The sequence below is a fragment of the Rhipicephalus microplus genome, chromosome 3 (genome assembly GCF_043290135.1).
Source record: "Rhipicephalus microplus isolate Deutch F79 chromosome 3, USDA_Rmic, whole genome shotgun sequence".
NCBI lineage: Eukaryota > Metazoa > Arthropoda > Arachnida > Ixodida > Ixodidae > Rhipicephalus > Rhipicephalus microplus.
In genome coordinates this window covers 228,412,691-228,522,690 of record NC_134702.1, presented here as the reverse complement: position 1 = coordinate 228,522,690, position 110,000 = coordinate 228,412,691, and the positions used below count along the sequence as shown (strand labels likewise).

Genomic DNA, 110,000 nt, shown 5'->3' with positions numbered 1-110,000 from the left:
TTTTGGAAGTAACCGTAGAAGGTAAGTCATTTATATAGATTAGGAATAGCAAGGGGCCAAGTCATAATCCTTGAGGAACCCCAGAATCAACCAGTTCAGTGGAAGAATTAACATCGTTAGTGCTGACAAATTGAACACGAGAAGAAAGGAATGCACAAATCCAGTTAAAAACTGCAGGGTCAGTTTTTAGAACACTTAGTTTATATAAGAGCAGGGAATGGTTAACTTTATCGAACGCTTTAGCAAAGGCAAGAAATATACAGTCAATTAAAGAAGCAGAGTCTAAAGATAAATTCAAATCATTAGCAAAAGAAATTAGTTGAGTATCACACAAAAAAATCTTTCCAAAGCCATGCTGAGTTGAAGAGAAGAAGCTATTATCCTCTAGAAAATTAACAAGATGAGAAAATATTATATGTTTCATTATTTTGCATGGCACACATGTGAGAGATATAGGACGATAGTTAGATGAACCACGTTTATCACCGCCTTTAAGTTCTGGAATAATCGCAGCAGTTCTCCAGTCTTTGAGTAGTACACCATCATGATACGATTGTGAAAATATCCATTTCAAATGATTGAACTGTATTCTTTGGCATTCTTTAAAAATTTGCTATTAATTCCATCAATACCGTGAGAAGACGTTAGTTTCAGGTTGTCGATAATCGTGACGATGCCATGCAGGTCAAACGTGATGGGATCCATCGCAAAATGATTGTACGACTGAAGCTCAGGACGTTGGGTATAATTAGAGCTTTGTACTCCAGGTGAGCACCGTTTGGACTTAGGCGGTAGAATCTGCATCTTTTTTTTAGGCAACCCACGTCAGTGACATTATTACTAGCATGTGAGATCCCATTACCTACGTCAGACATGAGATTGCGAATATCCTCTTCCTGGCCATATTTGCTATCTCTTGAACCATCACCTCCAGCGGAGCTCTTTTTGTCGCTTGGAATATATTCATATCTAACAGAAACAGGCGTTTTTCGTGTAGAATGCCACTTTATGTTGAACGTAGCTTTGTGGCGCCTCTGCAAAGTTTGCTTGTATTTGTTGAATCGTGCCCGATATGCTAATGTATGCAGAAACAATTTTTGTCTAATGAGCTTCGAAACCACTCTTGAGCTACTGCAGAGGCTTATGTAGTGCTACTTAGCCATTCTGGAATTCACGTGTTTACCTGCCAACTATACATATTCTTCAAAACAACAAAAATCTTGAAAGTTCGCCATTTTCGCCAGAGATAGCTGGAAATCCAGGCAATCTCAATAATAATGTCGTTTACGAAAGTGGGTTTTCCTATTCAAACGATTAGGGGTGTAATATACCTCAAATCATCCAAAAAGTAACGGAGAAAAATTGGCGAATAATTACATATTTGACCACTTTTTTGTACTGATGAGGTCAAAGTAAAAAATAAGTTGGGTGTTCAGTGAAACATTGTTTGTTTGTTCATTTTAAGAAATAGAATGATTCTTTTAAGAATTAAAATACTTATGAATTTCGCCGTCTGACGCACCTTGCATTTTTTTATTAAGACTTCCCCGGAAAGAAGCGCTACCCTTGCAGCTAGCTTAGAAAGATATGCAAGGCGCGTCGGAGAGATTTGTTTTTTTTTCCTGGACCTATAGCTCATACCCACTTAGGAGTATTGGCCAAAAAAGCGTAGTGCATTTTTACTGTCATCATTATAACTATGTGTAATCAATTTATATTAAATATGACTATTGTAAGGAAAACCACATAAAAATAAAGCAAAGAAAAAAAGAAATAACTGAAAAAGTCAACTTGAGAAATTTTGAGATTTCAGGTGTTGTGATTACTACTCAGCTGCGTTTACTTCACCTCACCATTTAGAATTTTCGGCAATAAATAATAATTATTTGATTGAAGATCACAAAGGTATCCGTTTGGATGTCTGAATATAATCGCAAACGGCATTGAAAGCATCACTGTGGCACTTTCCCAAAGCTGAGGCACCAAAGCTTAGTGCAGTTTCCGCCGTCAATCTAACGCCTATTTTCAGAAATGGAATAACTAGAAGCCTTTTTCTAAGTATATCGTATTGATGACAATACAAAAAATATTGTTCTATTGATTGCATTTCTCCGCAGAATGCGCAGAGGGGTGATATTGTCTGACCAGCTCTGTGTAGATACATGTTTAGGGGGGGGGGGGGGGGTACACGACATCGTAATTTAGTAACTAAAAATTCGAGCTTTTTGGATTGGCTCCAGTGGAGTCGCCATGGAAACATTGGGTGGTTATATTCTGACCATGTAGTTACTTCTTTTATCATATGAGTGCAGATTGCTGATTTTCGATATCTCATTGCTGTAATATATTCAAAATGTGGCAGTATGAATAAAATTGGGCCATCAAGTGCGGCTCGTGCTAAGGAATCGGCCAGTTCATTTAATCTTAATCCACAGTGTCCCAGAACTCATAGTAACCTCAGGAGTCTCAACTGCGGTGGTACTAGTTTTCTGAATGTCCTTAGAATTCGAGAGTTCTCAGAAGCTGTCAGAGCTGCACAAACTCAAAAAGAATCTGTCATTATGACTGCGTTGTTTTGATTTGACGGAACTTTTTGAAGAGCTAAAATAATCGCCACGAGCTCCGCTTCATCAACTGGAGTAAAATCAGGCTGTCCCACTGAAAAGCACCAGTCAAGCGAATCAGAGGCAATGGCTACACCTGCCTTTTGATTATTCACTGAGGCATCTGTGGCTATTATATTTTTAGTTTCTGCGTGCTAGAAGTAATCTAACATTATGGTATTTAAAAATTTTAGAGATTTTAACTTGGCGTTTTGGGGGAAAATATCTTCATATTCAATTCTGACATGACAATTCGAGTCATTAGTCTCAATTAGATTGCTAATGTTCACATTTATACTTTCTTGATTTTCTTGTACAAAGATTACGAGCTATACGAAGGCGTGCGGAACGACGATACAGACGCACAAGATCAATTTACGATCTAAGGGAAGCAAGGCGGCTCCAGAAAAAGATTCAACGACGCATTTACAAACTGGAGAGCGAACATTGGAAAGCATTCTGCGAATCTCTAGACCCTCATAAACCGCTGTCATACATCTGGAGAACAGTTCGTGGTCTTCGCTCCTCTCCACCACAATGGCACCCTTTTAAAGCTTTGGCACTCCATCACGGAAAAACAGAACTCGAGGTGGCTGAAGAACTTTGCACGAGAGTTGCCGGGAATATTATGAACGAGAGCATCGACGCCGTGATCGTTCCTGAGACGCGATTACCAGAAACGGACATTCCGTTCACCATGGAAGAACTGGAAGGTGCGTTAGTCGCTTCTAAGCGCATGTCATTGCCAGGCCCTGATGGTATTACTTAAAGTGCGTTGGGACACCTTGGACAAAAAGCTAGAAAAGAACTTTTAACATGCTTCAACAACTCCTGGCTCAGCGGCAGTGTTCCCCGAGAATGGAAAATAAGTCGAATAATACCACTTTTGAAATCGGGAAAATCACCATTGGACTTGACAGCGTATCGCCCTATTGCCCTCGCAAGCTGCCTCGGAAAAGTGATGGAAAGAATGGTTCTATTTCGTCTCGAGTGGTACTTGGAACGATACACCAAATACCCTTCTTGCATGGCAGGCTTTCGTTGGGGCCGCTCCTCCATTGACTGTGTCCTTGATTTATCGACATTTGTTCAACAAGAAAAAAGTCGCAAGCGCATATCAGTGGCACTCTTTCTTGACGTGAAGGGGGCATATGATAATGTAGCTCACGATGCCATCCTCACTTCTCTCGCAGCAATGGGCATTGCTGGACGAATGTTTCAATGGATAAAAGATTATGTAACTGGCAGGGGTTTCTTTGTACAAACATATGAGGGTACAACTGCCCAACATTACACCTACTGCGGAGTACCTCAGGGAGGTGTTTTAAGCCCCACATTGTTCAATGTGGCCCTCATTGGTCTGGTGAAGGTTCTGCCAAAGTCGGTGTGCCTATCCATATATGCCGATGATATTTGCCTCTGGAGTGCTGCAGTTACTCGCCCTCAGGGGCGTGCACGAATACAGCGGGCAGCAACCCTCACAACAGCCTACCTTCAGAAACAAGGCCTAAATATATCAACTGTGAAGTGCGCGTTGATGGCGTTTACACGCAAACCAATGACGCCATACCCTGTTTACATCAACGGGCAGAGTGTCAAATATGCATGAACGCATCGTTTCCTGGGCATAATAATCGACAGAAGTCTTTCGTGGAGCCCACATTGTGCGTACTTGAAGAAGAGACTGCTATCTATTGTGCATATCATGAAATTCTTGTGCGGTATAGCATGGGGAACTTCTGTGGCTTCCATGCTACAGCTGTACAGAGCCCTATTTCTGGGTCTATTGCGCAACAGCTTGCCGGTACTGACTAACACTTGCAAATCGAATACTCATTCAATGGAGATCCAAGATCCAGATTGCGCGGATGCCGCGCAATATGCATCCAACCTACAACGAAGCACGAAGACGAGCCAGGGGTAAATCTCTGCTCGCCAGTGCCCGCTTGGACAAGGATCGAGCCTGCTTCGTCGATGCTGCTTCGTACATTCAAGAAAAAGCCTTCTCCTCAGTGGTCGTCGACTGTGATTGCAGTGTCATCAGCTGCGCTACCATCCGCACTTCTAGTTCCAGCGTTGCAGAGCAGGTTGCCATTGCTCTTGCATTGACGGACGGTGTACATGACACAATTTATTCAGACTCCAAGGCCGCTATCAAGGCCTTCCAGATGGGCATGGTGGCTCCCCAGGTCCTACAGATTATTCATAAAGTCAAAGACCTCAAAAATCACTCATTGGTCTGGTTTCCTGCGCACCTTGGAACCATTGAGGGTGCCTCGCTCAATCCCAACGAGGAGGCGCACTCGGCTGCACGAGGTTTGACTGACCGTGTGCCGAGTAACGCGTCATCTCCTGGGCGACCTGAGCCTCTCTGCTCGTACAACGAGGTATGCAAGCACCACTATCTGTCAAGAAGACTGCTGCCTCTACCACACTCCTCGCTATGCAGGGCCCAAGCTGTTACTCTCCGACTGCTACAAACAAACACTTACCCGAGCCCTGCGGCACTGCACACAATGTACCCTGAACGGTTTCCAAGCCCGGACTGCCCCCTGTGTGGTGGTTATGCGGACTTCGAGCATGTACTGTGGGGCTGCGCCTCTGCCGGTCCCCCTTTCACCCAAGAGGAAATGAAGCGACTCATTAAGGCCCAGGACCAGACCTCTCAAATCCTGGCCGTCCAGAGGGCCCGCGCGAGGGCCGTCAGGTTTAACCTGATGGTCCCCGAGTAGGCCTAGCCAGGTGACGCTGAGTTTACTCGCGTCTATTGTGGACCGAATAAAGTTGTTTCACTCACTCACTCATTCAATGGAGAGTTTGCAGGGTCAGGCACTGCGTATCTGCCTAGGACTGCCCCGATGCGCTTCTACTTATGCCACAATCATGCTTGCCAAAGACCATCCGGTCAGGACATAAACAGTTGTGGACTGCCTCAGAGCGCACATTCGACATGATAACCGTGTCCCCGACCACCACTTGGCCCTTCTACCTTGCGGAAGACCACGTGCTACGTTTTCAGACGTCATAGCCAGGCACCTAAGCAGCATTTCATCAGGATATACGCCAGCTGTGAGAACGGCATGCCCTTTGTGGTGCCTCGACCAGCCGCAAGTACGTCTATAAATTCCGGGAATCATAAAGAAAAGCAGCCACTCCAGAGTAGCATTGAAGCAAGCAACACTGCTGTTATTACATGAGTTTTACTTAGACCGAACGCAGATATACACTGATGGATCCGTATCATCCAGCAGCTCATCAGGTGTCGCTGTAATTCCGGCTGCAGAAATGACAATCAAGTTTAAGTTGTCGCATATGACTACATCTACGGCATCAGAGCTTGCTGCTATAAGGGCTGCTTTACAATATCTCGTTCAAGAACGTCCAGGAAAATGGGTCATATTCTGTGATTAGAAGGCAGCGCTTCAGAGTTTTCAGTCTGCCATGCGTAGGAGGAGCCATGACCAACTGGTACAAGAAATAAGACATTGCCATCATGAAGCTCTAGCACGAGGGCCTGATATTATATATCAATGGCTGCCTGGACATATCGGTATTACCGGAAATCAATTAGCTGATGATGCAGCCCGCTCAGCCCATGAAGAAACCCGTGTAGTCCCGATTCCTCTATCAAGGAATGATGCAGCAAGACAACTTTACCTGCTGGCTCGAGATCTCACACGCACGTTCTGGTCGTCTACCAGCTTCCAAAGGTGTCAATTTTATGAACTGGATCCTTCGCTCAAGCTAAAGCTACCATCACAACTTTCCCGCTCCGATGCGACACTGTTATGCCGCCTTTGGTTGGGTGTTGCATTAACAAAGGTGTACTCCTTTCGCATTGGTATGGCAGACACTCCTACATGCGACTACTGCGGAGATGAAGAGACCATCGAACACGTCCTGTGCAGCTGCGCTTGCTACGACACACAGCGATGCCAGCTACGGATGGTTTTGAATCGACTTGACCCCGGACCATTTTGTGTGCAGAAGATACTAGGACCTTGGGCATCTGCCTCAGTTGCGCAGAAAGCAAGTAAAGCACTGCTACTTTACCTTAAGTCAACAAACCTGAGCGACCGCCTGTAAACTGTGTGTGCTCCCCGAGTGTGCTCGTGATTGTGTGTACCTTCTCATCTTTCTGCAACCTCTTTTCTCCCCTTTATCCCTTCCCCAGTGCAGGGTAGCAAACCGGATGTGCGTCTGGTTAACCTCCCTGCCTTTCCTTGCATCTTTATCTCTCTTGTACAAACATTATCTCGGGTGTGTGAAACCGGGGCCAATGAGCATAAAAGAAGGCGTCTGGGTTTACGATGAAAGCATATTGAGATCTTCTTGCCGGTAAGCTATAAAATTTTAAAAATGCTTGTACTGTAAAAATTCGAAATCGGCAAAGTAGTGTAGGCAAGCGCACTTCCTGATACAGTACGTTGATAGCCACGAACCTAGGGAGTCCCAGACACATTTCGCAGTGCTTCTCGCTCCAAGACAACTAGAGGTTTCGTTTTATAAGCAGGGCCACCCGAGAATAGTATGCATCCGAATTCGATGATGGGGCGCATGTACATCTTGTACAACATTATCAAGGTGTGCCTTCGTAACCCATATTTCCGGTTACATAGCTTATGCAGTAAGCCTGAAGCCCGTTGTGCCTTGGTAGTTATATACTCTATGTGTGGACTCCTGTTAAGTTTGTCATTATAAATGATTCTCAAATATTTTATAGAGTCTACTTGCTGGATGAGCTTCTGTTTATATAGAATTGATATTCAAATTGGGTCTGCAAGCGGAAATACCAAAAGCGCACTTTTGCTGACATTTAACGATAATAAAATCGACTGCAACCAAATTTTCAACATGTTAATATATCTTTGTAATTTAAGTTGTACTGAGTAAATATCACAGTCAGCAGCAAAGAATGCGATGTCATCCGCATAAATGTGGACAGTAACTTCTTGGTCTGTTGAAATTGTGCTCATTAAAACATTATATAACACTGGAAATAAGACTGCTCCTTGAGAAACTTCGCGCGTTTGTTTGAATCTAGATGAGGAACATCCACCCTTGACGCAGTAGAATTCTCTTGATTTTAAAAATTCTGCCACCCACTCAATAAAATATTGAGGGAAATTCAATCTATTTAGGCTATTTAACAAAATGAAGTGCTGCACACTGTCTTACGCCTTGGCTATATCAAGCGTTACTAAAGCAGCATATTGCCTTCTTTTTCGAGCGAGCTGTATTCGGCTCACTAAATCAGCATGGGCTCACAAAATAGAGAAATCACTACGAAAGCCAATTTGGTTCGGTTTTATTACTAAACTGTCTGCCATCCAGATACTTACTCGTCTATGTAGGATCATCTCTACTAGTTTGACCTTGTTAGATGTTAGAGAGATGGGTCTGATATTACCCCCTGTTAATCCTACACATAGATGTTTTTAGTATAGGAATGATCTTTGCTTTCCTCCAATCCTGCGGCACCCACGAGGTTTTTTAAGGAGTAGTTCATAACATTGGCGACATCATAGGCGATAAACTGAACAGAATTTTAGTTATGGGTACTGTGATTCCATCTGGTCCAGGAGACGCACGGGTTAAATGTTTAATCACGTTGAATACTGCGGTCTGTGTCACTTCGTAAAAGTCTAGACTTTGTCGGAGACTCATGCCAGTTGTTTGGCATGACTGAGGTAAATCTGTTTTCCAGACCTTTACCGATTGCCTCTAGGATTGCGGTCATTTCTTGCTCCGACAGATTATCAGAATCTGCATTAACTGGTGATGCCAAGATTTTTTGAGCTCTCATATATCAGAACAGTGCTTTCATATGTTTAGGCTTCGACAGGTATTCATAATGTCCTCTCTCATATACTTGTTTAGCTTGAGCTACCGTTCTCTTAAAGCCCGCTGCAAGGAATATATAATCGGCCCAGTTTTGGGGGGATTTATATGTAAGAGCTGCTCCAAGCTGCCTGACGTCGTCGGTGCTCTCTTGTACATTCATCATTCCACCAACGGCTATATGCTCTTTTTGTGGACTAAACAGTAAATTCCGCTCTTTTGTAGGCTCTTTCAAAGACTGCGTTCATCTTCAGTGCATTTGTATCATCGTTCTCTTCCGAGTGAAAATCCAATTCTGACTTTAGATCATTCTTAAATTTAGTGTAATTTACAAATACTCGTACATTTGAACAAGATACAATTGTCGAGCGAGAAATTTCAAAACTTATCGGTAAGTGGTCACTGTTGGTTCCACAGTCCAGCGCTTTCCAAGAAGAAGTTGTATTAGCCGAACTAACAAAACTTAAATCTAAGGCCGACTTGGAGGGATTACGAATAAATGTGGTGGTTCGGACGTTGAGGCACGTCAGGTCATTAGCCATTGTTCCCTCCCACAAGCGTTTTCCACTCAGATTCGTCCTAAAACCCCTACTCGTGTGGTGGGAATTGAGGAGGAGGAATGAAAGTGGAAGGACAGGGAGGGTGTGGTGGGAATTAAAGTCTCCAAATAAAACTTTGTCCTAGCACCACGACCTTGTAGCTAGATCCAAACTTTGTGTGTCTTGAACTCCATCCGGAAAATACATGTTAGCTATGGTGAAATGACTGCAGTTGAATAATGTTATGCCTACTGCCGAAATTTTGCATTCTGCTGACATATGTTTGTATGAACATTTGACTTTCCTACTAATTATATTATTAATAAAAAAAGCTAGGCCCCCACGTCTCGATGGACGGTCTAGTCGAAAAGACCGGTAGTTATATAACTGGAACATATTATGTGCAGATAGCCATGTATCTTGTAATGCTATATTATCAAGAGCGAATTTAGAAGTCAAGTATACCAAATCCATAGATGAAGAATAAATTGATCGGCAATTCCAATGGAGAATCTTAAGCGACCCTATGGTTTCGAAAGAGCTGCTTCTGCTACAGCTTTAACTAGAATGCTTTCTTTAAAAAAATCTCTCTTTGAAAGGGCCTGCTTTTCTTTCAGATACTTTTTGTTCTTTGTCTGTTTTGGTGAGTTAGTTTTCTTTGACAAAGGGTATCTAGATCGCTTCAGGGACCTAGGCTCTAAATCCATGTCATCTGAATCTATTGCATCTGCATGTTTGTCCTCACTTTGGCTCTGTATATCTACTGCAGAGGGTGCTACAGACTTAGAATACGATGGTTCGATTTCAAGTTTCTCCTTTTGTCTCTGGACGCCTACTCCAGAGGGTCCTGCAGACGGATAAAACGATGGTGCAGTTTCAGATTGAACGTCAATTATTTGTCGAGAACTCGAAACATGTTGGGATACTAGACCTCACTCTCCCGTTGTACAAAATATGCGAGCCATCTGGTTAGCCAGAATTTGAGATAGAGAATCACAAAGGGTAGAAGCCAGTCTTTCAATGGCTTTTTCTAGAGCGTTTTCCACAACCTCCGCGATATTTTAGGAAATTGACCCAGTCATTTTTGAGATATGTGGTGCTGCAACACTGGCATACCCCTGAGTTCTGGCCTGTATTTCCTGGATGGCTTCTCGTCACAAGCAGCGCCTACGCCCTATAATTTCCAAAATTTGTATTTCTCGAGCCTTAGCTGAGCAATCAGGACTATCTGCACAGGATGTTCGTTGCAGAGACATTTCTCATCTATAGCTTTGCAGTCATTCACTTTGTGGTTGTCACCACACCCGGTATCTGATTTGTGACCTGCATCCTTTAATAGTGTGATCGTATCGCCAGCACTTCGTACACTGGAGTGGTCGTGGTGATAGCGGTTCCACTCTGTATATTAGTGGCCAAGCCTTGATGTTGCTTGGGAGATTCGCACCAGCAACAGTTACAATTATCGACTCAGTCGGAATCTTTTGCTTCTCTACCAGTCGTGCACACCTTTAAACGGAGATAGCACCAATGACGGCAAACATCTCTAATACTTCAGACGGGGTCAAGTTAACATCGACGCCGCGAACAATAGCTTTCACACATGCCAGATGCGGGGAAATAAAGGCGCTCACCGGATTGAATATGAAGCTCGAGCACATCAGTAGGTCTTGGACACAGAGCTGATCAGATGAAAAACATAGAATACCGCCTCTGCCGAACTGGCAGACCTCTGTGATGTTGTGGAAGTGCGACGTCGCAGCTCTAAGCTCTGCCTAGACCACTTTCAGATTCTTCATCCGAATGAAGCCATGGACAGAAAGAAAAAAAAACTAAGGGAAGCAAAGAATGCTGCCCATCTCCGCACTTCAAGCTTGGCGCCACTAGTAAAAGATGCTTTAGTTGTTTTTATTTATTTTGCGTTGTGTAAATTTGACGTATACTGCAATCAATATAATATCAATGCCTTTGCCAAGTGAGAATTCGCCGCTGAACTCGCTTTTCTGCAACCCTTTCCTGTACACTGCTTACAACAGAATAATAAAGCAAATGTCCAGGTAATTATGGATTCGAAATAGGTTGCTCAATTCTCGGAAGTCCTCTTGACAAGGCCAGAAATAATGTGAACTATGACATAGGTTCCCTACGAACAGCCTATAAAGTGCTCCGATGTGGACCATGCATGGTCCTGGTGGTTAGTTATGGAGTACACGTACATTCACGGACGCTGCATGAAGCAGCACGCATTGCCTAATATAAGAGGCAACGCAAGGTTGCCCAGCCTTCTAGGCCATGGTCGCATCCGGCTCTGCAAGGATGCGTGTTTCTTTTACCTATTCTGTAGCGTATGTGGCTTTTTAAGACTTCTGTAACAGTATCCTTGGTAATCTAGCCACTGCATTATTCACGAAATATCGCTAAATGTTTCGTGCGAATACAGGTTAAAGTTGTACTCGGCTGTGCGCTATGCGACAGATAATACTATATACGATTTCTTTAGATATTCTATGTAATCTGGCCTAGTAAAACGTAGCAAGACACTGTCGGAAGCAAATTGCATGTTTTTTTTTTCATTTTTGCATGTAGTACGTTGACTTATATCGCTTAAAATTATCCGTAAAAAGATGTTGAACATCTTTTTCGGGTATACCACGGCTGTATCATAGTACGGAACGAAATAAATGAAATTGGGTATTTACATTTTCTACAGCACTTGCGTTTCCTACAGCACTTGCGTTTAGGGGTGAAACTTCTTATGGTGCGACTCAGTCCCTCCCCGGTTGTCATAGCCACCTTGCCTGTGTGTCCATTGTCGTAGACAGACAGACAGACAGACAGACAGGCAGACAGGCAGACAGGCAGGCAGGCAGGCAGGCAGGCAGGCAGGCAGGCAGGCAGGCAGGCAGGCAGGCAGATGGACTCGTTGTAGACGCGTGACCAATAGGCGGCGGTGACGCGCACAAAAACAGGCGTATCCCAAACTGAGACTCTGTGAAGCTATCCTGTGAATGTTTTTGTTAGTGCTTTCAGCGGGCTTGGTATCTGCACAATTAGTGATAAAAACACAATCAACTGCATAAAAACAGTTTTTATGTAATTGATTGTGTTCTTTATTGAACAAACGAAAATTTCTATTATTACGTCTTGTTGTGACAAAGACATTAAACGTCCTGGCAAAAATTATAAAAAACGTAATTCTACAAAGATACTACTGTAAACTCTTGCGTACTTGCCTTTCTTACAGGCCCCACTATTTCAATCTCGTTGTCCATTGAGAAAGTCGTTATACCTTCAAGATTTTTTTAGCTTCGTGTAACTATAACAACATCTTACTCTCAGCAATAGTCAATCAAACATGTTCACGTATCCCACTGAATGACCCATGCTCCTATATTCCACTGCATCATCGCGTTGCTTTGTTAACTTGATTAGCGCTCAATTAGATTTCATTGCATTCAATGAAAGTTATCGTAAAAGTTTATTAGGCACATTAGTATTGTGGCAACCTGACCTCCTGCAAGCATGAGAGCTCCTTCGCTTCCCTATTTACGGGCGTGTGTGTGAGACAGGCGGACCTGAATAAAAAAGTAGACGGAACGCAGCAGGCGATGTATGTCGCACGTGACGACATCTCATGTGTTTCGCTCCACTGAGGCGTGTCGCAGGATATTACGTACGGCCAAAAAAGAGCCGACAGTCCGTGCCATACATAGCTCAAAGTCACTGATCAGAATTCCAGCAATGGAAATTCGGCGTTCACCGACGCAAGTTTAGCAGCCAAGCAGCGCAGCCTTGTGCAACCAAAACATATTAATGTAACGTGCGAGATTCCTCGAACTGCGGATCTCATGACCTGAAGCAAGAGCGCTGGGCAGCGTTGCGGCGGTAAGAACAGATGGAGACCATGCGTGTAAACAAAACAAACTTACTCTTGACGGCGGTCGTACGCTACTTATTCAAGCCTTGTTAAAAACTGTTAGGAGCAGTGAAGTTGAGCACGGTCTATGTGCTAAACGGCACCTTGGACGGCTATGGGTGACGCCTTCAATGGCTGGTAAACGTCTAATGTTAGGTCTGTGGAAAACAACAGGCTGTACAGGTGTCTGTCATCTTGACAGCACCGTAATTTGTGGATCAGCATCACCTGGACTGCACACCTGTGTCATTCAAGTTGATAATTTATGAACGACTGCCCCAACTAGCGCTTTCAATTTTGAAAATAGCCATTTTTTAAGAAGTATTGCTGTCTGACATGACTATGATTCAATAAGCTTTAGGAGAAAATAACAATCTATAAGCCAAATAACTACAAATACCGTCACCTTGCCTTCCTAAAATGGACCAGCAGCATTACCTTGCGCCTTATATAGCTGCCTTACAGAACGTATTTCTTGGGCAACTGTAGTCCACCTATCTGTGATAGCCCAAAGGGCTTGCAAACTACCATGTTGCAGCAGTGGAAGACATCACTGCTCCATGCTGACCCAGACGAGCAGGACTGTATCGACGGGTGAGCAGAGGTAGCCGCTAAAGAGGCAGAGGTTTCTAGCCATCTCTCTACTCATTGACGCCTCCCACCTTCGAAAAATCTAATTTTCATAAGTTTCCAGTCAACGTTTTGCTCTCATACATATAAAATTAGACTCCCATAAACTTTAGCTCAACGTACCGCTGATAAACATTTGCCATCGTAGAATCTGTATTGTTACTGCTGCTGTGTAGCTGGAAACGGCGCGGTAGAAGGTCGCACAGGTTGTGGCGTATACAATGGCAGACGAGGTGGAGGCATTGCCGCGACGGCCGCATATGTCAGTGGCGCGGCAACAGGTGTTGATGGAGAGGCAGGCGTAGGTAATGGCAACGCCTCGGAGACCTGCTCCTGAATAGCTTGTCTGATTGTCGGCGTTAGACGGTTCGTTGGTGCTTCGGTGGTCGGCAGATACGAGACACACGAAAGCTGTCGTGCGACCTCTTCACGTACATATACTTTTATCTGCTCCAGCAGGGTGCTGTCACCACTGACGGCCAGGGAAGCGAGAGAGTCGTCTGCTGTCGTTGACCTCCGAACTAATGCACGTTGCTTGCGAATCTCTTCCAAGTTCTGGCACAAGGTTACAAGTTCGGATACGGTACTTGGGCCCTTTGCCAGCAACATTTGAAAGGCATCATCGTCTATTCCTTTCAAGATATGCCTGATCTTGTCTTGCTCGGTTATCTCAGGGTTAAAGCGCCGGCATAAATCGATAACATCTTCAATGTAGCTAGTGAAGTTTTCGCCCTGCCTTTGCGCTCGTCCGCGTAGGCGCTGTTCAGCACGCAGTTTGCGCACTGCGGGGCGATCGAACACAGCTGCAAGGGTGGTCTTGAAAGCGGCCCAAGTGGTAAATTCCGTACGGTGGTTTGTGAACCACAGGCTGGCGACGTCTTTGAGATAAAATGGGACGTACTCCAATTTCGAGGGGTCGTCCCACTTGTTGGCGGCGCTCACCTTTTCAAACAGCTGCAACCAGACTTCCACATCTTGGTCCTCGGCGCCGCTGAAGAAGGGGGGATCTCGTTGGCGCAGGGTGGTAGGTACGATGACCAGTTGAGATTGGGCCGTGCTCTGCAGGGGGGTGCCTTGCTCGGTCGTCTGATCAGGCATTGCTGATGCAGTGGGTAGCTTCCGGCTTCGAAGTTGCGGGTTTCGAAGCTTCCGGCTTCGAAACCCGCATTAGTGCCATCCAACCCACGCCACCCGTGCGGAACGTTGCTGCTACGCATCCCATCAGGGTTCCCTTCGGGAAGATGGTTCAAATTTTTTTTTATTTCCTAAATTTTCTTATTCTTATTAGCAGCGCAGCTATTAAAGCCAGGCGTAAGGTGTGTTCCATGGAAGGGAAAAATGATAGTTGATAGATAGATATGTGGGGTTTAACGTCCCAAAACCACTATATGATTATGAGAGACGCCGTAGTGGAGGGCTCCGGAAATTTAGACCACCTGGGGTTCTTTAACGTGCACCCAAATCTGAGCACACGGGCCTACAACATTTCCGCCTCCATCGGAAATGCAGCCGCCGCAGCCGGGAGAAGGGAAAAATGAGTCGGCAGGTATTCGCCAATGGTATTGGGCAAGTATCAATACGAATGACGGACCATACGAATGCGTTGCTGTTGGAGAAGGAAAGCGACGAAAAGGAGTGAGTGTTATAGAAACGCTCTAGAAAGAAGGTGAAACGTACTCGAATAACACAATCTGTGCCCTTTGTTTTCTCGGTCCGCACTGATATAGTTATCGCCGCGCGGTAAAAAAAAAAACATAGGCACGTATACTATACCATAGCAAGACTTTCTAAGAGTGAAGGTGAGTAGGAGGGAAACGCAAAGGATAGCATATATTTGTATACTATAGTAATGAGGAGGGAAGGGGAAGAGCCACACTGAATGATGTCGTCACCATAGCAACGAGGCCCCGTATTAACTGCGGAAGCTAATTGATGCCCAATAAGTCATAGTGATGCGAAAAGCATCGTTATGCCCCTTGAGCTTACACACGTATTTGTACTAGTTGAGCGCACTAAGGGACACGGACAAAGAAAAAAACCAATTGTATACACACTACTGTACAAGTATGGCTAACTGTCACGTTATGATGTCACCCGGCTCAGTTTTGTTTGAGTCAAGCGGAATGGACACAAGAAGGAGACACGGAGTGTGGCATAAAAACAGCCTTTATTACACACTCAACTACATACAGTTCATACAGAAGACTAACAACCTGGAGCAGGACTCGGGCTGTCTCGATCTTCCACCGTCTTCTTCACCTCTGTGCGCTCTCGTCCAATAAAGTGTCCCTGCGTGCACGTTTTCCTTGTCTTGTTTCTTCCATTTTTTCTCTTTTGGCCTCTCACCCATTACTTGTCTTGTCTTGCTCTTTTTTCCACTTCATTTTTCATCCCTGACACTAACCAACATGCTCGCATAGCCACTCTCATCTTGGATACATGTGTAATAGCAATCCGTACCTAATCGACAGCCAATTCATTCAGACCGAAAACCGATAAATATAAAATGATTTAACGAAATGGCCCTAATTGCATTCATATGCCCGCTTATAGGGGCCGTATTGGCAAATAACAATTTCTGTTGGAAAAAGGCTCAATGTATCACAACGTCTAAAACTTCAATATTGTCAATAGCAGTGACCTACATACCGATAAGTTAAGGTAAATTCGAGGTGGGATAAGCCCCATGTTCGGGATATTTTGGAAATCATCAAAATGATGTGAGATCATCCGACTACAAATATCCGCGCGTATTCCGACTATCTTTAATGAAAAATCAACCTGGCGTGCATCTAGAAATGCAATAGAATGATAGTCATCGTTCTCTGTCTGACTCATAAAAAAAAAAAAAAGATCCGTCTGGCGTTACCAGGAGAATGCCGCAAGTAGTTCAAAAATTTTGTTTTAACCTGGATAGGCTAGATAGGTTGTACCATCTGTAAAAGCCCAGTTGACCCAAGTAAGCAGAACCATATCCTCCGAGATAGCACAAAATTGTTTAACGACCGTTGTTGCTGCTGTGCCAACTTCCGCTCTGCTGCTAATAGCGTCGGCAGACGTGCTCTAAATCCGGGCAACGTTGCGCACGGCAGCTGTGATTGGAGACGGACCACTTTAAGCGGGCCATTCAAAGTGCACTAAAGCATCGCGGACCTCCTGAAACGTGATTTAGTTTCAAAATAATCGCTTCGTTGGCACTAAAGTAGCAGAACTATAATCGGTGACAACTTTCTCTGGCAGCATAGCCAAGGCTACGAAGCCCACGCACGTTTTTTTTACTACGCTTCTGCATGTAGTCCGTGAACGCTAGCCGTTGCGTACAGAGTAGCATAATGTAAAATATAGAACTAAAATATGTGAATATTACGTTCAAGATTATTCGCAATATTAATAAGAAGAATCACCATTGTAGGCTTTTTGTTCGTTACTGTTCGTAGTTTTCTGGTTTTCTGGCGCGATTTGCCTTTTTCTTGCCCCGGTAAACAGCGATGGCGTCGCTCGGTTGCAGCAAGTGATAGATTGACAACTTCGTGAACACATAGTGACAACTTCGTTAACTATTTTGTTTTCAGCACAATCACATGGAATTCGATTGCCAGTGATATCATAAGCGAAAGCGGGACTGTAATCGCTATAGCCGCCTTTAAATCGCTATAGCCGCCTTTAAAGTCTTCAGTAACGCCCGCTGCTCCGAAGGAAAAGTTCAATTGGAAACTGCAAGTAAAACTAATGACCCTTTTCCTGAATTGCGTTGCATGCGTGGTCGGTGTTTCAGCTGCCTACAATTATTGATACGATAACGCTGAATATAACAGCGCTCCCGTATGCGTCTACGGAGGCAGTCATTCCTTCCGCTTTGCCTCAGAAACAGACGCGTTTATGTATATTACCTTGTTGACAAAGCAAAAACAGCGTTCATGGTCGAGTAAAGATTGCGTTTCCTTCAATTGGATTTACTAACGTCCGCTGATGACTGATTGGGGCCAAGATTTCTTTTTTCCCGTTGATGCCTTCGCGCCCTGTAAAAAATTAACATGAGCGTCTTCAGAAAGTTCTTGCGTCTCTAAACAAAGGTAATGAATGATGCCGACTAAGCATGCACTGAAATTTAAAAAAGGATTTCTTGGCTTTGCGTTGTTCCGATCGCCCAGTACTTTCTCGGCCGTACCTGTTTTTTTTCTGATATAAATATCAACGCTTCAAAAAAGCTTCATGCTCTTTTCCTTTAAAAATAAAACATTTAAATTATTGCCTCCTAAACAAATGAAATATTTATTTCGTGGTGGTAGTGCGAAAAAGTACATCTTGGAGGCGCTTGGGAAACCAAAACCGAAATCGCACGAAACAGACTACTTGGCGTAGTAACGCATGTGCAGAAGCTCCGCCCACGTAGCTTTGGCTGTGCTGGAACAGAAAGTTGTCACCGAGTATAGCTTCATCGACCGCTCTTTCAGCAATCAACATCGCGGTATTATTTGACTTTAATGTCTCTTTATTACACATCGCAGCAAGCATATACGTTACGAGTACTCATCGGCAACCAATAAATACCCAATAAACTATAAAAGTTACGTAGAATGCATGGCTGTGCTCATTTCAGCTTGAATATACGGTTGACACCGAGCAACGACCCATCGATTACCGATCACAAATTATCATTAACTAAGAGATGCCGATCACAGCCTCGACAAAACCATATGCGCAATATTTGGATAAACATGGACTTCTTATTTCTTACTTTCAAATTGGGGTCGTTGAGACACGGAAAAAATGCCGCTGTGAGCCTTTCACTTGCGATCTATCTATCTATCTATCTATCTATCTATCTATCTATCTATCTATCTATCTATCTATCTATCTATCTATCTATCTATCTATCTATTTATCTATTTATCTATTTATCTATCTATCTATCTATCTATCTATCTATCTATCTATCTATCTATCTATCTATCTATCTGTCTGTCTGTCTGTCTGTCTGTCTGTCTGTCTGTCTGTCTGTCTGTCTGTCTGTCTGTCTGTCTGTCTGTCTATCTATCTATCTATCTATCTATCTATCTATCTATCTATCTATCTATCTATCTATCTATCTATCTATCTATCTATCTATCTATCTATCTATCTATCTATCTATCTATCTATCTATCTATCCAGCGTTGTGCAACGTGCCGCTGGAAGTGGATGACTTGCAGCGGTCGAAGCAATGCCACCGCATCGCCCATGCGGCGCTGTGGGGTACCAGAGCGTACAGAGCTGGATGAGTACTGCGGTATTCTTCAAGTTCCCTAAAGAGCCCGCAAAACGCAAGGCTTGTGAGATAAACGTGTGCAGGAAGGACTGGTGCGCAAGTGACGCATATGTTTTGTGCTCAGCGAACTTCACGGCAGACAGCTACAATGATGACCAGCGTCTTCTTGTCGTCCGTGTTTTCGCACCGTCCCGTCCTCCAAGCTAACCGTCTCCTGTCCGTTAAGCTGACTTGTCAACCTGACACGCTTAAAACAAAGCTGCTTACCATTGCGGAAGGCCGCCTGCGAAGTCTTCCCCGACACGGATGTCATTGGTTGGTTGGTTGGTTGTTCCTCAGAGTCCTGGCGCAACCCACCACGGGGATCGGCTATAAAACGGACGCTGCCTCATTTGTGAGATGGAGGTGTTTAACGAGCCAGATTATTCAGAGAAGGGTGTTTAAACAAAGAACAAATTGCTAAATGATAGATTAGAAATAAAATAAACAGATGTAATAAAAAACGAACAAGCTGATATGGTTTGAAATAAAGTGAATTCATGCCTATACTCAGCATTCTAATCGCTTTGTTGCCTTTAGAAAATCGAATACGGCCTCGCAAACATTCCTGCGGCTAAGTCCCTCTTCAGTCGCTCCAAACGAAAGGACCACCGGAAGAGATAAATTTAGAGCCAACCTGTGGAAAGGTTCTTCTAACAGTCTCTTTTATTTATCTGTATATAACCTGCATGTTAAGAAGAAATGATGAAGGGATTCACTCTCGTTGCAGTGGATGCATAAGGGAGACTGTGCCAGACCAGACCTGTGTAGATAAAAATAAAGGGGGGGGGGGGGAGGAGGACACGGCATCGTAGTCTCGTAATTGACATCTCCGCCATTCTAGAGGAGCACCATCAATTTTTACAGGGGTACTTAGGATGAGAAAAATCATATGTTGCCAAGTGAGATTTTTCAAAATGATGTGATATGAGAAATATTTCAAAGCGTGCCATGGCGGAAAGTACTGGTGTCGGCAATATAGAAATTATTGAATAATTATGTGAGGCCACTGCAAGTGTACCTAAATACTATATTTATTTATTTATTTATTTATTTATTTATTTGTTTATTTATTTATTTATTTACAATACCTCAAATACCCCAATGAGGGGGTTTTACATAAGGTGTGGGCTATTACAATGGATTAAAGGGGTAGATTTTCCATCACTGCTTGGAAGTAGATGATACTGGAGTGTTGTACAGCGTGAGGAGGAAGGCCATTCCAATCTTGTGTGGTGTTGACAAAACAGGAAGAAAGGTGCGCAGTGGTGTAAGCACTTGGCAGGTAAACAGTTTTTCCGTGATTTATGCGGTCTAAATGACGATGAGCTGGCTTGATGATGTGAGTACGAGGTGATCCATGATAGAACTTGAAAAACAGGCACAGACGAGCAACACAGCGGCGTGATAAAAGGGTGTCGAGGTTAGCACGAGATTTAAGTTTTCATTCATTCATTGAGGGTTAAACCTTTATGCCCTGGTATGTACACCAAGCCGATGAGCCGTAAATGTCTTGGGGCAAGGGCGTAAAATAGTCTTAAATCATTGAACATATTAGGTGCAGGTAATGAACTACACATAGGCCGGCAGTCTTAAAGAATAACAACATCTGTTATGTATTGAGGTAGTTATCCTAATGCTAAGAAAATTGCACGTAATTTCGCTTGATAAATAGGTGCAAAATCGGGTAAACGATTTGAAACGACCAATCAAACACTGAAGCTGCAATTACGACTGCTGTCTTTTATTCGCGAACTGAAGCATCAGTTGCTATTACAAACTTTATATCTAATCTTGCCAGGTGGTCTTTCAAAAGGGCATTTAGATACCTACCGAGACGATTTTTTCAGTTATTAGGAAATATATTGTCAAATATTATTTTCATTGTTCAAATAGGTGTTCTTAGTACCCGTACTTCACGAAGGTTAACTTTTAATGTTTTTAAGAACTTCTGTACGACGATGACTTGTGGACGCTTAATCTAGACCATTGTTGGTTAAAAAAGGACCTCGGCTCATTATGGAAAACATTGCAACCTCCTCTGTGGGGATCCATATAATATTAAGAAGGTACGAACTGCTAGTATTTGAAACCTAACACGAAGAGAAGGCAGACGCGCTTCTTTATATGAAATATCATTTGCGACAAATTTACGGAGCCCAAGACATACGTAACGCTTCGCGTTGTAGTAGCAGCAGTAATGTAATTTTGTAGGCGGGTGCTTCAGAAAACAAGACACAGGCAAACTCCAATATAGGGTGAATATACATACAATATATCATGACCAGCACATCGCGACGTAAAGCAGAACATTTATTGCTGAGCCTACAAAACATTCCAAGCGCCCATGCTCCTTCAGCTGCCATATTTTCTATAGGTGGACTCTAATTTAGGTTTTCAGTATAAGCCACTCCTAAGTATTTAATCTATTTCACCTGTGGGATAAAGTGCTATCTGTAACGTACGGAAATCTGCACTGGAACTATTATAGGAAAAACTACGATTGCACTTTCCCTGATGTTTGTTGATGGATTAATGTCTTCTAACTATGTGTCCAGAGCGTTCATATAAAACTGTTGGATCTGATATAGTGTATGTGTATCTGTAACTGTAGCAAAAAATGGGATGTCGTCAGCGTATACATACACCTGTACATCATGTTGTACAGAATTGTGCACAATAAAATAATAAATTGTGCACAATAAAATAATAAATGATAATGGTGACAGTAAAAAACCTTGGGGGATACCTCTAGTTTGTTTATACTTTGAAGACGACACGCCAGATTGAGAGCAATAGAATTCTCTATCTTTTAGAAAGGAGTAAACCCGTGTCACGAAGTAATTTGGTAAAACGACTTGCGTTAGCGAATGTATTAGTTTAATCTGTTCCACACTGTGATAAGCTTTTGCTATATCTAAAGTTACTAAGGCGGAAACCTGTTTCTTAGAATGAGCTAGTTGTATCCTGCTTTCCAAATCAACATGGGCACACCATATAGAGCCGCCACGCTTGAATCCAATTTGGCATGGGCTTAAAATTGCATTTTCGTCCAACCAGTTGTCTATCCTAATGTGTAGAATCCTTTCAATTAGTTTAACAAGATTAGATGTGAGTGTATTAGTTCTATTATTATCCAAAGTAAACCCAGCTCCTTGTTTGTTTAATAGAAGAATTATTTTCACGATTCTCAACTCAGGCGGAATCCACGCATGTCTAATGAAGTGGTTAACTATTGCAAGTAAATCTTGAGGTGATACTTTATGCAATATTTTCATTACCGATGCAGCTATTCCATCCGAACCTGGAGCAGAATTGGGCAATATTTTCACTGCTTGTTTCTAACGCTGCAACCTCTTCAAAGTCATCTCTGTTAACAGGGCACGGTGAGGGGTAAAAGTATGCAGCCGTGAAGCCGCTTCCAGCACTTGAGCAATATTTTCCAGAAAAGTAGGCAACTCACTTGGCGTTGAGACTATAGATTCGAGGTTTGTTGGTGGTGTTACTTGTTTGGTTTAAGGAAGATGAAAAGTGATTTCTTGTGGCCAGGCTTTGAAAGGAACTAGGAACGCATCTGTGTTTGCCGCATCTTTGACGCTTTCTCTGTCGCTCGAGCTGTTGGTGATGAGCTAGAAATCAAAATGAGCAGCGTACATGATGCCGTCGCCACTTCTGCTGCTCGATAAATTGTTACCCGAATCTTGAGCTGATGGTGATGCCGACGACATGGCAATGGTACCAATACCACTTCGCAACACTTTCGACACGTGCAGACTACGCAGCAAGCAACACTCGCAACACAGTGAACACACTGACCACGTGCCGAATGTGTCATTTGGTAGCAGACGACGGCACTGCTCCCATTGGTTTGTGACGTCATGCACGCCAGGGCAAAGTGGCAGTCACTGGCGGTAGGCGGAGTGTACAGCCGAAGATTTCTGTGGCTTATTTTGACATGAAGTAATCTTTCGCGGTCCAGTTTTAACCTGTGTACAAGCATATTCGACTGTCTACCTCCGTTTTTCGCCGAAAACCAGAAATTGTTGGGTGACCATGCCATGACCCCTTTAAACCAAGAAGGCTTTTCGCTTTTCTGAGGGGCGAATGCTCAAAGCATCCATGTTCTTTCATTCATCACTTGTGACTTTCCCTATTCGAAAACAGTGGGTTACGCGTTTAACCAAGCTTGAGCACACGTAGTTTCTGGTATTTCAGAAAGTTTCTGATGGTATTTAGGCGGGCGGTACAAACTGGCGCAATATCGTTAAGAACTGACGAAGCTAACATAAACTATCTGATACGTCAGAGCATTTCCGAATCGATTCCAACTTCCCCACTCGCAAAGCTACAAATGCACCTAAAAAGGTCGCAAACAAAACTTTCCTTGTCAAGGGTCCTTTCAAAGTGATGCCATAACACGACGCAAGTGAGCTTTGAGAATGGGGTAGTTTGACTGCACAGAGAAGAGTTCCCGAAACATGTACTGACTGCTCTGCATGAGACACTGTAACATGAATCCAAGTAGAGAAAAAAATCATGGAGGTATGGACATACAGGTGCTGCTGTGAATCCATAGCATGGCGTATGGTTATTCCTTAAAGTAGTGATCCTGTAAATCCATGGAGTTACCACCGGTATAAATAATTTCCTATATCCACTGCATGATTAACTCGTCAAACAATTTGTCCGTTGGAATAGGTTACTCACAACGTTTTCTGTCCCAGGAAAACTGGCTAAGATGCACCCAATGTCAGCGCTGGGGAGCCTCTGGACTTCCAGCAGTGGAATCAAGCTCATAAACATGTGCGTATAGTTTGACACGGGTGTTGTTTACGAACTTCACTTGTGCATGTGGCAAAGTTCACGCAAGTGAGCCTAGGCGCTGTGTGAACCTATTAACCAAGAAACACGAAAGACCACTATAAGACGCTTTGTCCATGTTTCAGTATTATGTAGCCAACAGTACGATAACGTATCATAATACGGATGAAAATGCCGCCTGATTCTTTCGACAAAGTGAAGGTGAGAACGTAGGCACGTTTAAAGACGCGTACGGGTTTTCTAATCAAACTAAGGTGGCAAGAGAGAAAGGCACTTCTTACTCATAAATATGACGCAATGTATAGGTGTAGCTGGCAAGTAGATTGCGATCCACACTGCTGATAGTGTGTTTTGTCGTCTGAATCAATACCGTAATACGATTCCAATATCAACTTACCCACTTGCGCTCCTGCAACGATAAAAACTGTGGGCCACTACTATAAAGAACTAAAATAAGCTGGCGAGGTTTCGCAAGCACTTGATGAGCGCTACTGTTAAAACCGAGCTTAGCTTCACGGCGTATTAAATGCATTGACTATCGTAAAATTCCACCAGAAGGTGACCTATTTATCCTCTCCTTTTCGTCTTTGTGCTCTCCTTCACTCCAAGAACATGTGCGCCAATTGGTCTATCATGGCTTGCAATAACTCTGATGTGCCAGAGAATGAGCACAGAGAGAGAGAGAGAGAAAGTAAGTAAGAAAGAAATACTTGACGAAAAACTTATTGAGAAGGCGGTATGCTAACCTACCCCTCCATTATCCGAAGGAAAGCGTCATGACCACTCGGCAATCCAGGCACGGTAGCACACCTTAACATAGTTTTACCAAGAACATGGGAAAGAAAAGTGGGGTGAAGGAGGAGAAGAGAGAAGGAGGAGTAGAGACAGGAGCAAAGGTAGACTAAAATATATATAAATATAAATAGAAGAGTACACAGAAGGAGACGGAAGAAAAACAGAAAGAAGTAGAGTGAAAGAAAGACGAAAAGATAGAAATAAACAAGAAAGCAAAGAGAGAAAGTTTGTCAAAGAAGAAGAGGTATTTGTATTCGCAATGTTCATAGACTGTCGCACCACCTAATGGAATTTAGGAGCTGCTTCCTTAGGATGATCAGTAGGGAGACGCTCCCAACACTCCCTTGTTCGGTGGTGCTTGCCTCAGTGTTAACGGGTTAGCAAGAAACTAACACAAACCGCTTTGTATGTTTCGTGCGTGAGTTAGTACACTGAACCGCCCATGACACGATAAGTCTGAATCGTTCTTCCGAGACGCGAGTTTTTGTGATAATACGTGGCAACTCGCGCTTTCGGTTATAGCCGCTGGGTGCACATATCAGCTTCGCGAGATCTTCTGCAGCCACGTTGGATAGCTAAATGTTATCGTCTGACCTTCACAGTTGAAGTCGTCTTCTTTTACATGCGTGTAGCATTCGTCGCTGCTTTTGTAGTGCATGAATCCCATAACAATCATTGTACGCGGGAAATAGCGCAGGCTTGCGATTCGCGCTTCCAAACCTTGGCCTACGCTGCGCCACTTTTTTTACGTTCATTGATAGATGGAAGCACACTGCAAGCGATTCTTTTCTTGTTGGGTATCGGAGCGAAATGTTCTCCGCATTCCCAGATAAACGTGGTGAGGGACGCCGTGTTGGTGTTTGTGCGTGGTGCATGACGCGTTGTTGGCACTATCGAAGTCGTTCGGTGGAAAAACTTCCTCATATAACTTTTAAGAGTAATGTTCAATGCAACCGTCTTGACATCGAGGATTTTTGGCTGGATGTAGATTGTTGTCAACGCGCCGAAAGTGACACCGACGATGAACGATCAGCTGCTAGCTCACATGTAGAGAGTTGCACTTCACGTCCTGTCGAGTGCTAATGTTTTTTTTATCCCACTCGTAAATCACTTTGTATTTATTGTATATTATCCTTTAGTGAGCTAAAAATAAAGCATTGCTTTTTTTGTACATTGCATGTAGCTCAATTACAGTGGATATACAGCAGCCAACACTGCTCGAGCTCGACCATAAACACGAAAAGGTAAGAGCAATGAAATATGCAGTTCCGACTACAGTCTACGCTAACTTCTCCTGCACTTCACCGGTGAACAACGTTGTTTTTTGACGAATTTTCACAATTCCGACGTAGCGAGAAGCGTACGCGCGTATGCAACAACCGAGTGCAGCGAATCGCACACTGGTAGAGTCTGATCATGGCTGTGACTCAAGCGCTACTTAATGAGAAGTCGAATGCTTGTGTTCCGTTGAAATATCGCCTACATGACGCTTACCACGCAATTAATGACGACGACGTAATATGTTCGCAAACCATCACTTCGTTAAACATACGGCCCTGTGCAGCCGCAACGGCGCGCTACTCGCTAGTGGTCTGCTACGGCGGCAAATACGCCAGGCTGGCTCAGCACAATTATCTCGGAGTGCCGTTCAATTAAGCGCGACTTCTAACTCGCGCAGGTATCTGTAGCACACACAGGATTACGCAAAACTTCATTGATACACGGTTGATCAGCTGAGACCACCATGCTTTGCACTGCAGCAAAAAATGTGATAGCTAACATTCAGTAGTTCCTGTCGTTTGGGAAAGTACTTTGGTCCGATATACATTCATTTGACGATCAAGAGTTCTTCCGATGAAAGCGCCGCGAGGAGTACGTCCGTGCGTCCTATCTTTTTCTATGGGGGTTCACAGGTTGGTCATCCTCCCGCAGCCTTCTTGGGTATATAGTACCTATAGATCGTGGGCATTGCTAATAGACATAATGAGGAAGAGACAGATACACAGATGAAGAGAGGGAAAAAACTGACAGGGTAGGCTATGCATTCGCCAACGGAAACTCGATGATGAAAGCCATCTTCTTTTTTGTATCAACCGATGAAACTGCATCGCCACTCTCACAAAGCCTTCTACACCTAACGTGGTTTTTGACTGCCTCCGAAATAAGTGGTCCCTCACGGGGTTTTCTATGACCTCGGTGATCAGACTACCTTTGACGAAGCAACTATACAATATCACAATGTCATCGCGGGACCTACGTCACGTGGCCCCATGATTACATCAGAATGTTTCGCTATCTGTGCCGTGATCTGGTGATGATTTTCGCATCACTCGTTCAGGCTGTAGGACCGGCCTTCGTCTGGAAATACAGAACGTAGAAATCACGTACCTATATATGTCAATGATCGAGGCCGTCCCAAAACACGTCCCCTAGTCCCCTAGTGTAACGAACAAGGCTATTATGTATCAGCACAGAAGCGATTTTCAGTGATAAAAACTATATCTATACAGCACTGTGTGATGTCACCCTGCGTCAGTCATTGGCAAGTGATATGGCTTTACGGGATACACGTGTAAATCACGGCATTACAAATGGCATGGTTTTCTAACAAAGATAGTTGGTATGTAAAATATACGCGTTGCAGATGACAAGTAATCACAATATATATAGAAAGATCGCGTTTTTCATTTGTATACATTCTCAGCAGAGCGCACTCTTAAAAGAAAAGTCCGACTGCCAAGATATTCCAAGAAAAGTCCGGCTGTGATAAAGAAGTAGGCTAGCGTGCGCTCGTTGTACTGTTGACGAAGATAACTTGCGTAGAAGAAAGACTCGTCAATGCGCCTGCATCCTGATTGATATGTGGGGTTTAACGTCCCAAAACCACCATTTGATTATGAGAGACGCCGTAGTGGAGGGCTCCGGAAATTTCATCCGCCTGGGCCCGTGTGCTAAGATTTGGGTGCACGTTTCAACGTGCACCCAAATCTGAGCACACGGGCCTACAACATTTCCGCCTCCATCGGAAATGCAGCCGCCGAAGCCGGGATGCGAACCCGCGACCTGCGGGTCAGCAGCCGATGACCTTAGCCACTAGACCACCGCGGCGGGGCTGCGCCTGCATCGTCATTGATACCATCTGCTAAAGTATTAAACTTGAATATCAGGAATAACCTGGTTTCTGCTCAAGTCATGGTTCCGGAATTCGCGATCATGACTTGAGCGGAAACCAGATTCAAGAATGGTTGCTTTCATTTGGTCGAAAGAGTGGCCTGGCATGCGAACGTGTCGTGATAGCGGTAGATGAGGGAAAATATTTACATGAGATTTGTGCTCATTAAAGCGTGTTCTGAAGGGAGTTTCTGTGTGACCAATACATTGTTTCGAACAGGCACTACATTCCAACATGTACACGAAATTATAAGTGTCACAGTCAAATCTACCACGAATATTTATTCTAAACACCAAAGACGTGCTCGCGACGTTTTGCGTGGTTTGCATGTGCACACAAAATTGCACCGCAATTTGTTGCAAGGTGCGCAGCCACGCTCTTTATGGGCAGCAATCTTAGATGACGTTAACATGTCGTGAAGGTTTTCTGACCATCGGAAAACAACACGAGGCGGCCCAGGAAAGATTTTTTAAAGATTATCCCTTTGTGTTAAGATGTTATGGTGCCGTTTCAATATAGCAAAGGCCTTAGGAGCTGACGATGGAAATTTTAGAACAAGATTAGTTTGAACAGAGCTATCGTTCCCGTCACTTCCTTTCAGAATCTCGGTGTAGTGAAGTTGGTTGGCTCGAGTTATGGCATCGTCTATTAATTTTCCTGGATAATTTCTTTTTACTAGAGAACATTTGAACCTATTAAAATATTCAATGAAATCTGCGCGGTCAGAGCACAATCGTTTAAAACGACCAGTCTGGTTATAAGGGATTCCTGTTTTGCAATGCCGGGGGTGGCAGCTCTGAAAATTCAGGAGTTGATGTCGGTCAGTGGGCTTGCGGAACAGCTTTGTGGCAAGTTGTCCTTGGGAAACAGTGACTGTCACATCGAGAAAATTTACAGAAGTGCGCGGAAATTTGTGCAAGAACCTAATAGACGAATGGAAGTCATTAAACTTTTGAATGAAACCAAGCAGACTTGTTTCGTCATGCGTCCAGACAAGAAAAATATCATCAATGAAGTGCCTATAATAGAGAGGTTGAAGCGTGGCTTTACCTAAAAATTTGCCTTCCACGATGCCCATGAAAATGTTGGCGTAGTTAGGGCCTACTTTCGTGCCCATTGAGGTGCTGTTGGCTTGTACGTAGTGAATGGTGTCGAATGTTGAGTTTCACACAGTGTGAATCACGCTTTTTCTACACTATCAGAGCCAGCGTGATACTCCTTATAGCCCTTGTATATATATATATATATATATATATATATATATATATATATATATATATATATATATATATATATATATATATATATATATATATATATATTCAAGTAGAAGATCCTCCGTGAGCGGTCACAACGTGGTTTATTTCGACGTTTCGGCCTAGAGTGTGGCCTTCACAAGGCATGAAGGTACAGTTTGTTGGTGCTCAGCTTTATACAATCTCAAATCAGAGGGGGGGGGGGAGAGAAAGAGGGAAAAAGACAGAGAAAAAAAGAAAAAAAGAGAAAAAGATTATAAAGTGGACTCCCCCCGGGAGTCCCCCTCCACTCTTACTTCCACTTCCCCCTCCATCTCTCTCCCTTTTCTCCTTTTCACATTTCTGATGTCGGCGGTCGGAGTATGCTTCCTTTCACTAAGGCATTCTTCCCGACCAGACGGCGCCTCCTGGCTCTGGCGGTTCGGTGTGGGGCGAAAAGAGCTTTTTTAAGAAGTTTAAGCCTTTAACTACTCAGCGCCCCGTCGACATTTCGTCGTAGAAAGAGGGGTGCCGCGTATTGCCGAAGAGGCTGGTAAGTGGGCGCAATGAGAATTCCTTGCCCGCTTCTGGATTACGCGTGCAGTAGGGCCCTCCCGACTGTGCACAGGGTTGCTGTTGGGCATGTCATGCTTGGCACAACTAATTGGGTAGTAAAGTAAAAACAGAAAACAGACGACATCTGTACTTAGGAAGAGTAGTTACACTTGGAATTGTTTTGAGTTGTCCAGTGCCCTTCGCAGCTGCAGTGCCGTGAACTCAGTTACCATTTCATTATTGCCGTTATTGTTTTCTAATGCTTCAATTGCTGCAAGGGTACCAGAATTCTCATTTATTCCTCTATCGATGGTGTTAAATTGGTGGATAAGGTATGACTCTCGTTGTTCACGTTCTCGGTTTGATTTAAATCCCGTCTCTAAGAGTGTTACTAATAGTTTGTCGAATGCATGGTCGGGAAGATTGAGATGTTTTGATAGAGGTAGACTTGGGGCTGATTTCGCATGGGCTCTGTGATTATTGAAGCGAATCCTAAATGGTGTTTCTGTTTGTTTGATGTACTGCATACTACACACGTTGCATTCGAGTAGGTATACCACATTAGAGGAATCGCATGTTAGGTTTCCTCGAATGTTAATCGAAAACTTGGACTGTGTGCTGGTTGCTTTGTGTGTTTCTCGCATCGCCTTACATACAACACATCGTAACTTAAACAAGGTTGGCATGAATTATTGGGGGTGGGTATTGATTTGAGAGCGGGCAAGTTTGTCCTTGTGGTTGCGTGGTCGTCGGTAAACGACGCCTTGAGCGGATAGGAATGCGCGTTTCAGACGTTCACTTTGTTCCAGAATGTTCTATTGTCGTTTAAGGATTTTGTTTACATTGTACAGCACAAATAATAATATAAATAATAATAATAATAATAATAATAATAATAATAATAATAATAATAATAATAATAATAATAATAATAATAATAATAATAATAATAATAATAATATTAATAATAATAAAGGTATTATTATTATTATTATTATTATTATTATTTTAATAAATAAAAACCGCACAGCTAGGTCAGTCCGGTACCATCACTGGCCCCATGCAGTCCTCTCAACATCCGGGACTCTCATATATATATATATATATATATATATATATATATATATATATATATATATATATATATATATATATATATATATATATATATATATATATATATATATATATATATATGTATGTATATAAATATATATATATATATATATATATATATATATATATATATATATATATATATATATATATATATATATATATATATATATATATATATATATATATATATATATATATATATATATATATATATAATCTCCTTTATCACTTTGCACGGTTTTAAAACAAGAAAAACGACTTTCAGCGAAGGAAACCTAAAGCACATCTTTTCCAGTGTACTAATGTAGCCAGTACTAATTTCTTCGTTATTGACAATCATTTACCTATTTCAATCATGTTTTTTGCACTCAAAAAGCACTCTCCTAATTATCTAAATGTCTGTGAAGCAGATGCGCACATGCTGAATTGACATCTTCCTGTGCTACTACCCATACTATACTAATTGCGTGGTCATATATTTCTGTGAATGAACTAAGCCTGCGATATATCAACAACGACACGCTACTGCGCTCACACCTGCCAAGGAAAGACGCTCTCTCAAATAATTATTCTGGAAGCAACCACTTTGCTTCTTCTTCGTTGCCAGAGACAGTGTTTCACACATGGCCAAGGGTAAAGATCAGGGGCAAACAGGATGTGTCGCAGTTTTGTAGGATTTTCTTCCTCTTGATCGTACGTCGCTATCACCATTTATGTTTTACGTTCAACTGTTCTCATTGATAACGTGGCTGGATGAATGCAGTGATTACAGCCTGACTGTCTATGATTGAGGCGTCGTGTTTCTTTGGATAGAAAGTGGCAGATAGCGCGATCCGTATTTCTTTTTATTTATACATTTCCTTCATTGCTACTGACTACCTCAAAGTGAGCTTGTTTGACGGCGCTTTTTTCCGATGCACACATCGGTCTTGTCACGTGTTATTTTTCTTATTTCGTGGGATTTCTTTATCAACAGAAAAAAATTAGCCCACAATTATTATGTACTTGCCATTAACATAAGCAGAAATCGTTTCCACATTCGCACATCAGCCTCATTGACGTTTTCATAATGCGTGAAGTGCATATATGCATATATGACTAAATAATGAATCTTCATTAGCAAAAACATTTGTAGTGGCTATTACGGCACATCGGAAACAATATGCACTAGCTTTGCTTCGTGTAATGTCATTACTCTTTTTTTAAATCACGCTATGGGATAACTGGGACGCCCTGTATATATATGCTTTGCCATGTACGTGTGTTTGTATGTGTGTGTGTGTGTTTCTTTCTTCAATAAAACTCATATATAATCCACTTGTATACGATGTTGGAGGGGAAGGAAGAAGAAGCCGTGAACGGGGGTAAGCAAATGGTTGCTTCGAGGCTACCAACGTGCTATTTGTCGGTAGAAATTCGACGTTAACGTGACAAGGCTTCCATCGCGAACGTATTAGCGTAGTTCCATGACAATAACTCAGAGAAATATGGCGAAACAGAGCGATAGACAGGAGCATTTAGAGGACATGACAAAGCGTGGTCCTATATCTTCTTTCAGCTGTCACGTATTTCCCGTTGTTTGACCATAATAAATGAAATTCATGTAGATAGGCCAGCTGTAATTGCATATTGAGCCATCTCAAATAAGGGTCGAACTAAACTTTATCGAGTCAAATAGCAACGCTTGCTCTCGGTAAAGTGCGCGCTTGACTGCACAGTGTATATAGTTAGCCAGGTTGACTGATAATCTCGAATAGCCAGACTACAAGTTGCCGTGGTTCTTCAGTGTATGCTCGCTACTAAACTTGTTACTTGTGTGGAAATCGCTGGTTTGACTCCAGGTCCCGGCACACGTCATTGTTGAGCGAGTGCGTTGGGAACAGTTCACTTGAATAGCCGAAGAAACAACAGGCAGCAAAGGTACATCGCTGGTTGCTGATCACTGTTATCTAGTCGAATATATCGAAGTGAAATGACAGTGTGACGTTTTGTTATTAACTATGAAGCATCGAGCATCTCACTCAACAATTCATGAACATTTTGACGTAATTTAGCAGAATGGTTACATTCATTCGTCATGCCGGCGGTGTAATCCTTCTGCAGCTTTGGTGTAAAAAGAGGAATAAGAATGCTATTTATATCACTTCTGCGGCACAAAGGAGAGATAGATTCATCAAATGACTGTTTTCCTTGCCTTGGTAATATTAGTAATATAAAAATTTTATTTATAATAATAATAATAATAATAATAATAATAATAATAATAATATAATAATAATAATAATAATAATAATAATAATAATAATAATAATAATAATAATAATAATAATAATAATAATAATAATAATAATAATATTAAACACCGCACAGCTAGGTCAGTCCGGTACCATCACTGGCCCCATGCAGTCCTCACAAGATCCGGGACGCTCTTGCACCGATTGGGTCAACTTGTTGTCTGTCGCGTTACTGTACGGGTACTCGAGTGGCATTTCAACATACGTCCTGTGGAACTACGCTTTCAGTGACCCAGTAAGTCCTCGCATATCAGCCCGCTGCTCGTATAATTCAAATGCGAAGCATTTCTTAACGAACTTCGGCGGCTTTGAGCGTACTACCTAACTAGCCGCCGACGACTTTTAGCTCTCCTGGCCGTCTCCATAATGGTAGCGACACCAAAATCAATATGGCGCTACATGCCTGTATGAAGAGCATAACTCACAAGTCGTAACATGAAAATCATGATATATGTCATGAATGTCATGATATACACTGAATGATCTTGCTGCTCTTACGGTGGTTTCGTTCACATGACATTGTGCAAAACTGGTATGGTTCAAAACTGGTATCGAACATAAATGACGAACCCTAACGTAGAATTCGGGAAATGCATCTCATGATTTTCATGGTATGACTAGTCATGACTACCATACACGCTCACGATGCGCTCCCTGTCGTTTCGCTAGCTTCACATATACCAAATTTGGTATTACGGGACGTGAATATATGCCTAAGTTATATGACTGGTGCAAACATGATCATCATGAGATGCATGTCATGTAACCACACGACCACGCGCCACGCTCATGATGTGCTGGCAGCCGTTTCGCTAGCTTCATATATACCAAATTTGGTATTACGGGACGTGAATGGATGACGAAGGTATGATACTGGTGTAAACATGACATTCATGAGATGCGTGTCATGTAAAACATGGCTACATGCTACGCTCATAGCGTGCTCGCCAGCGTTTTGCTAGCGACATGAGAGTATGATATCGTGTAGGATGACATCGTGGAGCAAAAAGTCCGCAACGTCAAGGGCGGTGCTGGTGGCGAGCACTCGAGGAATGGATTACCTAGTCGTATAGTCTATGGCAACGGCGACCCACTTTTTGCCCGATTTAGACTTAGAAAAAGGACTGAGAAAATCTATATCAACACGTAAGAAAGGTTCGATTGGCTAGGAGGTCGGTTGAAGAAGTCCCCTGGGGGCACCGTAGGTCGCTTCCTACGTTGGCAGTTATCGCAGGAGGATACGTAATGGCGAACGAACCTGCCGAGACCACGCGAAAAGAAGCCGCGATGAACATGGTCATACGTCCGACATACACCCAGATGACCTGCAGTTGGTTCACTTTGGAGCTTGTGCAGCACGGTTGAATGCAAACGTTTCGGCACGACAAGAAGGAGCTCAGGGCCATCTGGCTGGAGGCTACGACGGTACAGCGTGCTACTCAGGAGGACGTACATGCGAAGCGACGCGTCGTTTGGAGCAGAATCGAGACGGTCAATAAGTTGTCGCAGGGATGCATCGCGGCGTTGTTCATCAACAATTCGAAGAAACTGAGAATTTACCATAACGCTGAAACTACGCTCGATATCCGATTTGTAAGCTGGTCAACAGGGTAGCGAAATAAGCAATCGGCATCGAAGACGTCCATCCAGACTTGTAAGCAACCCAGTAGGAATACTCTTGCAGTCGTAACGCCCAACCACCAAGTCGTCCAGTGGGGTCCTTCAGAGAAGAAAGCCAAGACAGCGCGTGATGATCTGTGATGACACGGAAAAGGTGGGCATACATGTAAGGAAAGAATTATGAAACCGCCCAGACAAGAGCGAGACATTGCCGTTCTGTTATAGAGTAATTCCCTTCAGACTTTGAAAGGAGAAGGCTTGCATACGCAATTACACGGTCGTTGCCCCGCTGAATTTGCGCCAAAATGCACCAATACCATGACCACTCGCGTCTGTACGTACTTCTGTAGAAGCTTTGGGGTTAAAATGTGCAAAATTAGAAGGTGCCGTTAGAGCAGTGATTAGGTGAGGGAAGCCGTCAGCTTGAAGAGGGCCCAACAAAATGGGACATCTTGTTTGCGAAGGTCGGTGACTGCCCGTATGATTGCCGCAAAGTTTTTCACGAACCGGCTAAAGTAGGAGCAGAGACCCACGAAACTGCGAACATCATAGACAGAGCGTGGGACTGGGATGTTCGTTACAGCGCGTACTTTCGCCGTGTCTGGTCGTACGCCGGCAGCGTCAACAAAGTGACCCAACACGATAATCTCACGAAGACCGAAGTGTCACTTGGAGGAATTGAGCTGCAGGCCTACCCGTCAGAATATGGAGAGAATGGTCAAAAGGCCTTCAAGATGGGTTGCGGAGGTAGGGGACAAAATGATCATGTCCTTCAGGTAACACAAACATGTCGACCATATAAATACTTGTAGGAGCGTGTCCATCATTCAGGTCGCTGGAGCGTCGCAGAGACCGAATGGCATGACGTTGAGTTGGTAAAGATTGTCTGGGGTAGCGAAGGTGGTCTTCTCTTGATCAATGTCATCTACTGCAATTTGCTGGTAGCCAGATCGAAATATAAAAGAAACATGGCAGATCCCACGTACAGTGGGAATCGATGATATGCGAAGCACGAATGAGAAAGGTTGACACGACACCTCAAAATCAGCACAAAGTTACGAGGTAGAGGTAATTTATGTCGTACATAACTTTCGTGTCATGATTATCATGTATGGACGTCGTTTACCTTCGTCATCTATTCAACGTGACACTGAATTTAGTATATGTGGAGCTAGCGAAACGGCCGCGAGCACGCTATGAGCGTGGTCTGTTGTCATTTTCTTACATGACCCGTGTCAGGATTATCATGTCTGCACCAGTCATATATTTCGTCATTCATTGATGTCACGTCGCACCAAATTTGCTACATGTGGAGCAAGCAAAAGGGCCGCGAGCGCATCATGAAGGGCCCAACGTACTCCAATGAAGAGTTGACGCGTGCGCACGCAGGCCACAGCGACGATTCGTTACCAAAACGCGAGCACTGTATGGTCTGACGGCAGGCATGACTTGCGCGACCAGCATTCGTCGGCGCGGCCCGACGGCAGCCGGTGCGAAACGCGACATGCTGCATTTCGCGCCGATGCGTTACCCAGACAACACTGCGTCTCCCCCTTTTCGTGACGGAGTGACGCCAGACGCGCTGAAACGCGCATGCGTCAAAGCAACGCAGCGCGGCGCTCACCTGCGAGTATATGGTAGGCCCTGCGCTTGGCGTGGAAACCCTGCCGTGACGCGACAAAATGAACCCCGGCGAGCATGCGCACCACGTCACGTCGAATTGCATTGACGCCTGGAGTTTAACATGTAGTCAAGTTATCACATGACACACATCTCATTATTGTCATGTTAACACAAATCACATACCTTCGTCATCCATTGACGTCATGTATTACCAAATTTGGCATATGGGAGGTTAGCAAATCGAGCGCGAGCGCATCATGAGTGTGGCATGTATTCATGTTGTGACATGACACGCATGTCATATTATCATGGTTTGAATGTGTCAATTACCTAAGTCGTCCGTTCGCATCACGTAATATCGAGTTTGGTACATGTGAATCTAGCGAAACGGCCGTGAGCGCATTATGAGCATAGGTGTAGTCATGCTGTTACATGACACGCATCTCATGTTTATTATGTTTGCACCAGTATCATACCTTCGTCATCCATTCACGTCCCGTAATACCAAATTTGGTATAAGTGAAGCAGCAAAACGACCACCAGCGCATCATGAGCGTGGCATGTAGTCATGTTGTTACATGACATGCATCTCATGAATGTCATGTTTGCACCAGTCACATACCTTCGTAATTCATTCACGTACAGTAATACGAAATTTGGTATATGTGACGCTAGTGAAACGGCTACGAGCGCATCATGAGCATGACATCTAGTCATGTTATTACATGACACGCATGTCATGATTTTGATGTTAGGGTCTGTCGCTGTGTTCGCCATGCAATCATGTCATACCATACCAGTGTCGTAACATGCCATGGGAACGAAACCACCCCAAGAGCTGCAAGACCTTGAAATATAAATCATAACATTCATGACATACATGACATAATTTTCAGGTTATGAATATTCAGATATGCTCTTCATACAGTCATGTTATGCCATACCAAGTTTAGTATCGATAACATTATCGAAACGGCCAGGAGAGCTAAAAGTTTTAGGTGTATAGATAGATACGCTCAGAGTCGCCGAAGTTCGCTGAGAAATGCTTCGCATTAAAGAAAGGTGGTGCCATGGAGGCGATTGAGGGCATCGTCAGTGCGTAATAGAGGGTACACGTCTTTTTCGGCAATTTTCTTGAGCTGTCGATAGTCAGTGCAAAAACGCCATGAACCGTCTTTCTTCGTTACTAATAGCCCGGGAGATGCCCAAAGGCTCGATGATGGTTCGATTATGTTTTTCGTGAGCTTTTTGGCCGCTTGTTTTTGAATCACTCCTCGCTCGGACGCCGACACGCAGTACGGCCGACGGTAAATGGGCACAGAGTCACCAGTGCTGATTCGGTCACTGGCAATCTTAGTCTGGCCAATGGGACGGTCCTGGATGTCAAAAATGTCACTGTATGAGGTCAAAACCTGGCAGGGAGCGTCGACCTGGTGAAGCGAAAGGTCCGATTCAATCATGCTTTGAAAAATAGCCTCGTCCAAGCTGGGTGACCGTGAGACTGCGCTTTGATCAGGAGCAGATGAGGCGACTACGCTGACATCATCGTCTGTAATGGCAGTTAGCTGGGCTAGAGACATCTGACACGGCAACACTTGAGGGATGAAGCGAAAGTTAAGGAGCGGAACGAACACATACTTATCTGCTATGGTCTCGATGGTATGGGGCACGTTTACTGTTTTAGATGCTGCATCGCAAAAAGTGAACTGCTTGAATATTTCTGAGAGAAAAGAGTTTACGTCACGCAGCTGGCTTCGGAACTTCCTGGAATGTCGTCTGGGTGGAGTTTGTGAAAAAACTGCAGTATTGCATAAAAAAGCAAATTTTGGCTGAAATATTAGATGCGTATGTGGCAGAACAATTGCTCTATTATTACAGAGCTTCGAATACCTTAAACAAGCATATTTACTTAACATTTAAACCAACTTTGGTAGAGAAGGATCGATACTCTAAAATAATTTTTTCCACAAATATCTAGGCAACATTCCAAGAAGATAAGGCAGCCATGTCACCAAATTTTTCTCTCTGAAATTTTAAAGCACTTCACTGGTTTCAATGCAGTAAATCAGCACAATTATTTTCAAATACATTCGACATGGTCACCAAAATAGATGGGACGTTTGGCATGAAATAATCAAGCTAGAAGTCAGCAAAATAACTTACGCAAATAACATTAATATGTCATTTACCATGACCGCACTGAGGAAATTGTTCACTAAATGTGAACTTTGTAGTAACAGCTCTCGGTGAAGTGTTATTCATTTCGAGAAAAAACCGCTCTAGCACGGTGGTTGTGTTAAAGGCCTTGCGGCTGTGGACAGGATTGAGAATAAAAAAAGCACTCATCAGTGCTGTCACTTTTTCTTCGGCATTACTGACATGGAAGACTTTTCGGACATCCACGTGGAGGTTCAAGACCTAGGCCTGCTGTAGGCGTGGGCCAGAGTAAACTACACAGGGCTTCAGCGGCACCCTCTCGTCATCGATGAGAGCAAACATAATTTATCATGAAATGATGTTCACCCTGTACTGGTAGCACCATATATGAAGAATGTGTAGTGCCTATCCAATACAATGACGTGTAATTGACATTACACTGACCTCGAAACACAATCCATACTTTACAATTTTTAGTACAATTCAGATAAAGTAGTTTTCCCCAGGCTATAGCTACTTCACGAATGGAGGTGAAGTGTAAGTACCAAAAGCCTGAGCTCACCTTAGAATCAAATCCTTTGTAGCCAGTGTGAAAACGTATTTTTTAATTACAATGTTTAAAACCTAATGTATTATTGAAAACGTGCAATAAGCTTAACATATTATTGTACAGACAGTGAAGAGATGGCTGCTTTACGTCTTACATAAGATGAAATTATCTTGAGTGTGGCCAGTGCGAAGAGGTCTTGAAAAAAATTCAAAAAACTATTGGCTTTAGTCACGCCTCGAACAATTCAAGGAATTGTGGCAACTCAGTAATTAGTATATTTCTGTCTGCCTCCTTAAAGGCATCAAAAATAAACATTTTCCTTGTTCTTTCTACCCTCACGGAAGCTTCATGGAAAACTATTCGACATTTGACGCTGTGCTTTATATCTGCCTGCTTTCAAACCCCGAGCAGCAAATGCGTATTTTGTGCACTTAATCTGACAGGGATTCTCACTCATAACTCAATAACCTTACTCCATTGTAATTTAATGAAAGATGTGATAGCTCGTCGAATTCTTGGAAAGTTTTTGTAAACCTACGTCTCGTTCGAAGTACGCGACCTTCTAGTTCCAGTCACGTTCCAGCCACAATTTCTTGAAAGACGTCGTCATGACCCACGACATGTATGCGTGCCAGAGAAAGAAGTATGTCGATTCCAAGCTTGATTTTTTTTTCTTTTTTATTGATTCCAGTCATCCTTTTGAATCCTGAAATGAACTGTAAAAAAACCGTGGAATATTTTAAGCAGTTTTTCAGCAAACACATAAGTTGAACGGCACTATCACTCCACAACGACACAATGCAGTAGTGTGACACAAACCAAAGTTGTTGCACTTTCAATTTTTTCGCCTTCACCGTTTTGATAACATAGGTAACAGCGTTAACAATGACCAGACAGAGAAGTGTCCAGTAAATGTAACAACGCGAAATTGGAACAATGATAATCTTTGGAACATATACCCTATGGAAAATCATTGAACTGACAAATGCACTGGAGAGACGTTTCGCAAAGAGCACTTTGTTCCTGTAACCAATCGCTGGCTTTACATTGACAAGGGAGCCAGTAAATTTCTTTCGGATTGGGGAATACATATGATTTTCAGTTGTGGCAAGGAATGGTGCGAATGATACTTTGGTGTGAATGCAATGAACGTGTTGTTGAATTTCTAATCTTTTTGTAAGTCTAATATTATTTACACAATCATATAATTTTAAAGTGACATGTTACTTGATTATGCTACATAGATAGCTAAAGTAGCTGCTTGGGCAAGTTGGCACAGCATACTTCGCATATTGCCTTGCCATCCCTATTATTTCGCTGTTTTTATGTGAAACATACACAGACCAACATTAAACGAGTAAAAATGCAAGGATAGTATATTTTGTAAAAAGTTTTTGAACCATGATTATATAAATGATTCCATAGTTTAGTGAACCTCAAAAGTGTTACACGTCATTTTAGCTTGTTTAAAACGTCCTTACTTAATGTAGAAACATAGTTTGCACTAAAGAGACAAACGACATTTTCAGAAAACGTCTGCTAAGGCCATTAGTACCTCAATTTTGCCAAATTTTGATAAACTTCTATGAAAACGCCTTTTCCTGTCCAAAATATTCTAACAATTCATGGTTTCCAAATTTAAGCGTGGTTTTGCTGAGTACATTAGAGGTGGCTGCGAAAATGGCTGAGGCATTTGGTAACATGCACCTTTTATGACCAGTGTAAGCACATCAATAGTACCAGGAGCTGGCTACGAGTCAAAATATCGCTTGCCTTTCTCATTGGACAGCGCTATGGGTTAAGGTAGTAGTAAAGAGATGCAGCATGTCGCATACGTAAGCAGCAAGAACGGGTATAAATAGTGTAAAGAGCGCAGGAATGTCAGTCGTTTTGCTGGAAAGAGATGAAGCAGAGAATGTTCTCCCTCCAACACTCCCCCTCAACAGGAAATAACATTAAAGCCCAGCTTACTCGTTCATAGCCACTCAGATATGAGTATTTGCGTTTTACACTGCCAATCCTCATATCTGCCATTTCAAATAGTCTTCATTTTGCAGTCAAGTTCATCCTACGATCAATTAATTCCTTATTTGGCGCTTCACTGAAAGCCTGAGACCGCAGCCGTACCTCATGCTTTTCAAGACTGTTCTCATCCTCTCCAGCGAGGCCAGAAGTGTGAATGTCCAGTAGAAAGGGAAACAAATAGTCAGACAAGAAACGCACGTTAGCTTAATTATTTTGAAATGATAATTCGGCAGCTGCCCCAAAACTTTTGAGCTGTCATAATATGCCTTCATTGGAAAAATAAACGAAAGAAAATTCTTTATGCTCAGAAAAATTAGGTTGTCATTTCGGCTGCTCTCTAATGTTTTTGCATATGTTAATAGAGATGTAACGTAGAACATAGTACCGTTTCGGTCTATTCCAGTTTGTGTTTCCTTTAAAAGTAAACAGTTTCACTAAAATGTGTGTGTGTGTATGCTTCTCTCCACTTTTCTTCACTTTACTAATGGTGGCATTTGTGCTAGGCTTTTTAAGTTCATCGCCTCCTCTAACTCCCTGAAATTCTGAACATCTACCCATACTACCCACACTGTTATTGCAACTCCCCACCAGTTGGCCTATACATTACGTGGCCGGCCAAACTCTATTTCTTCCACCAATTATCAAGAGGTATGCCAGCGATTCAAAAGTGTGTCCCAAATTCTCGAAAATCAGATAAGTGTTGCTCCGCTTTTTCATGTCCTGACCACATCATCACACTTACCTCCCCCCCCCCTGCTAGTGCCAATTTTGGTTTATACTTAGTTAAATTACCGATCACGAGAGCACACAGACATAGTCAGCTATACAGATAGATACGCTCTGGGTAGCTGTTGTTAGCCAAGTAATCCATTAAATGCAAACGCTAGTTGCTTTTATTCCTAATTACTAACCAAAATGATGTCTTTAGTAATTGCAAACGGCCTGCAGCTACAGAAGTATAAGTGAAGGCAGCAAACAATTATCACATTTTCCTAATTTTCAAACATTGAGACACTTTTTACAACACCTGCTATACCCTTTCTGCTTTTCCGACCCGCTGGGCTATTTTTGATCTTCTCTAGGACATCTCTATATTAGTATGACTGCTATTTTCGGACTTATCGCATTCGGAGTCAAAGGAATATGCTCCTGAGTTTCTATCTTCCCGTTTCGTCTCATTGATGACAAAAATGGTAGTTTTGTTCAGCCTGCTACAGAATATAAACACAATTGCAAACACTATAACGATTCCGCAATCCGGACAATTTGTCCATTATTTCAATATCACTCACCATCTTGCGCTTTTTGTGTCGCTTCAATTCCGATGCACAGTGGTCATCTGTATTGCGAGAATGAGCAAACGTTTTGTGGTTTTCCGCAACACGAGCGTTGTTACAAAAACTTCGCCGCTAGTTCTTGAATTTCATCTGAAGCGAGCACCTCCATGAGTCCTGGAAACATGAGTATCTTTCTCAATTTATTTACAGAAAAAAATTACACACGTAAGAGAAGCAATAGTAGCTACGAGGTTTATGATGCATATATGGTTATGGAGCACGATATAGTGGGTGTCTCCGGAATATTTTCAACTCACTGGGATTCTTTACCAGGTTGCTAAATCTAAACAGGCAGGCGTGCTTTCCCCCAAACGAAAGGCGAATGCTGTGGTAAGGCATCGAACTCGCATTCACTAGCTCAGGAGCACAAAACCTTATGTGACATACCAGCTATATAGACAACAGTGTGGAAATCAGGGCTGAAATAAGCAAATATCTCCTGTGTTTTATTTAAATGCCGCAGCAGAAAATAAAGCTAAGCATGAAATGCGCACTTTTTGAGACAGCCCACTATCTTTTGGCCGCATTTTCAAGTTTCTATACCCAGACCCTATACACTACAACTGTTTTCGGGACAATTTCTAAGCAAGACTATTTTAGCTTAGAAACAGATTACTGTTTCTGCATGATTCAAATTTTCCTTACCATGTCACTCCGTGTGGTACCTTACAGCTGTGGGCACTTTCCCTGAAGCTGAATAATTACAATGTGATAAATGTGTCGTGTTGGAGCACTGCAAGAAAAAAATATTCAGGCTTCGCAAGGAGGGCCAACTGAACGACATCATGCTCCTTACCGACTATGGGCTGCAATTCAGAAAACGACAATGCGCTTCACAAAAACTTCCCTTTCAGAAGTTGTCTTTTACAGTGGAGACTGTTATTGTTTATAATTACACTCTAAAATGCAGCGATGTGTGCAGCAGATTCATCACTGAAAAGTTTAGGTTACATAGACGTAGAGGAGCGTGTGAAGACATATATATATATATATATATATATATATATATACCACCCTTCGTAAGAGCGCTCTGAGGAAGGCTGATCCACCAGCTGAAAACGTAAAGTAAAGATGCTTCCGTGAAAGTTTCGTCGTCTTTTTCTCGCATATATATATATATATATATATATATATATATATATATATATGAGATCTAACGGACAGTAATGCCAAGGAATGTACAGGGGAAGTTATTAGAACCAATGGAATGTAAATAAGAAGAAAGAAGAAAGAAAAGTGGATGAAAAAAATAACCAGCCGTGAGCAGGAATCAAACCTACGACTTTCGAATAACGCGTACGATGCTCTAACCACTGAGCTACCACAGCGGCCTTTCCTCCATCCACTTTTTTGGGTTTATATGTGAATTCAGAAGTAGGAGTGACAGTCAGCGCCATCTATAAGCCGAGCGACGAGTGTGAAAACACCCTTTTATGCGCATTTGGCGTCACGTAGCACATGAACTTATTATGAGCGAGCAGCTGATTAATAGTCCCTCGTATACAACCTAATGACACCAAGTCTGCCAGTACGAGACCCTCGTTCAATGAAATAAGGGAAAGAAGTGTATACCTAGGGGCTCGTTTTTCCGTGTTTTAACACAATATTAATGAGATCTAACAGACCGTAATGTCAAGGAATGTACAGGGGAAGTAATTAAAACCAATGGAATGTAGATAAGAAGAAAGAAGAAAGAAAGGTGGATGAAAAAATAACCAGTCGTGAGCAGGAATCGAACCTACGACCTTCGAATAACGCGTTCGATGCTCTAACCACTGAGCTACCACAGCGGCCTTCCCTCCGTTCAATATATATATATATATATATATATATATATATATATATATATATATATATATATATATATATATATATATATATATATATATATATATATATATATTGTCACAGGTCCTGTTAATTAGGGAGGCGATCACCAGGCTAATTCCAAGGGCCGAAGTATCGGCCCCCCGAACCGCACCATGAAAGCGTGGACAATTTAGAAGTGGCCCTTTTTGGCGCGCCAGCGGACGCCGGCTTAATTGTCACAGGTCCCGTTAATTAGGGAGGCGATCGCCGGGCTAATTCCAAGGGCCGAAGTATCGGCCCCCGAACCGCACCACGAAAGCGTGGGCAATTTAAAAGTGGTCCTTTTTGGCGCGTCAGCGGACGCTGGCTGTGGCCCAAAAACAAGTCAGAGCCGAGAGTTGATAAACAAAACAAAATTATATTCTCAATAATGGCAGATCAAAAACAATACACAAGTATGCACACTCCACAATAGTTGAGTACAAGATGTCACCAATCAAACAACGTACTACACACTACAATCAGCCATACTCGAAACAACGGACACAGCCAACAATACGCACTACAATGCAGTCGCATGCATTGAACAACCAAGACACTTGAAGACTAAAGAGATAGAAAACCTATTCAGTCCAAAGTTCTTGGAACAAAAGTCTGGATGATACTCTTCCGAGAATCACTCACTCAAAGTCCAGCGTTGCTGTCATTCCGCTGCCCCCGAAGTTTCTCTTCCAGGATACCTCTGTCGTTCCGCTGTCCCCGTACTTTGTCTTCAAAGAAACCTCGCGTCTTCACTTGGCCACTCTCCAAACTTCAAACTTCTTCGCTGGAAACACGTCGGCTTCAGACTCGCAGCTGTTGCCACGCGTCTTCGCTCGATAGCGGTAGACACACACTCTTGCCTCTAGCTCGAGTCATCACCCCTCAGGTGGAAATCCTCTTCTTCTCCTGCCTTGTCACTACGGACAAAACCTTCGCCGACTACACGGCGGAATACTCTACGCGCTCTGGCGCTAACTTCCGTCTTCTCCTGATCTCTCATCTCGGCTGCTTTATTAAATACCTTCCGCGCGAGATTCCAGAGAGTTCTCATCATTTCGTCGGCGCGATGCGCAGCGAAGGCTGGGGGAAAGGGCAAGACGATACGGGGGCCGTCCGCGACGGATGACTCAACCCGGCATCACCACGCCCTTTTCCATCGAGGAAATCAAAGAGCTTGCTCGGCTGCCGATGTGGGGTGAGGAGGTTCGTCGGCGAACCTACGCTTCCAAGGGGAGAAGGACGCGTACCCAGGGAGTCTTTGGAGGCTTGTTTTTTTTATCGTTGACCTCGCGGCGTCATTACGGCGTTTCGTCGCGAGAATTTGGCGGCGCGGCCTTTTTTGAGCGCTCGTTTTGTGACACACACATACACACACACACACACACACATATATATATATATATATATATATATATATATATATATATATATATATATATATATATATATATATATATATATATACATAACAGGAGAGCAGCTTTTTCTACTTACACTGCTATTTTTTCCGTTTTTTGAAACAAAATGTCAACAATTTGCCTAAACCCTGCGGAGGTTACTGGGCCATCTCTAACTATGGTGTCGTGAGGGGCTCCAAACTTGGGAATACTAATGTCCTTCCGTCGTCATCTGAATATGAGGAACTGGAATATAAAAGAAAATATTTCAGTGTACCAGTTTGTCTGCCATCGTTAAAAATAAGTGTATCAGAATGGTAACAAGCTTAAGCTTCTCTTTAGTTAAAAATACACGAAAGTTCATGTTCTTTTCCTATTGATACACTTCCGTCTCGTATAATCTCCTCATTGCGGAGAAATACTTCAACAAAGCAGTTCAAGGAAAAGAAATTGCAAGTTGCGTGCTATGGTCTGTACATAATATTTCAAGCAGCAGTGTGAATGTATGTTTAGGATGATAATTTATCTTAACTAGGGTACAATTATTTGCAGCCAATGCACTCATGTATTCACACTTCATGATGTGAAGCTATCAAAAAGAGAGAGATGAAAGAAAAGGCAAGACGCTATGAGCTGCGTTATACTTCAAGAGAGATTATATTCAAGTGATCACAGAAGCTATCCAGCACAAAGCTGAGTGTCCGTTTGGCCAATCAGGAACTGTTATCGAAGGTAGACTTCAAGGTTTTTTTCACCCTCTAACTCAAGCAAAAGAGTTAATGAATGCATAGTAGGCAATCTCTCGCAACGCTGTATTCAACACAGCAAGAAGTTCTCGCCACTTACAGATGAAACATTCCAAGCCTGAGGTGCTATCACCATTCACCGTCAAAGACACGGAAGGCTCACACTCATTTTCCTCTTGTGAACTCCGAGTATTTTCAAATGAGTCATACTGATAAGTCATTACCATATCACGGCACGTTGCCTCGATATGCATTGGTTTCAACAAATCTAGCACAATTCAGTGCAATAGAAACAAACGGGAACTTTGAATTTAGGTGTGCATCCGTAGCAGAGCGACATCATTCAATACAAATTCTAGGACCTAAAATTCTTGAAGTATACTCTTTGCGTATTACCTTGATGTTGCAATGTATTCAATAGATGTTGAAGCACTTCAGTGTGCACTCTGAAATGTGATGTAAGGCACATGTCATGAAAAAATATGAGCGCAAGTTCCTACACTTCAAAAAATTCACAGCAAAATTTACGAGTGCATGATGAAGAGTGGGGCGAAGTGTGCGTAAGTCCATCCGCGCTTCGGGTCATTTGTTCTTCCTTCGGTCCGTCCCATCTATCTGTACGACCACCCGTGTGATCGTCCATTGGTCGATCGCGCGTCCATCCACGCGTCCATCTGTACGTCCGTTCATGCATCTATTCATGCATCCATCCAGGCGTCCGTTACGTCTTGGTTCGCCATACTCCCGTCCTCACCTCGAACAGTGGATAACTACCCCGAGTACTATCATAGATGCTTTCCCTGGCAATTTCCTGCTTAAAAGTTTGATAGCTAGATCTCTAGTGCGGACTTCTTAATTATGCCAGTTATCCACATATCGGTCCCAGCTTCCTTCATCTTCTTCTTAACCAATAATTATTTTTCAATATACAGAAGTAGCGCCATCTAGCGGGCATTCGAAGTACTAAAAGAGAGGTGGCACGGCCGAACTAAAGAAGCGGCACGCGCGCACTGCTTCACGGCCTGCACTTTGTGTCTAGTTCCCGCCTTTCACAGTGGCTAAATTATGGCCATGGTGACAAAATCTCGCTAAACCTTGCTAAAACCGAGGAGGTTACGCCCAGCGAGTTTAACGTGGCATTTTTCCCGTGTAGATAGTGCTCAAAATGCGCGTTTCTGCTACTGTTTTTGGTAAGCATTCAATTCGAGGTAAATTTTATGGGATATTAGGTAACTGACAATCGTGTCTGTAGTTTATTTCTTGAGAAACACCTATCTTTTTATTAATTATTTACTTGCGCGGGTTTCCTCCGCAATTCAAAAGCGTGCGCACGTGCCACTCGTCTAGTCCATCCGTGGAGGTGGCTACCTGCTACTAGTACAACGATGACTACTACTACCACTGCATACATCGCGGAAGCATGACCCACGGCATAAGGAGTTTCGGCCCTAAAAAAGAGTATACGTAACTCTTTTCGGGTGGTTCCGATTTGCCACGTGTACGGCTCTCCAGACAGCGCTACTGTGTTAGTTGGTCGGAGCCGGTGCGCTCTAGGAGTCCCCTTACCCACCTTTATATTTAATCGAAAGGACATAAAGAGTTATTGTTATATGGCAAATTTTATCATTACATTTTTTATTTTAAGGAAAAAATATTTTTGAACTCTCTCATGGATGGCAATGGGGAATTTCAAGGTGGCTGCTGTTGTTTGACAAAATGAGAAAATAGGCGCCAATACGAAAGTTCAAAAAGTATTTTCTTCCCAAAAAGAATGTAATGATAAGTTTCGCCATATAAAATGAACTGCTTATTTTCTTTTGATTTAGGTATAAAGAAGATTTTAATTGGAACATCACATGGTGCAATTTCGGTCTTAATATAGACAAAATGACTATTTTGTGAAATTTGTGATTTTTTATCGTGATGTTCAGCAGCTTGAAAGGTCTAAAAATACTTCCCCCTCAAAATTTACCTTCTGTAGAGTACGTATGCACTGCTCAGATGTTCATATATTGTGCACTATTGCAATAGAAAAAAATGCAAACATAGCACATTTTGGCTAAGTTCTTGGAGGCATATGTGGCAGTAAAGGTGCACTAATATTACTAAGGAGCGGTACTTATAAAATAAGATCTTTCCACAAACAACATTCACATGACATCTGAGAAAGTTCAAAAATCAGGCACGTGACAAAAAGAATTTTCTCTATTAACTTTTTTTATTAACTCTAGTTAACTTTTTTCGTTGCAGTCAGTCAGAACGATTTTTTTCCAATACACTTCAGATGGACGCCAAAATGGCAGGAACGTTCGACGTAGGATGACCCATGCACGAGCGCACATACATACGCGCGTCACTCATGCAGGCATGCACGGGCGTACCCGCAGGCACGCTCATGCACGCATGACCCCCCCCCCCCCCCCACACACACAAGCGCGCACTTGCACGGGTGTACACACAGGTGCGATTCCACACGAACACATGCACGGGTGCACACACACAAATACACAGATACTCGGGCGCACAATATGCGGGTATATATGTAATGCATAGCAAACATGTAGCACATAACCGACACTAAGGAAAGTTTTACTTACAAGGATTGCAGTTGATTACCATTTCAGGTGAAAGGTGATTTGCTTCTGCTGGCATTTTGCTGTTTTCGGAGAGCACCATCACTCGTGCTAAGTCGAATATGCCGCCAGTTGGTGCACGATCCACATATTCGTCAAAGTTCGGTTCAAAAATCTGTAAATAACACAAGCAGTACCTAAACATTCAGTCAGTAGTCTTACTATTCCAAGCTTCTTGTACGCTGCTAAACATTGATAAAGTTGACTATGTCTACTTAGGGCAGGTAATAACCGTGGAGCCGAACCCCGAGGTTGAAGTAACTAGAAAAACAAGAATGGGGTGGAGCACATTTGGCAAGCTCTCTCAAACCATTACAGGTAGATTGCCACTATCCCTCAAAAGGAAGGTATATAGCACCTGTATCTTGCCGGTACTTTGCTACGGAGCACAAACCTGGAGACTTACAAAGAGGGTTCAGCTTAAATTGAGGACGACGCAGCGAGCAATGGAAAGAAAAATGGTAGGGGCAACCTTAAGAGACAAGAAGAGAGCAGAGTGGATTGGGGAACAAACAGGGGTTAAGGATATGATAGTTGAAATCAAAAAGAGGAAATGGACATAGGCCGGGCATGTAGAGCGTAGACAGGACAACCGCTGGTCATTAGGGGAACTAACTGCATTCCCAGAGAAGGAAAGAGGGTCAGGGGGAGACAGAAGGTTAGGTGGGCAGATGAGATTAAAAAGTTTGCGTGTATAAATTGGCAGCGGGAAGCACAGGACCGGGTTAACTGGCAAAAAATGGGAGGGGCCTTTGTGCGGCAGTGGACGTAGTCAGGCTGATGATGTAGATGATGATGATGATAATGATGATGAAACATTGATAAAGGTTCGAATTAGAGTCCATCTAACCTGCACAAAGAATATGCAATCCACTGAGGCACTAGCCGTAAAGTCTGTCTACTGATTGACGTTGCAAATATCATTATCATATCAGTTTTTACAGTGAGTTATTTTATTGTTTTAATATAAACGAGAAGTTAGCTGAGCGTAAAAACAGTGCATTTGTGCTTCGAGCAGTGGTGTATGGTTCTCATTTAGGAAAAAGAAAAAAGATGCCGGTATCGCACGGCGACGTTTTCACGCAAATGTAGAACGTTGGGGACAGCTGGCTGATACATTCATCCGCCATCGAAATGCGAGGCTTCTCGACGCCTTATGACAGAGTTTGGCCGGTTAGCAATTGACGATGGTGCACGTAAATGAGCCAGCGATCAGAGTATGCAATGACCAAACTGTAAATATAACTGAGCTGTGTACACGAATTGATAAAAAATGACATAGTAGTTAATGTTGCTACCGATGGTGTGCTGTTAAGCAAGAAAGGAAGGAAACAGAAAAAAAAAACGCGCGCAGCGAATTGCGAACAAATGCCAATTTACGTGTAATTAAGATATTTTGCTTGCATGAAAAGCAAACGAAAGGGCAAAATCAGAAGCTACTGGCCTTGTATATGCTGTTGGAAAGGCCCACTTTGTCTCCCAAGATGAGGCACGTAGATATGGTGGCCTTCAAATCCACCAGGGTGCCCTCTTCTAAAGTGTACGTACATTCTAAGGCGAAAGGGTGTTAAAAGGGTGTGTGGTTCGTCCTTTTAGGGACTAATTGGGCTGCCACAATCATTAATCCCTTTAAGGACTAGTGGCACCGGGTCTATCAGTTAGTCCCCTCAAGAGACTAACATTTAGTCCTCACATATACACCTTGGTGAGTAAGCGTTAGTCCCACAGTTCACCCCAAAGGACCGACAATTAGTCTTCATATTTGCACCTTATAGAGCAACTGTTAATCCCTACATTTACACCTTACCGGGCAATCATTAGTCCTCAAAGTTGCACCTTGCCGGACGAACGGTTGATCCACTCAATACTCCTATCGGATGAACTTTTTGTCCCCAGTTCAAACATTGTTTTTCGTTTATTTTCCGCCAGGCCTAATACTTCTTTCGCCTGTTTTTCTGCGCGGTGGGCCACAAATTCCGCAGAAAAAAACACGTGAAAAAGTAGTTAGCCACCTATGTGTAACTGCTTTCGCAGTCACGGTAACAACGAACGACAATAGTGAGACATCAAAATCTTTTATTTTTCTACATACACATGAAGTTTCTCGATTATTTTAAGTGAATTCATGGTGAAGAGTACAAGTCCAGTCCTGTTGTCACATCTTGTTCACTCCTTAGGGAGCTTCTCCGACGGAAGCGATAGATGACAGACATTGCAGACGCCAGCGCACGCAGCCTTCTGCCTGTTGTGTTCCCAAGGCTACAAATTCAATAATATATAAACAATAGATAGACATACGTGACAGAAGATGAAAATGCACGCATATGACATGTACGTGCACGTTAATACACTCTAAGCCAAAACGGAGCAACAGGGGTATAGGGGTTGCTCCTTTCAGGGAGCAATTGCATTGTCACTCCCATTACTCTCCTAAAAGGAGTAACTGCAGACGGAGGAACCGCTGCTCTCCTTTCAGTTTGAAAAGTGAAGTTTTGAAAGTGAAGTTTCTCCTTCGGGGGATGAACAGTTACTCCCTCAAGTTCCTCCCTGCAGACCAACAGTTACTCCCACCAGTTGCTCCCTGCCGACCAACCCTTACTCCCACCAGTTGTTCTTCTAAGAGCAACAGTTACTCTTTACCGTTCCTCCCACGTGTTTGCAGTTACTCTCTGAAAACCAACTGCACATGCTTCCAGTTACTCCTTGGGGAAATGAGTATATATCTCGAGTATGCTTGTCACACGCTTAACACATGGCGAGAGCTCCTTGGAAGAGCACTGCTTGGGTGCTTCTAACACAAAAAGTGGACAATATTGAAAGGAAAATTTATTTATTTATTTATTTAGCAATACTGCTAGCCCCAACTTGGGGCCATAGCAGAGTGGGTGTACATAGTACAACAAAATCAACAGTACAATACTGCAGTCAACACAGAACAAAGCACTTCAAAGAACATAAAAAATGTTTCACGAAGAAAAAAAAACACTAGTCAGATATAAATTTTTCAAATGCCTCGATACTGTCTGTTTCAATAATTTTGCTGTCAAGCTCATTCCATTCTTTGGCAGTGCGCGGAAAAAAGGAATACTTGAAAGTATTATTATTGGGCTGGAAAGGAACGACAGTGTGTTTATGACGTTGTCTGGTAGAGTAACCGGAAGAGAACTTTAAGTATTCACCTGTGTTACTATTTATTCGACCATTAACTATCCTAAAGAAGAACAACAAACGAGAAATTCTATTTCTTTCTGAAGTCCGTTTGAATCCCGCTTTGGCAACTAATTCCGAGACTGATGTTGGGCCGTATTTCTTGAAAATAAATCGGACAGCCTTGTTTTGGATTCTATCTAGTTTATGGATATTGACATTGGTGTAAGGATCCCAGATAATGTTTCCATAATCCAAAATGGGTTGGATAAGAGATTTGTACGCCAGAATTTTAGTGTCGTATGATGAATAGCGAAGAGAACGTCTCAAAGTTTTGGCGTGCCATTTCGCCTGACCGTGGCAGAGACATTGTTACATTACATAACGCCGATAATGTTCCTGTCTCTGCATATGAGTGTGCTTCAACCTTCAATTCGTTTTTTTGCTCGGTTTTTACTAATGAAGACTTTTCTTCGGTTCCCTGTGTTCCCGATCGTGAGTACTGCTTCATGTCTCCTATCATTGTTACTGTTGAAGGCATATCTAAACTTATACACGGTCTAAAGCTGTCTACATCGTGTGGTGTTGACAATATTAATTCCAAGGTACTTAAAAACACATCCGCTTCCTCCAGTCAAATTTTATGCCACATTTTTCAACAGTCCTTATCTTCTGGTCAACTTCCCACTGACTGGAAGATAGCAAAGGTTATTCCGATATTCAAGGATGATAACAAACACACACCCGGTAACTACCGCCCCATTTCGCTAACATGCATCTGTTGCAAGCTGCTTGAACACATCATCACCTCTCATATATACAGCCATCTTGAGTCAAATAACTTCTTCTTTCTAAATCAGCATGGTTTTCGGAAAGCGTTATCTTGTGATACTCAGCTATTAGAATTTACGTCGGATTTACATAACGGCATGAATAGTAATAAAACTGTTGACTGCATCTTTTTAGACTATGCGAAAGCATTTGACAGAGTTGCCCATTGTCGCCTAATAGCTAAGCTGTCTGCACTTAAACTCGACTCATCAACAGTATCTTGGCTTAGAAATTTTTTGTCAAATCGACAGCAGTTTACATCTGTCAATAACTTCAGCTCGTCTACTTCATTTGTTTCATCAGGTGTGCCCCAGGGCAGTGTAATAGGCCCTCTTCTTTTTCTGATTTATATTAATGATTTGCCTTGTAACATTTCTTCCTCAATTCGGCTTTTCGCGGATGACTGCGTAGTGTACAGAACTATTAACTCTGAAGAAGACCACGTACATTTACAAAAGGACCTCGACTTAATAAATCAGTGGTGTGACCGTTGGCAAATGACGCTTAACACATCTAAGTGCTGCGTACTTTCTTTCACCCGTAAGAAATCGGTTTTTAACTTTTCTTACTCTATCTGTTCAGCTGTAATTCCCCGTTCATCTACATACAAATACCTTGGTGTCCATCTTGGTACTAATCTTGCCTGGTGTACTCACATCGACAAGATATGCGCGAAAGCAAACAAAACTCTGGGATTCTTGCGCCGGAATCTGCATCATTCCCCATCTACCATTTGGCAGCAGGCCTACCAAACGTTTGTACGTCCTCAGCTGGAATACGCTTCATCGATCTGGTCTCCGCATCAACAATACCTAATAGATAAAGTGGAATCCATCCAAAATCGTGCAGCCCGCTTCATCACTTCAATGTATAACCGCCACTCCAGCATCACCCAAATCAAACGCGATATTGCCCTTACTAACTTGGATTCCCGCCGCTCTGTCGCCCGTCTATGCCTCCTCCATAAGTACTACTACAACTCGTGGACCAGTCGTCTATCGCTTGACATTCCTTCGCGTACATCTAGTCGACTTCATAATCATCTCAGTTTCAGACGCATCTTTGGCAACACTCAATCATTCAATAATTCTGCATTGCCACGCGCCATCGCAGTTTGGAATAGCCTTCCGGATGAAATTGTTTCTGTGAGAGATCCGGTCAAATTTCGTGAGCTACTGCAAATTTATATGTTCTCTTGATTTTGTATAACGATGCTTTATTTTTTTTTTCATTTTGTTTTTTTGCTGCATTTGCTTATAGTGTTTGTTCTTCTCCCTTCCATTGTGCAATTTTTCTTTGTTTTCTTCGATATAATTTCTTTTTATGCTTTATGGTATTGTGATTTTTCTGTAACCCCCCCTACTCAATGCTCTTCTGGGGCCTGTAGGGTAACATGAATAAATAAATAAATAAAAAATGTAATTTCATCATTGCATTATTAGATATGTAGTCGATATGTCGATCCCAGTGGAGGTTGCTACATATATGCAAGCCTAGATACTTGTACTCTGTTACTCGATTTAGGATGTTTCCATCAGCTGTATAATTGTAAACAAGGGGACACTTCTTAATTGTTATCGACATGGCCACACTTTTTTGATAGTTTACACACATTTGCCAAGAATTACACCACTTCATGAGTTTCTCAATTTCTGTGTTAAGCTTAACTTGGTCTTCAACTGTGTGAATAAGTGAATACAACGCACAATCATCTGCATATAATCGTATTTTAACCCTGCAATTATCAACAATATCATTTATGAACACCAAAAACAACAACGGGCCAAGCACGGAGCCCTGGGGAACCCCTGAGCCAACAGGTAACATGTTTGATGGAGTGTCTTTAAAAACAACGTATTGCTGCCGGGATGTTAGATACGATTTAATCCAGCTACACAGTTTCCTGTTTTTTAATAATGTGTTCAGTTTAATGAGCAATTTAGAATGGGAAATCTTGTCAAATGCTTTAGCAAAATCTAAAAAAATTACGTCTATCTGTTTTCTCTCATTAATAGCTGCGGCGAAGTCATGTGTCATTTCAACCAGTTGAGTTACAGTAGAAAAGCCGTGACGGAACCCATGTTGCATTGGTGTTAATATTGAGTAATTTTCCAAGAAAAGCGTAATATGCTTATGAATAAGATGCTCGAGAATTTTACAACACGTGCATGTTAAAGCTATAGGTCGATAATTAGAAATAAGCTGCTTATCGCCATTTTTAAACAGTGGTTTTATCTTGGAAATTCTCCAGTCATCAGGCAAAGTACCCGTCGAAAGGGATGTACGGTAAATAATTAACAAAAACTTAGATGACCACTCAGCGTATCGTTTAAGGAATGCATTAGGTATATTATCGGGTCCATATGACTTTTTCACATCTAAATTAAGCAAGAGGTTAAATATTCCACTTTCTGTTATTTCCAAATCTTCAATCGGAGGTAATGTCTGGAATTTGTCAAATAAGGGTATGCTACCATTATCTTTGGAAATAACGGATTCAAAGTGGGTGTTGAACGCATCAGAAATCTTAGCAGCATCGGGTGTGAAAACATTGCCTATGTTAAATGTATTAGTACTTGAGGACTTCGGTGTGATGGTCCTCCAAAACTTAGCTGGTGCCTCCTTTACCAGCGTGCTCAAACGAATGTTATAGAAGTTGAAACGTTCCTGCTTCATCTTTTTCTTAAGTTCACGAGAGAGCATTGCCACTTCAGCGATACGTTTTTGACTACTGTTCTTCTTAATTTGTTTCCTGACACGGTTTAGTTTTCTTTTAATGTGAATGCTATCACGCGTTATCCAAGGATTCGCAGAATTGATTTTTTGATACTTGACTGGTACAAAGAGCTGAATGCAGGCGTGAATTGTATTTTTGAATTTCAGCCATAATGAATTGACGTCATACTCTTCAGTGATCATACTACTGCAAAGTTCATCGTAGGCTATTTCCAGTCTGTCTAATATCGACGTATCATCAGCAGCTGAGAAGTCAGGAAAATGAGATACGTTAAAGATGGGTTTCTGCAGTAATGAAGAGAACTCTATTAAAACACATTTATGGTCGGAAATTCCCTCAACTATTTCACATTTCGAATCACCACGAATACTTGAACTAACAAAAACAAGGTCAAGCACAGATTTACTAGTTCCGTGAACACGTGTGAAGTCTTTAACTAGTTGGGTTAAACCAAATTGAAATGCAATATCAATTAATGCTTCATTATTATTTGCGTCGCTTCTGTCAACCGAAAGAGTGTTCCAGTTAATGCCGGGGAGGTTAAAATCACCACACAAAATAAATTTATTGTTATCAGTTGTATTGCAATCAATGTACTTTCTAAGATTCTCTAGTACTTCTAAATCACTCGCTGGTGGTCGGTATACAACACCAACAATCACATTTTGGCCCTCATGAAACAGCTTACAGAAGAGTGCTTCAACGTCTACAGCATCAGACATTCTGGCCACGTTCAAATTTTTCTTGAAGAGAAGGGCAACTCCCCCACCACGAGAGTTGCGATCACGACGATAAACATAAAAATTTGGTGGAGTGAATTCGTTATCATAAACACCACTGTGCAGCCAGGTTTCAGTAAGCGCGATAACATCAGGCTCATGAATTGCCACCAAGTCTTCAAGATCAAAATAAATGTTTTATTGTTCTTTTTATGAGGTGACGTGTGACCACACGTAAAAGTAGACTTCGCCACACCACAGCCAGCACTAAACAAACACCATAATACATCAAAGGTTTTCTGCGTCATCCGTGGAAAAACAATCTTGAATTTCTAGCATAGGGCAGTCTGTGTCATCATTGGTGAGAGAAGGGCAACTTCTCCAATTCTGAAGAACTCAAGTTTCGCAGCTGGTGTTTCCATCAGGCTAGCGCAGCAGAACGTCACCGCAGGCATATGTGAAGCATCTCATTGCTGCAAGAAAAAAAATAGAAGTGTGAGGTTAAACATGCCAGAATCAATTCATAACAATGAGTCACACACACTGAAGCAGCGCTTACATTCTAGGATGTCTACTGCAAAACGAAATGTGAAAAAAAGGAAGGTTCGGCCAAACGTTACTTGGCAAGCCATATAAATGCTGACGTGGTAGACGCTCTTCACATGATGTCTCGGACAGCAATATTCTGGAAGAAAATGTGCACCACCTCAACAAGGCATATTTGTAGCTGTTAAAGATACCCTTAGGTTCAGTTAACTTGTTTCCTATACACAGCTGAGTTACATTTCTATGAGCCCAGTCACCAATGGGCATTCTAAATGAGGTCATGTGTGTGGCAAACAACACGTACTGTCCGCTCATGTTAAAATACTTATTTAGCTCGTGCACATAGTTGCTCTCGATTCTACTGTTCTATCACACGCTGCTGCGTCTTGAATTGTGCAATACCTGTAAGCACAAGCCAAGCATGCAAAGCCTGCTTGAAAGCAACCATTTGCAGAGGCTACATGATAATCTTCAGTATATTTCTTTGTACCTGACACAAACGGCTGGACAAAACTATAGACAAATAAATGTAGACCGTGCTACCTTCAAAAAATGCTTTAAATTTAGAAAACTAGGGTGCATTTGTTCACTCGGTTGACGAGTCACAGCCACGAGATATGTAAACGAAGCAATATATTTTAAGGCATGCACAGATATTCTGATTCTTTGTTTGACAGTGTCACAGATAGCTTGCCAATACATATATATTTGAGAGCAACAAGATGTGAAGCTTTTATTAGTTCAACGTCTTGTTGGTTCACAGCCAAACAGGTTACTGCTTGTTAGACAAATTGGAATAAGCACACCATGGTTTCCAAAAAAAGCATTATTAGAAGCTAGCTCCCGGTGTGAATGTCTGCCTATTTATTTTGTACTGCCTTCTACATGTGCCACAAAGACATTTGTTGAGGATGTGCTACCAGTCAAGCCAAGATCGCATACTTGGTCAATGTGATGGAAATACAAACATTAGAAACACTGCCACCTCTAGTAAGAGCATAACACTTCAGTATCTTGGACTAGCAAAGAGGTGCACAAGAAAGTTAAGCCCACTCTTGCGGAACTTTGAACGCGAATATTTCAGAGTGGGGGAGGTCAACATGCTGTGGCACTTTTAAACCCACGAAACATCTGCAGAAAACTGGGTAAAGGCAAGTCAAGAAACGCTGTTATGAAGGCCTGCGCATGGACAGCTTTGTGAATCTAGGCCCAAGTGTTATGCTTTGTGCAAGCCAAAATCCATGTAAATAGGAAAAGCATACTTTTAGGAGTACCAGCGTAAACAAATCTTGGCAGTTGGCTTTTTAGTACAAACAGCAATCCCTGCAATGAAAACATAAACATTTTATCTTAACGGTAACAGTGTGAGCACACACACGGGCCAGCGGAGCCATGTCGAATTGTCAGTGCCAGTGTAACCATGTGGCATAATGAACTATTCTCTGGCCAACACATGCACAGTTTGCCCCTAAAAAGCGATGCTTTCATATAAGTAGTACAAAAAGTCTGCACTTACCGAAATTCACTTGCTTTCTGTACTTTAGCATCGTTGGGAGCATCTTTATCTGCAGTATAACCAAATTTGTGTCATATCCCTGAAAAAAAAGTTAAAGACATGCATTAAATATTGTTTCATTTGGTAGCAGTGAAGTCAGGTTAAGAACAGCCAAGTGGGAATCAGCCGAATTATGTGCATGCGGCAAATCCCAAACGGCGTTATTGAGGTTGTCGAAATTTTCGTCGATTGGTATTAACGTCGATATGTGACTTCAACGGCATGCCAAGTTTTCACAGCGCATAAAGATTTCATGATGCAGAATAATGACAGCGCTAACGAGAACATACAGCATTTATGATTGTCTTTTACAATATTCAGTTTTGCTAAGGTTTTACATCACTAAAGAAATCTGAAAGATTTGGGTCATTCCTCCTCCAATTGTTCTGTCAATATGTAAACTGCTCGCTTGATAGTGCGCTTATAAAATAGTACGTTCAGCGCAGCGGTGAAGCAAGTGGCGCAGTGATGTGGGCAGATTTTTTTTTTTTTTTGGGGTGTGGGGAGGGGGGGGGGGGTCCGCTTATCTGAATGGGCCGGGCAAGCGAATATGGTCGTCAATTTGGGCTCCCTACGCCCGGCCTAAAAAAATTCCGTGTGCAACCACCTGGCTATGCCAGTGAAGTGATGCGACAATGATTTGTTCACTTACTGATTTACATACACTTTACATCTCTAAAAAATGCGGCCCAAGGCCCCAACACTCAGCCGTTAACATTACATAAAGCCAATGGTAGAAAATTGCCAGTATGAATGCAGCTACAACCCCGCCCCAATGTTTTTTCAAGCGAGGTAGTGTTGCGGAAATGAACTTTTAACTGCAAAAGTACACTGGCACTGCAGTGGTGACAGGGGAAGCAAGAGGGTATGCAGGCGGTAATAGAGGTAATTTAGTCCGATACGGCTAGCAATGGATACGGTGAATAAGAGCAAATCATTTCTCTTTCAATAGCGCAACCACTCAACAATGTATTGTAAGAGCATTAAATGTTGCTGAAAATGCCACTCACCTGCACGCTGATGCATGCTCGGTCCTTTGTCCGACGAGCGAACAGGCTTGCAGATAGCTGAAGACGTGTTTACGATGTGTTTGTTCCACCCAGCAGCAAAATCCACAACTACTTCGCGCTCCATAAAGATAAATATACACTAACCTTCATCACGAATAAGCAGAAACGCAAATCTGCGGCACACACACACGATCAAAACATAGCTCACAAGCTCGCCCGTCCATGTGCTCGCCAACCACAGACCATATGAAAATGAGTAAGTAGTGCGAACGGGGACCTAGTTGCGCCGAAAAAAAAAAAAAAAAAACGTCCAGCAGTGGCAGCACAGGCGTCAGCGCAATAATTTCAGTGTGTTCTCCTAATACACTTATAAAAAAAAAACTGAGGTAAACTAAAACTCATAAATAAATATAAAAAGTTGAGTGTAATCTTTATTTAGTGCTAGTCAACATAAACACTGAATAAAATTTACTTTGTAACTTACATCGTTTCTACACCTACTTTGTAACTTACATCGTTTCTACACCAGCGCCACTTTTGTCGTGCGGGCGCAGATGGCGCAGATTTGTCATTCTGCCCTCAAACTACACGGTGAAGCGTGCTACTAAGTGTATGGCTGATGAGAAGCGCGTCTGGGTCCGCTTTTTTTTTTTCTTCTCCGATATATCTGGGCGGGGGTGGGGGGGGGGGGGGCTCCTTATGCACGTGTTTCGGGGCTTGATCGACTTTGACGCCCTTACTTCGCGGACGAACGGCGTGTCTAGGCTTTTTTTATCGTTGTTTTGCACGTGTTTCGGCATTCGGTCTGCTTTGACGTGCCAACTCTCCATTCTGCTGCTGCGTGTGTAAGGTATTTGCCGTACTGTATTCTCAGGCCTTCTGTGTTCAGCCAGCGCTGCTATCTTATTATCTACGGATGCTAAAATAAATCACTGTTTTGGCTTGGTGACGTTTGGCACACAGAACAAACAATAATCTGGCCCATAAATATCAATGTGGGCGTCATGCATATTTGTGTGCGGTGTCCTGCCGGGGAGTAACCCTTGCGTGACGAGAGCATTTACAGCGGTTCCTCCTTCCCTTGCTCCCTTACAAACTTAATGGCGAATTCCATTGAGAGAACAGGAGTAAGGGTGCCGAGCAGAGAGGAGTAGGGGGCAGAGCACTGAGAGCCGCGTCACTCGACCTGCCACTGGAATGCGGCACACCTCCGCAGAGCAGGTGTGAGGGAATAAAAAGGCGAGTGAGGAGAAAGGTTGTGCATCCCAGCGTCCTCTGCTGCAAAACACGTGCGGTCTGATCCGGACGGGCAAGGAAAGCACGTGTGGCAGTGGTTGGTACAGCGCACTCGCTTGCGCGCTATCCTGCAAAGCTGCTGCTTCGTATACTACTACATGATGGACTCGGAAGCTCAGCGCATCCTACTGTCTTTAATTCAACACCAGGCACCATCTAGTACGGAAGGTAAAGTGAATTTGATTGCTTTTTATTTGTTTCAGCGCACTTGTCGCGCATGCAGCATGCAATGCATTCTTGCGCGCGTGGACCTAAGCCCACTATTCTTTATCATATCAGAAAAACACCGTGGATATGACAGCTTTATCAGACTGTTCATGCAGTTACCAGCTGCTGCTGTCATCAGCAGTTAACAAAACGTAAACAATTCTAGAAGTACTGCAGTACACTATCCTGTTGCCAAGTTTCCTTGCATGAGTAATTAATCCTTAATTCAAAACAAACTTACATTGCAGACCCCTCCATCAGCAACAGAATGATTCGCAGCGTTTTAAGAAAAGTAACTGCGAAGTGGCGTGTAGCAAGTGTCACGTGGGTGCAGCTAAGTATTGCACGCAGTAACAATTTATTTTTATTTCTGATTTTTAAGTGGCTAATGTCTCCAGACGGCAGATCAGCATCCCACGTGATACGGTGAAGCCATACATCTCCTCGGAAGCACGATTTCTTATCGCAGGGTCGAGATGCTACGTATGATAAGCGATATTTTTTTTTAATTATCAGTGATTTGTGCAGTGTTTCATGCAGCCCTGTAACATGATGAATTGACTTTTTTAGAATTTGTTTTTTGCTTGCTCTAATCCGCTTACCTTCGAGTGTAAGGCATCCGAGTTTGCATAATGTAGCTGACTACTTGAGAAACCATTTTCATTATATAACTGATTTGATTACATTTCCATCATTGTGTGAAAACAGATGCAGTTCTGCGTACAAATATGGCTGGCGATGTGCCAAGGCGAGGGAGCGAAGAAATGCGCATGGAGCTCAGATTGCCATGCGTTGAAACAGGAGGTGGTAAGTATTAGTATTAACATTATTGCGAGGCACTACATTTACTGCTCATTTATATTTTTTAGATGGCACAGATACTCTGCACCTGCCAGCTCCCACTGCATCAAGATCAGCTGACGGGGAGACTGGTGCTCAAAGCAAGCCATCAGGCTCCAGGAGAGGAGGTGGAGGCAAGTATATTAACACTGAGTGTCTACAATTGCCTCAGCAAGTGTTCTTGGGTAAATCTAACAAGCATGCATCAGAGCGTGTAAAAGTGTACTTGTAGGAGTGATCCTTAAATGACAAAAAAAAAAGAGAGCATGGAAAGCAGACCACTACAATTACTGGAAGACTGGCACAATTTGCATATTGCATTTACATGCACAATACCAGAACTTATCACTTATGTATGTTTGCTAGTCTGCGCAAATGCTTGTTTTGTTGATTAATGCTTGCTGATTGATAATTAAGCTCAAGTGACCGTGCTGTGTGTTAAATTATTCAATTATAAGTAATGCCTGCACAATGACCGACAGTTTCCCAATAAACCATTTATGTGTTGGTTCTTTCTTATTCTAGCTGCTGAATGGACAGAGGGGCAAACAAGGCTGCTCCTAGAGTACTACCTCAAATATTTCCCTCAGATTGGCCCATTTAAAAAATTCAAAAACAGGAAGCAAGCCTTTAAACAAATATCGATGGACATCGAGGCTGTGCTTGGCATAGCCAAAACCCCAGAACAGTGTGAAAATAGGTACAAAACAGTAATTAGGCGTCGGAAGGCGTCTTCCGACCATAACAAAAGGTCTGGTGCTTCACCCACCCCTGTGCCTTTTGACGACGAGGTGAAAAAAATTGAAAGCATTGATGACAGCATTGAACCGGAGGTAGAGCGAGACGCCTCAGGGGCTACATTCAAAGCCTCGCCCGAATCTCCGGCCGTGTTGTCACCTGCCAACACCACTGAGGAAAATAAGACGCAGTCCTCAAATCCCGACACGAAGCCACGGGTAGGAACTGCACGCCTGGCACACATGCAGTTGTTTTTTACTGAAATGAGGGCACTGCAAGAAGAAAAGGAGGCTCAAAAGGCGGCCAGACGTCAAGAAAAAGAAAATCGAAGAGCTGAAAGGCAGGCCGAGCGACAGGTGCTTCGTGAAGAGCGGCGCAAAATGCATGAAGAAAAAATGGAGATTCTCCGTCAGGCCTTTGGACTTCCAAAATAAAGTGGTAGTTTTAAATAAATAAACGTACTACCCAAAGCGATTACTTAGTTTCAATGTCTTTTATTTTCTAGTTTGGCACAATACACTACCTTGAGAAAATGCAAATGGGCCAACAGGTGTGTGGTAAGGACAATTTTTCCCAACCTTGAAGGTGTTTTAACGAGTTCAGCTTTTCAGGTGGGCCTTTGGTAAGCATATATTTGCTCACAACTGCATAACACGTAAAGGAATTCCTTGTTTCATGGCTGCTGGTTCTGCAACCCCATTTTTATCATCAAGTGATCTCTCTTGATGCTAGCCAAGCCACGTAATAGGCTATCCTGTTGGGCTACACTACTGCTGCTTACTTGAACTGCAGAAGAGCTTGAGTCTACATTTGTTGTTTGTGAGGTAAGTGACAGGTCTCGTGACAGGTTCTCTGGCAAATCTCCACAATCAATGCAGAGGTTGTGAAGCACACAGCATGAAATGATAAACTTGGACATGTTATCCACTGTCCACATATCCAACCTGTGCAGTTGTCTGAAACGATTTTTTAAATCGCCAAAAGTATTTTCAATAAGCACCCTTGTCCCGGAGAGTCTTGCATTGAAGGTTTTTTTGATGCTGTCAAGATTCCCATAGTCTCGAATTGGTGTCATCAGGTACTCCCGGAAAGGATATGCAGCATCCCCCACTATATGGTACTTGCTAGAGCACAGTTGTGGCAAAACACTTGAAATCCTGGACCGACGGAAAATGCGTGCGTCATGAATTTTGCTTGGGTAGCCAGTGCTGGCATCAAGAAACCTCTTCTTGTTGTCACAAACACCTTGAAGTGTCAAGGATAGGTAATGGTGCCGGTTTATATAAACAGATCGCACTTTCCTGGCTGGGCACCTGATAGGCATGTAGCTTCCGTCAACACACCCAATTGTGTCTGGGAATCCCGACAGCTGCAAGAGAAAAAAATGTGCACACACATAGTCAAATAAGCATGGCACTAAGGGTAATGAAAGGTGCCAATAACATGCGGAAAAGTTTAAAACAAACTGGAGACTTGAAGCTCATAACGGCGAGTGCAATACACTACCGGTACACATGATTGAAATTAACTGGCTATTTAATTGTGAAGCATCTGGGAAAAATAATTGTAATAACTTATTTAAAAGGTGCATTCTGGCACTAACTAATTCCTAATTGTAATAGTAGAGCGGTAAAGAACACATGGGACCGCACGAAGGGGAATTAATGACACATACAGAGTACATACAGAGTGCACAAGTAACTGAACTCTAGGTTTATTCACTGTACATGCAGGACAAGTACTAGATGTACATCACTAAGCAGAAGATGGGAAAATAGAAGAGATATGAAACAGCATCACATGGTCAAAACTACTCAAGAAAAATGTCCGATTGCTGACAGCATTTGTAATACACATGAAGGAGGCTTGACTGTGTGGTGCTCTTTCATATCTCTTGCATTTTTACATTTTCTGTTCATTTGCAGTTCTGATCCTGCATATCAGTTGCTTTCAGTCCTTATTGTGGTTTGAGTAGGTGTAATTCCTCTTAGTCTGGTCCCTTGAGTTGTGTAGAGCTGTATGACATTGGTGTGAAAAAAACTGTAGTTTATACCTTAAATAGCATGTTTACAAAAGCATAGTTACCTTCTCAAAATCCACAGCAAGCTTCTGCAGGTCACTGGGGAACTTGATTACATTCGGTGCTATGTCGAGCAGGAATGCAGTTACTCGGCCCATCATTCTGTGGTGAGTGCTTTCTGCGACTTCAAAGCGGCCAGCGACATCTCTAATGCATGCTTTGTTGGCTGCATACCTGAAAAGGAGAGGATACTCTAATTAAATAATGGAATTAAGCTTGCTGTTGCTGTCAATGACTGAATAATGGTGTTAACAATGCTGTCGCTGTCAATGAAGCAAATTAGCAAGACAACTGAAGTCAGAAAACACGATTCCACCTTTTTGGGTGACACCTTAGAAACTCAAAATATTTGATTAGTAGAAGCACTATCTAAATAACAAATTCTAATTTTAATTCGCGCATTACATTTATAAGTGTGGAGATGAAGCTCACTGTGAACCTGCTGACACAGCCGATTTGAAATGCTTCGTGAGCAAAAGTTTTCATGGTTGTTTGTAATGATGCATCATGAATTATGCTTTGCCACTGATTCTAGTAACGAGAATTTTGTGAAGCTCAGTGTGTAGGTGTACAAACTACGAAAGCATTTCACAAAATACTATAACTCTATTACGTTCGACACTCGCTAGTAGCATTTAACAAGTTTAAAGCAAGGTGGTCCAATGACATGCTGCGAATTAGGTACATTTATTTGCAATATTTCATATGCCTCTAACCCACTATAAAACGGATTATGCAGTGACCTGATGACAGCGGCATTCCTAAACGTACGGACACTCACCAAAGAAAGGAGAGAATGTGTTCTTCAGCCGACTTGGCAGGCAGGCCACCATGATCACTGTTCTGAGGGCAGTGCGGTGACTTGGCGAATTCTGCTGCCAAGAAGTCCACGACCGGCCGCGTGACGCGGAAATTTCTTTTGAACTGGAAGAAAACAGGCCTTTAAGCAACCTAATTAAAACAGAAGCCGAATGACTCACCTCCTCGTCGGAGTAGCTAGCCACCGTCTTTGTAACATATGCTTCCACTTTCGGCCTTCGCTCTGGCAGAGAAAAGAGCTGCTGAAACGCTGCTGCATACACTTCGTCGTCATCGTCGCTGCTGCTTGAACTCGACTCGGACGTAGAGCTCCAGCAGCTATCGCTGCTGACATCGTCTAGCTCGTCAAATACTTCGGCAAGACGACGACGTTTTGCTGCCTCCGCCATCCGTGAATCTGAAGGCAGGCAAGGTGGACGTTCACTGCCAGAATCTGCCGCTACGACGTTAAAATCGTTCGAGCCCGAGCACCACGCACGCTTCGCTGCCGCCATAACCGCCCGACACGACGCCGCAAAATGTAAACAAGTGAGGAGGATTGCTGAGAGGGTATGTCCGGACATGACGTTCCAAACACGTGGTTTCCTGCGTTTTCCACTCACTCCGCTTTTTAAGAGGGAGCAGACAGAACTGCTCCTGGCTGCTCTCGGCGCAGCAAAAGCGCTCTCGCTCTACCAATGGATGACAGTGCTCCTACTCCTGTTCGACCACTGAAACACGCCGCCTCGGAAGAGAGCACTTTGAGCGTGCTTTTGAGTGCACCTGCTCTCCCAATGGAATTCGCCATAAGATGAATACAGTTGCTCCCCCATTCTCGAACAAGTCGGCCATCTTGTTCCGCTTGGTCTTTTCGGAGAGTAACAGTCGGTCTGAAGGAGTAAAAACAGCCGTTGCTCCCATTTTGGCCATTTTTGGCTTAGAGTGTATAAAAACGTGCGTGTAAAGTATGACACACAAATAACTTTACCTTGACATCTCGCACAGTTCTTCTGAAGCTGCTCTGACAAAAAAGATGGATGACTGGCATCGCAGATGCCAGCGCACACAGTCTTCAGCACGGTGTGTGCCCACGGCTGCACAATAAGTATGTAAAAAAGTGAGTCACACGTCACAGCGGATAAATACAAATGCATATGAGAAATACGTGCAAGGTGAAATGAAAACATACGTGATGTATGACATCCTAATAATTTCACCGTGATGTCACACATCGTCAAAGATTGATTTCGATCCCCGTAGCGCAACAGCTTAAGAGCGGCGGCCGCAGCCACAACTCCGCGAACCTCCGTGCCGCTAACAAGTCGGCGAGTCCTCAGCGAGCGACGTCGTTCAGCTGCAGTAAGCGAACGCGATACTAAACACGGCGTTGCACGCGGAGTGTCTGTCGCCAGCGAACTTCGAACAGGAGAGCGAGCGTACGCTTGGCCGCCGCCACCAACAGCGCCGAGCTGGTTTGGAGCTAGCGCCGAAGAAATCGACGGTAAAGCGACGGTAAACTCGAGCGAGTGCAGCGCGCAAACGCGAGTCCGCCGCCGCGGTCAACGGACTGCACCGAGCTGCTTGCGACCGACTGACGGGGAAGCCAACTGTAATGGCGACCAATTTTAAGTGAGTTTCGACGCTAGCGAAAGCCCCACTAGCCCGTGCTGGTGCACTTACAGCGCGCGACATACTACAAATAAGCTGTTTACAAGAACCCACAACGTGTTTTCGACGACTCCCAACACAGCGACGAGGTCTCAGCCCAATATCGTCAGCACGGAGCTCATCGCGGCGGCGAAGACGGGCGAGACTCGATGAGCGAGCGTACGGGAGGCTGATGGCAATGGCGGCCAATTTACAGACAGTCGCAAAGCACAGGCGAACTGCAGACGCCGAAGCTGACCTGCGCGATGCATTTTGTGCGTGCGATATACAACACGACTGGGCCCGTTGCCGGCAAGCGCGATCCTTATCCCACATGCGACAAGTAGAGTGGAATAAAGAAGGATAACCATCTTGCCTTAGAGTCCAGCGCTATTTTCTGCCCTGAGTCGGACTGCCGTATATATCTGATAGGCCTGTTGACTTCTCGACCGCCATATTGGCCACCCCAACTGTTGCTGTCGTGTGTCGGTCATGACTACCTTGAAGCCAGAGATATGCAGCACGGCATGGTGACGTGTCGAGGCTTGCTGCAGACTTCATGGGTGCAGCGAAACACTAAAGCAGCAGCCCATGCTAATCCAGGCGTACACACAAGCACCACGTCGTAATTCTTAGATCGTTGAATCCAGGCGGCCGTGGTTGAGCACCCCGAGCGCGACGCTACGCAACCGCTGCCGGCAAAACACGGAGAAAGACTGAGCCAGCAGAGAAAGAGAAGGACATGTGTTCTGTGGAGAAAGAGGGCGGGTCACCTTGACAACGCTTTTCGCGCTGCCTGCAATGCCCGGGCGGTTCATCTCTAGTCGAGAGTAAGTGGTTTCGCGCCGCACGCTTGCCTCTGTGGTTGCTCCTCAACGGTCTATCCGTTCATCGCGCGTGGCTATTGGGCTCCGTTACTCCTTTTTCGGGTAATGTTGCCTTAGAGTGTGTACGCTTTGCATGTATGGCAGGCACGCTCACAAGGCACCGCACCGACATCCCTGTGCTATAGCGGAACGCGCAATCCGTCGACGAATATGGCAAGCACGCAAGACAGTGGCGGTGGAGAATAAACACTCGTTCGCACAACAAAAGGCCTTCAAGCAGGGCAGCAACTGGGATGGATTCTGGTGCTTCCGCCTTCTTCGCTCGAGCGGTGAGAGAGCTCGTAAAAAAGGAGAATGGAAGTGAAGACTCAAAAGAGCACAACGTTGCGCGGCCGCTATACATGCTTGATTGGTAAAATTAAATAAAATACCAGAAGCCACGTTACCACATGATCACAACCAGACAATAGCGGCAGAACATGCGTCCCTGCCATCGTAGAGGATATGTATCGAGGCAACGCTTATGCATGGAGCGTGAGCCGTGAACCTGCTGCTCTATCCTCGGAGTTTACCCTGCCTCTCTGGTACGTACGTGAGCGCCTCTGACGGCCGCCTCTTGCAAACACGACAAAGCTCTCAAATTTGCCTCCGAAAAGCTGCCCAGATGCAGTCACGTGACTGAGTAGTACACAGGCAAGCGGTCTCAAACAGCGATGTTCCATACTACGCCGTAGAATTCCCATTCAGAGACGTGAAAATCTCTATTTCATTGATTTTTTTCCATGTAAACGCTGACCGATCTCCCAGAATATTTCCCTGCAATACAGTATTAATTTCCGCCACCATCCACGCACATACATATTTTAATTACACCTGTCTCACGTACTGGCGACTTCTCAAATCATGACTAGCTTCTTCAATGCCGCAAAACAAAAGCATCACTTTATAGATTCATATACTGTGAGTACCCTGCACATTGTGGGCTTCAAGTCTAACACCAATAGTGAACTAGTAACCACTCCGCGTTTATATATTGGAAAAATCTCAATGGCTACAGTTGCATGATGCACGCCCTAGAATCGATTACAGCAGATGAAGGCACACTGCCACCACTGATTATTTGTTGTCATAGAAGTATTTAACTTTTCCTGAATTTTACTGCATTATCTACGAAGATTCCCGAAGATTCCTGTTTCCCTTTGGCTCCAAAATACAGGTGAAATTTCTCCGAAAATTGGAAAAGATTGGGTGACCATTAAGCTTCACCTTCAACAGCTCAACGCCATAGCAAATCCGGCCGCTAGTGCGTCCTTCAACCGCTAAAAGCATAGTTATTAGTATGTTTTGTTGTACACACACACGCGCATGCACACACACACGCGCGCGCAAGCGCGACGCACTTATAGTAATGCAATTACAGTGCAGTGTGGCCACTTCCTTAAGTTAGAACGGCGCTCTGCTGCAGTCGAGATACGTTTTTCACAATGTCTGACAGATGGCACACAGACACGCACAAAAACACGCGCAAGCGCTCGAATGGTACGTACCGAATTTTGATCTAAAGCAAGAGTCGCATGGCCTCCAAGATACACGCCGTGCGCTTGCCATATGAGAGGCCATGGCCACCTGGATCTGGCGCCCACACCACCACGGCCGCCTGAATCGGGCGCGCGCGGTGGTGTGTGTGCCAGATACAGGCGACCGTGAAGAGGCCATAAAGAGTCTCACAATGCCTCACAGATGGCAGCACATTCTCTAGCGTTTGCTGTTTCCTTGATCAACGCCTCTCTCGTAAAAGGGGATATGTTTTCTGCTAAAGGGACATATATATATATTCATTTTCAAAGCTGTTTGAAAGATCTTGAGTGTTTTTAGCGGCGATGGCAGCACTATCCCGTTTTTTTTATTGACGTAGTTTGATGGCCTCCCAAATGCACCTAAAAGTCACCAAATGGGCTCGTTTTCGTCGTGACACCTGTCGAACAAAATGCGTTGAGAAGACTCTTTCCTCTATATGGCGTATACGTAGTGTTTTTTTTTCCCAAAGCAGCCGCAAGTAGCATGGTAGCGTTGTGGTAAGGTACCTGTTTGCCATGCGAACGACCAGGTTCAATTCTCAACGGGACCGAAAATTTCATTCTTTACTTTATTTGCTTCTTTCCCTATTTTTCGCTCATGGACGATTTTTCGCTCGCAGCTAACGGTGCAGACGCTGACGGCGAAATTTCTGGGACACGAGCTCTCTAACGCTATCCTGTTAAAATTTTCTGCACGGAACATCACTAGCCTCCTATGGCGGGCGGTTGGTACACGTGGCAGGAGGCATGGCCTCCGAGATGGCGCGCTGCCAGGAACGTCCCAATGGGAAAATGAGCTACGTTCGAGGCATAGAAGTGAGACTCTGGAGTTTTGCGGAAACACAGCGCTACCTGTTGACGAACTTATGAGTAGCGCAAAGCTCGACTCCCGTGCACAGTTTTCTGCGTAACCAGGTGCAACTACACCGTACCATACAAAGATTCAGCTAAATAATAGGTGTATTCGCGCATTGAACACTTAGAAAAAGAGCTACGAGTTTCTCTCCACAAGTCGCACGCGTCACTGAACTACCCTAGAGTGCTTGCTGATTCACTTACCTGAACGACGGTAAGCACAAAAGCAGACGCAACAGCTCCGCGCTCTACAAAATCTACCCCAGTCAACACTACTGTTGCGTTGCGAGTCACCATGGATGTAACGAACTTCAGTTTTACCTGATTTCTCCAGCTTTTACTAAGCAGAGCGGTGAGAACGCTGGATACGGGCCGTCGCAAACGTGTTGGGTAAGCGAATTATTCGTGTTCTCCACAGCTGGCCTCATGAGAAAGTGTGATAATGAAAGTGATATGACAATGGAACCTATCGTTACCACGGATAACCGTCGTAACTTTCATGATGAAGTTTAACAGAGCCTTTGAAAACGGTGTGCGCTGTGCAATAGTAAACAGGTGATGTGCGCGATAAGCATCGCACACGCCGCGACTACCGAAAATCTGAAGTGGTCGCCATTACGCAGCATTACGCATGTAGGGCTTTGAAAGCTCTGAGTTCCTGCTTGAACTAGAAAATGTGAACACGTATGTCACATAGGTAAATCGCAAAAGGATTGCGACCACAAACAGGCTTTTTTTTGCCGCTTGTCTCCGCGATTGCCGAAACTATCTGGGAGGCCTCGGTTTTGCCTTTCATTGTTGCTTTTCATGTATCGTTGCTTTTCATGTATCGTTGTATTGTTGCTTTTCAATGCCTTTCATGTATCGCCATTTGCAGCATATAGAAACGGAATACAACCGTCAACTTACCACTCTAGCAACAATTCAACGCACAAGAAGCAAGAGATTGATAGAGAATGCAGCTGAAACACGAAAATCATCAGGGTCATTCGTGCCGAATAAAGCGAGCTTGGTACCACTGATAGTAAGATAGATTGCTTGTGTATGTACTTAGTCACTTTAACATACCGTGTATATGCCCAAGATTAACGCACTTAGGCGTTGAACCACGCACGTAGGAGTGCTTTCCTCGAAATCGATGTGATTCGATGCTCACTCGCACTTGAATCGCAGCACACCAAAATAACTGAAACATCATTTGCGTTGTACCCGCAGTCCACTTTCATGAGCTTCCTACTTTTCTGAAGCGAGGTTGGATTGATAGAAAAAGCTTGCCATGTCCTTGACTTTCGAGAAACTGCACCTTAGGACCGATGAAACAGGAGGGCCTATGCATGTTCGCTTGAGGACGGCTCTCTTTGCATTTATGGCCGGCGTGTCGATGGGGGCGCTGGTGGAAGCGTTCTTCACAGTAGCACCTGGGCACAGTCTGACGTCCATGTCGACCATACGTGGTATCGAGGTTGCTCAGGTGGTGGCTCCCTGATGATATGGTAGCCCTGTTGCCCATTGTGCGAACGACACCACAAGCTTCTGTACAGCTTCTATACTTCCCAAAGGGCACGCCAAGCAAGCTCACATCATAAAGCGAATTCAATAATTGGGGCCTTGACATCAAAGCAACAAGGCTTTCGACTACTCACAAGCCGCTTACATACATCTCGCACCTTGCCGCTTGTTGTGATGAGTGTTAGCCAATAAGGCGACCACGTGTTTCATGCACTACTCAAGTAGTGCATGAACCCACTCGCGGTTATAACTCATTAAACCTCATCTTGACTAACAATCCGGACTTAGCAAGTCTCCATATCTTGGAAGAAATAAGTGATCACAGAGCCGTACGTTGCTCGATCATTGCACCAGGCTTTGACAAAAGAAAAATAACAAAATAAATACTTAACTATGTGGAGGCAGACACAGGAAAAATTAATCGCACATTACAACAATTATTAGTTGAATTCCAGCCAACCTACGCGAACCGTGCAACCGATGAGCACTGGTGCACATTTCTCAATCCTCTTAAACGAAGAGAAAATTCATGTGTGCCCAGACTCATGACAAGCTCACGTGTAACTGATCCATGGTTCACTCGCAAAGTAAAGACATGCATTAACAGGAAGAAAAGGGCATATCGAAAAGCAAGTCAGTGAGATAAGCCAGATGACTGGCAAATTTGTGAAGAAATCTCGAAACAAACAGAAAAGGCAATTATTGAAGCAAAAAAGAAATATTTCAACTGCACTCTACCAAACCTGTTAAAAACAGATCCAAAAAGGTTTTGAAATTAGTTAACCCCAAACAAGATCGGTTGGTACCACCTATGTTAGGGGCCGAAAGCGACGTGCTAACATTAGAGGAGTGTGCCGAGCAATTTATCAAGTACTTTGCCGGAGTCTACACAGATGAAGATCCTATTAATAGTTCCTTGACCCTTCCGCCACCAGCCATTTCGTTTAGCTTTCCATCAATCATTATATCCTCCAACAGTGTCATCATCGCTAAACTTTTAAAATTAACCAGTCACAGCTCAGCACTTGTACTCTCGTCATTATTCCAACAGTTACTTGACTCTGAATACGAACCAGAAAACTGGAAAATAGCTCACGTTCTGCCTATACCTAAGAGTAGTGATAACACTGTCTTCAATACCTACCGTCCTATATCATTGACCTCAATTAGTTGCAAACTGTTGGAAATCATAATCTACACACACATAATGGCGCATCTAAAAAAAATAATTTGCTTATAAACAATCAACATGGTTTCCGTCCGAGACTCTCATGCCAAACACAGCTTTGCGAGTTGGTAATTGACATTCACACCTCACTCCACTCGTCCCTTATTGTTGAAGAAATTTTTATTGACTTTTCAAAGACCTTCAACCGCGCACCCTGTAAACGACTCACACTAAAAATACGTAATCTCTAACTTAGCTGCGAAACAACACGATGGCTTGAGGATTTTCTGAAAAATCTTTCTTAGGTGGTTGAATTAAATGATTATATATCCGGTCCAACACTAGTCAAGTTTGGTGTCCCTCAGGGAACAGTAAGATATCCGCTTTTATTTTTGATGTATAATAATGGCATTGCATCAAATTTTAGTTCAACAATTCACTCTTTCGCAGACGATTGCGTTATATACAGAAAAATAGCTGGTCCTAACGACGTCATAGCTCTACAATCTGACCTTCATAAGCTAACACAATGGTAGAGCAGGTGGCAGATGCTAATGAATGTAAAGAGACTAAAAACTTGGCATTCGGTTCTGTCTTGAAGGCACAATGTAATACTTATGTACTAAACAATAAAATAGTAGACTCAGTTACAACGGTAAAATACCTTGGCGTCCTTATAAATTCAAGACTAACATGAACTGACCACATAGAACACATTACTTGTAAAGCGCAGGAAAAACTAGGCTTTCTGAAACTACGTGTATATCTAGCTGACAGGTACACCAGGCTTCAAGCATAGAATTTTTTAGTGCGCCTTTCCCTGGAATATGCATCAATCATTTGGCATCCTCACCAGATCACACTTACTAATCTACAGGAAGCCGTTCAGAATAAAGCAGCTTGGTTAATATTAACATCATACTGACGATTTCAAAGCGTTTCACCTTTGAAAGCAGAGCTGAACATGCCGCCGCTTGCTGTGCGCAGGCAATTTTACAAATTATCCTTTTTCCATACCCTGTATTACTGTAAAACATAATTTGCCCAAACGCATATTTTACCGCCACCTCATACTTCTAGTCGCACTGATCATTCTTTCAAAGTCAACCCTATCTTCGCCCGTACAGAAAAATTCAAAAATTCGCCGTTACTTTTATCGATGAAGAAATGGAATGAATTACTTTCCTGGATTGCTACAATAACTGAGCTTTCTCTGTTTAATTCAGCATTACTAACCTTTTTTCAGCCCTGTTACTTTCATTCATAATTGCTTTATCTGATGTTTACACTTGTTGTTCTGCTTGCCTTGTCAGTATACGTTCTACGAATTTCTGTACGATATATATAGCATTGTATTAACCTGCAATTTTTCTTTCTCTGTAAGAATTGTGTTCGGCTTATGTTTCCCCCCTCCCGCTATGTATAGCCCATAGGGGGCCTTTAAGGTACTTGAATAAATAAATAAAAATAAATAAAACAAAGAAATGCAAGGTGTGTTCTGAGGGCAAAATTAAAAAATTAGGCCTTTGTTAAAAGCAAATAAAATAATTAGCCTTTTCTATACATAACCAAAGAGTGTTTCTTCATCGGGGAAGCGGGAAAAATTTCCTACAGCTTTTTCACGCTTCTCACTCGTTGAGTTGGATGAGAAAAAACGTTTCAAAATGAATGAAAAATAAAAATAAAAAAAACGACGTGCCTCTCACAGCGGCCTGTTACTAATTCCCGGTTTTAAGAGGTGAAAGTGTGTGCTGTTCTTGTTGAGCAGGAACTGGGATCCTAGCCTACCACTTTTGTTAAAATCCTGCTTAGCATAATCCTGCATTTTATTTGTTTACGAAACAGGGCCGACTGAGCAAAGGTACCAAAGATATTTAATGTCCCCCCTGATGATTAGCAAGGGTGTCTACCCGCCTCATCCCATTAGAGTAGATCTTTTTGACGTATCGCAAATGGTGCGCTACCACAGAATGAAAGAGGAATTTCGAGGTGGTGCAGCTAATAGGTATTTAAAAGTACCGCTTTAACGCCCTATTTTATTAATTACAGGCATGCGTTTCATAGGCAAAAGCTGCCTATTTCGTTCAATGGTACATACCACTGCTTCATGTCGCTTTAAGTGCGTTTCCAATGAATTTTTTCAGACACTGGCAAAGAATTGAGTAGTAGAGAATGGCACAGTGCGTGACGCATATATTCGTTGTTCTTTCTGTCACCTTCTTTACATAATAAGCTGCTGGATGGCTGCTGCGAGTTGTCCAATGACCAGTACGGCACGCTTCGCGGCACGTACTTCGACAACATGACGCTACTCAACATGAGCCAGACGGGGCAGGGCGAGTACTTGCCTGATTGTGTCCTCCTGATGAACTCAACGCGGCAGCTTGCGCCGCAGCAATGCTGCAGAGAACGCCATCTACTCTCCCTCGACATGCCGAGCGACGCCTTCAAGGTAAGTGCACTCACCTAAAATACTGGCTGACTGCATTTGCTTTGCAGAGTATATCAGACAAAATATGTAAAAACAGAACAAAAACATGAATTTACTTTTCGTGGGACGTTTTCTCACCTCGTCTAAAGCTTCTTAGCAACTGCTCTTTGTGGTTTGCTTGATTTTGTTTTGTTGCTTTGAGCTTCCGTGGTACGCCGCGTGGATCCGTGGCTGCGTTGCTTGGCAGCTGATCTGAAGGTCCCAGGTTCGATTCCGGCCGTGACGGTCACATTTTGGAGAAGGCGGAAAAACAAAAAAACAACACGATAGCTTGAGGAATTTCTAAAAAAATCTTTCTCATGTGGTTGAATTAAATGATCATATATCCGGTCCAACACAAGTCAAGTCTGGCGTCCCTCAAGGAACAGTAATAGGTCCGCTTTTATATTTAATATATATGAATGACATAGCATGAAATATTTGTTCAACAATCCGCCTTTTCGAAAAAGATTGCGTTATATACAGAAAAATAGATAGTCCTAACGACGTTGTAGCTCTACAATCTGACCTTCATAAGTTAACACAATGGTGCAGCAGGTTGCAAATGCAAATTAATGTAGAAAAGACTAAACACTTCGCATTCGGTTCTGTCTTGAAGGCACAATGTAATACTTATGTACTAAGCGATAAAATAGTAGACTCAGTTACGACGGTATATTTAATATATATTAATGACATAGCATGAAATATTTGTTCAACAATCCGCCTTTTCGAAAAAGATTGCGTTATATACAGAAAAATAGATAGTCCTAACGACGTTATAGCTCTACAATCTGACCTTCATAAGCTAACACAAAGGTGCAGCAGGTTGCAAGTGCAAATTATTGTAGAAAAGACTAAACACTTCGCATTCGGTTCTGTCTTGAAGGCACAATGTAATACTTATGTACTAAGCGATAAAATAGTAGACTCAGTTACGACGGTAAAATACCTCGGTGTCCTTATCAATTAAAAACTAACATGGACTGACCACATAGAACACATTACTTGTAAAGCGCAGAAGAAACTACGCTTTCTGAAACGACGTTTACATCTAGCCGACAGGGACACCAGGCTTCAAGCATATAATTTTCTTTTGCACCCTTGACTGAAATACGCATCAATCATTTGGCATCCTACCAGATCACCCTTACTAATCTACTGGAAGCCATTCAGAATAAAGCAGCTCGGTTAATCTTATCGTCACACTCACGATTTCAAAGCGTTTCATCTTTGAAAGCTGAGCTGAATATGCCGTCGCTTGCTGTGCGCAGGCAATTTTTCAGATTATCCTTTTTCCATACCCTGTATCACTCTAACACATCATTTGCCCGAACGCATATTTTACCGCCGCCTCATACTTCTAGTCACACCGATCATTCTTTCAAAGTCAACCGTATCTTCGCGCGTACAATAAAATTCAAAAATTCGCCTTTACTTTTATCGATAAAGGAATGGAATGAATTACTTTCCAGGATTGCTACAATAACTGGTACTTATTCAGCGCAAGCTGAAGGACACCACATAGTTAAAATATCCGGAGCCCTCTGCTACGCGATTTCCATACTAATACCATAATTTTGGGGCGCAACACCACAGAATAATATAAATAATGATATTATTGTGAGATACCTATGACACCTATGTAGCATGCTGGTAGAAGCCATTGCTTATGAATGATAGTGGCCTTCACCTAATGCGATGTCGAAACTACGCTATCTGTCGAGCGGACATCTGAAATGTTTGTACGGCTGCATAATTGAACGGAAGCGTCACAAAAAGTTGACACACACAGGAGGCAATACTTCCATTCCAAGCGCCAATGCACAAAACCGTGCTATTATTCACATGCGTCAATCGCCAAGCGCGGCAAGTTGAACCGGTAAGGAGAAAACAAGAATTTTAAGGTAATATGAATAAGTAAGTGAATTCAATTGACGTAATATAGACATTCCTAGAGACATCAAAATTTTGACGCTTTGACAAGCAAGCAAACTTTTGCTTCGAAGACAAATGCCTCGGAAAAGCTTTTGATGTGGAAGATCTTCCACAAATTCTGCTGTGTCTCCTACCGTGAGTGCACAGAAGGTTTTTTTCTTTTTCAGTGGTTCTCTAGTATGCATGTCCTCAAAGAGATGTCTCTACATATTACATTGTAACCTCGTTTATTTAACAATCACTGCCCCTCTGTCCTTTCAACAACAGCAGAAGTATTCGACCATCTACACTTGCACATGAATTTCTATAAGTTCACAAGTTTTTACAATAGTTGCCTGTAACAAAACCTTGAAAGTGTCACGCGTATATATGCTGAGGCCTGGTTCGCTCGTCGGGCGTTGCGAAATGAACCATAGAGGCTGATGCTACGAAACAAAAACTATCACTTCATTACCATGACAATCACAAAAACGAAACAACAACACAAATACGCACACGTTGAAAAACACAGAGAAGGAGATGTCTTAATGACGCGCGTTTCAACGTCCGATTCCGTTGGCGTTCTCTACGTCTCGCGCTTACAGTGTGGCGTGGCCTCTAGTCCGCTGGGAGTCCCTCTCAGGCGTGATGAAACGCCATATCGACGCTCAATGGTGGCCACGATGTTGAAGACCCACTACAGCGGTAGCTCCAGTGGTTTCTCGCCGAGGCAGGTGCTGGGGCGGGATACACTGCAGACCAAGGTCGGTGGTGGTTCCGGAGCTGCTCGCCGAGGTTGGTGCTCTGGCGGGAAACTGCAGACCAGGGTCGGTGGTGGTTCCGGGGCTGATCGCCGAGGTCGGTGCTCTGGCGGGACACTGCAGACCAGGGTCGGTGGTGGTTCCGGGGCTGCTCGCCGAGGTCGGTGCTCTGGCGGGAAACTGCAGCCCAGGATCAGCGGTTGCTCTGCGCTGCTCGCCGAGTCAGGTGCTCGGGCGAGAACTGCCATCTAGGATCAGCGGTTGCTCCAGAGCTGCTCACCGAGTCAGGTGCTCTGGCGAGAACTAGGGCCATCCAGGGGCAGCGGTACTTCTTTGCACTGCTCGCCGAGTCAGGTGCTCGGGCGGGAGCCTGGAGCGAGACCCAGTCCGAACTTCCGCAGCCCTTGACCCCTCCAACGCCACGTCCCGGCTCTCACGTTCCTCACTCGCCTCGTGCCCTCTTCTTTTTTCCTCTTCTTCCCCCTCATTCCAGCATGTTAAATTACCTATTCAATACAACTTCTTTCTCTTCCTCTTTTCTTCATCTTGTCATTCTTGACAAAGGCTAACCCCGTGTACTACTATTGAAAGGTGCGCGAAAAAGTCAAGTTTGTTGAACTTCTTCCTACAGATAATGAATTCCAGGAATGCACGACGAATATAACTTGTCGCTCATAACTGGAATAGAACAATTACAAATATGAATAGGCGCAAATACAAATGCTAATAAGTGTTTCAAAGTTTTGAGCTGAAGTTTTAGAACTCTAAGTATTTGAGAAACTTAGAGTTGCGCACAGCGGCCACTGTAAGTGAAGTGGTGCAGCAATTCACGCATTTTACAGTGTGCTCTTGGTGTGCCTTTGACATACATGGGCGAACTGACATATTTCCGCAAATCTCTTTTATTTCCGTCCCATGAATAGGTATGCCTTTGTGTTCAAACGAAAAATAAAAAAATTCTCTGTCTTCCTGCGCCTCAATATTGGTGTTGTAATTTTTTCTGTGTTATAGGTATTAATTAGAACCTGTTGCGGGGAGTTTGATGGTAAACCCTACTTTTATCTTCTGTGATCACGCTTCGGCAGTGTTAAAACGTAGAACTGTTTGCGTGCCTCAATAATCCGCTTCCAAATAAAACACAGCCGATCAAAAATAAGAGCCTTACTTTATGTCGTCACTCACAGCCATGGTGCTGATTTGATTCAATGAACCCAAAAACTCTACAATGAAGCGCAATAAGGCATGTATAAATAGAACATGCTACCATGCGATGAAAAAAAAACAGCCATTAGCGTGTTCCGCCATCGGTGGCAATAAGTATTTACTTCACTGCTAATAATTTTGGAAGGCATGAGCGCTCATAGTAAACTGTCCGAAGTGAACTCTTCTTTGCATTTTCGCATGCGTACTCACCTTCATGAGTTGAGTGTTATGGGACAGTGTTACATACTTCTGGTCGAGAAATCAGCTACACCTTGCTGTTTAATGCCAAATGGTGCTGCTGTGAATATTAAACACAATTGTTTGACAAGAACATGAGCCGCTCAACTTCATCGCCACTGCAACAGCAACATGTCTTATGTGCGGTGGTTGCAGGCAATAGCTGCAGAGCCAAGAGCAGATGCAGACTTTTGTCAAAGGAAATTCAGCTGATACGAAATCCGCAATCTATAGTTGAGTGGGAGGGGGGGGGGTGGCGTTCAAACTATAAGACATATGCACGCCTGCTTTCAGATATACGACAGTGATCCACGCTATTAAACAGTCGCTTGCATAAAAGCTTCTAAGGTATACAAGGATGTCAAGGAGGGGGGTGTCAGGAGGTCCAGGCTCCTTTTGTAGATCTAATCGTGTGCAGAAACCTTTGACAGAAAAACTCTTACACGTATATTGTTGGCAAAAGAAGGTGCAAGGTCACCCTTTTGCCGACACAATAATACCGATGGTGGCTGACCAATGTGTTCGATCGCTTACTTTAAAAAAAATGGACCAGTATCTGCATGTAATCTGCAAATGTCGTCAAAAGACGATAATCTTGCGTGTGCAGAGAGTGAACAAAACATTTATTTGATGTTCTGTGCAAGAAAATCGGTGAATGGTATTCCGGAGGTGCTGCGTTAGAGTGCCTCGAGCGTGCAGCGGAGGCAAACGAGCACATCAAGCACGTCACACGTTAGACATGAGTGCCATCTGGCAGTTTCTTTTGGAAAACAAAGCGCGTGGCCGTGCGCGCCCGTCTCAGAGGTGATAAGCTATAGAACGCGAGGCGACGGGTAGGTGCCACCACCATCTCTTCATAGCAAAGCGTTGGAAACACTCTCCGTTCCGCGCAAGCATTGCATGGTAAGCGCAGCGTGATAAGCGCTACGCTCCTCAAATGACTTATGTATGCGTTTTCTAGTAAGAGATGCATATGCAGAGTATATGCGTGTTGTTATGGTGCCCTAGACATGCGCAATAATTGCTTTTTAATTGACACTTGCACAAGCATGAACGATCAACCTTGAGCAACATTGGTGGTCGCTGCGGATGGCGTCGGCCGTTTCAAGTACCCGATGCCGGTAAGAGTAAACAAACAGACAAATGTACAGACAGACAGACAGACAGACAGACAGACAAACAGACAGACAGACAGACAGACAGACAGACAGGCCAAAATGTCGCGTCGAAGTTCTCCAAGAAAGACTATTGTTTTTAAAAAAATGTTGACCGCGTATCTGCGTGTTTTTTTTCTCACAGGTTGTCGAAAGACGATATTGTTCTGTTTAGGGGCGCTGCGTGAGATATGAGTGCCGTTTGTGAGTATTGTCAAAAAAGGAAAGCTTTGTAGAACGCAGAACCACTTGTAGGTGGCAGTACGTCATTTCGGCAAATCGGAGGAAACACATGCTTTTTTTTTAGTTCATAGCCTCGCATTGTCAGCGCAGCGTAATAAACACAGCGGTCTTTAAAATTACGTATCTGTGCATTTTCTTGATAAACACACTCCATAATACTTACGTATTGACGTCGAGCCTCAAATATGCGCAAAACGCGGTTTGGGATTAATAATGCTCAGAAGTATGACCGCAGCCTCCAAATCAAAAAGGCTAAGCATTCAGCCAGGCCTTAAACTTTCACCGGATGCTTGAATTGTTTGACAGACACACAAACAGAAAGACGGGCAAAAAGTTCGGCGTTTTAGTAATTCAAGAAAGTCTATCGTCTCTACAAAAGCTTCGTGAGTTGCACCCCCTAACTTCAAGGCACAAAAACTCGAGCCTGATTGCACTTACAGAGAACTCCAGCTAGAGTGATGACTTAGAAACCATCTAAGGAGGTTTCCCTACCATACCGAGTGCTGAGGAGATAAAAAAATCACAGCATATCCACGGAGTGAATGATCATTGGTGGGGCGCAGCGTTCGTCAGTCTGTCTGTCTATTTGTTCTTGCGTCCGCCTATTTGTGTGATCCTTGGTGCATCCGTCCGTTTGTTCATTCGTCTGTGTGTCCGTCCATCTCTTTTTGCGGCCATCCCTCTGTCTGTCCGTCCGTGCGTGTGTCAGTCTGTTCGTCGGTCCATATGTCTAGTGAAAACTCTAAGCACAGCCATCTCACATCTTTTCATCATGTATTCATCATATACAAGTGCCCCCATCCAGCAGACATTGTAAGGACCGCTATTTCGGGTGTGTGCCACTGGTGGTTACGTACTACGAGGGACGCACAAGCCATGCCATAAGGAGCTTCGCCCCTAAAAGCGTATCGCCGTCGGTTCACTCCATGCGTGTTATAGGAGTGGTGTGCACATAAGCGGTTGGCAAAACGGCGCCATGGTAACTGAGCTTGGGAGTAGCATCACACGCGTAATCCGATCATGTGTGTTCTTACTCAGTTGGCAGCCAGCTGCTTTTTGTGCGCTTTTATTGGCTCACTCTATCATTTCTGTCAGTTGGTTAGGTAAATTGAATAACTTGACTGTCTCTGTTTTTTGTCGTATCTTGGCGAAATCAAGTGATATAAAGCCAGCTTTTGATGCAGTTGGGCTGTTTTTTTTTCGTTCAGCATAACTTCTTTTTACCACTGCCAGTACTGTCACTGTAGATTGTCCCTTCAAACCAAGAGGTACGAAGTATCTTTTGCTCACAAGTCAGAAATAATACACATGATGCAATTACTTTCGCTCACGTCCTACATAGGCGGCTGCACACGGAGCCCCTACGTTGACTAACGGCCACCGCGATCGCATTTTTTTTAATATATATGCAGAAGTGTCCTTACACCACCAAGCCCCAATATTTTTCTTGTCATGTACCTAGGATTAGGTGCACGTCAGAGAACCCAATATGGTCAAAACTGGCATGGAGTCTACCGTTGCGACATGCCTCGCGATCATAATGTTCTTGTAGTGCGTACGATAATAGAGTACCACGCTGCGTGCACCCTGTAGTGTTGTGACTCTTCTGCGGAATTAGGGACATACACTCGCGATCTTTATGAAGGCAAACACGTGAGCGTGCGGCGAATAGCCTCCAGCCGGAGATGTGGCACGGCGCAGTGGCAAAATGTAAACATAAAAAACGAGAGTTGAGTAGGTTGTACTAGGTACACTGTACTGGGTACACTGTTGATCTTTGTTTTACGCTTTCTTTTTGGGTTCCATCTATTGTAGGGATGCTTCAGTGAACAAAGATCATTTTTGATAACGGCAGTAGCTGTGATACCTTCGAATTTTATCGAATTAACATAAAGTGCCACATAGAAGCAAAACTTCAGGGGGGGGGGGGCTTCAGTTGATAGAAGAAATAGCACCGTGTTCTCTCTTTACTTACACATTTCACTACTGCGCTCAGCCACACGCGCGCTCAGAGACTATTTGCAAAGCACTCGCGTGTTCTCTTCCGTGAAAATGACAGCAGTACCTACTCGATTCTATCGCAGAGTGTTTAGAGAGGGCTCTGTTATCATCATCATCATCATCATAATCATCATCATTATCATCATCTATCAGCCTTCTGCTGAATTTTAAAGTATGCTCAGGCAACATTTTGAAAACCCAAACCTATGATTTCAGAATGTTTGTCTACTAAAGGACGTGGCCGCAGATATTGCGTTTTGCAGGTCTACGAGCGGCCGCTTAAGTGCGGTTACGTGGCCTGCAAGGCCATATCAAACCGCCTGGTCCTTGTCTTCTACGCGTTCGTGTTCTTCTGCCTGATTAATCTGTCGGCCTACTGGGGCGTGAAGGCGGAAGTCAAGCTGTGGCGGCTGACGCGGGAGATGAGGCAGAGGCGCGAACTGACCACCACTCAGGAAAGCTGGGGAGCGCCGAGCTAGCAAGCGACGCCTGCTGTCGGCCACTGAGACGCGGAGGAACAATCGGTACGGCCTACTGCTTCAATTATAAAAAACATCGTAGTCAGACGTGAGCACCAGAGCAGCAACATATTATATAGACCACCCGAAATGCCCTTAATACCATGAGAGTGCGCTACATAAGCCACAAAGGGTGCAGTTGAAATCACCCTTCAAACATCTTTGACAACCAAAGAAAACCTAGGAGCCATTTCATTGGCTAATGGTGGGTGGCCAGCAAAGTTGCAGCGCATCACAGAACGCTAGGCAACTGTAAAGTCTAATTTTCATGACTTGCTTGTACAAGTGACGTCAAAGCTTTCTCATTGTTGTGGTTCGGCTAGGAGATAACTGGTCACAATTAAATTTGTGCGACTATACATGTTCTAGCAGCTGAGCAACATTTATTGGTGTTATACTTCGAATTGAACTGCGCAAACTGTTTTCGCACAAAATTAGTGTCAACTACTTCTTGTCGGGTTTTATGATGCCCACATCTGTCTCCGACAGTGGTCGCAAGCACGCTTTCCTCACGGCGAATTCACACAATGTGCGTGAACATAAGCTTCTTACGACACTTGCATGTTTGGAAATATTGGCACCCTAGGTATTACAGTTCCGTGTTGCCCCAGTGCGGTGGTCTAGTGGCTGAGTTACTCGTCTGCTGACCCGCAGGTTGCGGGATCGAATACCGGCTGCGGCGGCTGCATTTCTGATGGAGGCGGAAATGTTGTAGGCCCATGTGCTCAGATTTGGGTGCACGTCAAAGAACCCCAGGTGGTCGAAATTCATATTGATAGGGTGGTTTTGGCACGTCAAAGCCCACATATCAATCAATCTACAGTTCCATGTTTTGTTTATGTGGCATGAACATATCGCCACTGTGTGGCGTTGTCCTTTTGTGAGCAAAGGTTGTAGGTTCATTTTGTTCTTTGGGCATAGAGGAATTATCTACAGCTGGTGAGCGGACGTGATATTCAGAAACTCTTCTGGCTAGAAACTATTCATCTGACTATGTTTCCGAGGGGCACAGTGCGATTATCTCTGGCATCATGGCATACTAAGTCGCATGCGCGCAACGTCACAGCGAGCTAATGTTCAATGCGGCTAGTGCACGTGAACGTATCTTAGTAATGAGATAAATAGTAAAGTGACTTGTTGGTTGAGTTACTTCAATTTTACAGTAGCATTTAGAGAGAAATAAAGACGAAAGACGGACAAGCGCAGACTATCAAACAATTTTTATACGAAATACCCACATATATATCATCATCACCATCAGCCGGACTACGCCCAGTGCATGGCAAAGGCCTGTCCCTTTATCTGAACCTCCTTTGTAACCTCCTTTACCTGAACCTCCTTTACCTGAACCTCCTTTGTAAGCCTCCCGGTTTCTGCTCCGTAGGTAAGTACTGGCAACATGCAGCTGGCAAATAAATTCTTTTTGAGGGTTAGTGGCAGATTACCATTCATCATTTAAGAAGGCTTGCCATATAAGATCCACCTTATCCTTATTCTTCCAGTTATATCGCTCTCATGATTCGGTTTCACGATGATTACCGGTCCTAAGTAGATATCTTCGTTTACGACTTCCAGCGTCTCTCCACCTATCGGGAAGTGCTGTTTTCTGCCGAGACTGTTGCACTATACTTTAGTTTTGTGCATAATAATTTTCAGACCTACTATCCTCTTTTCCGCTTAGAGTTCAGTAATTATTTGCCGTAATTCGTCCCCTTAGTTGCTCATCAAGGCAATGTCATCAGCAAATCGCAGGTTACTAAGATACTCTTCATTAACTCTTACACACCCGCGGTGCTGCTTGCTTTCTCCTGATAACTTAATACCCACAGCTGCACAAATCCGCCCAAGCTTGTCTGCAGCAGTAAAAAAATACACTATATCTCAACGTCTCACTAACATTTTTCAACCTATAGGAAACGCATTGAACATGCGGAATTGTTACAAAAGGTGCCACTTCCACCCGTTTTTTTTTTACTTACACCCCATGCTTCCAAGCTTATCTTTTGTAAGATACTTTCGTTAAAGCCCCTAATTGCCGTTAGGGTAGCCGAGACTCTCGGAGCTTCTCAATTTGCGGTGCAAAACTGTCGTCAATGTGACGTGTGCATGGCTTTATCCGTGACGCACCAGACCATCGCAACACCGTCTTTTACTATTTTAGCCGATGATAGTTTGAGACTTCGGGGGGCGTACATTCACATACGTGATTTGCACCGAAAATATGATCAGATCTAAGAACTGTGCGCAACCGTTATCGGGAACCTCACTGGTAAACTTCAGCCGCGACACCAATTCTTTGAGCACCTTGAGAACATCGATACTATGGTGCTTACGCACTGGCAGCTGCCTTCAACGAAAACATGTAATTGCCACGTATCTGAAAGTTTTCACCACCACTGAGTCGAACGCTGTCTCAAGGCCACGGTCAAACATGCCCAGAAAAATTTCACTCAAAACTGGCGCAACCATTCACCCAATGCAGATCCATGAACTGTGAGTGTGAAAGCACCCCTCGCAACCAATGGCAGTTGACCCCAAGTGCATCTACAAGACCTCAACGAAGGAACTCGTCGATGCGCAGCACCTTTGGTGAAACCTTTGTTCGCCATTATATTCCTGAACGCCTTTCTTGACACATGTCAGAAGACTGTCATGTCGCAACGAAGAGAAGAGGTCCTCCACATCTGCATCGAACCCACAACCTCCGAATAACGCGTTTGATGCTCTACCACTGAGCTATCGTGGCGGCTATTCCCCCAGTTAGATTATTGGGTTTATATTTGAATTTAAACGTGGTAGTGTCAGTCAGCGCCACTTGTAGCCATGGTGGCGAGTGTGGTACACTCTTTTTTATGAGCCTGTATGGCGTCACGTAGAACATGAACTTATTACGAGCTGGCAGCTGACCAATAGTCCCTCGTATACAACCTAACGGCACCAAGTCTGCTAGTAGGAGACCCTCGTTAATGAATAAGAGAAAGAAGTGTATACTTAAGGGCTCGTTTTTCCGTGTTTTGACCTAATATTATGAGACCTATCAAAAAATAATGCCAAGTTATGTATAGAGAAAATTATTAAAATTGTTGTAATGTTAGTAATAAGAAAAAAATGTGAGTAATTGCCGTGAGCAGGAATCAAACCTACGGCCTTTGAATAACACGTTCGATGCTCTACCACTGAGCTATCACGGCGGCTATTCCCCCAGCTACTTTATTGATTTTATATGTGAACTTAAACGTGGGATTGTCAGTCAGCGCCACCTGTAGCCATGGCGGCGAATGTGGTACACTCTTTTTTATGAGCCTGTATGACGTCACGTATCACGTGAACTTATTACGAACTGGCAGCTGATCAATTTTCTCTGGTATACAATCTAACGGCAACAAGTCTGCCAGTACGAGACCCTCGTTAATGAATAAGGGAAAAAAGTGTATACCTAAACGCTCGTTTTTCCGTGTTTTGACACAATATTAATGAGATCTAACAGACAATAATGCCAAGGTCATATAGGGGAAGTTATTAGAACTAATGTAATGTAAATAGGAAGAAAGAAAAGTGGGTACAGAGGGTGACGGAAAAACCTTGGCTTTCGCGTACGAGGTCGTCCTGGGGTTGTGCGCATCCAAGTTGTGTTCTATGGTGCAGGTTATATATCTGTACAACGACATTATTCATAACCTATTCTCCTCACAACAAATTTTCGGGAATATCCAATGCAGAGTCGGTGACTGAACCGCATGTTACACACGCTCAAGGGACTCGCACTTATCACGTCTGAAGAAGCACTGCGTCGCCAATGCGGAATATATCAAGCTATGTTAGGAGCCTGTTGAATGAACCTTATCACAGTCTCCGGCATAATAAAGTGCTTTTGCTTGGAGCATGGGGTTAATAGCCACACTGAGAGCCTATGGGGCATTCGAAGATAGCTTTGTCGTGATCAAGGATTTCGCTGTGTCGTGTATCTCCATCCTCAGGCACATGTGACGTTTAGCTCGATGCCTGACTATTGCAGTTGTAATCTACACTGGCCCACACACAAGACGACCACATACAAAACCTAGAGGGTCTCTGGGCTTATTCGTTTTCAAACAATCATAAAAAAATGTGTGTCCTCCTATCGTAAAAAGTTCAGCCCGCTGAAAACTAGGTCACCCATGTCCTTTACATAAGCTCACTTTGAGAGAACTCATAACACTGGTCTATGTGTGTTTACACAGTACCATGCATTTCATCTCACATTAGAGAGCACTTGAATTTAAACCCCCCGAACCGCGACACAATCCACTTTTCATATTCGTTTGGTCCCCCAACACGTAAGTATTGTAGCGATACTTTCTTGTGTCTGTTCTATTAGCAAGCGCTGCAGTGGTGCCTTCAAAAATCAGTTCCGAGTTTCATTTTATGAATGATGGTTTGATGAACAGGTGGGTACGCCTAAATGTTCCTGTTCCAAATTCTTACAATTTTATCCACGTGTTTAAACACACACACACACACACACAAACAAACACACACACACACACACATACACACACACACACACACACACACACACACACACACACAGTGACTTTGGTGTGCTTGTGTGTGTGGGTGTGCCCGTGCGCGTGCGTGAGGGAGTGTTTCTGCAGAGTGACAACGAGACGCGGAAATAAGCTTTCTCGAAGCTTCCCGTATTACGCCTAATTCAATAATAGAACACTCGTCCGTTGTTACAAATGAAATACGCCGACACCTTCTTCTTTAACAGCCTATTGCGGAATTCACACCTTTTTTAGGATTGTAAGGAAAAGAGCATATACAAGTAGTTATGAGGCTTTACAAGCCACTGTACGCCAAACAACTAATCCATGCGAAAACATTTGTTTAGGCGAGTTGGTTTGCGCTTACTACAGATTTATCAATGGTTTCATCTCCACCAAACAGCGAAAAAATGAGTAGACAGAGAGAAGCAAGCAGTGGTGTCAATCACTCTGCCTGCCTGCCTGCCTGCCTGCCTGCCTGCCTGCCTGCCTGCCTGCCTGCCTGCCTGCCTGTCTCTCTGTCTGTCTGTCTGTCTGTCTGTCTGTCTGTCTGTCTGTCTGTCTGTCTGTCTGTCTGTCTGTCTGTCTGTCTGTCTGTCTGTCTGTCTGTGACTCGTGTGTGTTTGTGTGACGCACCCAGACAAACAGACCCACACACGCAATTAACATGGCCGTAGCGCCCTGCAGTGTTTTCTTCACACCGGCGGCATTTTGGAGTTACGCCCCGTAAACTCACTTTCAGCAACTTTAGTGATATCTCACAGCAGCAATTTGTTATTCGTAGAAAGAGGTCCGGTTCTGCCATAGGGCGGAAGCACACTCCTCCACTAATTAGGTTTGTTCTTCTGCGCAGCGATTACTTGTATAAGACTTTACGGTCACAAATTGAGTGTCACAGTCGATTAAGATTGTCACTGCAAAATAGAAGAGTTTTGTGTTTTAGCGCAGCCAACTACAAAGTGAGCCTAACCTGTTATTGTTCATCGCAATTTTGTGGTATACCAGCGGCTCAGCAAAACAGCTGTTTGGGCTTATGTTTTCATTTGCAGGTTCACGAACAGCGGACTCTCGTCTACAATCAAGCGAGGCTGCATTCTCGTAAACCTTCGCGGTCTCGTGTGCTTTGCGCAGAAGAGGACTTGGTTCAAAAATAGCACGAAATTTTTTTACTCATAAAAGCGCAATATGTAAACCATATTGTCCGAAATATGTTTCGCTTTTACGCACTATAACGTGAGCGACAATCAAATTATTTTCGCATCCCTATTTTAATGCTGTTCCTCTTCCGTAACTAATTACGCATAAAAGGGGCCAATTGGACAACTTTTCGGACAGCCTGAATGGTTTTTGCATCGAAAGAAGATGTGCATTTGCTGTATAGGGATTTGAGAACACCCTGTCCTAGGTAGGTTGTTCTTCATTTTTTCCTTTGGAGAGATAAAATGTGTACCTCTTCCAAAGCTATGCAACACGCACCAGTGTTGGCAGAAAAGTTCGGTGCTCAGCACCTTATCACTTCCCATACCAACGCATTGCCTGCGTAGTGATATGTACCTACTTGTCAGCATGCACACGTTCATTGTCGACAAAGCACAGATGTATTCCTTAGCAACTGGAAAATGACATTTATTTTTTAGCAAAAACCATCGCTTTAATAAATCAATCTACACGCAAGTAACCACCTGAAGGGCGGGTACACACTAGATAAACAGTGAGGAGGCGAGACCACACAACTGGTCAAGAGTTTGTGCGCTTGATCATAATGCCGCAGCGACCGCCACCTTCGCCACTTGTGCCTTTTCTTTGTATGCAAACAAAACGAACGCATGTCACTTCGCCTAATTCCTGAGCTTTATGCAGTGTGCCCAATTCAGGCTGTGCATGCAGAACACAGAGAATAATGTGCTTCTGCAGTCTTTTCAACTCATATTCAAGGACCCCTAGCAATTTCTCTATATGCGGATACGCTAGCGGTGGTGGTGGTGGATTTCTCTCAACTGTGCGAAATTGATATATGTCGCCCACGCGCTGCTGCAGGGGCGTTGGCAGAAGTTATTTTCGATGAAAGGTGGGTTCAACCATACTTTAGGTTCGTGTTTACGTTTGTATGAGCGTGTGTATGTATACGCAGTCGAAATAGAGAAAGTTTGGAAACCATTGGCCTACCTCCCCCCCCCCCCCCCTTGCTGGCTACGTCCTTCCACTGCTACTACGCCTTCTGCCGATTCCCGCCTCTTCGACCGTCTTCATATTCAAAATCTGCCTGTCGACGAACGCCTCCTCGTAGAGGCTGTGAGTTTCCTCATGGAGCGGACATAGTTTGTGATTGCATCGATGCGTAGCTCCACGGACTTCTGTGCCGAAACGTCGAGCTGGCATTCGGGTGTTTGCACTACTTGCTTTGTGTGGCAATGCAGCTATAGTAATGCTCCAGTGAAGTGCCATGTTAACCAGGAATTGTCTTGACCACTGGGTACAGACAGCGATTTTTCTATTGAGGACTATGTAGCCTGTGACTCTCACGTTGATACATGCCCCTCTCTGTCTACGGAGGAAATCGTAGCGAGTATTCCAGATCAGGAAGAGAAAGCAGAGGTGAAAGAAGTAATCTATATAGACGAACAACTAGAAATGTCAGCTGAAAAGGCACTGCTGTACTTCGAAAAAGTAAAGACCTTCGCCGCAATGCAGCGTGACGTGCCGGGAAAGATTATGAGAGCTTCGACACAGCGACTCAATTAATGGCCATCGCGGCCATACTTGCACAAGAGTGGGGAAAAAATACTGCTTTCATGAAAAGAACAGAAATCCACATGAAAGTATTCAGCATTGTAAATGAAAGATTTCAAACTTTAGTTGAAAAACGGACAATTCTTTTATTTAGTGATAAGTAGTTGCAACATAGCTTCATTAGTACAGATATCTTTCACAATAACAATGTTCTCTCTGGGAATAAGACGGAAAGGAGGGCCATAGTGTGTCTTGTAGCATACTGAAACATTTTGTGCTTACCTCACAAAAACACAGCAAGAAAGTATTCAGGAACTAGCACGCATTAAGAACGTACTTTAATTTTGCAACAAAGTACGCATGTGCAGCCGCCCATTTTTTAATACCTGAACGCGTGAATATCGGCCACTGAGTCAATAGGTGCTGGCTTCTGGCGTCTTGGTGTCTGGCTACCTGCACAGTTTGCCAGTAAAGGCAACCGCATTGGGCCATTCAACGCACGTATGCACGCATTCTCGTTTATTTCACCTCCGTGCTTTGTTATGCAATATGAACTGACTGTGCGGTGGAGGCTAGCACCTCCAAGTTAAAAAAACGAGTGGCTCTACTTTCCTAACAATCACGTCATAATCACTGTGCATGAGCAAACTAGCATCGCATGCTCCTTTACATGAAAACAAGTTAATCGTCAACCAAACCAGTAGGCAATAATATCTTGTTAGCAAGTTGCTTTCATCATTCAATGCGATGGATGGATGACGAACACACACGCCATGCTGTCTGGTAATATGCGTGCTTCAACATCCCCGCTTGTTGCTGGGTTAGGATGAACCTGGTTAGGCTTAGTGTGGTTAGTATAATGGTGCGCCACGATCTAACGCGCAATGAACCCAGCGCAAAATTTTTGTTGACCCCGTTAGACATGAGGATGGCCGGATCCGAATAATCTTGACACTTTTACCTGCAAAGCGCTAACGTATGCCCTCCAAAAGGGACCTCTAAAAACATTGTAGAACTCTATCCAAATATTCTGTCGTCGTTTGTGTCGATTCACAAGACTTCTTATCAGGTAGTTGTGATCCATGCACATTATCGCGAAAAAATAGTACTCTTGTACCTCATTAGGAACGACTACGCATACGTAACTATTAAGGTTCTAGGGAGGCACTTCCCCACTATGTATTCCGATCTGGTGTCCGCAAAAAGTAGCATTTAATTTTCCTTTCCCGGCAGTTCGACGTACAAAGGGAAGTGGTAGTTCACGACAAGCACAAGGGCGGAGTTGCGTACTGGACTTCTCAATGTGACGTTTTCTTCCAGAGAAAGCGAGGCCCTCGAGAACACAGTTTCGGAGCCTGCCTTCCTGCGAGGCTCAGGGCCGATATACACATTACACCATGCCCGACGCATGAAAATAATACGACTATACGTGGAACAGTTGTAGTCAGTGTATGCACGACTAACCAATTTTGCAATTGAACCATTGTGGCTACCGCCACCACCACAATCGTCACAGGAATTATTAGCACGCTTTGGACAAATAGCTCGAAAATTCCCTCTCCACAGAATTGTTCATGAAACCTTTTATACGACCAGTAAGTAATATGAAAATTGCAATTGAAAAACTTTAAGATTGTCTTTTGTCCACCATTAACCAATATTTCGTCTTGGTAAAGACCAGGACTTCGAGACGTGTGCACGCGGCACCACCTCTCGTCGGCAACAGTGGCGGTTTCCTAAAACATATTGTCAAATACGCGAGAAAAATGATAGCTGGCGCGAATAGCTACACATAAAAATAATTCAAATAATGGGAAACAATAATGCTTTTAGAGCATCAAATAACACCACAAAAAGAAGACGGGACAAAGCACTATGGGTTCACATCAAGTAGCCTTCCAATGCATTACCTGGACTTACTTGAACATTTTGATAAAATTATGGGTTCCTCCTACAAACCGCATGGCTTAACAGAGTGAATATACAATGATGCTTCATGTGTTTTTAATAAACGGTGTTCGATTGCCCAGGCACACGCTTTTTACCAAGGAGGAGTAAGGAAGCAAGCGGGAAAAATGGGAGGTTAGCCAGTTGTTAGGGCGCCTGGCTAGCTTGTCGTTTTAGAAAAATCTTCCTGTGGGTTATGATGTACGGAACCTAGGGTCGTTTCTGACAATAAGCGTTTCTTAGAAGATATCAAACTGTTTTTTTACTTTTCTCCTCATTCAGTTAAGACAGGGTGCCATTGCTGCCACCTAGGCACCGCGTACAGCTGTACCCAAATCCTGGGAATGTCATGCCCTCCTCCCCCTGCCACTCCTCTTTCTTTCTCTCTATAGCCACTCCACCAAACACCAACTCAGATGCACTACGCTCGCAAAACCTCCCGCGAGTGCATTAACTCCTGCTCACCTCACCTGCACCAAGGAAATCCTAAGAGGTGTCAATGCAAGTCTAACTCCGCAACAAATACTAGAGAAGTTATCGATATCTGGCGTCATCACAGTCTACCGCTGTGGTAGAGTAGTTGGGAGACCCGGATGCTTACTGAGTAAGTCATTGCCACTCTTGCAGGTACAACATGCCCTTCAGAGATTAAGGTATGGCCGCTGGTATATCAACTAGCACGGCGTCCACTTCCGTGTCAAAATTGCTGGTGGTTTTGTCTCAGTGTAGACTGATGTAAATCAGCCCCACACTGCTGCAATTGTGGGGAAGACTATGACGAATATGACTGCACCTCTCAATTCGAGGGATGTTGCTGTGTGGTGAGGACTACGCCGCTGATTATTACAACTGCCCAGCTCGTCCCCAAGTAATACAGATTCCGGGAATAATAGATAAACGGTGATGTTCCAGGAGAGAAGCGACAATCACTGTAAAAGAAAGGGCATTTGGATATGCAGGAGTTGCTGCTAAACATAAAGTCATCTCAGATCAACCTCTCACTGCGATCATTGAAGTAACTGTGCGAAAGGCAGTATCGAATTCAATAAACCAGCTCTCAGCAAACCTGTGAGAGAATATTTCAAAGCTATTTCAAAAAACAAACAAATTCTGTTATTCAGTCTGTTGTTCAGGGTGCTCTATCCTTGAATTCGAAACCAACACAGTGTATTAATGAGGAAAGACGTCAGGCGCTTATCCTCGAGTGTGAAATGGCGTCAATGAGCTCATCTTTTACCCCTGTTTTTGAAAAACAGGCCATCCGCGATATGAAATTGACAGACGCAGAGCATACTGCTAGTTCTCAATAGAGAGCAATGTCATCCACTAGGGAGGACTTACACACGCTTCCTCAATCTAAATCAAAGAAAAGTCAGCCAAATACAATTTTTAAAGAAAGTGTATACTAGAGAAGGCAATTTTTACTGCTGCAATCTCTTCACCATAGGATCATTGAAAGTACTTCAGTGGAACTGCTATTCCATTTTTGCAGATTCCGTAGACTTATTTTGTCTTGTAAATCAATTCAATTCAGACCACTATTACTACTGAAACTTGGTTAACTAGGGAAAAATATTTCATTTAAAATCTTTGAGTTGCTTTAGATTGCACTGACCTACTAGTTGTGAATGTCTAATCACATTTATTTCGGGTAAAATATGTCATAAGGCGAAAATAATTTTGCAACTTATGGATCTAGACAGTGAAATTTTAACCGTAGAGCTACTCTTTCTCGGATGGTTTTCGATATATATTATAAATACTTACTTCCTTAACGGTTTTCAGTGTACTAGTCATCTCGACGGTGCTCTAAATATTTGGAGGCTTGATATATTGACTTCTGGGGACTTCAATTTGCATCATATTTTTTGGTGTTCGAAGGCAGATTCTTGTGGTAACCGGCTATGAAACTGGTCAATAGGCGAAAACTTCTTTTGCGAGAACTCCAGCGCGTACAGATTTGCCAGAGGTCTAACATGCTCGACAATTGATTTCAATTTATATAACAGTAGTCTCTCTGTATCTTCGTGGTCAACCATTGATAGTGCAACTAATTGTGACCATCTCACTTGAATATATGATATTGTTTGTCCCGCAACATTATCTGCTCAAAAACTAATACTTTTATAGGTTACAGCACATTCAAGAATTATTCGTGTCAACTATTTCTTCACTATCTGATGCTTCTGATGAACGAATTTCAAAGCAAATGGGCGATGTTTTCGGAACTTCAAGAAAAAGTCGAAATTTATATATCTATCAAAGGAAGATCATTAGTTCAACACTTGGTGGAATGCCTACTGTTCACGAGAATATAAGAGAAGGAAAGCAGCCTAGAAAAGCTTACTATATAACCAGTGTCCGAAAAATTAGAGCGACGTAAATTCTACCGAACTATATTCAAACACACAGTAACTAAAGCAAAAAAAAGCGTGTGACACTAAATATTATGATTCCTTATCAAAAACCAAAAATAAGAGCGCTTTTCAAATTTCTCCGTAGTAGAAAAATCCTTCCTTTTCCGAACATAGATTCATCAGTGTTAACTGACGAAGAAATCAAACAAACGCTCAACAATATAGCGAATGGTCTATAAAGCAGATTCTCATATCTGCTACCTCCTTACAATAAATGTAAAACACAGAGTGATTGTTTCAGTGAGGTATCAATGGCTCAGCTGGCCACGGTTATGCAAGGACTTCCGAATTCTGCCCCAGGTGCGGAAAGAATCACTTCAAAAATGGTAAAAATGCTTTTCACTGAGACTCTTAATATTTTTATAACTATGACTAACCACTCTACGATATGCTCATGGATTTATTATTGTTGTAAAACCGCTAAATATTTCCAGTTTATAAAATAAACTGCCAGTATACACCCTGGACAATATTAGAGCCATTGCACTAACTTCTGATTTAGTTAAATTAGTAGAAAGGATCATTTATATACGTCTCATTAAACTGCTAGAAGACAAAAATCTGAGCCCCTTCCGAATTAGTTTTAAACCTGGATGCTCTATTTGGCATGCCTATGTGGACTTGAAGAGCTGAATTAAACTAGCGTACCGTCACATACAAGTAGCAGTTCTGGTAACATTGGACATCCCGAAAGCCTACGATAGTGCAGAACATAAAATATTATTGGATCAATTATAATAATATGGCATACCTAACTACATGGTGAAGTGGTTTAATGAATTTTCATGTGGAAGAGTATTTATTGCTCACACAAAGGCCATTCTTCAAATATACATTCACAGTCACGAGGAGTTCCACAGAAAGCAGTTACTTTGCCTCTTCTTTTTAGTATATTACTAAGCACAATTCCAAGCCTTGATGGTGTATACATGCTGTATATGCAGACGAAATAGTCTTTTTCGGTTCAGATACGGATATATATTCATTATACACTCGCTTACAATAGTATTTGTGTGCCATTCAAAAACGTTTAAATGCTAATCATTTATTGTCTTAATTAAAAAAAGCGCAATTATTGTTTTCCCTTCGGATAACCGAGTTATTACCAGATTAACTTGCAGCCTGCAAAATATGCCACAAGAGGACTCAGTAAAATATTTGAAGGTTATTTATGAAAGCAAGCTTGTTTGGCATTCACACATTGAATACATAGCCTAGAAAGGAGTACGGGCGCTAGGAGTCCTACGAAGGCTATGCAACAGTCAATCGAGGGATGCTGAGAGATTCACTAATTATGATATGCAAAATGTATGTACGCCCCATTTTGAAATTTGGATGTGCTTTATATTCTGGCACTCCAGTTTATAAATTTCGTCCACTGGTACTCCTGGAAAGAGATGCCTTAAGGTTATGTCTTGGGTTACCGAAATTCACCGCCAATAATGTCGTGTACTTAGAGGCAACTTTTCCCTCTCTTTTGTGCAGATGTAGAATACTAACTGTGCAAAAAACTTTTTTAAGTTTTGTGAGTGCCCTTTAAAGCTAAATTTTTTTTTATGCACCAGCCTGGGCTATTTTTTTTCTATCTTATTGGCCTGGGTTTGAGACTCCGCAGGTGGGATACGTACAATCACTCGTTGGTTCATCAGATCTTAAACTGTGTGAAATTTCTTCCATAAGCACAGCAAGGCACAAACTTGAAATCATGTTCGACGATATATATCCAAATAATGCAAAAAAATTGTCGAAACATTTGTCAAATGGCCCTCTGCAACAGCATTTAGAACAGATAAATATAATAAATATCATAGCAACAGATGCCTCGCATACTAAACAGAAATCTGGCATTGGCATTTTCTCTGAAACCTTGAACTGGTCCTTTTAATTATTAAGTCTACCCAATTTCTCTTCAGTATTTTCAGCAAACTCTATGGCGGTGATTATGGCATTAAGAGAGCTCATTCCACCAGCCTTAAGTGCGGCCATAGTTACCGTTCGTTATTTTTGTGTTTGGCACTCGCCTCTAATAGTGACTTGTGTGTATCACGCACGTTCAATTTTCTGGTCCCAACTCATACAACTTTAATCCGACTGATCTGGGTTCTACGGCGCAAGGGAATAAAAATAAATGAAATGGGGGATGCTCCGGCGAAAGCCGCTCTCAGTGGTCTGGTACTTTCAAATATGACCACATCAGCACTCATATTACGTGATAGATTTCAAAGCCGTGCCGTAATTGAAGACTCTGGTAAAACATTACTCACTCGCCTAAACGAATATTGGCACTTTTTGTTTCTTTGCGTAGGCAGTTCTTGTCACCACGCAAAGAAGTAATTTTTACAAAATTACGCTGCAGAGTGTAAAAAAGTAAATTAGTACATGCGTAGAGCTGGTCTGGCTCCTTCCTCTCTTTGCTCATTCTGTAACAAGGATGAAACAATCGAGCAACATTTTTTATTGTGTACTCGCTTCAAGTCACTGAGGAAAAACATTCCCAAAGCTGCTTTTATTCGAATTAGATCAGATTTAATTAGTTCTAATGTTCTCTCCTTTGGAGCCTCCCCATTAGGTAATTGTGACCTTGATATTTGTTCTGCTGTACAAAGATGCCTAGTCGAGTTAAGGCGATTTTGATTGAAAATCTCTAAATTATTAAAGTTTTATTTCTTGTAACCTTTTTAAATGTTCATTAAATTGAAAAGTAATATGTGATCCACTATCTAAATAATTGTTTCTTGACCAATCCCCCAGAGTGGGTGAGAGCCATTCGTTTGAGCCGTCATCATCATCATCATTATTATTCGGCGAAGCAAGCAACTACATGCTTTTAAGACATTTATTGGAACAGTTCCATTTGCGTAGCAGTCCTACAATGAATTTTCAAATTCCGTCATGTTGAGGCCGCAGTTTTGCGCGAACTGAGTGACTCCCGCCCGCCCTCATAACTCCGGAACCATGAGAGCTCATGCAGACTTTCCCGCAACTCGATACAACCGAACGTCCGTGTCCAGGGGAGGGGTTGCCACACCTCCCGGAGGTGCTCGACGTCCTCAGTGCGGTGTCCCATCGGCGTATGTCAAGACAGCGTTCTCCTTGATACTGAGGATCACCATGGCGCTCATGCTAGTGCCATTCTGTCTCATTCTGCCGAGTGCTTACTACATTATCAAAGACGGCGTTACTAATCAGGCAAGTCGCACCAGTTGACAAGCTGCTAGTGTTACTATACCGTAGCTATTCTTTAGCTTTCACCAAGCGTGCAATCGAATATTACAGTTCTGTGTGCCGAAAACGCTGCCATGAACATCACGTACCAGTATGATTATTGAAAAGTGGTAAGACAATTATTCCTTTTTCATCAAAGATGGTTTTTTAGGCAAAAGATCTATGTCTTTTTAGGTCCAGTTTTACTTCTGTCAGACGTTAAAAATACAACTTTCCTTTTGCGTATTGCTGTTAGGACAAAAAAGCGGTATTCGCTCGTAGATGCACCCATACTCATATCCGCATTTACATTTCTACTGAACATCTCTGAGTGACTTCACAATGGTTTTAGTAGTACAATGTGTTACAAAGCTCCAAGTTTCACTAATACTAATGTAAAGTTCAAAGCGCAAGCAGGAATTTCGGAAGGGCACTATCTGATTTGTGCTAGCCGCTTTCTCCTGTCCTTCCTGCCCCAAATGTAGTCATAACTGTGTTGTGTCCTGCCGAGATACTCTGGTGGTGGGGGGGGGGGGGGCGGCGGCGGTGGTTGCGGTGGTGGTGGTGGTGGTGAAACTTATCGATAGAAGTTGACACAGGTTCACCAATTTGTGTCATATCACGAGAACGTTTTGAGAAACATCGCAAACGCTGGCCCAGCTTGAGGCCTTCGCACGTCAAGCTATCCTGCTACAGTGGAAGGTTGCCGGTGATGGGCGAGCTACAACTTCATGTGAGTTACTGCGACATTTCTGTTGACTGCTTGCTTGTGGTTCTAGATTGCCCTGGACCGAGCTTGTGTGGACGTGACCTGCTGAAACTTCTGGAACAAGCTGGCGCCGCAGTACTGCGAGCTGCACAGAAAGGCGAGGCGACGGCTGTTCATGCGGACCACCCCAATGCCAATGCCCTACGCAACCCCTACGAGGATGTTTTTTCGGAAACCTTCGGGTTGATCAAGAGACCACCAGCCAGCCTCCTGCTGAAGAATGGCGCTGTTCCCAAATTCTGTAAAGCGAGACCCATGCCATATGTCTTGCGTGACCAAGTGTCGCAAGAACTGGACCGGTAAACGTCGCTAGGTAAATTATCACCAGTCAAGCATTCTTATTAGGCGACACCTATTGTGCCCGTTCTGAAGAAAGATGGCTCGGTCAGAATATGTGGAAACTTTAGAGCCACTCTCAATCCTGCTTGTGTCACGGAGCAGTACCCGCTTCCAGTAATTCAAGATATTTTTACCTCATTAGGAGGAGGCCAGTTGTTCAGTACTCTTGACTTGCGGGATGCATGTAATCAGGTGGTTCTTGATGAGAACTCTCACAAGCTTTGCGTTATTAATACTCATAAAGGCCTGTTTTGATAAAATATGCTTCTTTTCGGCATTTCTTCCGCCCCAGCGATCTTTCAAAGAAAAAATGACACCATACTGTCTGGCCTACTTGGCATTCAGGATTACTTGGATGAGTTCTGGTCTCTGAAACAGTGGGCGATTGTGCAGCGAGATTACAAAGTGGGTTGGAACAGTTCCAAGAGCAGGGCGTGAAGCTCAGGTATGATACGAGCAAGTTTAGCCAGCCATCGGTCACTTATCTTGGGCATCGTATCGATCAAGCTAGCCTTCACCCAACTGAGAATAATGTAGAGGCGCCCAGTCCTGAAAACCTGTACGAGCTACGTTCGTTTCTAAGGAATGATAACAGTTTATTCAAAGTTTTTGCCGAACATGATCGACATGTTGTTTTCATTGTACCAACTGTTGAAAAAAAAACGCGCGATGGCAGTGGAAGTTGCCTCAGGAATGTGCATTTCGCAAGGCAAAACAATGTCTTAAAGACACCGAGGTATTGGTGCATATTGACCCATCGAGACAACTCAAGTTAGAATGGATGCATCCGCTCGCGGTATAGGCGCCGTTCTTTTTCACACAATTGCAGGCACTAACAAGCCAGTCGGATTCCGGTCAAGAACTGACAAAAAACGGAAATGAATGATTCTCAATTAGAACAAGAAGCGCTGGCAATGGTTTTTGGAGTTACCAATTTCGGGATTATCTCTTAGGTCGGGAATTCGTCCTGGTTACCGACCACCAGCCACTTTTAGGACTGCTGCGACCCGACAGCCAGACACCTACCACGGCCGCAGCTCGCTTCTAACGGTGGGCCCTGTACCTGGGAAGTTACCGCTACAATATCCTACAGGAGGGCAGCTACTGAATGCGGAGGCACTGAGCAGACTGCCACTGCAGTACACAGATCCCGCTACGGATCTCGTACCTGAGGAGTACGTATTTTTTTAAAGTCTGGATGAAGCGACAGTCACAATGTGCGATCTCAAGGACGTAACTGCCGATGACTCAATCTTAGCTCGTGTAAAACAATACGTGTTGCACGGATGGCCGAAAGGCGCAAGACGGCTTGACCCTTCTTTAGTTACTTTTGCGGATCGTCAGTTGGATCTATCTCTGGCACATGAACTCGTCTACTGGGGACATCGTGTCGTCATACCAGTCGCAGCACGGAAGCGTTTGTTACACCTACTGCATGAGACGCACCAAGGCTCTTCGGCAATGAAATCAGAGGCACGATCATTGTTTTGGTGGCCTGGAATGAACCGTGACAGAGTTACCGGCAGCGCAATGTAACAGTTGCATTCGAAATTGGCCTATGCCTCCAGCGCTCCCCCCCCCCTTTAAACTGGCCGAAAACACAAGATGATCGCGGGTGGACGTCGACATTGCAAGGCCAATGGAAGGTAAAATTATTTTCATGGCAGTTGATTCTCACACGAAATGAATAGAAGTGGTGCCACTAAACCATGCTACTTCGGCAATCACCATTGTCTGCGCGACATGTTTAGCCGTTTCGAGGTGCCAAGAACCCTGGTGTCCGATAATGAAACTCAGTTCACCAGTAACAAGTTTGCCATTTTTGTCGACAGAAACAGCATTACACACCTAAGAACCACCCCTTTTCATCCGCAGTCAAATGGGGCGGCGGAGAGGGCAGAAAGGAGGATCAAGAATGGACTGCGCAAGAGGAAAGGCGAGACGCTCGAGCTTAACCTCACCCATTTGCTGCTCAATTACAGAAGAATTCCGCAGAAAACCGGAAAGTCTCCAGCTGAAATGTTGTTGGTGTACCCGATACGGTCACGACTGAACACCTGCTTTCCTGTGTCAGCGGGGCCCAACGCAAACGACGAAAGTGACGAGTTGTTGCCCCTGGTGAACCGTGATGTGCACGTGCGCAACTACAAGCCCAATGGTAAATGGATACCAGGGAGAGTAACAGCCAAATCGAGAAGACGGATGGTCACAGGGGAAACTCCACAAGCAAGGGTTCGGTGGCACATCGACCAAGTTCATCATCGTATGGCATCTCCACAAGGCGAACCACCTTGCACCAACCCGGACACTAACAGCAAGGACAATACACTGATCGCGACGCCCCTCAGCCCGCAGCTTTCGCGAGCCCCAACGACACTGCAGGGGCTTCGCCTCAGGAGGTGCTTCCAGACGTCCACCAGCATGCGCTGGCTGCCGTACCAACGCCCGCTCCACCCGGGACAGATTAACAAACCACACAACCCCTCCGTCGCTCCACAAGAGCACGCAAGGCAGTTCTTCGTTATTAAGAAGGAAGAAATGTTGTAAATACGGTATCAAACTACGGCTTCATGAGAGATCTGTCATTGCGCATGCACCAGGCTTTTTTTATTGTATTCATTCTTTTCCCTTTCCACTTTTGCTTATATACATGCGTGCACTAAATGCTTCCTGGGTTGTTCCTGGCTGAAACGGAATCGTGAACGTCTCCGTTCTTTCGGAGCAGAGTCAGACTGACGCCGCGATGCAACGCTGTATATATATATATATATATATATATATATATATATATATATATATATATATATATATATATATATATATATCAGACCATTCCCAATCAAGCTGAAAGAAATCTTACAGGCATATATGTATGTAAGGGGGATTATTTCAGGCGCTACATTTTTAAAAAAGTGGTTGCTTAGAGGGCGCTTCGAACTTTGACAAGCAGCCAGTGAAACTGTGTCGCGCAAATAAATTTATATAACGCTAGATTGAGCAACTGCTATGAAATAATGTTTTTCATTTTTTCCTTCATCTAAAGGCACTAGTATTTCATGATCATGATAGATCATTCTTTATTGTTTTAACTTTGTTTATTGTCTTGGCAAAAATTGAAAATAGCGGTAGGTTCACTAGTTTTCATAAAATGTGTAAACGTTTTCACGGATACTGTTCTGACATTTTCTGTTTTATAGGTTTTTAAAATATGTTATTGAAATACTTCAGGAGCAAATAAAGTACAAACATTTCACCGATATTGTAAAAAAGTAAACATCATTTCCACTCAAATCTAATTTTCGCAACGTAGCGATCCGAGTAGAATATATGGCGTATGTATCGATGAATAAAAGGCTTTGTCGGTAAGGCATGCAGAAAGTTTCAGATAAGTAGTTTTAAATTGAAGAAAGGAACGAAAACATTTTTCTTCTCAACAACCTCAAGGTAATACGAAGCTTTTTTGCCTCACCTCCACTGCGTAGCACGTAAGTGCGATGTTCTAACTGGGGTGTTTCGGTAGCGAATAACGCATGCCATGCATCTGCCTGTCACCCTTTTCAGTAATACTGTGGTATAGCACGTCAAAAAAAAAGCTAGTAGTGCTTATTTTATGAAACGGCATCTTCCCTGCTATCTGATGATTATAACAACGGCTTGTCAGTTCCAGAGGGCCGAACAGTAATGCAGTAAATGATCTGCAAGGCAGTATTGGTCAATGTGTTTGGGTTCTGATATTTAGAGCACGTTCTTTTGATAATATCTATTGACATGATCAAAGATTAGATTATTTAAATTGTTTCTATGTTGTTTCAGGCATGGGTCGAAGCGTAATTGCTTACCACTCGTGTCTCTGATGAAATGATGTATCTTAGGTGAACACACTAGAGATGATTCAATATCGTGCTCGTAGAAGACGATTCAAACGCCACGTTTTTTTGAGCCTATGCTCTAACGCGATCACGTCAAGTCATCAAGGCTCCCTCTTCATGGCCACATTTTTATTTTGAAGAGAATGCATGTCGTGCAGAATCACGGAAGAACAGATTTGGCAAGTTAGTGAGTGAGTGAGTGATTGAGTGAGTGAGTGAGTGAGTGAGTAACAACTTTATTATTCAAGGAATGTGGGGCTAAAAGGGGTTCAGCAGGCTGCGTATGCTGCCAGGCCGTGTTTCTCGATGGTGTACACAGCTCTTGCTGGGACCGTGTCTGGACGCCTTGGTGTCTGCTGAAAAAAAGTGCCTGACAATGCTTGTCGGAGAGGGGTGGCGACACGAAGTTGGTGGGTGTCAGGTCCTCCGGGCAAGCCCAGAGGTTGTGGTTAATCGAGGCAACGCCTTCACATTGAGAGCAGCATGAATTTATAGCGCCTGGGTGGATGTAAGAGTACACAAGGGGTCATGGAAAGGTGCAGGTCTGCAGTCGGCTCCAGGCGATCTGGGACCTCTTGGGAAGGCTATCGTGAGTTGGTGCGAAGGCGTAACATTCAAGGCGATAGTGTTAGGTGATGTCATGGTGGATCACTAGAGCCTCCGGCCCAAGAACGTCCGACTCTGAGGAGCCCACCGCTCGGTTAATGAATCATCGAGCGTGTTGGTGAGCCGACTCGTTGCTGGAGTGAACCCAGGCCAGTTCAATGTCATGTGGTTCGTCCTGCAGAAGAGTGGGTGAGCCACAGTGTGTTAGGTGAAAGAAGGCTTCGGGTGAAGTTCGAGAAGGCGGGATTAAAATTGCCAAGTACTGCACTTGCTTTGGTGAAGATGACAGCCAAGGCAATGGCCACCTCCTCGGCCTCGATGGCATATGAAGGTTGTGCGCACTGTGACGGCTATAACCATCGTCTTCCCATGCGGCGGCAAGGAGGGTGAGACAGATACGGTGAGAAATGTGGCGCCGGGTAAGTCTAGCTGCATCCACGCAAACGATGGCTAAGTGGTTGTATTTGTTACGAAGCATGGCCACGCGGGCTTGGTTGCGAGCGTCGCGGGGGCCTGCGAGTATCTTCTTAGGTAGCAGCTTGACGCAGAAGACAGTCCAAAGGGCGTGCGGTAATGAGAACAGGTCTGGTCGATGAGAAGAGGGGTCGTGGCAGATGGAAGAGAAGATGCAACCAGTCGATTAACGACAAAGCCGTTTCACTTAAGCAGTACGGTGGGCTTCAATCAACTCGTCAGTGATGTTGTGTACCCCTAGGCGAAGAAGGTGTTCCGTTGATGCGTTGAGGGGGCTAGGGGCAGTCTTGTATGCTCGACGATTGAGCACGTCAATCTTGTCGAACTTGGATATAAGGAGGTGAGTGTAAAGCAGGCTGTAGGTGAGACGTGTTTGAAGTTTGAAGTTTATTCAAATTCAAAAACATACAACAGTAATGATGAAAGCGTCACTTAGGTGGAGTAGATAGCGTTTGACACTACCCTCGTGCCACGCTCAAACACTAGCTACCATGCGAACAGTCTGGTGAACAGAAAGCGAGAGCTAATGAATAGTGTGAGTGTTGCGACAGTTCGACTGCAAGACCAACCCCAGCACGCTTAGATGCGGGGCGACGGGAACCGGGGTGGGGTTGGCGTAAACAACGATGGTGGGGTGGGGTGTCTTGTGGCGGCGGTGGTTGGGGGGCGCCGTATGAGAAGAAGAGCTTTTAGATTTGGCAATGCAGGAGAATATGCTATGGTGTTGAAAAACTTTATTTAGGCTCATGTGGGCGTGAACTCGCACGTAGCCGAGCACGTAACACGTAACCAGGTGTTTTTTTTCATTGTAGGGAAGTAGTGTGTAGTTTACCTACGCTGTGCGTGGGTTGGTTTGTATGCGTGCGTATGTATATAAGCATTTGAAATTAAAAAAAATTACTGTGTTGGAGGGGTGGAGGGTGAACACTCTCCTCCGTTTCCCTGTGGCGCCCGTGCACCAATCGAAAATCATGACTTGCGAAATCGACATTCAATAGTTCACGGCTGTTTGCGTATGTACGCACTAGTAAGAAAGTATATGTGTATGTATCACTTCTGTTTACAGGTATTTTGTGACGCAGTGCTGTCTCCTTACTTCCCCGATTGACTTTTGTTGGCCATTATGTACGCTTACGTCGCTTATGAACGCATCCACATGCTGCCTGGTGCATGGGCCTCGAATATTTTCAAACTGCCTTTTGACGCTCTTCATCTACCTTTCCCTACAACTGTTGTGTTGGGGAAAAAAAAACCTTCGCTTGATGTACTTGAAACTCAAAACGGTTTTAGAAGAAAGTTAGCTGGTCCTGCCACGGTGGTCTAGTACCTAAGGTACTTGGCTACAGACCAGCAGGTCGCGGGATTGAATCGCGGCTGCGGCGGCTGCGGTTTTGATGGAGGCGGAAACGCTACAGGCCAATGTGCTAAGGTTTGAGTGCTCGTTAAAGAACCCCAGGTGGTTTAAATTTCCAGAGCCCTCCACTATGGCGTCTCTCACAACCATATGGTGGTTTTGGGACGGTAAACCGCACAAATCAGTGAATCAAGAAAGTTAGCTGGCTTAAAACAATGTGCAATAATTTATTTTTTACCGCAAATTAACACTAGATTTTACGGATTGCCTGAGTTTTTCTCATAACAAATTCTCCTATCTGTGGACGAACCACTTATATTTGGTTGAATAGTTATCTTTGATGATGCTACGAAGAGTGGTCACTATGTTTCAGTGCTGTGAAATAAATTTTACAGCGTTATTAGAATTTTGTGGGGGAAAAACAAGTGGTGTGGTTTAGAAGAGACAACGGCCACTAGTTTTTTTGATAATTCATGCGTTACCGCGTTATGTTCCAGAGTTTCATAATTATTTGTCATTACTTACACCTAATATCTTTCATTGATCAAAATACGAATGAGTGACTGAAATCACGAATGTTCTCGCCGGCTAAGTTCCACATCTGTAAAGCAGCCTTTGTCTGAACTATCACAGTACCTGTCTCGCTGCTGCTCGCTGACGGAGGACCAGAGCCGTCCACTGCAGAGCGTCTACCCCGAGGCGTCCTCGCTCCCGGCCATCAACGAGACAAATTGCCTGGAATATTTGTCCTACTGCGTGCTATACGCAAACGAGAGGGTTGAGTGCCTGAAGATGCGGGGCCGTTATGGCTCAAACGTGTTATCGCTGGTTGAGCCCAGAGATTCCTTCACGGTAAGAGGGTCAGTCGTTACGTAACGCTTAAAGGGGAACAACAGTTCGTAGTTTTCTGCAAAAACTCGAAGCAGAGCGTCTGTTGTACCCATACGCGTTCGCACGAAACAGATTACGGCACAAAATTTGTTCGCCGAAATGCAGACGCTTTGAAAAAAAAACAGGCTTGTTACGGCGCGGCTCACGAGTGCGTCAGTGTCGCCCGACTTTCAAGCTGCTCCCATGTTTGAGAAAATATTCTGTTATGAATTAAGTGCTTGACTAAGTGCGCTAAACGTTCGACAGCTGGTGCATGCGTGCACAAATGTTAACTCACATAACACAGATTAGTATGGGAAATTGGGTTTCATGGTCCCTTTGAACAGTTGTGACAATTTCTGCATCGGACCATACAACTAAATAGTTATAGTTGTGAATTAATGTCCCAAAATCATGAGGAGATATAACAGACACCTTGGTGGAAAGTACACGGTACTCAAGCAATTTCGCCACCGGGGAAATTGCAGCCGCCGTGGCTGGGATTCTATTCCGGACCTATAGGGGTGAGCAGCTGGGTACCATATGTAGAGCCACGAAGCCGCCGTTATGGGTGTGCCATTTAAGTGGCAGCGTCGGCACGTCGTAGCATTATTACACCAATGAAACTGACCAGTACAAAATTTATAATTTTTCATGGGATATCTAGTGCGCTCTCTTTTATGGATCTGTTCGGTGTCGCACTACATACGCTATAATCCCGTACAATTGCGGTCGTGTATCGAGGAACCTAGTGGCGAAACCAGTGAGACAAAAAAGATTTAGTTTTGCCACGTGGGCAGAGCTATATATGAAATAGCATAATATGACCCCCTCATCTCAGGGAAAGCCGTTTTGGCTACTACGTTCTTGTTGTCGAGATGGAGCAAGCTCTGGCGCTCGCGATCTTGGCCGTTGCACTAAGTTGTCAGTTTCACAAAGGGTTACGAACTACGCAATAAATGAAATGGAACAAAAGGGGAGGAGGGTGACATGCTGCACTGTATGCAACAAAATTAGTTTTTCTATCGGTATCTTCTAGACGAATTTGTCCTACTTTCACTTAAATTTTTTTTCCAACAACTGCAGGCTCAATTGGGCCCCAGAGAGGAGTGGGTACATAAATGTAATACCAAATGCCACGGCCCGCATTGACATGACGAACACGTCCCATCAACCGCGCTGCAATCGCGCCTGAAATAGCGATTTTTTGCCGCTGGCCATTAGGTACCCAGAACACTGCAATAAGAACGCAGCGTGCACCGAACGCCGGGGTGGCGCTGTTGCTAAAGGGCATGCGTGAATAAGATACAGTCTCCAGGAAGCTTAACACGAATGCTTCCACACGTGGCTTGGACTAGATTGGCTGATATCAGCAACAAAGCATTGGAAGCCGTCACCGAGAAAACTTTTCGTATGCTTGGATAGCATGTCGGCATGCATCGGTAAAATCTAGGCAGCAGAAGCCAAAGCTGCGTCACGCTAGCTTCAAACTTTTTTTAACCATGCTGGCGAAAGTTCTTTTTAAGCTTGCTACAGTCACATTGGCAGTTCAACGCCGTGTTTTCTGGTACCCAGGCACAACTTAACAAATATAATTGGGTGCGTTTTCTTGCAGGTAATTCACTTTTCAAAATACCGAACACTGTTTTGAGAACGATAATTGACTATTCAGTAGATATTACCGCAACTTGCCCCGCCGTGGTGGTCTAGTGGCTAAGGTACTCGGCTGCTGACCCGCAGGTCGCGGGTTCGAATCCCGGCTGCGGCGGCTGCATTTCCGATGGAGGCGGAAATGTTGTAGGCCCGTGTGCTCAGATTTGGGTGCACGGTAAAGAACCCCAGGTGGTCAAAATTTCCAGAGCCCTCCACTACGGCGTCTCTCATAATCATATGGTGGTTTTGGGACGTTAAACCCAACATATCAATCAATTACCGCAACTTATGTTGCAAACTGAACAGTTGACGCAGACTCAAGAGGTGACGCAGTTCCAAACGTTACTGAACTTATCTTTTTCAATTCGCGTCGATCAAGCCTCTAAAAAGGGTGATTTCGGGGAGCATAAAGGCTACGATGAGGCAGCTCATCCTAAAGAAAACGAGACACTTTCACAATGCGATCGCGAAAGCACCAATGACGCATTGCCTATCAAGCTGCAGTTTCCGCAAATCGATGCAGCATTTCATGGAGTTCTTCCGCAGAGACCTACGTCTATGACAAAAAAGTAGATTCTTTCTGATGGCCTGAGGTGCTCTCAATGCACATCTTAAGGTCACTGAATAAGAGATTGCAGGCGTAAAGTTACATGCTCAGAATGCAGAGGTCTTCCTGCTTCCAGCATGGGCAACCCGGGGAAGCTAAGACGAAAGCCTGGAGTAGGCATAAAAGTCAACAGAGAAATCTCCAGATCTGGACAGAAATCTCCAGATCACCGACGAACTTGACCAGGGTAACCGTAGAGAATGGCACGGTGCCATGTGCAAGAAAAAAAAATTCAGAACAACCCTTTCCGATTTTAGTACATTGTTGAAGCGTGCGAATGTCTGAGCCTGCAGCCGACCTTCCATGTTAAGAAACAGCAAATAATTGAGGAAAAGCATGATGCCTTTCGTGAACCTGCAGTTCATAGAAACGGAAGTGAGCAGGCCACATTGATGGAAACCAAGACGGTCGAGCCACGAGCGAAGTCCCAGAGGAGTACTGGGCCCATAAAACTTAAATGGAGGGATTTCAATGGCAGCCTATGAATGAACCAAGTCATTGTGTGAATTTCGAGACAAAGTGAAGGAAGCCGTGTGGAAAGCTGTGTAGACAGAATTTTCGAAGGAGTATGAGTTCAAAGGGGAGAAGTTGGTTGGGGAGTTTATGTAGGTGTGTAAACGCCTGCTTAAACGCCAGACTTGCTCATGCCACTCAATAATCAGCAGTTGGTCAGTAATCAGCCCCGGGGCGTATCGGAGACAAAAAAGAACAACCGGGACATACCGTGTATTGTCTGCACAAGGGAAGACGGGAAGAGATGCGCACATGGTTAGCCTGGATTGCCTTCTGCAGAGGTTATTCCTGGTGGCAGTAAAATATGGTCAGTTGCAAATGCAAGACCGTTCTCCTACCGAATGTGTCCAAGAACACTTCTTGCTGCTCAGTGTAGAAGACGCATACGCAGGAAGTAATATGTGGATCAGTGAGAAGACTGCAGAAGAGACTTCACAGGAGAAAAAAAAGCCCCCACTTCCTTGAAGGGAATTGTTAGGAAGTGCGAATGCATATTTTATTTCGTGCATGACGTTAAATACGTACGTTATTTTGCCATGTGGGTCTTGCATTACTATCATTCCAAGCACACCTGAGGGAGGGCCTGACCACGTATAGATGCGCTCTACACATAAAAATCTGGCACTACCGGTGACAAACGACAAATAGCTCCTAATACGAGCATGCGCTGCCCACTGGAGGCACTTCTCAACAATGCCCTCACTAGCACGAGCCCCTTTTTGGCCATACACGGTGGCCCTGCCCCAGGAAGCTGGGTTACTTAGCAAGTGCATGTTTTCTAAATTATA

At 43.6% G+C, this 110,000-nt stretch overlaps 3 protein-coding genes, 1 long non-coding RNA gene and 1 other non-coding gene across 5 annotated transcripts; 2 read left to right on the top strand and 3 right to left on the bottom strand.

Moving 5' to 3' along the window:
* Nucleotides 1-32,885: 32,885 nt before the first annotated feature.
* LOC142803518 (uncharacterized) lies at nt 32,886-89,036 on the top strand. Its single transcript, XM_075888646.1, has 4 exons — nt 32,886-33,039; nt 75,064-75,282; nt 83,080-83,340; nt 88,910-89,036. The coding sequence occupies exons 1-3, from the start codon at nt 32,911-32,913 to the stop codon at nt 83,293-83,295; spliced, it is 564 nt and encodes a 187-aa protein (XP_075744761.1). The 5' UTR covers nt 32,886-32,910; the 3' UTR covers nt 83,296-83,340; nt 88,910-89,036.
* Nucleotides 56,643-59,585, bottom strand: LOC142804153 (uncharacterized). Its single transcript, XR_012894477.1, has 3 exons — nt 59,289-59,585; nt 58,240-58,318; nt 56,643-58,046 (listed from the first exon to the last, which is right to left on the bottom strand). It is a non-coding gene; the product is annotated as an uncharacterized LOC142804153 (long non-coding RNA).
* Nucleotides 60,534-62,843, top strand: LOC142804152 (uncharacterized). The gene is made up of 4 exons (XM_075890766.1): nt 60,534-60,752; nt 61,500-61,598; nt 61,661-61,765; nt 62,157-62,843. Exons 1-4 carry the CDS (start codon nt 60,683-60,685, stop codon nt 62,801-62,803), a joined length of 921 nt encoding a protein of 306 aa, XP_075746881.1. The 5' UTR covers nt 60,534-60,682; the 3' UTR covers nt 62,804-62,843.
* On the bottom strand, nt 62,848-65,970 carry LOC119171638 (putative nuclease HARBI1). Its single transcript, XM_037422428.2, has 4 exons — nt 65,430-65,970; nt 65,231-65,373; nt 64,455-64,623; nt 62,848-63,738 (listed from the first exon to the last, which is right to left on the bottom strand). Exons 1-4 carry the CDS (start codon nt 65,829-65,831, stop codon nt 63,043-63,045), a joined length of 1,410 nt encoding a protein of 469 aa, XP_037278325.1. The 5' UTR covers nt 65,832-65,970; the 3' UTR covers nt 62,848-63,042.
* TRNAT-UGU (transfer RNA threonine (anticodon UGU)) lies at nt 86,454-86,525 on the bottom strand. The gene has a single exon. It is a non-coding gene; the product is annotated as a tRNA-Thr (tRNA).
* Nucleotides 89,037-110,000: the final 20,964 nt, after the last annotated feature.

Coding starts and splice junctions, on each gene's coding strand:
- LOC142803518 (XM_075888646.1), top strand. CDS start 32,911: ATGCAGTCCTCACAAGATCCGGGACGCTCTTGCACCGATTGGGTCAAC. Junction 33,040..75,063: donor ACTACGCTTTCAGTGACCCA/GTAAGTCCTCGC, acceptor TTACATAATAAG/CTGCTGGATGGCTGCTGCGA. Junction 75,283..83,079: donor TGCCGAGCGACGCCTTCAAG/GTAAGTGCACTC, acceptor TGCGTTTTGCAG/GTCTACGAGCGGCCGCTTAA.
- LOC142804152 (XM_075890766.1), top strand. CDS start 60,683: ATGATGGACTCGGAAGCTCAGCGCATCCTACTGTCTTTAATTCAACAC. Junction 60,753..61,499: donor GGCACCATCTAGTACGGAAG/GTAAAGTGAATT, acceptor GTGTGAAAACAG/ATGCAGTTCTGCGTACAAAT. Junction 61,766..62,156: donor CTCCAGGAGAGGAGGTGGAG/GCAAGTATATTA, acceptor TTCTTATTCTAG/CTGCTGAATGGACAGAGGGG.
- LOC119171638 (XM_037422428.2), bottom strand. CDS start 65,831: ATGTCCGGACATACCCTCTCAGCAATCCTCCTCACTTGTTTACATTTT. Junction 64,624..65,230: donor CACATTCTCTCCTTTCTTTG/GTGAGTGTCCGT, acceptor TCTCCTTTTCAG/GTATGCAGCCAACAAAGCAT. Junction 63,739..64,454: donor TTGCTGTGGATTTTGAGAAG/GTAACTATGCTT, acceptor TTTCTCTTGCAG/CTGTCGGGATTCCCAGACAC.